This window comes from Trichosurus vulpecula, chromosome 6 (genome assembly GCF_011100635.1).
Source record: "Trichosurus vulpecula isolate mTriVul1 chromosome 6, mTriVul1.pri, whole genome shotgun sequence".
Lineage (NCBI taxonomy): Eukaryota > Metazoa > Chordata > Mammalia > Diprotodontia > Phalangeridae > Trichosurus > Trichosurus vulpecula.
This window is the reverse complement of record NC_050578.1, coordinates 64,084,016-64,199,396: the sequence shown is the minus strand read 5'-3', so window position 1 is coordinate 64,199,396 and position 115,381 is coordinate 64,084,016. Positions and strand designations below refer to the sequence as shown.

Below are 115,381 nucleotides of genomic sequence, written 5' to 3'. Positions count from 1 at the left end.
GCACTACCCGCACATCCTCCAGCTCCTGGTTACTAAAAGTGGCCTGTACCCGGGGATCACTGTATTGTCCCCGGCCCAACAACAGGTCTACCCGCCCCAGGGGCCCCTCGGTGCGCGCTTGGAGCGCTCTAGCCTCCGATTCTTTGATAGCCTGGAACGCCGTGTAGTCCACAGGGCTCAGGACCCCCAACGCGAGGTCATCGAAATCACGCGGGGTCCAGACTGTGGAGACAGTCATATTAGAAAGAAGGCGCTGTGCCAACGGGGAAGCGGGGCCATTCTCCTGCACCGCCTGCTTAAATTCCCTAATGGTCTTCAGCGGCAGGGGCTGAAAAACTCGGGTACCATTATCCAGAAATAATGGAAATGCCTCAGAGATTTCTGAGTCCACCACCTCTCCGGACCGCATAGCTTCGCGGATCGCGCGAGGTATCAGAGGAAGGTACCCGCCTGATCTATCCCCGGGCTGAGCCGCTCATAGCAGCTTTCGCTTTCGCCGTCAGAGTGGGGAAAAGAGGAAGTAGATCTGCGTTCCTGTTCTGGAGGGCGGGGCAGTGGGCGGCCCTCTGGCACACCACCCCTCCCTCGCGCCTCCCCTTCCCCGCAGGAGGGAATCGCCCGCGACTCCTCCCTCGGCCGGAAACCGGCGCCATCTTTGCTGGGTGCGCCCACCGCTCCAAAAAGTCGAACTGCGCCTGAAGCGTGGTAGCAGTTCTCCGAGACTAGTCTTTTCGTCCCTAAAAGGGGCCATTGTCCTGTATGTTCCGCCTGAGGCCGCTCATTTCCCGCCTCCCGCATATCCTCCCAAGGGTACAACGGGGGAGCAGAGGCCGCGGGCCTTGGCCCAGTTACCACCACCTCAGTCAGATCAGTCTCCCCTCCCGGGCCCCCGCCGAGCGGCCGAGCGGCCGGGTCTCCGTCTGAGTCTCTGCCGTGCTGGTGTCCGGAGGAGGCCTGGGGTCGAGCAACCCCTTAATGGCGGCCATCAAGCCAAAGTCCTCCGGAAGAAGAAAACCCGGGCACTGTTTTTGATAAGACAGCATTTGCTGCTGTAAGACTGGAAAACGGTCCGGCTGAAACCCCGAGTGTATGAGCCACGGAGCCACCACCAGCAACTTTTCCACGAGCCGCTTTAGCTGCTCCGTGGAGGCGGACAACCCCCGTTTAGACAAAGCAGTTCTGACCTGTAAAGTTAATAAGTCCCGATCCTCTGGTCGCAGCAAAGGGAGGCTGCGCGCTTGCCCCATCTCCGGGCCTTTCCCCCGTTACCTGCACGGAGAAGCTGTCTGGTCCGCCCTAGTCGGGCTAGTCCCCCCTATCACCGGGGCTCTTCCGGAACTCTGCAACGGTCCAGCCGTCCTAGGCCGGTCCCTGTTCGGGCGCCAACCTGCCGCGTTCCCCCTAGGCCTCTTCCTGGGCCGGGGGTCGCGGGCAGTCCTCCCCGGGGGACCTCTTCTGCTCCTACACCGAGCCTTCGGTCGTCACCGGCCGGCCTGGCCTCCACCCAGACCGGAATTCACCAGACAGAACGCCAGAGGATCTCGCTCACGGTCTTTATTGGTACATCTTCCACGGCGACTGCTCGACTCCGACTCCTCCCCTATCCCCGTACATTATATAACCTATTGCAGCCAATCCAGTGGCGAGAGCTATAACATTGCCTTATATGGACGGGCTTCATCCTAAGCCGGCACCGCCCAGCGATATACCCGGAAAAGCGTTATACCCGGAAAGCTGTAGTCCCTGCCCCACCCTCCACCCAGCCCTAAGCGGCGTCCCACCCCCACCCAAATCCCAACACCTAAAGTCTCCAATGTGCTAGTTAGCTTTGCCAGTTTATCAACAGAAAATGTCTTAATTAAATCTTTCTTTGTTTGTGTTAACACCACCCATGCTGGCGCCATAGCGCCTTTGCTCATAAACAAACACCTTTCAGTTGCTAAGATTAATTTGTATTTCAAGGTTAGTAAAGTGACTCCCCTTCTTGTTTCTCTCTCTCTCTCTCTCTCTCTCTCTCTCTCTCTCTCTCTCTCTCTCTCTCTCCCTCCCTGCAAGAGACTTTGGGCTTGGGCTGCTTTTTTTTTTTTAAATATTGTTGCTCACATGTAAAAGCAGGTAGTCTGTTTTTACCAAATGCATGTAGCTTCACTTATGCATTAGTATGATCGCAGTATGTCACATAAAACAAACGTATGTAACACAAGAGTATAACTTGCCTAAAGCTCAGGTCTGATCATTTCACTCTCCTAACTAAATAAACTCTAGGGAATGGGGAAGTAGATCATAAGGTTAAGAAGATTAAGGAATTGGGAAGCCAAGGTAATTGAGAGAATGCAAACAGGTACTTTGGGGTCCCCTAGCATAAGGCAAAAGCTGGGATGGAAAAGGAGGGCAAGGGAAATAGGCACTGAACTCTTGAGGAGGGAGGAAAAATGACTTGGGGGCCAGCAGAGATCAGCCACCATAATGGTTCCTAGATTCAAGCTAGGTTTGCTAGTAGAGTTTGAACTGAATGAGACATTGGTGTGTTGGCAGGTACAGCCTTGTAAACCTCAATGTAACCCAACCTGAAGATCTACCAATGGAGCCACAGCACATAAAAGGTACATTAGTGGATCCCAGCAATAACATGGAGGTGGCCTGAGCTGTTGTTGTTCAGTTGTTTTCAGTCCTGTCAGACTCTTTGTGACCCCATCTGGAGTTTTCTTGGCAAAAATATGGCATGTTTACCACTTTCTTCTCCACTTCATTTTACAGATGAGGAAACTGAGGGGTGTTGCCCAGAGTCACACAGCTAGTAAGTGTCTGATTTGAATTCAGGAAATGAGTCTTCTTGACTTCAGGCCTGGTACTCTACCCACTATGCCATCTAACTGCCTGAGCTAGACACCTCCAAACTGATCTAAATTCCAGATGAGCCCCCCGAATGTATCACAAGGACTCTTCTCCCAACTCTAATGGGATTGGCAGCAGCTACATGGCCCAATAAATAGCCAGCCTGGAGTCAGGTAGACCTGATTTCAAATGTAACCTCATACACTTACTAGCTGTGTGACCCTGGACAAGTCATTTAACCTTTGTTTGTCTCAGTTTCCTCACATGTAAAATGGGGATAATAATATCATATAACCTCCCAGGGTTGTTGTGAGGATCAGATGATAATCATTGCAAACACATAACGCAGCACCTGGCACATAGTAACCACTATATAAATGTTAATTAGTTATTATTGTTATTAATTAGGTTCAAATGTGGAGACTTTCAAATAGCATCTTATCTCTCTGGCTGACTTGCCCCCACAACTAAGTTTTAAAAACCTAGTAGGATCTGTAGTTACATCATGTGTCTGTGACACTTGCCTTGTTAAAAGTCATGGGTACAGAAGAATACTGAAATAGTCAAATACATAATCAGAGTAGAAATGGTTTATAAAGTTGCAGGAGGAACAGTATTGTCCCCACTGCACATTCCTGAGTAAGTATGGTTTCAACTCCATTCCCCCCTATCCAGAGAGTAGTTTAGGAAACAAAGTCATTCAGAACCAGAGTGGTGGAGTCTGTTTGGGGAATTCTTGACTTGTCTTGGGTCAAAAGAAATCCATTGTTCACACATCACTGGACACAGCAGATCCATCTTGAAGATGACTGATCTTAACATTTCTCCAATTTAATCATCTTCCTCTGTTGAGCAGAATTTCTCTACATGATCCCCTTTTCTTACTTGGGAAAACATGTTATTTTTTATACATTCAGATATAGTGTATGTTCATATAGTCATATAGGTCCATATGTTATAATCACATGCTCATATATATGTTCATGTATAGTCATATGTTCATATAGTCCATATATTATAGTCAGTGGGGGCTTGAGATGAATGACTAGAACAGAATGAGAAGAAATCACTCTCAAGATCTACTGCCTTTAAAAAAACAACTTGAAAAAATGCCAGGGTTTGAATTCTCAGGGTGTGGTCTGAACTGTTTTTGCTTCATGGAGCTACAAAGGTAAAAAGGATATCTCTACCATTCTTCTCTATTATGATTAAAGCCTCAGTTCCCTTAGATGCATTACAGCTTTGTGGGTTTGTTTTTTTCTTTCCTTTCAAAACTTCAACATTTCAAGGGGTGGGACCAGATCGTGAGAGGAAGAGCTGGAGAGCCGTGAGTCATGTTTTTGAGGGTGTTTCTTTGAAACAGGATATTTATCTGAAGGCAAGCTAGTTCACACACGAGAGAGTGGAGACACTGGTCAGAGGAGGCCAGAACTAAGAGAGAGTCAGGATGAGCACCACAGGAAAAGTAAGCAAAGTATTTCTGTATCTTCATCACAAACTAGGGAGATGGGTAACTGTTACCTTCCAGCATCTGAATTATTTGTTTAGGGAAGTAAATTTTCAGGAGAGGAGAGGTTTGCCTAGGCAGGCAAGCAATTAGAATTTATATTATATTGTATTATATTACATTACATTGCACTGTACTGTATTGTATTGTATTATATTGCATTATATTATATTGTATTGTACAGGGTGTTCCTAAATTCTGGACACATAGGCAAAAATGCATATTTTCGAGAAATGAAATGATTGAAATTTTCAACAGCATTTTATTTAATTGGAATATTAACAAATAACATCTTCAACTTCAAATATCATCATATGATTTCATATTCATATTCCAAGAGTGAATATGCTAAACTTGACAGCAATGTGTAGTTATTGAGTTATTGCTTCGAGTTCATGTGAATCTTGTAAAGCGCATCAACCTTTGCATTACAAATGATGGAAATCATATCAAAGATGTTATTTGTTAATATTCCAATTAAATAAAATGTCGGAAATTTCATTCATTTCGTTTCTTGAAAACATGCATTTTTGCCTATGTGTCCAGACTTTAGGAATACCCTATATTATATCATATTATATCATATCATATTATATCATATCATATTATATCATATTATATTATATTATATTATATTATATTATATTACGTTACATTATATTACGTTACATTATATTACGTTACATTATATTACGTTACATTATATTACGTTACATTATATTACGTTACATTATATTACGTTACATTATATTACGTTACATTATATTACGTTACATTATATTACGTTACATTATATTACGTTACATTATATTACGTTACATTATATTACGTTACATTATATTACGTTACATTATATTACGTTACATTATATTACGTTACATTATATTATATTATATTATATTATATTATATTATATTATATTATATTATATTATATTATGTTACATTATATTACGTTATATTACATTAGATTACACCATATCATATATATATAATTTCATATCACATCATATTAATTAGTTGTATTACAGTATATCATATACATTATATATGTCATATGTTATATATGTTATATATACATATATACACACATATACATGTGTAGGGTGGAACTTTTTTACTTATACAGGATAAAAATGGGGACCATAAACAGAATGACCATGGGGAAGTGGGTGCTTCCTCTAGGACTTCGGCAGTGACTCACAGAATGGGCTTTAAGCTGTTTTCACTAGAATGTTGGCACTTTCTGCTCTGACTGTTATGTTTGGATACAGTTAAGTGATGGAATGCAAAAGGTAGAGATCAAATCTATATCAACACCTAAAGGCTGGGCACACCCATGAGGTTACTTAAGGATGTAATTTTTACCAGCTGTGTATATCAGGTTAAGAAGTAAGGATGGTTCTCATTAAAGCCTTGTTTATGTGGGCAAAAAAATCACTGAGCGTGTGGATAGAGAAGAGGTTCTTAACCTTTAAATGTATAACATGATAATATACAAAATAACAAAAGAAAACAATTATATTGAAATGCAGTTATTGAAATGTAAAATAAAAAAATAAACCATGATCATAGACCCCCAAGTTAAGAACCATTGGTAGAATTTTAAAGTTTACAAAGCTTTCTCAGACATCAAATATAGTTCTAAAAACAAACGCATGAAGCCAAAAGAGAAATTTCTATTTATCTCACTTCACAGGTGTGCCGCTCAGGGATTTTGAGTGATTTGCCTAAGGGCAGGCCAATGCTTTTCTAAAGCAAAGTTGCATGACTTTTCTACCATCCTATGCTTCTGCTTGCAAATTCTTATAATTGAAAAAAAAGATGCTTAAAATTCTTTAAATATCAGAGATTTGGTCCAGTTTAAAAAGGATTTGGGTATTTACTTCATTTGGCAAAATGGTCCAAAGAGGTCTAGAAGAACCAGAATAGAAAAACAGCTCAAAGGACCAAATCATCAATTGTAACTCCTGTTTTTATGACGAAAGCTATAACTAAAGCACAATCAGTGTAATTAGTCAATTATTTTCTCATTTTGACATGGATCTATTATTTGCAAAAGTAACTTTTGTATTTTTTCTTCAATAATACTTTTTATGTCATAGATGACATTTGAAATTCAGACATATTGGCAAATATAATCCTAACTTTAGGGTCTGAGATGTTGAGAATGTCTTTGAACGGGAGATGTACTGGGAACATTTGAATCTGGTTAATTTTGCGAGCAGTTGGTTCATGTAAAGACTAGATTAATCTCGTAACTGCACCCTTAACTCCTATGCTAACTTTCATGAATTGAGATGTTCTAAATTCCATCTTTCTGTGAATCAAGAACATGAAGTCCATGGACTTGTGAGCAGATCTCCTGATGGCCCTTCAGTCTCACCTAATCTTAAGCTTTGGCCACCTCTGCCCAAGATTACAGCCAATGAGACATTTTCCCAAAGCAGAGGTGGCAAGGCTCCCCGACTTTCGGGAGAGGGACTATGGGGTTAGCCAGCACAGAAAGCAAGCCATGTTGGCTGCCCTGAGACTTTCTCCCCTGAGGAATGTTTATGTGGATCCTCAATATGCCCATCTTTTCCACATTTTGCTACTTACTGTTAAGGTGGATTGGGCATTGATGTTTCATAGCCTTTGCTTTGTCCTTCCACTCTCTTTTATCCCTTTGGGAACTTTCCTTACAGGTGCTCTGAATTCTGAAGGGTTGTTTTTTGTTTTTTTTTTGTTCATTTGTTTTTGTTCATTTGTTTGTCTTGGCAGCCCAGAATTTCCTGGCAGCCCCCTTCCCTGTAAAAACTAGTTCTGAAGGGTGCTAAAATTAGGCCCAAGGATTCCTTAGTACACCTGCAATTTTCCCCTATATTCTCCTTCCAGGAATGTATCTTCTTGTGATCACCAGAACAACTTGTCTCTATGTATGTCTCACCACATACCTTTAATGGGCACAAATATCACTTATGGCAGGAAGAGATCGGGGACAAATTGGAAGGGGCCTTATTTAAGTGGATCAGGAGACTGAAGAGCTAGAAAAATAGATGACGATGAGGACCGGGGATTTAGGCCTCTACGAAGGACTACTCAGCCCAGCACCTCAAATCACCAAGTGACTGACTGTCTGCTCTAACATCAGCCAGACTGCACCAGATTCTTGCTTCAAAATAGTGTAATAATCATCATTCTCCCCTGAAAGCTTATGCCAGGGTCACTTCCCATACTCCATGATGTAGGGCTGGCCTTGGTAAAATTCCGAAGTAGACAGATGGCATCTTCCTGTCTCAGTTTCTACTGAGACTACTCCTTTCTCCTAACTCACCTCTCAATAAGACTCCAGTAACCATTTCTCTCACGTTGCTGCCCTCCGGTCCCCAAAAAAGTAACCCACCTAGGCCACCCTACACTACAAAATATTCCAGGGTGCCAAAATAGCCATCAACACTCTACAATCAAAAGCCTGGTTCCTTTAAGGCTGCTGACCTTAGCTGGGAGCTAGGAGGCCAGAAAGCTGATTGAGTGAATTCACCCTACTGCACTGTCTTGGGACTTCTTTGACTTCCTCCAAGGGTCCAGGAAGCTCATTTTAGGGAAAACCTCATGATCATGCAAGATCCCATCAGCTTTGGGATTCCACCTCACCCTCTTATTAGAGAATGAATCTACGAAGTTTTAGCCTTCCATTTAAGGAGGGGGTATAGTTCAGAATGCTTTCTCATTTCTCACTTAGCTGCGCAATCTTTGAACTTCTCTGACTTTTCCACTGTGCCCCAATGTTGGGTACTTTCCCAGATCGCCACCCCACCCCCCCCCAACTTTTCAGCTCCTTATATATATCTTTTCTCTCCCCGCATTAGAGTGTAAGCGCCTTGGGAGCAGAGACTGTTTTTCTCTTTTTTTTCTTATTTCTATCCCTAGCACTTACCACAGTACCTGGCACATAATAGGCATTTAATTAATGTTTATTGACTGACTCTAATGTGTTAGTGACTAATGGTCAGAATTTGCATTTTAAAAAGATTCCCCTTAACCCAACAGAATCCCTAATTGACAAAATACTATATCAAGTAATGGGATAAAAACAAGGCAGGAAATGCTGGCTTTGTGGGGACAAGGGGTGGGGTGAATCCTTTGGAAAGGCAGGATTCCCCCTGGTAGACCAGTCCTCCCTGGGAGTCAGCTCACGGGTTCCTCTCCTCTAAGGTGTTTCTGATTTGCACAGTCTCTTCCTTTCCTTCACTTTCGGACCTACAGTTCCACTGAAATCTATGAGTTCATTTTTCCTTTCTTCCAATGCTTTTCATGCCAATGTCTCCAGTCTTCAAAGGGACAAGTATTTCTACAAATGTAGTAGTTTTGCAACTTAAACTTGCAAATGCATGGAAAAAGTCCTGGTCTTGGGGAAGCTTAGCCGAACAGCCCACCCTCATAGGATGATTCTTTCAAATTTTTTTAAAAGTTTTTCAATTTTTAATTTATGGAATAAAATAAGCATTTCCATAACATAGTATAAGAAAAAAAGAAGTGCATAAAGCCACAAATCTATTATCTACCACTTGCTATTCTTTTAAAATATATAATAAATTATTATATAAATTTCTTTTTTTTTTTTTACTTTTTTCATCCCTCCCCCCAAATCCTTGAGATGGTTACATCAGACACAAATATGTGTGTATATGTATATATACATGTAGATATATATATATATATATATGCAAAATCATTCCATACAGACTTCTATTTATCAGTTCTTTCTCTGGATGCAGATAGCATCTTCCTCCTTATGTCCTTTGTAGGTAATTTGGGTATTTATAATAGTCAAAAATAACTTAGTCACTCAAAGTTCTTAAGTCAATATTGCTGTTACTGTATACAGTGTTCTCTTGGTTCTGCTCATTTCACTCTTCATTTTTTCATGCAAATCTACTGATGTTTTTGTAAGATCATTGAGCTCATCATGTCTTATAGCACAGCAGTATTCCATCACAACCATACAGCACAACTTGTTCATCCATTCCCTTCTTGCAGTGGAGTTTCCTATGTTTACGTTAGTCAGATGTCAAGTTTTATGGGTTCATGAGTAGGTCACATGACTATGTTCTTGCTATTTTCCCAGGTGATTAAATGCACAGCTGCTGTGTTATGGGGCCTGAAGCAACCCCTTTCCATTGAGGAGGTGGAAGTTGCCCCACCAAAAGCCTATGAAGTTCGAATTAAGGTACCAACATTCCTGATGTGCCCTTTTTTTTCCTTAAGAGAAGGCCTGAGATTTCTTTCTTATAGGGAACTGCCAAAGAGGAAACTCTTCCAGTGCACATCAGCACCGGTTCTGCAACTTAGAGACTTAGAGTTGCCTGGGGACATTAATTAGTTCAGCAACCTGCCCAGACTCAAATAGCCAATGTGGGTCAAAGGTGGAACTTGAGTCCAAGTCTTAAGTGATGTTTTGTCAGTCAACACCTAAGGTAACACCCTTTTAAATATTTGCTGGGTCTGTAATCCCATGATGATAAGAGGTCCCTGATGTAAAGGAACAGCATCCTTGGAGCTATATCACTGGTGGGACTAACCAGTTAAATAGTTCTGAGTCATGTTCTTTCCTTCATTACTTTAGGTATGGCTTCAATGGTAGCTGCCAGTATTGCTATTGCTTTACTCTTCAAGGCACTTCTCAAAGATTCCTTTTAGGACAGTTCTCTTAGAAAGGTGTTTGGAACCCCATAGCTGAGATAAATACAACCAAACCTATGGCATCATCATCCCCATAAGGTCTAAGGCAGAAGTGCATTAGGAGGGGAGTATGAGGCACCCAGAACTAGATGTCTCCAATATTGTATGATTTTTTGAGAATCACATTCAGAAGCCTCTAGATTAATGCTTTCCTAACCTATTAATTCTATGCCAATTTCATTTTATGTCAGTTTATAATTTTGCAAGATTTGTCTTTGGAATTCTGACTCCTAGTTAGGCATTCATCTTTCTCTCTGTAATATATCTCTTCCCCCACCCCAACCTCTGGCATTTTTCCTTTCCCTTCCCTTTCCCTTCCCTTTCCCTTCCCTTTCCCTTCCCTTCCCTTCCCTTCCCTTCCCTTCCCTTCTCTTCCCTTCCCTTCCCTTCCCTTCCCTTCCCTTCCCTCTCTATCTTCCCTCCCATACAATCTTATTGTTAACATCAAGTGAGCTATAAAACAGATAGATGTATGCTTCCCAAGGATGATGATCATTGTCACAATGAAGACCCAGTATATTGCTCAAGTTGAAGATTCAAGGGAATCCTTGAAGATGATAAGGTCTTCCTAATGTTCATGTCCATTAAGGACATTGTGAGGGATGCATTGAGCCCTGAAACATTGTAAAACCTCCCAGAAAAGATCTGTAACCACTCCAAAGAGTTTGGCCTAACCATTCACACAGGATAACAAAATGGATAAGATTAGGACAGACATCCATGTCATAATACTGCATAAAACTTATTCTTTAGTTAGATGGAAAACCTAACCTGGAAGAGCTCATCCATCAGTGCATACATACATACATACATATCCACAATAAATACGAGCATACATACATACACACATATATATACACATACATAGCAACAATGCACACAAGCATGCATATATACATACACACATATATAGCCCCAATACACACGAGCATCATACATACATATGTACACACATATACACATACATATGTGTATATGTGTATTGGATACACACAGAAAATGCATGAGTTGATTCCAGAATTAAATAAGAGGAATGACAAAATAGGTCAGATTGCTTTTAAGAAATTGCAATACTATTTTCCAGTCCCAAACTTCCACTAGAAAAAAATTCAATCTCTTTTAAAGGCTGTAGAGGCATATAGTTGGGGAGTACCAGACCTGCTCAGGAAGACTTGAGTCCCCATCCCCCTTCAAGGTATTTACCATCTCTGTGGCTCTGAGGAAGTCACTTAACCTCTGAGCACTCTTCCCTCCGACACCCAAGGTCTACAGTTCACCTCTTGCACCATCCCCTCTTTTCTTCCTAGATTCTCTAACTTGGAAATCTCAGCAGCTCTTAAGACTCACTCATCATCTTTTTTGCAGATGATTCCCAGATTGATTTATCTATCTCCCTCTACCTTTGTGAGTTCTATTCCTGTGTCTGCAACTGTCTATTCCACATTTCAAACTGGATTTCTGGAAGCATCTCAAATTCAACACGTCAAAAAAGAATTCATTTTCTTTCTGTCCAAGCCCACTCCTCTTCTGGAATTTTCCCATTTTTGTTGAGGTCATCATTATCCTCCCAAGTAATCCAAGTTTGGAAATTCAGGGTCATCCTCAACTCGTCTCTTTTGATTATAGAGTGCAAGACTTGGAGTCAGGAAGACCTGAGTTTGAATCCAGCCTCAGACACTTACAAGTATGTGACCCTGGGCAAGTCACTTAAGCTCCCTATGCCTTATTGACTTTATCTGTAGAATGGGGATAATAACGGCATCTAACTCACAAGAGTGTTGTGTTGATCAAATGACTTAACATATATAAAGCACTTTGGAAACCTTAAAGTGCTATATAAGTATTTGCTACAAAAACCAGTATTATATCAGAATTATTGGTCAGCTGTGAGTCACAAAAGATTAGAGGCTCAGAAGAATTTAGAATGAATATCTGATAGAAAAATTCAAAAGGGATATCAAGCAGAGGGCGATGAAAAGGCACATGCTGGCTGAGAACAGAGGATCTCTGAAATAAAAGATGTCCTCATGGAAATGTTTGAAACAACAAGAAGGTAGGCAGGTCACACAATGAAAGCAAGGTAGACAAGCCCCTGTGGGTTCCCGTAGGACTATATCACATTAAATGGTGAATGTAGGAAGGGGCAGATGTGAGTCATGAGAGGAGGTGGGCAGACTTGAAAAGCTTGTAATCTACCCTGTTGGAGGCAACATCTGGATCCATGAAACACAGATTTCACTTGCACATTTTCTTTCCATTGGCATCTTTCTTTCCATTGTTAAATATTTATTGAACAAGTACCTTAATAATACTGAAAAGTAATGATTTTTTTTTTTTTTACAAAATCTCCTCAGACTCAGCTAGCCCTGAAATATTTTCTATTAATTGACATTGGGAACATATTTGAACTGTCCTCTATACTTGAATTCCTTGCCCCATTATCCTATGATTACTCATCCTCTTCTAGATGATGAACCCTGGGCTAAGGCCACCGTTGGCTTCCCTCCCTGGACCCTCATGCTGTGAAATCCTTGCAGGAGGAATCTCACAACTCTGCTGACTGAGGCCACTGCTCATTACTGTTCTCTAATCTCAACTGCTCTCTTCCCCTTCTGCCCAACAATCCTTTTATTGTGCCTCAAATGACTCTGTGCTTTTTAAAAAATAGATCTTCCACACCACCTCTTTTGTCTGAGAGCTACCTTCAATACAGTATCTTACTCTCTCTCTCAGCAGAGGATATTTAGACTTTCTTGAAAAGTCTACACTTGATTGAAAATTTTGAGTCTATTTTTAGTACACTTCCTCTTGTCCTTGATTCTATTCCTCAAATGCTCTCCCCACCATTCCCCATTCTAGCTTCCTTTGCTGTAGTCTGGGAAGAAGTTGCCTTTCTCCTTGCCAAGGTCAACCCCCGCCCCACTTGTGCCCTTGATCTCAGTCCATCCTGTCTCCTCTAAGAATTTGCTGCTCCCATTCTCCATTTTTTCTACTTTTTCATTATTTGGTAGCTCCTTAGTTGATGCTTACAAATGTGCCCAGACTTCCTAGTCCTTTAAAAACCCATACTTGACTTCTTGACTTTTCTATTCCCCAATCTCTCTCTCCCTCCCTCTCTCTCTCTCCCTCTCTCTCTCTCTCCCTCTCTCTCTCTCTCTTCTCTCTCTCTTCTCTCTCTCTCTCTCTCTCCTCTCTCTCTCTCTCTCTCTCTCTCTCTCTCTCTCTATCTCTCTCTCTCTATCTCTCTCTCTCTCTCTCTGTCTCTTGGTGTCTACCTGTGTCTCTCTGTCTCTGTCTCTTTCTGTTTCTCTCTCTTCTCTCTCTCATTCTATCTCTTATCTTCTCTGTCTCTTTGTCTGTCTCTCTGTCTCTGTCTGTTTCTCTCTCTCTTTCTCTCTGTCTCTTTCTCTTTATGTCTCTCTGTCTCTGTCCCTCTCTTCTCTCTTATTCTCTGTCTCTATCTCTCTCTCTGTCTGTCTCTTTCTGTATCACTCTCTGTTTCTCTCTCTTCTCTCTTATTCTCTCTGTCTCTGTCTCTCATCCTCTCTCTGTCTCTGCCTCTCATCCTCTCTCTCTCTCTCTCTCTCTCTCTCTCTCTCTCTCTCTCTCTCTCTGTGTGTGTGTGTGTGTGCGTGTGTTTCTCTTTCTCTTCTCTCCCTCTCTTCTGTATCTCTCATCTTCTCTCTCTGTCTCTCTCTCCATTTCTCTTCCCTCTCATAATCTGTTGATACTTGTTGCTTCTGTTTCTTCATTTCCTGCCCCTTTCATCTCTTCACACTCTGCACTCTGACTCCAACACAGTAGCAATGATCTTTTAAAAAACACTCTGTTTTTCATTACTGATCTTCTATTTTAAAATAGATTTTGTTAATCCATTTTGTTTCCAAAACACCTTCATTTCTCCTGTATCCCTTTCCTCACCCTCCAAGATAGCTTTCTTATTACAAGGAATTTTAAAATAGCAAGAGAGAATATGTAGCAAAACAGATCAATCTTTGAAAAAAAAATTCAACCTTCCATGCAATGTTCCACATTCGGGACCCCCCAACTCTACAAAGGAGTTGGGATTAGGAGGGAGCTGTCTTTTCCTATCTTTTCATCAAGTTTACTCTTTATGATTTTTGTAACATTAATTTTCTATTGTTCGGAAGTGGTTATTCTCTTTACTAATAAATTGAATTGTCATTTCTGGTCCTAGTTTTCATGACTTCTTGATAGCATTTGACACTGTTGACCAACTCCACATTCTGGATACATTCTCTCTTCCTGGGTTTTCCTGATTATTGCTTTCTCCTGGTTCTCCTCTGACTGCTCCTGCTCAGTCTCCAGTGGAAGTTCATTACTCATTTCTCGCTCTGGATCTGAGAACTCACTCTGTATCAGGACTCCACTCTGGGCCCTCTTCCCTCCTTTCTCTATAGCTTCACTCTGTGACCTCATCACGTCCTGTGTGTTCAGTTATCATCTGTTCACAAATCTCTATGCAAATAATATGAAAATCCATTTACTATGCTTACTTTCATTTCACTTCTGAGCTCCACTCCTATAGACCAATGGCCTCCCTCCATTTGGTTATCACATTAACTTCTCAAATTCAATGTGTCCAAATCTAAACTTATCTCCCCCCACCCTAGTACCATCCTTCCTCCTAATGTTTCTATTTCTATCAAGGACACCTTCCTTCCAGTCACTCAGGTGTGCAAATTCAAAGACACGCACAATTCCTCACTTTCCCTTATCCCCTATGAACAAGACTTGACTCTCCCTCAATAACATCCCTCAAAATTGTCCCCTTCTCTCCTTTTGCATGCACCACATAATCGTTCAGGCTTTCTTCACCCCCTGCTTGGACTATTGCTATAGTCCCATTATAAAGACTGTCTCTCCCTTGTCTAGTTCATCCTCCAAACAGTTGCTAAATTTACATTTCTAAAGCCTCAGTCTGACCATATTGTCCTGAAGAAGTCTTAGCCTTTATGATAAAATATAGCATTCTTCTGATTGACATTTAAATACCTTCAAAATTTGGCTCCAGACAATCAATCCAGGCTGATTTCACACTATTACCTTTAACATATGCTCTGCTACAGCCAAACTGACCTACTTTCTGTCCTTGTTACATAATGTTACACCTCCCACCACATTTGCACAGGACCTACATCTGGAATGGACTCTTTCCTCATCTCCTCCTATTGGAATCTTAAGCTCGCTTCAAGGCTCAGCTGCTGATCACCCCTCCCCAACTAGTGTTGACCTTTCCATCACATTAAATCCATTTATATTCATTTAGTATTTTGTATTTATTCATTTATATTTACTCATTTCCTCTCAGTGGAGTGTAAGCTCCTTGAAGACGGGGATAGTTTGGTTTTATTCTTATATCCTAGTATTTAGCATTTTGTCTTGCATACCTTAATAAATTCTTATCAAATTGAATTGGAATTTATAAAAAAATAAAATAAAATGTACCCTAACAATTAAAGATATTTACATTCTTATAATAAAAATAAATCAAAATACGATCATGAATCTAAACTATTTTCTCATTAATAAAATGTTTAGGAATCCTGTGTGCCTTGAGTAAAGATCAATTTCCTAAAAGCCTTTCTTATTTCCTTTCCTGGCCCCTTCCCATGGCTCATCCTCCAACAATCTAAGCCATAGCCCTTTGCATTTTCTCTAGGGATGACCATAAATTTCAATTTAACTTTTCTGTTACCTTAAACTAATGTTTCAGGCCAAAGAATCTTTTGCAGCTGGCCAACCTTGTGCCAAATAGTTCCTCATGCCCTGCACCAGGACAATTCATACTTGTAGGAGCTTTCAGAAAAAGTCCATTTTCTTCTCACCTACCCCTTGAGATCATCACAGGGGAAAATGTTCTGTGACATGTGATTAGCTAAAAAAATTACAAATCATGTAGACCCTTGGTGAGATGATCACATCTGGTTTGGTTCCTCCATTTGAGCACTGCATGTCATTTCGTATGACATGTCACTGCCCTGCTGGATCATACTCCCTCGTGATGAAAGCTACTTTGGGACAAGAACCTTATAATTGGCAATGCACCCAACACAATGGAAAGCATTAGTATATTTATAAAGACAGGATCATCTTTAATTATAAACTGCATTTCATTTTAGAATGATCTGTCCCTCTTGCCATGCCCAAGATATCCTGTTACCTCCAAGATTCAGTCGCCTTTCTCTTTCCATGTAGATCTTGGCCACAGGGATCTGTCGCACAGATGACCATGTCATCAGTGGAGCAATGACTACTAAGTTTCCAGTAATTGTGGGACATGAAGCAAGTGGGATTGTAGAGAGTATTGGAGAAGGGGTAACTACAGTGAAACCAGGTAAGGCAGGGGTCTTTAACAAAGGTCTTTGAATTTTTTTTCTAAAATAATTTTTATAGTTGCATTTCTTTTTTAACTTTAATTTATGGAAGACAACAAACATTTCTATAACATAGTATAATTTTAAAATGATTGTACATGAAGCTGTATTTCAGTATAATTGGTTCCCTTTGTAATCCTATATGTATTTTATTTTATGCATTTAAAAACTTTATTCTGAGAAGAGATCCATGGGCTTTATCAGACTACCCAAGGGGTCCAAAACAGATTAAAAAGATTAAGAATCTCCTAAGGTAAAGAAATATTGAGAAAGGCAATTACTCAAATGTCAGAGCAAGAAAAGTAAATATAATACATTCTTCCTCAGCCCATAAACCTGGGGCACTATCATGAACAAACACAATGCTGTCCATGGTAAGAATGGGTTCATGCTTAGAGTATAACAGCAATGAGGAACACATGTAGGATACACATGTGACAAAGACAATTCTTAACTCTTGAACTATAGGATCTGGAAGGCTTTTCTTCAGGGTTCTCACACGCTTCCTCTTGGGTTCCACATCTTTACTGGGCAGATTATTCAGCTGTGTTCTCCAGGACTGGGCTCCATCTTGTTTCTATTTTCTTTTCTGCTGGTAAGGGTCACAGTCCTTGTAACTACTTCTTCCCCATCCCCTACCCCACCTTGGTGACTATCTCCCTATATCCATGTCTATCTGGAATGTGTGTCTCTTCAGAGAAATAGACTCAGACAATTCTCTTTCCTTCCTCTCCCCCACCCACTAATATCTACTCCATAAGCAGCTTCTGGCTAAGTGGAAGAAAGAAAGGAAGGAATGAAGGAAGGAAGGAAAGAAAGAAGAAAGGAAGAAAGGAAGGAAGGAAGAAAGGAAAACAAAGGGAAGGAAGGAGGAAAGGAGGGAAGGAAGGGATGGAGCAAGGAAAGGAAAGGGAAGGAACAAGGAAGGACCGAATGGAGGGAGAGGGGAGGGGAAAGAAGGAAAAAGAGAGAGATAGGAGAAGAAGAAAGAGAGAAAGGAAATAAGCATTTGTTAAGCACTTACTATGTCCAGGATCTGTGATTAGCACAAATATTAGTGCAAATAGTACAAATATTATCTCATTTGATCCTTGAGGGATAGGGGCTATTATTATCCATTTTACAGTTGAAGATTTGGGGGCAAATTTAAGTTTAGTGATCCATTTCAATACCTAGCTACCTCAGTGTGACTAATTTGTTCATCCAATCACTTTATTCCCCTCTAGACTCAGTAATATAGGTATTCACATATCATAAAGAGATTAGGGTGTGACTCAGCTCTAGAGTCTAGATAACATATCATTAACACTTTGTGATTACATTCTGAACCATCAACTGAGGTTTTGGGTATTTTGGTGTTTTTTTTCTTGAGGAGGGGGCTCCCTTCCTTCACATAAATGTTTCCATATCTTTCTAAATCCCTCATATCCCTCATTTCCTGGAGTATTATTAAATTCCATTATATTCATATACCATACTTTGTTTAACCACTCCAATCAAAGGGCATCTACTTTGTGGCCAGTTTTTTGCTATGACAAAAAGTGCTATTATGCCTATGAGAAATGGTATAAATTTGTTTTAGATAGAGGTGTGGTCGATAGATAGCCAGCCTCTGCATTGGGATGTCCTGAATTTATATCCTGTCTCTGGTATATATTTGCTGTGTGACTCTATGTAGGCAACTTAACCTCTCAAATTCTCTAAATATATAAGTTGTAGAATTGTTTTCTCTAATGGTGTAACATCCCTCAGGGCTACTTTCCCAATTCACATTCACGTGTAGTTGCAGGTGCCCAGAGTAGGGTTTCTTTTTTTAAATTTATCTATTTATCTATCTATCTATCTATATATCTATCTGTCTTTCTATCTGCCTGAATACATTGTATTACTTAGTTGATTAAGCCACACATTAGTTATGAGAGCATTGTTTAGAAATTATATACATATATGCATATACATGTACCTCCCATATATAAAAATATATATTATATTTTGTATTTATTTGTATATTTATATTTATTATATATATATGTGTTTTATATATATGTATATGTATGTGTATATATATATATATATATATATATAGAGAGAGAGAGAGAGAGAGAGTGAGAGAGAGAGAGAGAGAGAGAGAGAGAGAGAGAGAGAGAGAAACAGGGTTAAGTGCTTCGCCTAGGGTCATACAGCTAGTAAGTGTCAAGTGTCTGAGGTCACATCTGAACTCAGTCCTCTTGACTCCAGAGCTGGTGCTGTATCCACCGCGCCACCTAGCTGCCCCCCAAAAATATTTCTTAATTTGGCTATCTTAAAAGGTGGTTCTTAAGCAATATTTCATATCATAATCTTTTCTCTTCCAGGAGATAAGGTCATTCCCCTCTTCCTGCCACAGTGTGGAAAATGTTCCTCCTGCATACATCCTAATGGCAATTTGTGTGTGAAGGCAGAGTGAGTGTACTTTCTACTGAGATTTCATTTTAATTGCCCCATTATTAATTAATAGGTAAGCTGCATTCATTTATTGGTGCCTTTAATGTCTTGAATAGTCTAACCGGTAAGGGAGTATTGTCTGATGGCACCACCAGATTTACCTGCAAAGGGCAGCCCGTCTACCATTTTCTGAAAACCAGTAGCTTCACTGAGTACACAGTGGTGGAGGAAATTTCAGTAGCTAAAATCGATGCCGCTGCTCCTCTGGAGAAGGTGTGTTTGATTGGCTGTGGATTCTCCACTGGCTACGGGGCTGCTGTGAAGACTGCCAAGGTGAGGATATAAATGATTTAGTTTTCATGAAGGATGCTTTTCTTGACAGAGTAAAGATTTGTGTGGACACTAAAAGTTTCAAAACACAAATTACATTCAGGTACTGTCTGTACCATATCAGACACCCTAACGAACAATGAAATATCCAGTTAATCATCCAGAAGCCTCTGTCCCCACAAATACAAAGCTATAGAGACAAAAACATTCAGACAATCTGAAATTCCTATTCTTCGTTCAGATGATTTTGGCATTAGGAACAGTGTCTAATATGTTATGTCAACAGTTTGGATGAATTCCCGTTTGTCACAAAAGAAAGGCATGCATGCATGGATGAATGAATAAATGAAAAAAACATTTATTAAGCAGTCACTATGAGCAAAATATGGAGAAACAAAGAGAAAAGAAAGCTAATCCTTGTCATACAGAAGTTCATATTCTTATGGGGAGTCAGCACCTATAAAAAGGTTCTACTACAAGTCAGAAATATGGTTTAGAAAATGAAAAGAATACACAATAAAATCTCCCCTGTTTGGGTTTCACAAACAGCACAAATTAAGCATAGTGTGCATAATTTTTTTAAACTAAAACTTTCCTCCACCAAGTCTATTCCAAGGCCTCTCCTTAATTTGGAGGTGGCTGTGGGTTCTTATGAGCTATGCCAGCAGGATCCAAGGTCTGATAGATTTTGCCATGGAGGAAACATTTCTAGTATGGTCCTACCAATACACTGATTATCTTTTCCAAAGGCCTGACTATCTAGGTACAGATAATCTCATCACCAGTAGGCTGGCCATTTAATGATGGATTATTTTGCCATAGTAACCCTCCGGGAAAAAAACTTTTTTTTTTAAATACAAAGTGGGGGTTATCCTAGTATGGTAGCTATCTTTTTCTGCAGTGATGCTGTGGCAGTGGCAAACACTGGGGCAGAGGGTGCTAAGCAACACACAGTTTTTAGATACCTTATAAATTTCAATTTGGGTATTGATATATGATATCCTGATCCAATGAGCAATAAAGAAGAAAGGAAATAAGCATTTATGAAGCACCTACTATGTGATAGGCATTATTCTAAGCACTTTACAAATGTTATTTAATCCTTACAACAACTCTGATGGGTAGCTGCTATTAGGATCCCTATTTTACAATTGGGAAACTGAGGCAGGCAGCTGTTAAATGGCTTGCCTAGGTTCACACAGCTAGTAAGCATCTGAGGTCAGATCTGAACTTGGATCTTCCTGACTCCAGGCCCAGAGCTCTATCTATTGCTCCACCTAACTGCCGTAGCTAGGATAACTGGATATACTAATGGACTTAATGAATCTGAACTTTTTCAGTATCAATGAAACCCAAAGAAGAAAGTTGCCTCTAAATGGAACAATGAATTTCACATTCTCCTTGGAGAGATAAGTGAAGGAGTTTGTGGAGTCGGCTCTAGAATGAATCTAAAGGCATCAAGAAACATCACTTTGGGGTGTCCTGGTTGTACAAATACTCTTGTGTTTGTGTATGGTCAACATCAGTGGATATTCGTAGTCTAATGAGCAAATGGCAACCAGAAGCATACCTTCTTACTAGAAGGTATGAAATGTGAGGAGTGGTGCAATGTGTTGTACTGTGCCTTTCTTAGAAACTTAAATGCCATTCAGAAATTTTCTGATATCCTTGTTTTTTTTCACAATAGTGGCCTATTTAAAAAGGTTGGCTGAGTTTGATACAAATTCAATATAATTTACTTCATGAATTAACTCATTTTGGGGGTTTTGAGAAACAACACTAGCTATGCCTGATCTCATGAGCACTATTTGGAACTATTTTTAATCCCAAGAAAATTCTGATTTCAACAAGTGAGCCATTGTCTTGAATAATAATTTTAATGAGAAAGCAAGCAAGCATATACAAGTATCCTTCATCAATCACTCAAGGTAATGCCTTTGAGCATGTTTTGCATGACTACCATTGTTGCAAAGTACAGAGAGTTCTTTTCCCAATATTTGTCCACCTGGAGCTTTTTTCCTTCCCAAGGACATTGTCATGGTTGAAGTTTTTTTGTAGGATGTTCCATTCTTCTGGAGCCCTTCACAATAACTGCTCAGCTTTGCAGAAAGAAATCAACATCTTCTGGGATGTTGACCATGTGGTTTCTTAAAATAATCTTCATTCTGGTCATGGACAGGCCAAAGATCTAGCCCTGGGTTTTCAAAGTCCATGCCCCACATCCCACAAACCCTAGAAGTTTCGGGCCTGAACCAAATCTATGATAGTGCATGTTCAGGATTGGAATGGAATGACACTTACAGAACATCTAACAGTTAACAAAAAGAGGTTTATTTAGCCATAGCAGGGGAAAACTGTTTTTTCAAGGATATAGCAGAGTTCAGTTGGGTGTAGCTTCCCTTTTTCCATCTGCTGATCAGAACCACAAGGGAAGAGCTGCCTTCTTTATTTTTTGCCTTCTTTAGGACACTGAGAATCTATGTCAACTGTCCCAGGCTTAATCTCCTGAATTAATTAGCTCCTAAAGACACTTTCAATGTCTTTTAAAGAATAACTATCCTAGTCTACATGGGATAGAGCTTTAAAAGATTTCTCCTACCACACAGGTCCTACCAATGAAACTATGTCTTTTAAAATATTCTGTAATTATTATTTGCCATTAATTCACATGAGACATATTCCCTCCTCCCCTGTACCTTTAAAGTAATAAGGCTATATGGTACCTTTGAAGCATATTAATGAAGTAGAACATTGTGGTAAATGATAGTAGATAATATGTAATCCAGTGAACTGGGGTCTTGACCTGGTTGGTGTTGCATAATTCCTGGTGGAATTGTATTTTGTGAGTGTCTTATTTGGCACATCTCTTCTGGCCAGTGATCCAGTTAGGCCAGACCCATTGGCAGTAAACGGCCTGTGGGCATACCAAAGGATTTCAGGCTACCTGCAAAAAAATTTAGAGAATGTTTTCCTCTATATTTTTCATAGGCTGTCCAAAATCCTTTGACAGGCTACAGGTTGTGTAGGCCTGAGGTAGGCTGAGACAGTGTCAGCAGGAAATTACTTCTGAGGTATAATTTTGTTTCAAAATTTCCTACAGTACATTCTAAATAATATAACACAGTTAAAATTTTTTTTAAAAATCCCGTTATTAGGTTTTCTTGGAGCTGTTCTCAAAACCTTTGGTCCTACATATATACTAATTGTCATTTCAGAACCATTTTTTATGGATGGTCCAATGTTAATGGCTATTCACTTCTTAATGCTATAGAGTATGGCTCTAAAATTTTCTTAGAATAACTCAATAATAATCTATTCAGTTATCAAAATGAACAAAACTCCTTTGCTTTCCATTCACTCAAAATTGTCTCTTTGTTACCTTCCATGCAGTTGATACATAATTAATGTTTATTGTATTTGAATTTGTTGGATTTTGTTCAGTGGTGTCCAATACCAGTGTAAAGAGATATCACTGAGAAAATTTATGATTGGCAAAGAAGGTAGGCTAGGTACATGGTGAGAAAGGTTGATTACGGACAGCTGAACAGTGGAATGTGAAGAGACCTAGAAAAATTCCTTCAGGGTGTTGGGTAGATTTTTCCATACAAACTCTATGAAAAAATATGAGCAAGAACAGGGCAGAATGATTAATTATAGTTGTGCTGTGATTTACACTGTAGGAGTACCATTATTATTGAGTTCATGGATCCATTGAAATATTGGGACAAGCAGGAATCAACTAATCAACCAACATGTATCTATTTAAAGTCTTACTATACGCCAGTCACTGAGCTAGAGCCAGGGACATAAAGAGAAGTGAAACCATTCCTGTCCTGAAGGTGTTTACCTTCTATTAGGGGAAATAATATATTCAGAGTAAATATAAAGACTTGGGTGGGGAAGAGCAAGGAAACATTGGGATAGGGGAATCAAGGAATGTCTGATAAAGATATAAGTAAAGTTACTTGTGATAACAATATGGCTATGAATTCTTCTTCCATAAGTACCTCTATGTGTTTCCTTTAATGAAAGTTTCTGAGGTGGCAGATAGAAGAGAGCAGAGGTCTCTGTCTCTGATATTTGAACTGCCTATGTTTTTAATTTTTTCAAAGTATCACTATCAGAATCAGTTCAAGCTAGTTGTGCTCTAGATGTCATGTTTCTCAAGATTTCAGACTTACTACAATCTCACTTTTATTGGTACAATTGTTAATTACTAAGGTCCTGTATGTTGTCATCACCATAGGTCACCCCTGGATCTACTTGTGCCGTCTTTGGGCTGGGAGGAGTTGGCCTCTCAGTCATTATGGGCTGCAAATCAGCCGGTGCTTCCCGGATCATTGGAATTGACCTTAACAAGAACAAATTTGATAAAGCCAAGTCCGTAGGAGCCACTGAGTGCATCAACCCTAAGGACTACACAAAGCCCATCAATGAAGTATTGAGTGAGATGACGGACAATTCTGTTGGGTATACCTTTGAGGTGGTTGGGCGCCTTGAAACCATGGTAAGTAATCAGCAGGTATAGAGGATTTGAGGGGAGCCACAGCTAACTGGTCAACCTCAGGTCAAAGCTGAGCAACGATAAGAGTTCGCCTCTCAATAATCCGATTTATTTTAGCATCCTTAGGAAACAGTACCCAGACAAAAGCTATGTTCATAGAAACCAGTTTCCGTTGGCCAACGAGAATTGAGTAAGCCTGCGCAAGTATTGGGCTAGTTTCTGGATTTCTAAATCCAAAAGTGAGACAGTGCCAGTCCTCAAGGAACTTATGTTCTACTAGAAGGAGAAAACACATATATAAGAGCAGGGGAAGGGAAGGGAGTATTGACTATCTGGATCGTAAGGATTAAGAATGGAGCCATAGATTTTCACACCATTTCCAGGGGCAGTGGCAGTATTGATATGATTACTCTTCTTAGAACAAGAGTCATAAAGCTAGAGATACGGATATTGGGGTGGATTCTTGGGAGTAGGGCAAATGCCAGGATACCTGTGCCAGCTGGGCCTTGGTGTCCTGGTTGGGGCTAGATACAATGTGAAGCATGGTCTGAGGCTGACTTAGATATAGTAGTTTAGGGTCATTCTCATTCATTTAATCACTGACCAATATATTTAGAAACTGACCAAGAGTATTTGAAGTGTAAGATAACATTTACATTGCCGAAGTCAAATAGAGGACCACAACACTGTCTTCTTTTTTTAAAATTAATTTTTTTTTGTAAATAGTATTTTATTTTTTCTAATTACATGTAAAGATAGTTTTTAACATTCATTTTTTAGAAGATTTTGAGTTCCAAATTTTTCTCCCTCCCTCCCTCTTTTTTCTCCTCCTTCCCCAAGACAGCACACAATCTGATATAGGTTATATATGTGCAATCATGTTAAACACATTTCCACATCAGTCATGCTACATTATTTTCTATGAGTTAGAAGAGACATTAGCAATCAGTCATTCAAAGAAAATATATACTTTCCCGAAGAAGAATAGCTAACATTTATATAGTGTTTACAATGCATCAGGTAATGTGCTAAGCATTTTGCAATTATCATATCATTCAATCCTCACAACAACCCTCTTTTATAGAGAGGAAACCGAGGCAAACAGGTTAAGTGACTTGCCCAGGGTCACACAGCTAGCAAATGTCAGAGGCTGAATTCAAACTCAGCTCTTTGTGACTCAAGGCCCGGTACAAATAACTTTCAAAATACTATTGCCTCATTTTATCCTCACAATCACCCTGCCAGGAAGGAGATATTCTTATTCCCAGATGAGGAAACTGAAGCTAAGAGAGATTAAGTGATTTCCCCCGGGTCACACAGCAAGTAAGAGGCTAGATTTGAACTCAAGCCTTCCTCACTTCTGGTCCAGCAATCCAGGGTGGTCCATTGTACCATCCAATTATCCAATGAGGAGAGAAGTAGACACATTCATGTGACTCGAAAGAGCTCAAGCGGTCCCGGTGATCTACCTGAACAGCACAGGAGGGGAAAGGGGAAGACAGGGGGCCACCAGGGACTCTTTTGGTGGTTGCATGTTTTTCCCAAGGAATCCTTGCCCCTTCACTACTCCTTACTTTCCCCATCTGAGGTTTCTGCTTACCATTGTGTGAATCAGCCAAGGCGAGCAGACCTTCAGATTAGCACAGTGGACCCTTCCCTCAGATTACCAAACACAAATTGAAACCCCCTTCCTGAAGCTGCTCAGTAAGTACGTTTGTTCTGCCTCCAACTAAGGGGCCGCCATGCTGGCCCAAGGGTGGAATGTGTAGGGAAGACAGGAATGTATAAGGGGTGAGCTGACGTCCCTACTGATCATCATTGGCTAGGAAATCAATTTACAATCTCACTGCTGGTGCCTTCACTGACCTAGGTGTAAGTAACTCCTAATTAATGATGGCTGCCTGCCATCAATGGACTTTGCTTGGCCTCTTACCTAATACCATTTAGATTTATTGTGAGGGCAAACAATGGCATGCTTAATTGAACGTTTACAATAGTAATATGTTTGCACTAGGTATTACTAGTATTCAAAATAAATCTGAACAAAACTTCTGCATTATCCTTAATGAACACTGAAAAGAAAGGTATTACTAAGCTCTGTAACCTAGTTTTAGCAAATACCTGAAGAGAGAGAGAGAGAAAGAGAGACAGAGAGAAATAGAGAAACAGAAACAGAGACAGATGCAGATAGAAGCAGGAAGAGGAGAACGAGAAGAAAAAGGAAGAAGAAGAAGAAGAAGAAGAAGAAGAAGAAGAAGAAGAAGAAGAAGAAGAAGAAGAAGAAGGAAAGAAAGAAAGAAAGAAGAAAGAAGAGAGGAAGAAAGAAGAAAGAGAAAGAAGAGAGGAAGGGAAAAAGAAAGAAAAGGAAGGAAGGAAGAGAAAAGGAACAAATAAATGATCTACATTAATCTCAGTTTCTTTATAGAAAGCAAGAAATTTCCTCTCCAGTGCACATGTGGTTTCCTATTCCTTTTTAAATCTTGTCTGAAAAACCAACAGAGAGAATTGCTCAGAGTTTCAGTACTACTTTACTGTTGGTTCATCTTAGGCATTGTGGTTAGTGGTGCTGGTCTGAGAGCATTTCAGCTTTGGAACTATTGTGAAAATGAAATTTTAAAAAAATCTTGGCCTGGTGCTGTAGAAAAAGGGCTGAACTTTGACCCACCGTACCTGTGTTTAAATCCTGGCTCTGCCGCTTGCTGCTTTTGGACCTTGGGAGAGCTGCTTACCTCTCTGAACTTCAGCCTCTTCAGCTCTAAAATGAGGAGCTTCTTCTCAAGTGATCGATCCTAAGGTCTTTTCTCGCTCTTAGTCTAGGATCCTATGACTGTTTCCTGTCTTCAGGAGGGAAATGTCTATAGCAGGAAGATCGAGAACTGTAAGGTCTTTACAATATTCAAAATGTGTTTCATTACACAAGAAATGAAAAGTTGAGTCAACATGTGGGGTCATGCTTCAGTTTTTTAACAGATGATTCCTTATGCCTGGAACAGACTCCCTCTTTGCCTCTGCCTCATAGAAATGCAAGTTTCCCTTAAATCTCAGCTTAAATGAAGCATTTTTCGTGTAGCTTTTTCTGATCCACCAGCTGCTAGCATCTTCTCCCCACCCCAACACCCACATTTTATCAAATTATTGACTTTATAGATTTTTTTCATGCTTCTAAGTGTACATATTAAACCTCCCCACCTCCACCCCTGCCCCATACACACACCCTGAAGGTAAGATCCTGAAAGGCAGGAACCATTTCATGTTTGGCAAACTCATTATTTAGCCCAGCACCTGGCCAATAGTAAGCTCTGAAAAGAAGCTTGTCGATTCACTAATTTGGGGGACTGTGCTAATTGGTGGCGATGGAGCAAGGCACAGAGCCATTTCCATTCTGATAAATACTATAAGAAACACATTGACTCTTTCATTTGCACATCAGGTTGATGCCTTGGCTTCCTGTCATCTGAGCTATGGGACCAGTGTGGTCGTAGGAGCTCCTCCGTCATCTAAAATGCTTACCTATGATCCCATGCTGCTGTTCACTGGACGCACCTGGAAAGGATGTTGTTTTGGAGGTGTGTGGTCAAGAAATGGGAGGTATTTATTTAGACATGTGTCAGAAATGGTACTGAGTGTGGGGAATACAAATGCAAGAGGAAAGGGAAGGGAAGGGAAGGAAAGAGAAGGGAAGGGAAGGGAAATATAAAGAGGATATCAAAAAGTAAAAAAATGAGCTAGATCTTACACCAATTGCTGTCTCAATACCATCACTTCTAACTCAAGTTTTCAAAAGGTTTAGTCATTTCTGAGTTAGCCCATAGAAATATTTTCCCTAGAAGGCATTTTTGTAGCTATAAATAATGTTCATGTTAACTTTTATTGAATTCTTTTACCTTAGTTTCACGTCCAAGTATATATCCCCATCGGCCCATAGCCAAAGAGCTATCCCCGTAGCAAAGAAGAAAAAGAAAGAGGGTTGGGAGGTTCACCAAATCAACATATTAACTAAGTCTGACACTACAGGAAATGTTCTAAACCCATGTTATTCAGTCCTGTCCAACTCTTTGTGACCCAGTGGTCCATAGGGCTTTCTTGGCAAAGATACTGGAGTGGTTTGCCATTTCCTTCTCCAGTGGATTAAGGCAAGCTGAAATTAAGTGACTCCCTAGAGTCACATACCTAGTAAGCATATGAGGCCAGATTTGAACTCACATCTTCCTGACTCCGGGCCATCTAGCTGCCTAGTCACCCATAGTCTTCTACAAAGAGGAAGGAGAGCTGTGTCTTCTCACCTCTCTTCTGGAATCAAGCTTAGGCATTTTAATTATAAAGCATTCCATTTTGTACGTGTATATTTGGAGTGGGGTGGGGGTATTCTTTTCATTTTTGTTGTTATTGTATATATGTTTTTGGTTTTGCTTATTTTGCATTAGTTCATATAAGTCTTAACATGATTCTCTATAGTCTTCATAGTATTGATTTCTTACAATACTGCAATATTCAATTACATTAATGCTCATGGCTGGAAGTTCTGGTTTGCTCTAACATTCTGCGCAATGTCTATAGGGCCATGTACACACGTTTCCTAGACTGCGAAACAGCACTTCAGTTCCTGAATTAGCATAAATAAGAAATTACAGAAGGCTATGGATTCATACTAAGGGAGATGAGTTGACCTTCACAATAGTAACTCCCATTTACACTGTGTTTAAAAGTTACAAGCCACTTTCCTTACAACCATCCCATGAGATAACTAATACTAGCTTTATTCACTTTTTTAAAATGACACAACTATTACATCACAGAGATTGAACAAGTGGCCCATTGTCATTTTCATAAATAGCAGGTTCTGTGTTCAAAACCAGTCTCCACCTTGAAGACCAGCATTTGTTCTATTTTTCTCTTCTGTTGCTGTAATCTTTATCAGCTGTAAAAGCTTAAAGAGCATTACAGGTTGAACTTTACTTTGCTTCTGGTAAAGGGCGCAGGAGGATGGGGTGGGACTGAAAGGAGTAGTCATTTAACAAGGAACAGGCCCTACTGTAAAGCCCTTAGGTTCCTGATCTCTATTCAGTACCATTTTAAAAGTACCTATATCACATTATCTTCCCAATCAAATGTACCACCTCTCCTCTCTTCTCTATTCCTATTCATTAAATATTTCTATTAATTAACTTCTATTAATGTGGGTAATAACCCACCTTTGAAGTCTCAGAGAGGCAGCCTGATATAGGGAATGAAGACCTGGACTTATTTTAAGAAGATTAGTCAAGTCATTTTCACCTTTAACCCTGAGAGGCTCTAGTTTCTTTGTCTGTAAAATGAGAGAGATGACCTCTTCATTCTGTTTTAACTATAAAAATTCTATAATTCTAGTTAATACTTTGTACCACACATGAAAAACAGTTCCCAGGCCAAAAAAATTCTATACGTCTTTGAAATAAATGATAAAATGGGAGAAAAGGGACAGTATAATACATGAAAATTTAGCCAACAATACTCCGTAATTACCTGTCCCTGTTATTGAGGGTTTGACATTCTCTGAGTTCGATATATGGTTAAGTGAAGCATTTATGGTGTCCCTGCCCTTGAGAAACTTACAAATTCAACACGTGTCAGTTTCCCTAGAGATGAGGGTCCTAGTTATACTTCAGGCATCTCTATGACTCAAATCCCCACCTCAATGCTCTGGGAAATTTAGTATGTGACACAGTCAGTTACATAGGATTACAACCTTCAAACATGAATAGTTTTGTTTATTTTTACAAATCAATGAAGATTTAAGGACTTGCATCTGAGAACCAAAATGTAGAACCTTCTCCCTTAAGAGATTTGTATAGTTCTGTACTCAGCCAATATCACCAGTAACTGCTTTCCATAAGTATTTCCAGGTTCTGTCTTTCTGCTGCAGCTCTCCTAAGCTTCCAGGCAATGGTCATTTCACCATTGGTGAACAATCCCTGCTTCCTAGTGCTTAGTTTTCATTCTATTAGCTCACTACCCTCTATAGTTTGGCAGGTCTGTCGTCTTCCAGCAGATGGCGCTGGTCTCCTTTCCTAAGGGACCAGCTCTCCAACATTGGCTTGTACAAAAAGTCTTAAAATTTGACTTAAAGGCTCAAAAAACTTTTACCCCTCCGTTATTCTTAAATTTTCATTTTTGCACAGTTTTCACAGTGCCAAAATTCACATAAGAAGGCTCTGGTGATTTGTGCCTCACCTCCTCCATGCTTGGCACATAGTAAGCACTTAATAAATGTTTGTTTACTGACTGATTTTTAAAAATTATATAAATAGTAAAATACTGGTACTTATTTTTTTTTAGGTTGGAAAGGCAGAGATGACATCCCAAAACTAGTGTCTGATTTTATGGCAAAGAAATTTGACTTGGATCAGTTAATAACCCATGTTTTGCCTTTTAACAAAATCAACGAAGGATTTGATTTACTCCGCAAAGGAGAAAGGTATGTGTTTCATATGTTGGTCATACCAAAATGCAATTCGTATAATACAGAATTTATAAATTTGATCATCTTGTTCACATGATATTTTTCTATTTGAGGCTTTCACAAAATAAAAATCCTTGTAAAATTAGTATTACATTATCCCAGATGAACATATATTTTCCTTGGCATTTTGTACTTTTTTTCATTCATTGGGTTTATTGTCCTATTTCTTTCACAAAATTGAAGGTCACTTTGATGATGTCACCTGGGTTCAGTGTAGTAGAAAGGATGCTAGGTATAGACTCAAATGATTTAGGTTCAAATGCCAGTCCTACTCCTTGCCAATCATGTGACTTCTTGATTGGTGAGTTGCTTCATGTCTCTGGGTATCGCTTTCTTTCTTTGTAGATTGATGAGGTTGGCTTTGATGACATCTAAAATCACTGAATGATAATCTCATAATTTCTTTTTTTAAATTTTTCATACTTTATTATCTAATATTTTAGTTTTCAACATTGATTACCACAAGATTTTGAGTTACAAATTTTCTCCCCCTTTCTACCCTCCCCCCGTTCCAAGATGGCATATGTTCTGATTGCCCCATTCCCCAGTCAGCCCTCCCTTCTGTCACCCCACTCCACCCCCATCCCCTTGCCCCTTACTTCTTGTAGGGCAGGATAGATTTCTATGCCCCATTCCCTATATATCTTATTTCCCAGTAGCATGCAAAAACAACTATCTTTTGAGCATTTGCTTTTAAAACTTTGAGTTCCAAATTCTCTCCCCTCTTCCCTCCCCACCCACCCTCTCTAAGAAGGCAAGTAATTCAACAGAGGTCACACATGTATCATTATGCAAAGCACTTCCACAATAATCATGTTGTGAAAGACTAACTATATTTCCCTCCATCCTATTCTTTCCCCCTTTATTCAGTTTTCTTCCTTGACCCTATCTCTTTTCAAAAGTATTTGCTTTTGATTACCTCCTCCCCTATCTGCCCTCTCTTCTATCATCCCCCTTTTTTATCCCCTTTCCCCTACTTTCCTGTGGGGTAAGATACCCAGTTGAGTGTGTATGTTATTCCCTCCTCAAGTCAAATATGATGAGAGCGAGATTCATGTATTCCGCCTCACCTGTCCCTTCTTCCCTTCTTCCCAGAACTGCTTTTTCTTGTCACTTTTATGTGAGATCATTTACCCCATTCTATCTCTCCCTTTCTCCTCTCAATATATTCCTCTCTCACCCCTTAATTTTGTTTTTTTTAGATATCATCCCTTCATATTTAACTCACCTTGTGCCCTCTGTTTATATATATGTATATTCCCTTCAACTACCCTAACACTGAGAAAGGTCTCATGAATTACACACATCATCTTTCCATGTAGGAATGTAAACAAAACAGTTCAACTTTAGTAAGTCCCTTATGAATTCTCTTTCTTGTTTACCTTTTCGTGCTTCTCTTGATTCTTGTATTTGAAAGTTAAATTTTCTATTCAGCTCTGGTCTTTTCTTTTTCAAGAATGCTTGGAAGTCCTCTCTTTTATTGAAAATCCATATTTTGCCTTGGAGCATTATACTCAGTTTTGCTGCTGCTGCTGCCACTGCTGGAGGCTAGACCACTCTCTAACCCGATCCAGCAGACTTCTCACTAACCTGATCTGTGGTCTTTGGCATTTGTTGGTTGAGAAGTCTGGTAACTGCCACAGCTCAATGGTTCATGTCCCTCAGGCCTGCTCCGCCCAACTCCTAGTCTGGTCTGTCCCGGCACAGCCCACGCTGGGCTCTGCTCCATTCCACTCCCAGTTCCATGCGATAGACCCTTCCCAGTCACCATCCAGGCTGTCCTGGGCTGGAGACCTGCTTCCCTCTGCTATTTCATGGGTTCCACAGCTCTAGAATGTGTTCAGAGTCATTTTTTTACAGGTGTTTGGAGGTATTTGTGGGAGAGCTTAAGCAAGTCCCTGCTTTCCAGCCACCATCTTGGCTCCACCCCCTGAGATGATTTCTTATGTGTGTACTGTGTGGGACAAGCAAGGCTGGGAGTCTGAGTAGGGAGTTAGAAAAGGCTTTTATTCTTTCTTATGAGAAAAGACAGAGCCCCAGACTCTCTAACAGCAATGACCAGGAGTGCGTGTGCAAGTGTACACAAAGCCTACTCTTATAGTGATAACGTGAGCCCCCTTCTGACCACTCTCCTTTCTTCCCATTGGCTGGAATTCAGGGTGCACAATATAAACATGGGAATACTCTGCCTGGAGACAAGGGACCAGGCAACCCTTATAGAAAAACAGGATATCTGCAGTTAAGCTCTGGGGTCAGGGTTATGTTGGCGAGCAAGTTTTTCTGGCCACAGGTGCTATATATCAGTTTCTGGGTATAAATGTTTCTGAGGAGACTTCGCTTGTTCCATACAGGTGCTAACTCTGAGAATTATCGATATCATACTCTGATACTCCTGGGAAGGTGAAAGTGAGCATGAATGCAAATGGTGAATGACTTGGGTTTTATTTAAATTTTTAAAACTTAACTCAAATCTGCTTTTTCTCCTTTTTATCTCTCCACCCAAAACCGAAAAAGAAAAGTAAATCAAAATCCGGTGACAAATATGTAGGGTCAACCAAAATCGATTTTTCTATTGGCCATGACCACAAATTTTGTCTTGATCATTTGTACTCTGAGTTTATCACCTCTCTGTCAGGAAGCAGGTGGCAGGTTTCGTTATGAGTCCTCTGGAATTGTACTGACCACGGTTTTTAAGTTTTTCAAAGTTGTTTTTATAATATTGTTGTTATTATATGAATTGTTTTCTTGTTTCTGTTCATTTCACTATATGTCAATTCACAAAAGTGTCCCAAACTTTCTTAGAAACCATGCCCTTTCATTGTTTCTTACAGCATGGTGTTATTCCATAATATTCATATACCATAAGTTGCTCAACCATTCCCCAATTAATAGACTCCCATTTCTCAATTCTTTGCTACTACAAAAAGTTGTGGTATAAATATTTTTGTACATAAGGGATCTTATCCTCTCCTTGGGGTGTAGACTTATCAATGACATCACTGGCTCAAATAGTATGCCCAATTAATAACTTTTCCCAGTCCCTTCATTTTACAGAAGAGGAAATATAGGCTCTGGGAGAGCAGGAGAGTGGCTGAGGTTGGTCTTTCTAGCCTAGCTAAAGGCCAGCAATTCTAGGGACAGAGGTTCCAATTTTGAATGTCAACATTCCACCAGTATTTAATGGCATCTCACATAATGGACTATAATCTCTTATTTGAATAAAAGAAGAGGAAACCAATTTTCCTAACAAAAATTTACTAATCTGTCCCAGTTCATCTTCTTTGCCAAGAGCATTGGAAGCTGTGCATTGTATTTTCCTAGAAAGCAAAGGCTTCTGGGATGATAGATATAGATATGGGACAGACTCTAGAGCTCATCTTTTCCAACCCCTTTACTTTACATGTGTGAAAGGTGAGCCCTAGTTTTGGATCTAAAACACATCACTCATTATAGATCTTGAGGCCAGTAGAAATGGCATCACTGACCTCTACATCTTTCCGGCTTCTAAAGCTTCCCTCTGGGCTCTGCCAGTTTATCTTTCAGGTCCACCATTTATTTAAAGAGATACTACATTTACTATCTATGTGCATATTAGTTAGAAAGGTGCATCATAGTTTTGATCAGGACCTTATACTAAATAACTCTTTCTTAGAAGACACAGAAACAAGATATTAACAGGATCTTACATTTTCCATTTCAGCATTCGAACAGTCCTTCTGATGTGAGCTCCTAAGACACGGGAGGTACCTGTGGATTCATCAGCAGCTGACTCTTTCTCTGATATTTCACCTTCATATAATTTTGATGGGATGTATGCTCTATCTCTTGTGGGGTTTAACACAAAACAGAAATTAAGTACCTTGGAATAAATAAACTTTTCCAAAATAAGGGATTAACATTGTCACTGACACTGTGGTAGTAGCAGGGTATTAATGCTGTTATTTTTTAATTTGTAGAAAGTAGGTTATCCTGGATTGGAACATCAGTAAAGGGTATAAGTTCATTACTTTTGACAGAAGTAGGAATTTTAAGTGGAATCCAAATTTTCTTGGGTAAAAAGCAATAAGAGCTTTAAAAACTACTTCTACAAGGATTCCCATCATCTACTTCCAGGAAGCTAGGCTAGGCATTGCATGGAGTTGGAGGGCGCTACAATAAAACTCTGGAAAGACTTTTCGAGTTATATTTATTCCACAGAAAGCCTATACCTGACTTCTCCTTTCTTTTTTCCCTTTATGTATCAAAGGAGATGGATACTTTAAAAATACACTTTTTAAAAATAAATTTAATTTGTTAAATAACGTTGTCTTATCACATTATACAGTTTATTTGCTTCCATTTGAAATATATGGGAATATGTATATATATATGCATGTATGTGTGTGTACATATTTATATACATAATGCATATACAGATATATGTAAGTTTTAATTTAAGGAAAGTATATGATACATTTCAATTCAATTCGATATGCCTCTTTATTAAAGCCCATTCTCTGGGCCAGGTGCTATACTGGGTATTGGGGATTCAAAAGCAAAAATGGAATCATTCCTGCCCTCAAGCAGCTGTCTTCACAGGCATTGCGCATTTCCCCAATTCACTCCAAAAGGCACTGTGAAATAATCTGTTGGAAATGAAAAAGGAGAGTGTGGAATTGGAGAAAAGAAAGCGCTTCTGCAAGGATTGACTCTCTCAGAAAAAAAAATAGACGCCTTTTCACCGTTTTGAACTGAATATTTAAAATAGAATTTCATTCTGACAATTTCCAAATTAATATATGCATACAAATTCTTCTAGATGGGAAATTAAGCATAATATTTTTGCAAGTCCCTGCTCATATAGAAGTTAATCCGCCCTAACACCCTTTGGGGACAGTATTTATGCGTCACAGATGACTTTGAGTTCCAGAGATATGGTATTCTATTCATGTACACACTTCCTTCGCTGATGTAGAGAGAGCGCATTCATCCTACATTTATGGGTTTTCAGAGAGTAACAATCCTTTGATGATGAACACCTTCATGCTTAGCTAGAATGGTCCTCAGTTGATAGCCGCAGAGTTGGCCCCCAGGGCAGAATTTCCAGCTTGGTGAGACCTACTAGGTTAAAAGCGATTATAGAATCCTGAGTCATTTTCGCACTGTAGTGAGGCACCCAAGTGGGGCTTCAGTATATTCAGTTACCACTTCCACATCTCGGGGGTTAGGGGCTCAATGCCCCTGTGATCTGAAAAATCTGTGTAACATTTTTTACCCCTCCCTTCATAACAGAGAAGAATTCTGATTTTTTTTCTTTTTCTTTTATGGGTGTTTACAGTACCTTGTTGTAAGGTATGGATTAAGTATTTGGTCGTAGGCTACATGTAGGTCAATGTTAAGCAGAAATACTTTCTCTGTGTTGTCTTCTGGCCTTTGCACTGCAGCTTCTGCAAAACTCCCCCAAAATTCCCATTTAATTTTTTATGCTGACCCCAGAGACAGCAAAAATGCGATGGGGAAAGTCATAGTGTGGAAGGGATAAGTATAGCATATTTTTTTCTGTCATTCTCAGAAAGGGGACAGGACTTTTTCCAGATTTAAGAGTTAATCAGAATAGAGGATTCACAATGAGGAAACTCTCCATAAGGATGTAGATGAACCACTATTCTGCAGTTTGCAAATTCAGAGATTTGCCTGGCGCATTTAATGAAAAGACTTGTTTTCCAAAATGTGTTGTTTTAGTGTGGACCTGAGACTTCATCAATGTGGGGAGTTCTCTGGTATTGAAATTTCCTCTTTTGAGGCAGATGATAATTAATCTATAATTTACTCTATCTCCTTTGTAGATTTTCATGAATGTCCTCCCCTCTGTCTGACAGCTTTTTCTGAGTCTAATTTACTGGATCACTATTCATATCCATAAGGATCCTCTTCTTTTTTCTTCTCTATATTTTCTGTGTTAACTTTACCAGTTCCTACACATTTAATTAATATCTGTATGCACATGACTTCCTTTTTCTTTCTTTTTGGAGGCAATCAATCAGGATTAAGCGATTTCCCCCAGGGTCACAAGCTAGTAGGTGTCTGAGGCTGGATTTGAACTCAGATTTTCCTGACCCTAGAGCCAGTATTCTGTCCACTGCACCACCTAGCTGCCCTGATTTGCTTTAGCCAATGCTAAATTGGTCCTTATTCCCTCTATCCAGGACCAGTAACTCACTAACTGTTCTTCTTACCTGATATCATACCCCACTTCTAACCCATCCTCTGCCTAGCTGCTAAAGGGATTTTCCTAAAGGATAAATCTGACCATGACACTCTCCTACTCAAATAACCTCCAATGGCTACCTATTATCTCTAGGATCAAATGGAAACTCTATTTATGACTTAAAGTTTTTTTATTTTACAACCTGACCTTTTCTACCTTTCTAGCTTACACATTGTAGCTAGGTGGCTTAGTGGGTAGAACTTTGGGCCTAAAGTCAGAAAAACATGAATTCAAATACAGCCTCAGACACTTACTAGCTATATGACCCTGTGAAAGTCACTTAACCATGTTTGCCTCAGTTTCCTCATCTGTAAAATGAGCTGGAGAAAAAAATGTCAAACAACTCAGTATTTTTGCCAAGAAAATCTCAAATTGGGTCCTGAAGAGTCAGACACGACTGGACGACAACAAACAAAAGCCTTACGTGTCACTCCTTTCCACATAGTCTATGGGCCAGTCAAACTGGCCTTTTTGTTGTACTTCATATATAGGACTATGTTTCCCATATGTGTGCCTTTTCCCTGGTCCCCCAAGCCTGTAATAGACTCCTTCTTCACCTCAGCCTATTAGAATCCTTTGTTTTCTCTGTTATGTTACCTCTCAAAATGAAGGCTTGGGGGAAGGTTACAATTCTTTTAAAATTTTACTTTGATATAGACAAATTGCCATCAAAATGCAAATGTTACTTTGCAGAGAGGAGGCAAGCCAGGTATAGCAAGAATCAGAAAAATACTGGTGGTTTCCTGGTTTCAGCTGGTCTATTAATATTGACCTGGGCCCTAAAATTGTTCGTGTTCCCCAGGGAAAAGGGACTTCAGTTTTGATGAGCTGATGTAACCCTTTTCTCAGACTTTTTCTTGCTCTAGGAAAAGGAGATTAATTGCTGAAACACCTGAGAAGCATCAGAAACTATAAGAATAAAGAAGAAAAACTATAAAGCTGGGAGGGGCTTTAAGGACCAGTCCAATTCTTCTCATTTAATACATAATGAGGCTGGGCCCCAGAGAACTACATGGCTTGCCTCACTGAAATTTCAGTTTACCCAAAGCTAAATGAGAGGAGTAAACCTGTGGATGATTGGGCCTAGAATCTCAGCCTAGGGTGAATTCTTTGTGGCCTTCCTTCTCCACCAGTTTAGTTTAGACATGGTCATTTTAAAAGCACTTTCTTAAAGGTCTATCTACAACATTCATTTCCCTTTCCAGGCCTGCCTTTGGCAAGGCCTCTTGCTTTAATAATATAATTTGGAGGCTGGGACCCTATTTCCTGGAGTCGCAACATCTAGCAAACATTCTTCATCAAAAATAAAAATGCAGTTCTCCAAGTTATCTTTATAGGATTCTGAAAAATAAATACCAGCAGTTATTCACACTATCTTATGTTCAGTTAAAATATAACTAGAATGGAATACAAATTGGATCTGTGATTGTGCTGATATAGAGAACAACTGGGTAAGGAAATCCCACTACCATTTTGAGTCACCACCTTCTCTGTAACTTCTTCATCAGTCAGCAAGTTTATTATGTCCCAACAACTGGCATGAGGAAGGAAGGCAAAAAGATCATTCTGGCCCTTGGGGAGCTAGCTCATGCTTTGCTGGGGAAGACAGCATGAGAATAACTAGGTAGATACAAGATATACACCATGTCAATGGAACACAATCTCTAAGAGAAGTCATTAGCAATGGGAGTAAAGAGACCTGGAAAGGCCTCTTAGAGAAGGTAGGATTTGAGTTGAGTCTTGAAGGAGGCCAGAGAAGCCAACGGGTAGTGTGCTAAGGGAGAGCTTATAGTGTCAGAGCAGTAAAAGGTTAAGTGACTCTCCCAGGGCAACATATACAGACAGGATATGTTAGAGTTGAGACTAATCTGAATATGACAGGCTTTGAAGCTGACTCTCTATCTACTCAGCCATCTTTCTATTGGGACAGAAGGAATGTCAGGACACAATAGCGTTTACCCCCTCAGGAACCACTGCTTTTGGAAGGAATCAGACACCTTCCTCTGGTTCTCAGTGTCCTTATCTGTACCAACCTTACTTCCTTTTGTGCTTTCTCAAAAATTTTTTTTCTGTTATAGAAAACCTATGATGGATTTAATATTGTTTCTTATAAATGCCTGTGGTTTATTCTGCCGTTATGTTGCTAGGTGTCTTTGTGTTCTTTTTCTTTGCTCATCCAATTAACTTTATTATTTTATAGATAGAGAAATTGGGGCAATGAAATTGTGGAATTATACCTGGTAGAGGTTAGTATTGTGGCTAAAATTAGAACAGATGGTTTTGGGAGCCCTGCATTCACATATAGCAACATTGATACCAAATATCATTTGCATATAATAATGAATTGGTAGAGAATATAGTCCACTTTCTGAATTTAGTTATTTTTTTTATTTCCCCAATTTTTAAAAATGTTTTTATTTAAAGCTTTGAGTTCCAAATTCTATCCCTCCCTTCCTCCTCTCCCTTCCCTGAGATGGTAAGCAATCAGATAGAAGTTATACATGTGTGATTATGCAACACATTTCCATATTAGTCATTTTGTACAAGAAGACCTGAATAAAAGAAAAAAAGAAAGTGAAAAATAGCATGCTTTAGTCTGTATTCAGTCAATATCAGTTCTTTCTCTGGAGGCAGAAAATATGCCTTATCATTAGTCCTGTAGGACTGTCTTGGATCATTGTATTGCTAAGAACAGCTAAGTCATTCGAACAATATTGCTATTACTATGTACAATGTTCTCCTGGTTCTGTTCACTTCACTATGCATCAGTTTTTTTTTAAATCTTTCCAAGTTTTTCTGAAATCATCCTGCTTGTCATTTCTTATAGCACAACAATATTCCATTACAATCATAGCCCACAGCTTGTTTAGCCATTCCCCAGTTGCTGGCCATCTCTTTGATTTCCAATTCTTAGCCAGCACAAAAAGAGCTGCTATAAATATTTTTGCATGAATATGTCCTTTTCTCCTTTTTTGGATGTCTTTAGATATAGACCCAGAAGTGCTACTGATGGATTAAAGGGTATACACAGTTTTATAGGCCTTTGGGCATAGCTCCAAATTGCTCTCCAGAATGGTTGGATCAGTTTACAATACCACCAAGAGTGCATTGGTGCTCCTATTTTCCCACACCCCCTCTAACATTTATCATCTTACTTTTCTCTCATATTAGGCATTCTGATAGGTATAAGGTGGCACCTCAGAGTTATTTTAATTTGCATTTCTCTGATCAATAGTGATTCAGAGTATTTTTTCATATAACCATATATGGCTTTGATTTCTTTGAAGAAAACTGCATGTTTATGTCCTTTGACCATTTATCAATTGGGAAATGACTTGTATTTTTATAAATTTGCTCCTTTTCTTGTTTTTTTTTCAGTTGCATGCCCAATTCATTGATCTGATAAATTTTCCTTTAAGTACTGTTTTGGCTGCATCCCATAAATTTTGGTATGTCATCTCATTGTTGTCATTTTCTTTAATGAAATTATTGATTATTTCTATGATTTGTTCTTTGACCCACTTGTTTTAGGATTAGATGGTTTAATTTCCAATTAATTTTTAATCTCTCTTACAATTTTCTGTTACTGAATGTATTTTTTATTGCACTTTGATCTGAAAATGATGCATTTACTACTTCTGCTTTTTTGCATTTGGTTGTGAGGTTTTTATGTCCTAATACATGGTCAGTTTTTGTGTAGGTACCATGTACTGCTGAGAAAAAGGTATATTCCTTTCTAATTCCATTCAATTTTTTTCCAGAGATCTATCATATCTAATTTTTCCAGAATTTTATTCATCTCCTTAATTTCTTTCTTGTTCATTTTTTGGTTAGATTTATCTAGTTCTGAGAAGGGAAAGTTGAAGTCCCCTACTAGCATAGTTTTATTATCTCTTTCCTCCTGTAACTTGTTCAACTTTTTCAAAAATTTAGATGCTATGCCATTTGGTGCATATATGTTTAGTATCGATATGACTTCATTGTCTCTGGTGTGTGTTTTTATCTTTAGAGCTCAAGTGGCAATCAAAGGAGACCTTACTTAGCACAGGACTGGAATCTCTACACATCCCACCCCCAAAACCATTGGAGAGTTTTTCTCTCCAGCTGCTGGGCATCTTTTCATAACTACCCTTCTAAGAACAGAATCACTATGAATGCAGGTTCTATATTATAAATCTACCTTGTGGGCATGAGACAAGGTTAAACTAAGATTCTATGATCTGTAAGATTCTGCATCTTAAAATCAAAGGTTCTTCTATATCTGGGATTCTGTGATCTAGTCCAACCCATTCTCTTTACACATGAGAAAAACTAAGTCCCCTTAAAATTAAACACAAATCCTATATGAAGGAAATTTGCCCTAAAAGGTCCATAATCTTGGTATTTTAATCAGCCAAGTGAAAAAATTGTATTTTCTTTGGGGTTATATTAAGAAATCTCTCTATCTCAAGTACTTGCTTCAGTTTCATCATGTCCTCTTTTTTCGAAGGTAATCAGGGTTAAATGACTTGTCCAAGGTCACATAGCTAGTTAAGTGGCCAAATTTGAACTCAGGTCTTCCTTACTTCAGGGCCAGTGCTCTATCCATGGTGCCATCTAGCTACCCCATCATGCACTTTAAATAGTGCTTTCTAATTATTCATTTTGATTTGGAGACAATGTTAACTTAAAGGGGAAAGTTTCTGGCTAAGTAAACCTCTCCAGCCTAGCCTCATCTGACTCTGTTTACTCCAGTATTACCCTCTGTTCACTCTAGTCTTATCTATTTGGTGTTCTTTTAAATTCCTAACAGAATTGTGGAAATCTTCACAGAGCCTTAATGAATTATAGGTGCCAAACAAAGAACACTTTTACGAATACTTTCCTCCTTTTTGCAGATAAAGCTGATAATAAATCACTGATTAGTTATGTGGAAATATTATACTATTTTATATCATTTTTAATTTCAAGTAGACCCAGAGCCTGATTTAATGAGTAACTGGATGAAGATCCAGGACCTGGGCTTCTTCGTTCTCTCTAAAAGTTTGCTCAGGCAATACCCTTACCTCTGTCAACCAGACCAGATCATTAAGGACATTACCCTAACCCCAAGAGAGATTACCTTGCTTAATATTCTACAGGTATATACTATGTTATGGAATGTAATGAGACACAGAGACGCTGGGCTGTAGTTTCAACTGACTTTTGTCAACATCCTTTACAACTCTATTCCATTAAGGAAAATCCTCTTCTTGTATCATGGTTAAACATACATGGGGGTCATAAAAATGAGGTCATACAGGCTTGCTAGCTCTGCTAAAATAACGTATATAAGTTTTCTCATTGCTTTGTTCAGGCAGCCAGAGTTTATGCTCTGACTCCTTGTACGTACAAGTAAGCTAGCTCCGCTATGCTTTAAGGGAAAATAATAAACAACATGGATTTTTCTATCACCTAGCTCTGTTGTTTCCTTCAGCCAAATTTTCAGGTTTAACAGTTAACACCAAATTCACAGATGCTGCAGACACTCCAGCATAAAGCTTGCCTGGCACTTTTATTTTTCTCATATCTCCACATCACTGACTGCACCCTTGGACTTAGAATCCAAAGGTCTTGCTCTAGGCTTTGGAAGCATTATTGCAACACGGAACTTGAGTTTTAAAAGGCAAATGACGAAAACCTGCAGGGAATGCATGGGAAGGTCTGGACAAAGGTAAGGTGAACAAGACGTGTGGAGCAACTAGTAGGACACCAACATCTTCACTTGCGCACATCAGGACTCTTATTTTTTTCTCTGCTGCAAATGTGTGTGGTTGCCAACATGAAAGTATTTTGGTCCTGCCTGTCTCCATAAAAAGAATCTATTGTCCTCGGTTTTTTTGTGTTCTTCTTCATGTTGGTTTGCCTTTTCCTGGCTTTACAACGAATTTCTACTTTTTGGGCCTCAGGGTTTTCTGTCCCAGCTTTCTTATTCTGGGGGTTGTGAGTCTAGAATTATAGCCTTCAGTTTCCTGAGGTGTGGGGGAGGGGTCTGGCTCCCTGGCATCTCACTCCCTGTGGGTGCTCTCCAGCACTTGCTTTTCAGCAATGGTCTCAGCTGTTTGTTGTTTGAGCTGATGTCTGGCACTTCCCCTGGGGGAGCAAGGTTACGTCTGGGCTCCTGGCGTTGACCCCGGCCGACTCTGCCCATCTGGGACTGATGAACTTCTACTATTTGACCACTGAAGCCCCACTACTTTCTGCTCAGTCCCAGCGTTCTTTTTTTTTTTTTCCCCCCGAGGAATTCTCTGGGTGGGGAGGGGAGGGATTAGAGCTGTTTACATTACGCCTCCCGGAAGTTCAAGAAGCCGAGTTTCAAACGTTTGGGCTTCAAGCCTCTCGGTGTTTCATGGCCAGTGGCGTTGCACTGCCTCTCGTCGCTTCCACAGACTGCCGTACTGTGTTGGGAGGCCTGGGGATCTCTGCCGGTTTCGGGCGCCCAGCTTTCTCCCAGCCCGTCTCCCACGTGGATTTCCCGGCCAGCCGCCTCCGCCTTGGTCTGGAGCAGCTCCTCTCCGAGCACTCTCCGAGCCTACATGTTCGTGCCTCCGGCTTTTCAGACTCTCCCGGCTCGGAAATTTGCCCCACGCAGACTGCTCTCGGTTTCTGACTCTCTCAAATCTGCTCCAATTCACTTTTTTATAGGAATCTGACAGACCTTGTGAGAGAGCTCCAGTAAGACGCTGCCTTCATGCAGCCATCTTGGCTCCGCCCCCCCCCCCAACATGAAAGTAGAAATGAGATTACTAATAGTATCATGCCAATGCTTGAAGTCAGAAAAGTTAACCAGGTGGATGTTAAGGATTGACTGTATGTGGTTTTCTAAGTCAATATGCAAGGCCTGTTGGCATTCTTATGTTTGATATAGTGGCTCTAGTTTCTATTTGAATTTGAGACCACTGACTTAGACCATCTATTTGTCTCAGGCATGCATTTTTGTATATTTGCATATTTGCATTGTGACATCTATACAGAGTCAGAAAGATCTGCTTCGGGTTCTACATCAGGCTATTGGACTAGCGGCAAGCCACTCAAGCTCTAGGTGCTTCGAGGTAATAGTCTAAGACTCTGTTACCTATATTGGTGGAGGGAGTTTCCACACTGGGAGTTCCCACTGCTGATGAAATCGTACGTCTTTGAAACTGCTTTCTTATCCTGCCTCCAAGTTCTCTTAATTAGAGTTTTCTTTGTTGATTATTTCCTATTTATCCTGCCTATAGCTTGTTTGCACATATTCCTCTGCTTGTTGTTTTTCCCATCATATTGTAAACCCCTTCAGGGTGGGGACTATCTTTGGCTTTTCTTTGTATCCCCAGCACTTAGCACCAAGCCCAGATATGTTGTTGTTGGTTAGTCATGTTTTCTGTCCTGTCCAATTCTTCTTGACTCTTCTTGGGGGGTTTTCTTGGCAAAGATACTGGAGCGGTTTGCCATTTCCTTCTCTAGCTCATTTTACAGATGAGGAAACTGAGGCAAACAGGGTGAAGTGACTTATCCAGGGTGAAGCCAGATTTGAACTCAGCTCTTCCTAACTCCCGGGCTAGCATTCTATCCACCTAGCCACCCAAACGTGGCACACGGTAATATGCTTATTGACTTACTGCACAAGATTGGATTACCTCCATTGAGAAGCCTGGCAAATGTCCTTTCATGCCATTAGATCTAACTTCCAGTAGCTCACCCTATCACTTTTTTCAAAGTAGAGACCACAAAACACTGAATATGGCTTCCTACCTGCCTGCTGAGGTCAACCAACTTTACGACTCTTTTTTATTTTAAGCTCCCTAAGGATAAAGACTGTGTTTTATTTGTCTCTTTACTTATTAATTACTCATTACTTAATTATTTATTACTTAATTGCATGTTCTACAATCAGTGGACCCTCCACAAGTACTGTTTCCTCACTGATAGAGTTAAAAAAATATCTTTAGGCCTAGTTTAAGGGGTCCACCCACTTAATAATGGAACTATTTAACTGAATAAGTAACAAAATTGCAGATTATTGTCCTGGTAACAGAAATCATTGCAACATAAAACTTTTATTGGAGAATGAAAGTCTTGCTTTAGTTTTAAGTTAATATTTTTAAAGAATTAAAAACAAACAACCGTTTACTTGATTTAGCAAATCACGGCTTGATTGAGCAAGAGCTTAGCTCTGCTGGCAACTCATCAATTTGAACTTGGCAGGATACTATGGTTACATAACATGGGGCATACATTACATGGATGGCTATCCGTGCAGTAGGACTTCAAAATGGAAGACAAGAAAATACAGTGTCTTGCACCAAATGAGGCGTTGGCCTCAAAGTCAAGAAGCCTAGGGGTTCAAATCTCACCTCAAAAACATGTGGTATCTGTGTGACTCTGGAAAAGTCACTTAACTTTTCTGTTTCCCAAGCAGGTCTCTAGCGCTAGAAATTTCAGGGCAGGTATAGATCTGCATGGGCAGAAGGAGCTTATCAATTGATGCTCCCTTTGGAAGTGAAGTCATAAGTCTGATAAAAAATGGAATCAAAATTCAAATATTGCATGAAAAATTATAATTACAATTATAATGAAGGAATCCATAGGCTATGGTAGAAAGAGTATAAATACAGGAGTGAAAAAATTTGGCTGTGTGACCTTAAATGGGTTCCTTAATCTCTCTTGGCCTCAGATTTCTTCACCTGTAAAAATAAGCTGGAGGAGGAAATGGCAGACCAGTCCAGTATCTCTACCAAGGAAACCTCAAATGGGGTCACAAAGAGTGGGACAGGACTGAAACAACCCAACAACAGCAACAACAAGGTGAGCTGGCTCCAGAATACCCCTGGATATACTCTCTGATGACTACCACTCTCATTTCATTTGGTTAAATTTGCTTCCAGTGCCAAGACTCCCAGTAACTGCTCAGAAAACAATATAGAAACTGAACTCTGAACAAATTCCAAATAAATAATATTCTGAATAAATAAATAATACAAATAAAATTTATATTAAAAATATAGAAAATATAAAAAAATATATAAAATAAAATAAAAAACAGGACAGCTTGGCGATGAATTTGATAATCAGTACATTTGAATTCATTAATTCAATAGATACTTGTTATGTGAGGATACTTAAGTTACCTTTCCATGAATTCTGTGACTATGGTGAACTCTCATTTCTCTATATGCTGAGGATTCCTGTATCTCTATCTCTGTTGTCCAACCACTCAAGGTCTGCCCCTGGTACTCTAGCTGCATCCTGGACATTTTGATTTAGATATCCTAATGCCATCTAAGCATGGGACAAAAATCAATACAACGCAACAATAACAACAGCATCTTGTCTTGAGAAGGATCATATGGGGATATGATCTCTCCTCCAATTTGAGAATTGACCGAGGATGTCAACATGTGAGATAGTTTTCACTGTAGGCCTAGAGTAGAAAAGGGGGAAATAAAAATTGCTCTCACTGTCTGATGCCTTTAAAAAAATCTGTCCAAAAAAATAAGAGGTTTTAAAATTTCAGGGTGTAGTCTGAACAGTTTTGGCATTATGTAGCTACAAAGATTAAAAAGGATGTTTTGTCATTTGACTTAAATATTATTTGGTTATACTTTCAGTTAGGGCAGCTAGGTGGCACCATAGTGAGTAGAGTCAGAAAGACTCATCTTCCTGAGTTCAAATCTGGTCTCTGACACTTACTAGCTTGTGAGCCTGGGCAAGTCACTTAAGCCTGTGTGCCTCAGTTTCCTCATCTGTAAAATGAGCTGGAAAAGGAAATGTCAAACCATTCCAGTATCTTTGCCAAGAATACTTCAAATGGGGTCAAGAAGAGTTGGACATGACTGAAAAATTACTGAACAGAATGATGTTAGTTAAGGATGTGATTTGTATCATTTAGCTATATCAGAAGTAAGGATATTATGTGAGCAATATAATAACTATATGACTATGATGTGGTTTAAGGGGTTCTGGGACCCCCTCAAGGACTGAAGTACAGGAGAGGGTCATCTGGAATGAATTCACATTCTCAAGCATTCTTTAAGTCAATTTGGCAAAGGTTTGTTGTAATGCCAATATGGTGGGCAGAGCTCCTTAAGGAACTTGCACCTTAACAGGGATGATGCTAAAGCTTATACAGGAAAAATAGTGGATTATCTGGCCGACATACTACTTAGGTGATAACTTGCAATCTCAGTCACAGGCATCATTCACTACTGGAAACCAGGGGAAGAGGTTCCTGAGGGGTGTATTTTTGGTCTGTTATGTCTGTAGCAAAATAGCTTTGAGAGTTGATGTCTATAGTTTGACCTCTGGATTGTATATAACTGTGAGAATCAATATGTGATAATTCTGTGGTTACATGATAGTCCTGTTTTTACAAGAGAATTTCTACAGAGGTCAGCTTATTCCCATAACAAAGAGAGATAGTTTGCCTCACTGGGGCCCACTCATGAGTAACTATAGAGAAAGATAATTTGTTTTACTGGGGCCCACTCATGAGTAATGGCTAGGCATAGTGTCCTTGAGCTGGGGAGAAAACTGTCAGGGTTAATTTTTTAAGGCTAGGGAGAAATGTGATCTTGGAATTGGGGTCCAAGCACCCCATCAACTAGAGCAGAAATTCTTAACCTTTTTTGCATGTCATAGACTTTCTCATCTGTTCTGGTAAAGCTCCTGGACTCCATCTCAGAATCATATTTTTAAATACATAGCATAAAATAGAAGAACAAAGGAAATCAATGATATTGCAAGTCAGTTACCAAAATGTAAATTCAGAAGTTTACTGATGCTAGAGGTTAAGAACACTTGGTAGAACGTTATAGTTTATAAAGCTTTCCCAGACATTAAATGTAATTCTCACAACAACCACACAAAGCAAAAAGAAATTTCACTTATCTCATTTAATAGGTGAGGAAACTGAAGTTGAGAAAAGTTGAATGACTCGACCCCTATTATTCAATTTGGTACTAGAAATGTTGGCTTTAACAATGACAGAAGAAAAAGAAATTGAAGGAATTAGAATAGGCAGAGAAGAAACTAAGTTATCACTCTTTGCAGACGATATGATGATTTACTTAGAGAATCCCAGACAATCAAGTAAAAAACTACTTGAAATAATAAATAGTTTTACAAAGTTGCAAGATATAAAATAAATCCACATAAATCCTCAGCATTCCTATCTATTAGTAACAAAGCCCAACAGGAAGAGATAGAAAGAGAAATTCCATTTAAAGTTACTGTAGACACTATAAAATATTTGGGAGTCTACCTGCCAAGACAAAGCCAGGACCTATAGGAACACAATTACAGAACACTTTTCACATAAATAAAGTCAGATCTAAATAAATGGAAAAACATCACTTGCTCATGGTTAGGCTGAGCTAATATAATAAAAATCACAATTTTACCTAAATTAATTTACTTATTCAGTGCCACACCAATCAAACTACCAAAAATTATTTTATAGAGGTAGAAAAAACAATAACAAAATTCGTCTGGAAGAACAAAAGGTCCAGAATATCAAGGGAACTAATGAAAAGAAATGCTAGGGAAGGTGACCTAACCATACCAAATCATAAATTGTATTATAAAGCAACAATCATAAAAACCACTTGGTATTGGCTAAGAAACAGAGTACTGGATCACTGGAATAGGTTAGGTACACAAGACATGGTGGTCAATGACTATAGTAATCTACTGTTTGATAAACCCAAAGAATCCAGCTTCTGGGTTAAGAACTCACTATTTCACAAAAAAATCCTGGGAAAATTGGAAAATGGCATCGCAAAAACTGGGGATAGACCAGTATCTTACACTGTATACCAAAATAAAGTCAAAATGGGTTTACAATTTAAATATAAAGGCTGATGCTATAAGCAAACTGGGAGAGCAAGGAATAGTTTACCTGTCAGATTTATGGAGAAGGAAAGAGTTCATGACCCAACAAGAGATAGAGAGCATTACACAATGCAAAATGGATAATTTTGAATACGTTGAATTGAAAAGTCTTTGTACAGACAAAGCCAATGCAACAAAGATTAGGAGGGAAGCAGAAAATTGCGAAAGAATTTTTACAACCAGTGTCTCTGATAAAGGCCTCATCTCTAAAATATACAGGGAACTGAGTCAGATTTATAGGAATGCAAGCCATTCCCCAATTGATAAATGGTCAAAGGATATGAACAGGCAGTTTTCAGAGGAAGAAATTAAAGACATCTATGGTCATATGAAAAAAATGATCTAAATCACTATTGATTAGAGAAATGCAAATCAAAACAACTCTCAGGACCACATGTCTTCTGTCAGATTGGCTAACATGACAAAACAGGAAAATGATAAATGCTGGAGAAGATGTGAGAAAATAGGAACACTCTTACGTTGTTGGGGGAGTTGTGAACTGATCTAGCCATTCTGGGGAGGAATTTGGAACTATGCCCAAAGGGCTATAAAAATGTGCATACCCTTTGACCCAGCAATACCACTTCTCAAGAGATCACACAAGTAGAAAATGGACCCATATGTACAAAAATATAGCAGCTCTTTTTGTGGTGGCAAACAATTGGAAATCAAGGGGATGCCCATCAATTGGGGAACGGCTAAACTAGTTGTGGTATAGGAATGTAATGGAATACTATTCTGTTATATGAAATGAGGAGCAGACAGACTTCATAATAACCTGGAAAGACTTATGTGATCTGATGCTGATTGAGGGGAACAGCTCTAGGAGAATATTGTACATGATTACAGACACGGTATCTGTAAGGAATAACTTTGATATTCTTGGCTCCTCTCATCAATGCAAGGTTCAAAGACAGCTCCAAAAGACTCATGATGGAAAAAGCTATGCACATCCAGAGAAAGAATTATGGAGTCTGAATACAGATGGAGGAAAAGTATTTGCTCCCTTTTTTTCCCTTCTTTTTTGGTTTTGCTTCTTCTTTTTCATGATTCATTCCATTGGTTATAATTCTTTACAACTTGACTATTGTGTAATTAAGTTTTAATGTGAAGGTATATGTAGAACCTATGTCAGATTATATGCCATCTTGGGGGAGAGGGGGAAGGAGAGGTATGGGGAGAAAATTTGGAACTCAAAAAACTTGTGGAATTGAGTGCTGTAAACTAAAAATTAAAAAAAATACAAAAATAGTTGAATGCCTTACCTAAGGTCATACCACTAGTAAGCAGACTCAGTTCAATGTTTTTTTCTGAATTGATTTTTTGTGTCCTTTCACCCATCCCATGCTGGTAATTGAATGAATTCACAATAATGTTAGTGCCTTACAGTCAGTATTGTATTTTATAAAGATTCTTTTTAACCCAACTGAATCCCTAATTAGCAAAATACTGTATCTGGCAGTTGGTTGATTGCTTGTTGTCCTTCATTCTCGAAGAGGACCAAAATGACATCAGCATGCTTGAGTCAAGATTGTCCAAATATGTCCAACTGTGGCTGATCAGGCCAATACAAGCCTGGAATGCTCTACCACAGGCTGGGCACAAATCGTCCACGTGAACATTTGGGGTGGATACTCTAAACTTGTATATCCTGTGTTTCTTTTGAGCTATTTCAATTCTGCTTTGCTCATAGAGCATAGCTCCTTCTCTGATGTGGAACACCATGCTGAGCCATGCTGTGCCAATGCCTCCTATGTTACACAATCAATTCCAAAGTTCTTGAGAGAGACCTTGAGAGTGTCCTTGTATCACTTCTTCTGACCACCATGTGAACACTTGCCTTGTGTGAATTCTCAGTAAGACACAAAGAAGGGAGGAAATGTTGGCTTTGTGGGAAAAATCCTTTGGACATGGAGGCTGCCAGCTGGTAGACCAGTCCTCCCTTGGAGTCAGCTCCAGGCTCAGCTCCTTTAAGATGTTTCAGATTTGTACAGTGTCTTCCATTCCTCCACTTCTGGACCCACAGTTTCACTGAAAGTTACAGATTTACTCCACCTTTCTCCAAATGTCTCTCCTGCCAATGGTTCTGGGCTTCTAAGAGGCAGGTATTTCTCCAGAGGTAATAATTTTGCAATGTTAAGTTTGCAAATGCATGGAAAAAGGCAGCCTACTCTGATAGAATGCTTCTTGTACTGGATTTTCACAGGCTTGCTTACATTAGTCAGTTGGTCATGGGTTATGGGTACCTGAGTACATCACAGGAATGTGTTCTTGCTATTTTCCCAGGTGATTAAATGCAAAGCTGCTGTGTTGTGGGGCCCAAAACAGCCCCTTTCCATTGAGGATATAGAAGTTGCTCCACCAAAAGCCTTTGAAGTTCGAATTAAGGTACTGAAATTCTTAACATGAGCTTTTTCCCCTTAAGAGATCTGAAATTTCTTTCACATACATAACTCCCCAAAAGAAAACTCCTATCTACCGAGGCAGATTGGTACTTCCTTTGCAATATTTTTGCAACTTTTTTTTAATTCCAAAGACTTAAAGCAAAACTTAAAATCAGTTTACTAAAAGAGATAATTGATTAGGCAGAGACAACATTGCCTGGTGACATTAATAAGTTTAGTGACTTGCCCAGGCTTACACAGGCAGTATGTGTCAAAGATGGGATCCTCAAAAATAAGATAAGGCCTGTTGCCAGGGCTAGTAAGAGGCAAGGCTCCTCTTCAGGGCAACTATCTCTTGTAACCCCACCCTAACAGATAGGATAGCCGTAGCTGTTTCAGCAGCAAGGAAGGTCACAAACCGTGTAGGGGTTGCAATACAAACAGGGTCAGAGTGAGATCAAGGACCTACAGACAAAATGGTGCTACTTTAGTTTTCTTGTCTACCCACAAAGCCACTGGAATCTGTGGGGGTCAGGAGTTGGGAAGGGGTAACATGAGCAGATCGCATTTTATTAAAATCACTTTAGTGGCTGAATGGAGAATGAATTGGGACTGGGGAGAGAATTGAAGCAACATACCCTCCAGGAGCTATTGTAGTAATCAAGGTGTGAGGTAATGAGGACCTGCAAGAGAGTGGTGACAGCGTCAGAGGAGAAAAGGGGATGTATTGGAAAGATGATGCAAAGATGGAACCGAAACAACTTGGATGCGTGGGATGAAAGATAGTAAGAAATCCTAGATTCTTAGGCTGTGAGCCTGAGGAATGGGAGGATGGTATTGCCCTCTACAGGAATGGGGGAGGAGGAAAGTTTATATTTATTTATATCTTTTGTTTCTACATCACCTTCATATCCCCCTTGTCCCTTAAGAGAGTCTTGTTACAAAGATTTTTTTAAATAGAGGATAAAAAAAATTCAGCAAAACCGAATGATATCATAAAAAAAATGACATATGCAATATTACACACCCATGGGTAGGTGCCATGATTCTGCAAAGGAGTTGGAGGGCACTCTCTTTTCATGTTTTTAATTTGGGGTGTAGGCTTATTATTTGTAATTTTATAACACTATTTTTTTTATTCTTCTGAGGCAGCTGTTCTCTTAACCGTGATCTCCAGTTGTCTTTTCTGGTTCCCATCTTCCATGACCTCTCTTCCATTGACCACTTTTCATTCTAGAGTCTCTTCCCTCCTGGTTTTTCCTGATTCCTGGTTTCTCCTGGTTTTCCTCTTATCTCTCTCTTCTCAGTCTCCCTTGCAGGTTCACCTATTCCTCTCTCTCTATGTGGGAATGTACTTCAGGGGTCTATTCTAAGCCATCTTTTCTTCTTTTGCTTCCTGTCTTTCTCTTTGACCTCATCAGCTCCCATGTGCTCACTTACCATATCTATTCCAAGGATTGGAAAATCCATGTATCGCACTTGCCTTTATCTCTCTTCTGAGCTCCAATGGTACACCTGCAACCATCTGCTGGAGCTCTCCTCCTCTGAATGCATCATCACCATCTCTAATTCAAGATGGCCAAACTACAACTCATTATCTCTTCTCTCCTTTCCTCTACCAAGTTCCATCCTTTCCAAAGCCCCTGTTTCTAGCAAAGGTCAATATCATCCTTCCAGTCACTGAGGTTTACAGATTCAAAGACATCTTCAACTACTTACTTTCCCTTATCCCCCATGAATATATCTTAATCTTACCTCATCAACTTCTTTCACAATTGTTCTCTGCTCTCTATTAACATGCCCCACATCCTTGTTCAGGCCTTCTTGCTTTGTCAGTTGCTATAGTCTCATTATGGGTCCCTGGTCCAGACTAACCTCTAAAAGGCTGCTCATTGTACATTCCTAAAGCCTTAGTCTCATCAAGTCACAGTCCTTGACAAGAAGATTCTGCCTGTTGAATAAAATACAACATTCTTCCGCTTGACATTTAAATCCCTTCACAATCAGGCTCCAATCAATCAATCTAAACTGCTTTCACATCTTTCGCTTTAATGTATGCTATGTTCCAGTCAAACTAGTCCACTTGCTGCTCTCTTACCCAATGTTACATCTCCCACCTCCATGTGTTTGCACAGGCCCTATACCTGCAATGCCCTCCTTTCTTACCTCCTCCTCTTGGAATCTTTGAGCTCCCTTTAAGCCTCGACTCAAGTAATACCTTTCCAGATCACCCCTCCTTTATCATCGGTCCTCTTCCCAGTACCCCAAATCAATTCATATTTATTTAGTACATATTTTGTATTTACTAATTTGTATTGACTAATTTCCACATTTTTATCCCTCAGTGGAGTGTAAGCTCCTTGAGGAAGGAATTGTTTTGTTTTGTTTTAAAATCCCTGGCACTTAGAATTGTATCTTCCATATAGCAAGGAAATTAATAAGGCCTTTTTGAATTGAAATGGGATTTATTTTTTAAAATGATATGCACTTATAATTAGATATATTTAGATATGATCATAAATATAATAAAACAAATTTAGATGATATTCCTGAATTTGTTATCTCTGTTTTTAATGACTAATGTCCTATTTTCCTAGTCCCTGTCCAGGCTACCTTTTATGGTATATCTTCAAAAAAAATCTAAGCCCTAGCCCTGTATATTATCACTAGTGTGTGACTTACATTTCAATTTGACTTTTTCATGTTACCTTTTCATGTTTTCATGTTAAACAGTCAAAGATTTTGCAGATCTCCAATCTTTTGGCAAAAACAGCTCCTCAGACTGGGATTATTAATACTAGTCGAGCCTTTGGAGAAAGCCCCCTTCTGGGCTGATATTACCCTCTGGGTCATCCTAGGGTAAAGGTGCTTTGTTATCTCTAAAAAGAAAAAAAATCGAGATAGTCTTGTCAGGGATCTTTGTTGACATGATCACACCTCGTTTGGTTCCCCGGCTTGAACACTCTGTATTCCGTATTTGACAAGCAGCTTTCATACTGGGCAATATTCCCATATAATATAAACTTCCTTAGGACAGGCATATACCCAGCACAATGTAAGCACTGATCTATTTATAAAAAGGAATCATCTTTAAATACAAATTGCATTTCACTCAAGAATTATTTAAATGCTTAAAACAGATACCCCATTACCTTGAAAGTTCAGGGAGCTTTCTCTTTCTATACAGATTTTGGCTGCAGGAATCTGCCGAACAGATGACCATGTAATCACCGGAGCCTTGTCTACCAATTTTCCAGTAATTTTAGGACATGAAGCAACTGGGATTGTAGAGAGTATTGGAGAAGGGGTAACTACAGTGAAACCAGGTGAGGCAAGGGTTTTTAACTTCTGGTATATGAATTTTTTTAAATATTGATAACTATATTTCAAAATAATTGATTATTTTAAAAAATCCTATACATATTTTATTTCAAGCACTTAAATATATATATATATATACATATGTGTAGATATACACATTTACATACATACATGTATATATAATACATATATTTTTTCCTGAGAAGGGGTCCATGAACTTTACCAGACTTCCAAAAGCATCCAAGACAGAAAAAAAGATTGAGAACCCTCTGTGGTATGGGGATATTGAGCCAGGACAAGTCTTAAGTGAAGGAGATGGGAATTGATCACCCTAATCCTTGTCACAAGGATTTTACTCATAAAAAATTAATTTCATCGATGCCTTTTTTCTACATTATAGTCATTTTTGGATACACCCCAATGATAATAGAAAAACAGTTTACCCAATAGAACTGTCAAGGTGAGAACATCTGACAATGAAATCTGCCCCCACTATATTTCATTCTTTATTCGCCAGGACTAATGTTATTTTTTTGTCAGTACTGACAGTTTGGCTTCCTTTGACCATCATTTTCACTTACATTATCCTAGTTGGACTTTTTATTCTTCTGGTTCTGGGTTGCTGGGTTTTTTTTTCCACTCTGTTTCTGCTCACACAAATGTAGTGTTGACCTCTGAGGTATTCCCCAAAGTTTGGCTGATACTTCAGGTTCTAGAGTATCCCTTTGGGTCTGTACTCTGAACACTATAGCTCATTAGACCCCATCAGAGGCCTTCCCATTAAGAATTGGCCTATAGACACAAGTAGTATTCCCCTCCATCCCATAAACCTTGGGTATACTCTCCCACAAATACTCACAGTGTCCATGCTAAGAGTGGGTTTATATTTAGATAATAATGGCAGTGAGGAATACAGCTAGGTTATAATCTGGCAAAGTCAATTTTTAACTCCTAGCCCTTCATAGAGTCCTCATGCATTCAAGTTCAGCATTTTTGTTGGGTAGATTATTAAGCTGGTTGTTTCTAGGCAATATTTGGCATCATAATCTTTTCTCTTTCAGGAGATAAAGTTATCCCACTCTCCATCCCACAGTGTAGAAAGTGCTCTTCCTGCATAAATCCCAATGGCAATTTCTGCTTGGCGATGAAGTAAGTGTCATGTTTACTGAAATTTCATTTTAATTGTCCCTATGCTAATGAACATCAGAGTTGAAAGCATTTACTGCTGCTTTTGTTGTTGAATAGTGTTGCAGATGATGGAGTATTGTCTGATAGCACCGGCAGATTTACCTGCAAAGGGAAACCAGTCTACAGGTTCGCAAGAAACAGCACCTTCACTGAGTATACGGTGACCTCAGAACTTTTGGTAGCTAAAATTGATGCTGCTGCTCCTCCTGAGAAGGTGTGTTTGATTGGCTGTGGATTCGCCACTGGCTATGGGGCTGCAATCAACACTGCCAAGGTAAGATTTTTCAATGGCTTATTTTGGGGGGAAATATTCCTTTTTCAGTATATTAAAGATTTGTGAAGTTAAAAAAATTCCAGAACATTGTACTCTGTTCAGGTGCTATCTGGATCATATCAAACACATAGATGAACAATGAAATAACCAGTTAATCACCCACAATACTTTGTTTCCATAAATATATAATAGCCTGAGACTAAAACATTCAGACAATCTGAAATTCTTGTTTTTCATCCAGATATTTTTGGCATTATGGAGACACAGGCACAATTCTTAATATGTTATCAAACAATCAAGCAATATTTATTATTCAAATACTATGTGCCAGTCACTGTGCTAAGCATGGGTGATACAAAAAGAGGCAAAAAGATCTTACAATTTAATGTTATATCTGTGTTCTGGAAAAATTCCTATTTATCACAAAAGAAATGCATTCATTGAATGCATGAGTGAACGAATGAATGAGAAGTAATTTGGTAAGCATTTACTATGCGCAAAGCATGGGAGAAGCAAATAGAAAAGATAATCCTTACTCTTCTGAAGCTCACATTCTAACTGAGGAAGATAATGCCTCTGAATTTTCTGCTAGAAATCAGAAATATGGCGTAGAAAATAAAAAGAAAATGCAATGAAATTTTATTTGTTTTGGCCCAATTGGGTCAAATTGGATTTGGTGTGGATTAAGACACAAGGTACATAATTTTTATTAAATAAGAAATTCCTCTCCCAAATCTTATTAAAACACTTCTTCTTGATGTGGAGGTGGCTATGGTTTCTGAAGGGCTATGTCACCAGAGCCCAAGCTCTAACAGGTTTTGCCATAGTGGTAATAGTTCTAGGATGTCACTGGCCAGAAAAAAAAGCTTTTCCTTTTTAGGAATCAGCATAGTTAAATACAAAAAAGCTTCAACATCAATATGTTGACCATTTGGTGATGAATAATTATTTTCATGGTAAGCCTTAAAACAACATAAAATATAAAATAGTATTTCCCCTCGTGCGATGCCTTCTGATTTGCAGTAACAGTGGAAGATTGATGAATAGTAAGGTAGAAAGGGCTAAGAATTACACTGTTTTTAGCCCCTCTGTCAACTACAATTTAGCTATTAGTGTGACATCTTTGTACAATGACCAATAAATGGATATTCTAGTGGACTTGCTGTATCATAATAATCCAGACATTCTCAATGTCAGGAAAATACAGAGGGAAAAAGAAAAAAACAAAATTTCAGAAGAAATAAAAAATGGAAGGATGAGTATCAGATTTTCCTTGGAGAGACAAATGAAGGAGCTGGTGCAGTTGGTTCTATAGTGGACACAAGACAAGGATAGCCAGAAAGACGACTTACCGGTATTCTAAGTATATTTTGTGTCTGCCCATGCACCTCAGCAGATACTCATAGTCTAACATAAAGAACAAAAGTAAGAAACATGCAGCAGGTATCACATTAAGGAGGAAGAGTACCTGTCAGAGCACTGCGAAATGGGATTGTGTCAACTTCAAAGCAAAGAGTGAAGTAGCAGCAACGGCGAACATTTATGTAACACTTACAATCTGCCGAGTACTACCACTGAGGTGGAAAGACTGACCCTGTCTTTTCAAAGACACCAAAGGCACCATGGCCCCCATACCCTGGTAGGATAAAGCAGTTGAGGCCTGACCAACATCTGCTGTAGTAGTTCAGGTTCAAGATTGGAATGAAATGAGACAATTACAGAACATAAATGAGATAACCCTATAACATCTGACAGTAATAACAGGAAGATAATTTAACCATAAGGCTATTTGGCATTGCTTGACCTATCAATCAGAAACCAAAGGAGGAGATGGTATATTCTCATGCCCTAGCTATTTTACGTATATTGTTGTTGTTCGGCCATTTCAGTTGTGAAAACCCCATTTGAGGTTTTCTTGGCAAAGATACTGGAGTGGTTTGTCATTTCTTTCTCCAGTTCATTTTATAGATGAGGCAACTGAGGCTAACAGGGTTAAGTGACTTGCCTAGGGTCACACAATTATGAAGTGTCTGAGGTTAGATTTGAACTCAAACCTTTTTGACTCCAAGACTGGTGCTCTATCTAGTGCACCACTTTGCTATGTACTGTGTCTATTATAGGATACCAAGAATTTTTGTCAATTGCCGAGGCTTAATGTCCTGAGTTAATTAAAGCTTATTTGGGGGGGGGTGGAGTGGAGGGATGACAGGCATTGGGTTTTAATGGCTTGCCCAGGGTCACACAGCTATTAAGTGTCAAGTGTCTGAGGTCGAATTTGAACTCAGGTCCTCCTGACTCCAGAGCTGGTCCTCTATCCACTGTGCGACCTACCTACTTCTATTAATTAAGTGTTGAAGAAGGTTTCAGTATCTTTTAAGGAAAGACTAGAGTAGTCTGCATTGGATAGGACTTTCTCCTACCAGTGAAACTATATTCTTTTTTTGTGGATTTTTAATTTTTTTAGTTTTTTTTTTATTTTTAGTTTACAACACATGGTTCTACATAATTTTGAGTTCCAGATTTTCTCCCCTCCCTCCCCCCTCCCTCCCCAAGACAGCACGGAATCTCATATAACTTCGCATTGAATTAATTTATACAGTAGTCAAGTTGTGGAGAAGAATTATGACCAATGGAATGCATCATGAGAAAGAAGAAACAGAACCAAAAAAAAAACCCCAAAACAAAAACAAAAGAGAAGAGAAAAAGGCGAGCATGAAGTGTGCTTCAATCTGCATTCAAACTTCATAGTTCTTTCTCTGGATGTAGATAGCATTCTCCGTCGTGAGTCCTTTGAGAGTTGTTCTTGCACCTTGTGTTGCTGAGAAGAGCGAAGTCTGTCAGGGTTGGTCCTCACGGAATCCATATATCTGTGGTTGTGTACAATGTTCTCCTGGCTCTGCTCCACTCACTCAGCATTATGTCGTGTAGGTTGTTCCAGGTTGTTATGAAGTCCGTATCATCCCCATTTCTTATGGCACAATAGTATTCCATTACCTTCATATACCACAGCTTGTTCAGCCATTTTCCAATTGATGGCCATCCCTTTGATTTCCAATTCTTGGCTACCACAAAAAGAGCCGCTATAAATATTTTTGTACATATGGGTCCTTTTCCCGCTTGATTTCTTTGGGATACAACCCTAGAAGTGGTATTGCTGGGTCAAAGGGTATGAAACCATATTCTTTAAAAAATATTCTGCAGGGGCAGCTAGGTGGTGCAGTGAGTAGAGCATCGGCCCCAGAGTCAGGAGGACCTGAGTTCAAATCTGGACTCAGACATTTGACCCACTTCCTAGCTGTGTGACCTTGGGCAAGTCACTTAACCCCAATTGCCCTGCCTTCCCCCCTCAAAAAAGAAACCAATAAAAATATATTAAAAATATTCTGCAATTGTTATTTTTTGTTAATTCAAACAGGACATCCTCATTTCTCCCCATACATCCAAAGAAATGAGATTCTAAAGCCTTTCATAAGCTAGCCCCATCTTACTTTCCAAGTCTTCTTATACCTTACTCCCCAACATATACTCTTTGATCCAGTGATACTGACTTCCTGGCTATTCCTTAAACAAGACACTTTATCTTTCAGCTCTGGGCATTCTATCTAGTTGTCCCACCACCCCATACCTGGAATACTCTTCCTTCTCCTCTCTGACTACTGACCTCCTTGGCTTTCTTTATGTTCCATTTAAAATCCCACCTTCTATAGGAAGCTTTCTCCAATCCTTCTTCATTCCAGTGTCTTCTCTCTGTTAATTATGTCCCGTTTATCCTGTATTTAGCTTGCTTTGTATATATTTGTGGGAAGTCAAGGCAAATCTGAACAGCACATTAAAAAGCAGAGATATCACCTTGCCAACAAAGATCCTCATAGTCAAAGCTATAGTTTTCCTAGTAGCAATGTGAGAGTTGGACTGTAAGGAAAGCTGACTGATGCAGAACTCTGGAGAAGACTTTTGAGAGTCCCTTGGACAGCAAGGAGATCAAATCATTCAATACTTATAGAAATTGATTCAAACTATTCATTGGAAGGTCAAATACCAAAGCTGAAGCTTTGGCCACATAATGAGAAGATGGGACTCAATGGAAAAGACCCCAAATTGGGAAAGATGGAAGGAAAAAGGAAAAGGAGATGGTAGAGGGATGAGATGGGTAGATAGCATCATGGAAGCAGTGAACTTGAACTTAGACAGACTGGGAGACAGTGGAGGATAGAAGAACCTAGTGTGCTATATGGTTCATGGGATTACAAAGAGTCAGACATGACTGAACAAATGAACAATGGCAACTTGTTTTCTCCCCTATTAGACTGCAACCTCCTTAAGGAGAGGAACTGTCATTTTACCTCTTTTTGTATCCCCAGCACTTAGCGTGGTGCCTGGCACATAGTAGGCACTTAATAAATATTGGTTGATTGATATTAAGGACATGGAACATTGATGTCAGTGATAGTAGAAAGTATGTAATCAGTTGAACTGGGGTTTTGACTTGGTTGGTGTTTGGAAAGGAAATACAAAAGAATTGTTTTTTGTGGGTTTCTCAGGTAGCGCATCTCCTATGACCAGACAATGCCAGGTGGCAATAACTCCCTAGAGGTAATTTGGGTTCAAAACCTCCTATGAAATATTCTAAATAATATAATGCTTCATTTTTTTTAAAAAAAATCTCATTCTTTGCATTTCCTGGACCTATTCTCAAAAATGATGGTCCCACGTGTATACTAGTTATTTATTTCAGAACCATCTTTATGGTTGATTAAATGTTAATGGTCATTTACTTCTGAATTCTATAGCAACCAGCTTTAAAATCACCTTAGTACAATTCAATAAATAACCTATTCAGTGCCTAAAATTAACAAAATTCCCTTGCTTTTCATTGTCCTAAACTGTCTCACCGGTGCTTTCCATGTAGTAGATGCTTAATTAATGTTTGTTGTATTTGGATTTTGTACAGTTGTGTGTAATAAGTGGTATAAAAAGATATTAACTAGAAAACTTGATTGGAAAAGAAAGTGAGCTGGTTATAATGTGGTGGTGAGGGGAGTAGCAGACAGCTAAAATGATGTTCTGGTACCCACTGAATATAAACAGACCTAGAAGAAGGCCTCCAGTGCATTGCATAGATTCCCCCAAGAGCCTCTATAAGAAGACATGGGCAAGAATCCCACAGAATGATCAGTTATGGATGGGTTGTGTTCTGCACCATGGGAGTACCAAAATTATCAATTCATTGAAATATCATGATTAGCAGGGATCAATAAATCAGTCAACAAGCCTCTGTTAAGGGCCTACTCTGTGCCAGGCCTGAGATAGGCCCTGGGGATAGAAAGAGAAGAAATGAAAACTCTCTCCTCTGAAAGAGTTTACCTTCTATTAGGGAAAATATCTCATGCACATGTAAGTAGATATAATTATATACAAAGTAAAGATAAGGCCTTTTTTGGTAGGACCGCTCTGGCATGGGGGGTGGGTAGGTGGGGCACTGAAATTCAAGGGAAAGCTGATAAAGCTCTAAGTAAGGTTACTTGTGACAGCAAAATGTTAACAAATTCTCCCTTAACAAGAACCTATATGTGTTTCCTTTAATGAGACACTTTATGAGGTAGTAGACAGAAGAGTGTTGTCGCTGATCTTGGAACTGAGTTTTGAAATCCTTTCATCCTATCAATCACATTAGCACATTGATCAGAGTGCTGCTGGGCAGGGAGTCAGGAAGACCTGAGTTTAAATTCTGCCTCAGACACTTTGTTAACCATGTTACCTTGGGAAAGTCACTTATCTGCCTTAGTTTCTTTTTCAGTAAAATGCGTATCATAGCATTACCTTACTCCTAGTGTTGTTGTCATGATCAACGTGACATAATATTCATAAAGTGCCTTGAAAACCTTAATGCATTATATAAATAATAGCTATGACTATTATATCACTTTACCAGTGGTGGCAATGAGCTAATTCTGTTCTAGATTTCAAGTTTCCCAAGAGTCCAGACTTACTACAATCTCAATTTTATAGAATCAATCATTAATTAATAAGGTCCTGGATTTTTTTCATCACCATAGGTCACCCCTGGATCTGTTTGTGCTGTCTTTGGGCTGGGAGGAGTTGGCCTCTCCATTATTATGGGCTGTAAAGCATCTGGTGCCTCCCGGATCATTGGAATTGATACCAACCCATGCAAATTTGAGAGGGCCAAGTCTGTAGGAGCCACTGAGTGCATCAACCCTAAGGATCATGCAAAGCCCATCAGTGAAGTACTGAAAGAAATAACTGGCGATTCTGTGGAATTCACTTTTGAGGCCATCGGACACCCTGAAACCATAGTGAGTAATCAGTAGGGAGGAAGGAGAATTTGAGAGCCAGGACCAAATGTTCTACCTCAGTTCAAATCTGAGCAATAGTTTAATTCATTAAGAGAGTCCTTTGAACCCAGATATGATCCAGGCAAAAGCTGTGTTTGAAGAAATAATTTTCAATTAAGCAGGAAGAGTTTAGTAAGCACCTACTCTGTGTAGGCACTGGGCTGGGTTCTTGAAATCAAAATCCCAAAGTGAGACAGTACCCACCCTTGAGGAGTTTATATTCTTTTTTAAAAATTGTATTTTATTTTTCCCAGTTAAATATCAAGAAACTTTTTAGCATTCGTTTGTACAAAATTCTGAGTTCCAAATTTTTCTCCCCCACTCCTGAAAATGGTAGGCAGTTTGATATAATTTATGCGTAATTTATACATTTTCCATATTAGTCATAGTTGTGGAAGAAGAAACAGATCAAAAGGAAAAAACACAAGAAAGAATAAAGTAAGTGGAAAAAAGAGAAGGGAAAGAGAAAAGGAAAGGGAAGGGGAAGGGGAAAGGAAAGGGAGAGGGAAGGAAAAGGGAAGGGGAAGGAGAAGGGAAAGGGGAAGGAAAAGGGAAAGGAAGGGAAAGGAGTTTGCTTGGCACATAGTAAGCATTGAATAGATGCTTTTTGATTCATTAATTTAGGCAAATGTGCATATTGGTAGCAGTAGACCAAGGCAAAGATCCATTCCTTCCTGATAGATACTGTAAATATATTGTCACTTTCATTTGAACATCAGATTGATGCCCTGGCTTCCTGCCATGAGAGCCATGGGACCAGTGTGGTCGTAGGAGTTCCTCCATTATCTAAAATGATCGCCTATGATCCCATGCTGCTGTTCACTGGACGCACCTGGAAAGGATGTTGCTTTGGAGGTACGTGGCTGAGAAATGAGGGGTTTTCATACAGACAGTTAGATAGGGAAAGACTTTATTAAACACTTACTGTATACTAGGCATTCTTTTGGGAATAGATACAAGAAGGATCATGTACATTAGAATAATGGAAGATAAGAACATACAAAAGGAAGCTGGATGAGGTGGGGGTTCAGGGGACAAGGTGAAATGGTCCAGAGGGTTATAAGGGGAACCAGAAGATAAGTGAGTATGATTGGCCTGGCTTCTTCTTAGTGCTTCTAGGCAGGAAAGTAGCAATCAGAGGAGGAGCCAGAGTGATGGAGACATCTGAAGGGGGATGAGAAGGCTGTCGGCACATGGGTGAAAAAGGCTGGACATTCTGATCTAATGTTTGCCAAGTGAGAGAAAATATCTCATGATATTTTAGAAATATGGCACTGACAAAAGGATGATTCTTTGAGTGGAATTTAAAGAACAAACCACAGGAGGAGTTTGAAGAGAATATCAAGGAGCAAAAAACCAAATACCCAAGTCTTATAGTGACTTTTATCTCAATACCAGCACCTCTCATGTTTTCAAATAGTTCGCTCTGAATTAGAGTTCGTAGAAATAATTTTCCTAGAATGCATTTCTGTAGCTAAATGTTCCTTTTTGTTGATAGTTTTTATATTAACTTCATTTTCAAATATATACCTCCACTCTATAATAATAATATTAATAATAACTAACATTTACATGGTATTTACTATACGCCCGGAAAGTGCTTTAAATTTAACAAAGAATAAGAAAGAAGCAGGGTAGAGGAAGTGGGGAGGTAGTTCAACAAAACGAAGCCATCAACCAAATCTAACAGTATATGGAATGTTCCACATCCACAGCACCCCCGCCTCCAAATCTCCAAATCCTACCCCCACAGTGAAGGGCTAGGGAGTGTGTTTTCTCACTTCTTCTTGGAGATGAAGCTTAGGTATTTTAATTACACAGCATTCAGCATGTGTGTGTGTGTGTGTGTGTTCTTTCCATATGTATTGTCCTTGTATATCATTTTCTTGATTTTACTTACTTTCCATTAGTTTATATGTCAACATAATTCTCTATAGTCTCTATAATGAGGATTTTTTTACAGTACAATAATATTCAATTATATTCATGTGTGTAGCTGTACCATGACTTGCTTTATCACTATGTGCAATATCTATAGGACCCTGCACACACATTTCCTAGATGGCTGAACAGCACTTTCAATTCCAAAATTAGAGTAAATAATTAATTACAGAAGGCTGTGGATTCATACCATGGCAGAGGAGTAAACCTCATAATCATTTTTCTTATTTATATTGTTTTTAGGTGTTTAAAATTTTTTAAAAAGAAATTTACATGCTAATTTTATTATACGTTTAAAAGGAATAGCAAGTTGTGCCTAATAGATTTGCAGTTTCATGTGCAATCAATTTTATCATACTGTGTTATGGAAATAAATTGTTTTATTCCATAAATTAAAAATAAAATAGATTTTAAAAAGAAAAGTTTAAACATTTTCTTTGCAAAAATTCTTTAAGACATTTAGCAAAAGTATCATCCCCATTTCAGACAGAAAACTAAAGCTCAGAGAGATTAAATGATTCACCCACAATCATATAGCTTGTAAATATTGAGTTTTGTGCTCAAAACCAGGTCTCCTATCTCCCAGGCCAGCATCATTTATGCTGTATGGTGTTGTCCTCTATAGATCAGTACAGGCTGAGTTTTAGTCTGTTGCAGCTGCTGGTGGAGGGGGTAGCTGAGCGCACATCACCTGGATTGGGCAACAGAGTGAAGTCTGAATGCAGACAAGGCTTAGAATTTGATTTTGAACAGCCTTTTGCAATCTAGGGGAACTAGAGGTCACATACAAGCTATCCCAAAGATCAAGGGAGCATAATTTGCAAATCATATCATATATTAACCAAAATCACATCCTGATAATATGTACTAAATCAAGGAAAGACATCTAGGTTTTGCTGTCATGGCATTTTGGTCCTATCATGTGTAAGTCTCAGACATCTGCAGTAAGACCAACAGAATACAAAATGTTGCTGATAACTTGGAGATGACATGGATATGTTAACTTTAAAGTTTTACTGACAACTTTGAGATGATTTGGATATGTTACTAAACTAATTCCAATTAGTTGAAATAATTGGCATTGATAAGAATTGGTCTGTCCTCCCTCCAAAACACTATAGAAATGAGACCACAAACTCCTGCCCCCTGAGCTCTCTTCCATCTCCATCTGGGTCCATACAGCTGGGTGCTCCCAATTCTAATCCATGGCTATGTGAGTGATCCTTGGTGCCTCTTCCCCTCCCCATCCTCAGCCCCACCCTATTTGCCTTCCTCTACCAGCCTATCCCTGTCCCCATGCCATCTGCCTTTGTACCTCCTTTTGCCACTCATCTCTGTATTCTGTGATGCCCTCTCTGCATTACTAAAGTATGATTGCAGCCTCACTTTCTGCTGCTGTCATGGTCCTTCCCAGCAAGTACCCAAAGAACCAAATGTGCCTGCCCCATTTTATAATTTCATAAATTAATTAGAAATTTATATAGCAATTGTTGTTGCCTTTCTTTATGCAAAATTCTCCCCTCTACTCATGTTTGGCACATAGTAAGTACTTAATAAATGTTTGTGGACTGACTTTTAATTTTATACATAGTGAAATACTGGTCTTAAATTTTTAAGGTTGGAAAACCAAAGATGACATCCCCAAACTAGTGTCCGATTTCATGGCAAAGAAATTTGATTTCGACCAGTTAATAACCCATGTTTTACCTTTTAATAAAATCCATGAAGCATTTGATCTGCTCAACAAAGGAGAGAGGTATGTAACTTTCATATGAAAAATTCAACTTCTGTAATGTAATATTTGGACACATTATCTTGGATATAAGATTTTTTGTCTCGCTCTGGTTCCCACAAAATAAAATTCACTATAGGATTAATATTTCATGTCCCAGATGAACATAATGTTTCCCTTGGTATTTTATACTTATTTTCATTCATTGGGTAGTCCTGTTTCCCCCATAAAACTGAAGTCCACTTTGGTGATGTCACCTGGGTTCTTTGTATACAAAGAGTTCTGCCACTTACCAATCATGTGACCTTGGGCAGCTACATCTCTTCCTTCTTCTGTAAGGTGATGAGACTGGACTTCTAAGATCTCGAAGCCATGGTTTTATGAAATAACATCTTTTATGTATACTAATCCTGGAAGTTCTTGGCATTGTACCCTGAAGTTCCTAGGAAGATGAAGGCAGAGTATGGATAGAAATAGTAAATGACTCAGGTCTTAAACCAAAACTGTCTCATTGATCCCTGTACATATAATAAGAGAAACTTTCTATAACAGATGTAATCCATGATGCCTCTCAGACACCAAAAATGCATGAAGGGAGAAGGGGTGCTATGACAGGACAGACTCTCTTCAATTACTGTCTATATGTATACTGGATAGAAAGGCATTTATAACAGTTTTAAGAAAGATCTGCTGCTAAATTACTCATGATTGGAATAGATGGAAACAAGCTATTAACAGACACTTATGTTTTCTACTTCAGCATTCGAACGGTCCTGATATTTTGAGCTTCTCCATAACTGGACATATCCATGGATGCATGCTAGGCTCTTTCTCTGAGATTTCCTTTTCATATAATTATGACAGAGCTTCTGTGATTGTCTCCTGTGGGTCATGCTCAAAAGAGAAACAAAGTACATTGGACCACACTTTCCAAAATAATAAATTTTAAGTTGTCACTGCCATAATTCAATTTACCTGTGGTAGTAGAAGGTGTTAACGTTGTTATTGCTGTTGTTTTAATGTTTATAAAGTGGGTTACACTGGACTAAAACATCCCATAAATGTTTTAAGTTTTTATTAGTTTTGACTGAAGTGGAATTTTAAAGTAGAATCCCAATATCTTTGTGTCAAAAGTATTAAGAAGATTCTAATCATCTGCTTCCAGAGAGCTAGGCTAGGCAGTGTAGGGCTTAAGATGATGCTACCATAATATCTCAGAAGCAGATAGTATCTTTTTATGAAGTACTGATAATGAAGCTTTTCAAGTTATGTTTACTCCACAAAAAGCATATGCTTGCCTTTTTTCTTTCCCCCTTTTATGTTTCAGAGGAGATGGATACTTTTTGATACAGCTTTTATGAATTAAATAAAATCTGTTAAATAAAATAGTCTGTCATCATATGGTGTAGCTTGTTTTATTCCACTTTGAAGTATATATGTATATTTTAAATTAAGAAAAATGCATACACTTCAATTGAATTCAACAAGAATTTATCTATTGTAGTCTCTGTACCAGACACAATGCTAGTTACTTGGGTTACAAAATCAAAAATGAAATAATTCCTGGGCTTAAAGAGCTGACATTGATATAAATTGCATATTTCCATAATTCAGTACAAGAAGCTTTGTTAAATAACTTGAGGGAATTTTTTTTTTAAAGTGAGTGTATAGGGAGAAAAGAGAAAGTATTTACCCAAGGACTGGCTGTCATAATTCGGAAAAGATTTGCCTTTTTACCATTTTGAATTGAATGATAAAAATGCAGTCAGATTCCCATTTGGCAATTTCCAAATTGATATCCAGTTCAGCTTTTATAAATCTATTTCTTTATGAATGCTGCTTTGTTGATTTTCACAAGTACCTTCCCTTTTAGAAATTAATCCACTTAACACCTTTTGGTTATAGTATTTCTGTGTCATAACTGATCTTGTGCTCTCCATTTACTCATGTAGACCACAACCTCTCCACACTGTATTGGTTTCCATGGTTTAACTCTCATCGCAGCTCTTAATCCTCTGGTAATGAAATGCTTCTTTCGACAAAAACTTAGCTAGGATGATCCTCAACTGAAAGTCACAGTCAGTCACAAGGGGAGAAAGTCTTTTCAACTTGGTAAGACCTGTTAGTAAGATATGATACATACTTTAGAATCCAGAGTAATTTTTGTACTGAGAGAAGTAGGGCTATAAATCAATACTGTGATTTTTGTTGTTAGAAGAAAGGGAACAGGATTTTCCCTGGTCCCAAAATATCCTCAGTACAGGAGAGTCACAATGTGGAAATTCTCCTTAAAAATGCAGATAAGCAACTGTTCTGTATTTTATAAACTTAGAGATTTTCCTCAATCACCAGTACCTCAATATCCTCCTGCTGAGGGTGGGAGAAGAGGGATATTTGGTCAGTTCTCCAACTTGATCTTCTGCCTTGGGAAGGGAGAGTAACACATTCCTTCTGTTCCAAGTATGTGTTCCAACCACCTAAGGCTCTGGAAGGACTCCATCCTGAGGTCAAAACCCTATGGACTTTGAAAATATCTCTAACGTCTTCCTTAATATTTAACAAAGTTTTCCCTGCTTATACTCTCCCCATCCCAGTGAGTTCAAATCTTCATTGGCAATCATTCAAACCCTATTCTGCCTCCCCCACTACTGGATTCCTTATTTTCATTCCCCTCCCCACCAACCTCAACAAAAGTCCAAACCAAAAGTCGCCCACACCTTCCACAATGCTCTCTAGAATGCCTGCTCCTGTGTCAGTGTCTCCCATGGTACACAATCAAAAATTCCAAAGTATGTTGATGGAGTGGTAGGTGTGGATTAAGTGAACCTCAAAGGAGGAGAGGTTATAAAGTAATGGTGATAAAGGGAGAATCTGGATGTGGCAATGGGGAGCAAAAAAATTCCCATATCTTGATCTGTCTTTGGGGACGCAATATGAGTGAAAGTGCATTGCTGGAAAGGGCACAAAAGGAAACCAAGTCATTAGTGAGGATCCAGTTCTCAGCGAGAATGAGAAGATGGAAGGAATGGGAGGAGAAAAGATCTAAAATGAAAGCAGTTTTGTTGCCTGTGGAGCAGGCATTGCACCATGACACGTCCTCATCAGAGGAGGTGTTGTACTCTACGAGCAAAGTAGAATAGAAGTAGCTTGCAAGAAATCTGAGATGTTCAAATTTAGAAAATCCACCCCAAATGTTCACATTGGCTTTTTGTGCCTGACCTGCAGTGGAGCATTCTGAGCTTATATTGGCCTGATCAGCCACAGTGGGACATACTGTAACTTGACTCTATCATAGTGATGTCATTTTGGTCCTCTTTGAGAATTAAGGACAGCAACCCAACCAAACAACCAATCAGCTGATGTTTACTGATAACTAGGACACGCCTCTTCTTTCTTCAAGGAGTTCGGTGTCCGACCCACAGTCTTTCTCTCCTTCCCACCTCCTGCCTGCCTACTAGAAGACTCCAACATATGTAATCATATCATCCACAATATGACCTCCAATCCCTCAGACTCTCCATCCTGTTCTAGGCTATCACCTCCGTATTTGCTATACTCTCCTGTCTAGTCTTGACACCTTGGCAAATCATTTTTATTCTATATTGTTCTTTTCTCTTGAGTCCCTTGATTCATTATCACGTTGTTGATCTTTTCTTGCCAAGCTTCAGCCTTGTATCACTCCCATCATATGCTGATTTCTTTTACTTCCCATGAGCTACTGAATGAAGCTGGAGACAATCATGAAAACTTGTTGACTAGGTACAATACAAATTTATGTTATATAAGCTCTACTAGGCCCTTACCACTACAAGGCAATACTTTTATACATCCCTAATTATCCCATGATCCCACTCACCAAAGGGGTTCTTCAAACCCTTGTCTAGCCCCTCTCAGATCTTCCATGTCTCCCTGAATCCCTATTCCCTCAGCTAAGAACCTTGTATAAGTGATGTTTAATGTTCTTTATTAAAGATATATTGTTCAAAATATTATATTGGAAATTAAGGAATAAGATGGAGTTTTGTTTTATTTTGGACTGGGCTAGAGATTTCATCTCAGTGAAGGTTAACCTGTGGTGTGGACATTCTCTCCTTTTAACAATTAGTCTAACTTGTATTGTCTCCTCTGTAAGTTTTGATGACTCTGTTTTCCTATGGGACTCACTGCTTCTCAAACTTCTTTGTTGGATCACCATCCACATGATGACTCCTAACTGTGGGTATGTTTCAGGTGCTACCAGAACCTTCTGCAAGGTGTAGACACTGATTTGGAGAAGATAGAATCACTTTTGAACTAGACAAGTTCATAGAATCTATGAGATTGGAGAATTTTTCTACCATTTAGAGATTATTATCACAATTAATGCTGTTGCTAAACTACTGAATGACTTCTCTCTTCCCTCTCTTTCCCTCCCCTCCCCTCCCATCCTTTCCTCTCTCCTCTCCTCTCCTCTCCTCCCCTCCCCTTCCCTCCCCTCTCCTCTCCTCTCCTCTCCTCTCCTCTCCTCTCCTCTCCTCTCCTCTCCTCTCCTCTCCTCTTCTGCTTTGTCTTATCTCACCCAGTCTGCAAATAAAATGGCACCTCATGCCTCCAAACACTCTGCTGACCAGCATGGGCACTTTGACCTGCTTTGTGTCTGACCTGGACCAATTTGCCCCCCATGGGTAGCCTTGTGCCTTCCGTACTCCCAGAGGCTCTTCATATTGGTACTGGTGATAAGGTAGTCACCTGATCAGCTTACCTCTACTGCAGCTCAGAGTTGAGTTCCACCAGTCTGAGCGTGGATTACAGGCATACACTACCACATCTGGCACCATAAAATTATTTTCCCAAAGGGTGAATATGAATCATGTCATTCCTCTCCTACTCAATAAACTCCGGTGACTATTAACTCTAGAATAAACTATAAACTCTTCTGTTGAGCATTTAGGTCCCTTCACAGCCTGGTCCCTTCCTATCTTTCTGGCCCTTTAACACATTTCCTTCCTTGACACTCTCCATAATCTAGCCATGGACTACAGCTTACTTAATGCAAGACCTATTTGCAATTTTGCATACATTATGCCCTATTTCTGGTGTCCTCTTCTTTACAGGGGTTATTCCCTATGCCTAGAAGGCTTTCTCTCCTCACCCTTGCTTCTTAAAATCCCTTGCTTCCTTTAAGACTCAGCTCAAATGCCAACTGGTTGAGCAGTCATTTCCACCCCCTACCCTCACCCAGATGCCCTGCTTTCCTCTTTATGCCTGGTTTCCATCTAGTATGTACATAGTTGTTTGTACATTGTCTCTCTCATTAGAACGTGAATTCCTTGAGAGCAAGGACTGTTTTGCTTTCTCTTTGTTTTCCTTAGTGCCAAATAGTAAGTGCTTAATAAGTACTTGCTGACTTGTCTACTGGATTAAGGCCCTTGAAGGACTGAATTGGATTTAAACATCTTGTTTCCTAGTTGGGAGTGTTCCATTGCTTTTGGTTGAAATAGACTTATTTCATCTACTGTGAAAAATATGACCTTAATGGCAGTAAAGTAGATAGGTTCCAGACTACTTATTTTATTCCACAAAAGTGAAATTTCTAGCTCTAAATCTCTGTTCCTGAAGATAGCATTGGGCAGCTAGGTGACACAATGGACAGAGCGTTGGGCCTAGAGTCAGGAAGACTCATCTTCCTGAATTCAAATCTGGCCTCAGACACTTACTAGCTGGGTGACCCTGGGCAAGTCATTAAATCCTATTTGCTTCAGTTTCTTCATCTGTCAAATGAGCTGGAGAAAGAAATGGCAAACCACTCCAGTATCTTTGCCAAGAAAATCTGAAGTGAGATCCAAAGAGTCAAATATGACTGAAAAAACTGAACAACCACCACCACCACTCCCCCACCTCCCTATGGAATTGGGTTCAAATGTAGAGGATTTTAATTGGCATTTTATCTTTTTGGTTGACTTAACTATTATCCAGTTTGAAAAATGTGGTAAAATCTGAAGTTATCTTTGGTCTGATTATTTAGTGAATCATTACGTTAACAGACATGGGTTAAATAGTAGCACAGAACCAGTTTAATATTTAAACAGGGCAAAAGTGGATTACAGAGTTACAAGAGGAATAATATAGATCAGTGCATACTCTTGAAGAAAGGCAGTTTTATCCCTTTTCCCCTACCCCAAGAACAGTTTGGGAAACAGACTCGTTCCAAAACCCTTGGCTCCAGAATAGAAGAGTTAGGAGAGGGAATTCTGAAGGAATGCCCAGCTGGCAGGATCAAAAGAAATCCACACTGTTCTTTCTTTTCTGGACATAGCAGGTACATCTTGAAGAAGAAAGTTTTTCTTCCCACCCCACCCCTCAATTTACCCATCATCCTCTGCTGAACAGGATTTCCTTGCATGATCCTTTATTTACAATTTGGAAATGAATTGAAGAAGTCCATGTATTATACAGTCACTGCGGATGGGCTTCGTTAGATACAATATAACATTGAAGCTTTTCTTTTCTTTTCAAAACTTAAACATTGGAAGAGGGTGAGATCAGACTGAGATAAAAGGCTCTTGAGTCACGTTTTTGAAGGCATTGCTTTGAAATAGAAAGGCTTATCTGAAGACATGCTGGTTTACACAACAAGGCAATGCAGACTTTGGGTGAGTTCAAATCTACTGAACCAAGAAAGAGGCAAGATGAACACTGCAGGAAAAGTAATTAAAATAGGTCTCTATCTTCATCATAAAGTAGAGAGATGGTTAGTAACTCTGGAATGCCCTAGTATTTTAACTACTTATTTGGTGAAGAATATCTTCAGGAGGGGTGAGATCTGTCTAGATGAGCAAGCATACAGCACAAATATTGAGTGGAAAATTTCCCTGTTACAGGATAAAAATGAAGACTATGAACACAACGACCATGGCAGGGAGGTCCTTTGTCCACTATTTAGCCTATAACTGAAGGAATATGGTTTTTTTTTTGTTGTTTTCAAACATGTAAATAAATAAATGAATGAATAAATAAATCTCTTCTCTGGATCTTGTATTCAGCAACAGCTTAATGATGGAATGCAAAAGTGTAGAAACCAAAGGGTTCTTCTGCTAGAATCTAGAACTGCCCCAAAGGACTTACCAGACATTTGAGTTTCCCTAAGAATGTGATCTTTATCAACTAGATATATGAGAAGTAAGAATGGCTCTGTTCAAAGACTTATTTATGTGAGCAAAATAATAACTAAACATGTGGATAGAGCAGAGGTTCTTATCTCTTTTTTGTATGTTCTGGACCCTTTAGACTGTCTGGTGAAGCCCACTGACCCTTTCTCAGAACAATGTGTTTAATTGCCTAACAGAAAACATATAGAATAATAAAGGAAATGAATCATATTTAAATACAGTTATCAAAATGTAAAAGAAAAAAAAGCCATGTTCACAGACCCTAAGTTATGAACACTTAACGGAGCATTATAGTTTACAAAGCTTTCCCAAACATTAAATTTAATTCTGATAACAACCATTTGAAGCAGATGAAGCTAGTTCAATCTTCTCACTTTGCATATGAGGAAACTACAGTTCCAAGATTAAGTCACTTGCTTTGGGCCACATGGCTAGTTAGTGGACTCAGTCTAATTTGTGTGTGTTCTTTTGACCATCCCATGCTGCTTCCAAGTATATGCAATTGATAGCAGGTGCTTAAGCCCTTTAAATACTGGAGATTGGATCCAGTTTATAAAGAGCTTGGGTACTTCCTTCATTTGATAAAATGTCCCCAGGAGGTATGAAGGACCGAAATCCAAGAATACCTAGAAGAACCAGGCAAATTTTTTCATCAATTGACATGCCTGTAACTACCACCAATGCTGTAACCAAAGAACAATTCATATAATTAATCAATTAGTTTCTTTATTTTGACATTCACGGATCATTTTTTGCAAAAGTAAGTTTTGTGTTTCTTTTTCATGAATACTTATTTTATGCCACATATAGTAATTCAGATACATGGCAAACATAATCCCAACCTCGGCAACCTGAAATGATTGGGAATGGCCCTGAATCAAAATTATACTGGAAGCATCCAAGTTTGGTTAATTTTGAGACTGATCAATTAACATATAGACTAGAGGAGTCTGGGAACTGTACCCTTACCTCCTATACTAGCTTTCATGAATTAACTTAAACTGTTCCCAATTCTATCTTAATGTGAATGAAGAATTGACATTTTAGAGACTAAATGTATATAGAATTGTGAGCAGATCTGATGACCCTTAAATATTACTCAGTCTTAAGCTTTGGGCACTGTTCCTCTGCCTAAGATTACCCACAAGACAATGAGAGGTTTCACAGGAGCACAGGTGGCAAGACTTGTGGTCTTGCAGGAGAGGGATCACGGGATTGGCTCCTTAATGGCCAGCATAGAAAGCAAGTCATGGTGGCTACTCTGAGACTTTCTTGCATGAGAGATGTTTATGGAGATCTTCCACATGCCTGCCTTTTCCACATTTTACCACCTGCCACTAAGAACCACTAGTTTCAAATCCAGATGTTTCATCCCCTTCTGCCCTCACCTTCCACTCTTCTTCAGTCCTTTGGGAATGTTCCCTATAGTTGCTCTGGATCCAGAAGAGTTTGTTGTTCATCTTTGCAGCCCAGAGCTGCAGGAGCAAACTCAGGATCCCTTAGTACTCTTGCTTTACTCTCCTATGCCCTCCTTCCATCAATTCAGTATCCCTTGGTTACTCAGCACAACCTGTCTCTGAAGGTACCATATTTGCTTTTCATGGGCAGAAATAAGTTATTGCAAAAACAGACTAGGAGATAAATTGTAGGAGTCCTACTGAAGAGGGTCAGGAGACAGAGGAACTAGAAAATGGGATGAGGATAAGGACCAGGAATTTAGGCCTCCACCAGCACCAGTCACCCCAGCACCCCAAGGACAAGGAAGGAGAATTCATGCAGTAAGTCACTGACACCATCTACTCTACCATGAACCAGCTGCAGGGAACTGGATGCTTAGTTCAATACAGAGTATTCCTTATAATTTTCCCTGAGAACCTGCCTAACTCATGTCAGGCATCCTCCACAAGGAAAATTCTAAGGTAGACAAAGTCTATGGTGTCTTCTCTTCAGAGTTTCTGACTATGTTCTAAATCCCCTATTGTCCATACTCTAGTAACTTTTGCCATCGTACTCCTGCTCTCAGATTCTCAACACTGTACCCTGTAGCACTGTCTCCCCCACCCCGATCAAGGTTACTCTGTACAACAAAAGGTTACAGGGTCCAAAAAGATATATCATTATGATTAAAAATCCATTATCTAGAAGACAAGAAAGCTGATTATATGAATTCATCTTAATATGATATATATTTATGTATTACATATTTATTCATACATATGATATATATGTCATATATAGAGAGATGATAGATAGATGGATGGATAGATGATAGATAGGTAGATAGATAGATAGATAGATAAATTGATAGATTGACAGCATTTGCATTTTAAAAAAGATTCCCTTTAACCCAACTGAATCTGTGCCAGGAACTAGCAGCAGGGAGGAAATGCTGGGCATGGGAAGGGAAGTCAGCCCTCCCTGGGAATCGGCTTGCAGGTTCAGCTTCTCACAGATGTTTCCAATTTGCACAGTCTCTTCCTTTCCTCTGTTTTGGGACTGACAGGCTCTCTGAAAGCTATGAGTTTATTTTTCTTTTCTCATAATGACTCTCCTGCCAATGCCTCTAGTCTTCCAAGAAGAAGATAATTCTCCAAGTATAGTAGTTTTGCAATTTTGAATTTGCAAATGCATGAAAGAAATGTTGGACTTGATAGCAATGTTAGCACAGCAGCCCACCCAGATATAATGCTTCTTGCAGTAGAGTTTTCCAGGGTATATGAATAAGTTCTTTATTAATGCAACACTGCTATATTGTGGGGCCTGGAGTAAACATTTTCCATGGAGGAAGTAGAAGTTGCTCCACCAAAAGCTTATGAAGTTTGAATTAAGGTACTCACATTCCTAATATGGACTATTTTTCCCCTTTAGGGAAGGTCAGAGATTTCTTTGGTATAGGCAATTTCCCCAAAAGGAAATTCCCTCCACCAATGCAGATTGGCACCTGCTCTGCATCTTGGGTTCTCAGAGTTGCCTGTGGATACTAAGAAATTAAGTGACCTGCTTAGGGTCACTTAGCCTGGATCCAGGGGTAGGGAAAAGGAGAAGGATTGGGATCCAAGTCTTAAGTTATGTAATACCTGAATGTAATAAAAATATATCATTGGGCCTGTGAATCCCAAATTGCTAAGGAACCCCTTTTGTAAGGGAAAAGCATATTTGGAACTGTATCACCAGCACACCTAACCCCTGAACAGTAGAAGGACGAGCCATGGTGTGGAACCTACAGCCAAAGAATTTTATCCAGAGCTCAAGTGTGGGTCAATAATTCTGAGTTTTGTTCTTTCTTACATGACCCTAGATCAGGACTTGACTATAGCTTCCAATATTGTTATACTCTTTCAGGTGTTTCTCAATGATTCCTTCTGCAACTGTTTTCTTAACTATATGGAAATCCTAAAGTTGGGGTCAATGCAATTAAAAGTACTGAAACTATGGAACCCTTGAAGACTTTGGGGCAAATCTTTAGAAGTCTGTTAGAAGGAGAATATGAGGATCACCTGGAAGTAGATGTCTCATGTTTTACAAAACTTCACATGCATAATTGATACCATATTGTTTGTCTTCTCAAAGAATTGGCGAGGTATGGGAGGGAAGGTAATCATTCCAAGCTCAAAATTTTAAAAATGAATGTAAAAAAATTATATGTAATTGGGAAATATTTAACAAAATAAATGAAAATATATCTTAAAAAAGAAATTTGGAAAAGGCAGTTTCTGATGCAGGACTAGAACTCAGGATGATAAAAGCGACTGAATAGGTAAATCTGGGGATGATCTGCAAAAAAGATCTTGGTAGCTGATGAGATTGCTAAGTGAAAGAGAGGGAGAGAGAGAGAGAGGGAGAGAGAGAGAGAGAGATGAGAGAGAGAAGATGAGAGAGAAGGTGAGAGAGAGAAGATGAGAGAGAGAGAGCGCCCAGTACAGAACCTTGGGGAGGAGGGAGTATCCAGAGTTAAGTGACTTGCCCAGAGTGACGCTGCTAGTAAATTTTGAGGTGGAATGTAAACTCAAGGTTTCCTTACTATAGGTCTGGCACTCCACTCTTTTTTTTTTTAAATTGACTTTTTTGTTGATAAAAGTTTGAGGTTCCCAAAGCAATTCAACCTGATCTCCTCCTCCTGTTTAATTCTGGAATTCGCTAATGCATTCTTTGTGTCAAATGTACAGATTATATGCGTATGTCTGTATATACATATGTACAGATGAGCATGTATGTGTGTGCTGATGAACGAGCTCTTATGGGTTAGTTTATCCATCTAATTGAACGTCATAATCCACATAATTGCTAAACGGTAGGCAAAACCTTCAACACCACAGAAGCACTGATTATATTTGTAACAAGAGAATCATCTTAAATATAAACTGTACTGCGCTCAAGAATGAGAGACATGGACCGCCACGGCTGCTTGCCCGCGCTCATTCCCGCCGGTTTCTTGTGTAAAAACTACCTGAGTTCTAGAACTCGGCAACTTGCCCCGAGCGAAGGGACTCGCGAACCGCCTAAGCTATGGCCGCCATCAGAAAAAAGCTGGTTATAGTTGGTGACGATGAGTGTGGGAAGACGTGCTTGCTGATTGTATTTAGCAAAGACCAATTCTCTGACATCTATGTGCCCACGGTGTTTGAAAATTACGTAGCAGATATTGAAGTGGATAGAAAACAAGTGGAGTTGGCTTTGTGGGACACAGCCGGTCAAGAAGATTATCATCGCCTTCGACCTCTTTCCTACCCAGATACCGATGTCGTACTTATGTGTTTTTCCATCGATGCCCCTAACAGTTTAGAAAGCATCGGAGACAAGTGGACCCCGGAGGTAAAGCATTTCTGTCCCAACGTGCCCATCATACTGGTTGGGAACAAGAAGGATCTTCGAAATGATGAGCACACGAGGCGGGAGCTGGCCAAGAAGAAGCAGGAGCCCCTGAAACCTGAGGAAGGCAGAGATATGGCAAATCGGATCGGTGCATTTGCTTATATGGAGTGTTCAGCAAAGACCAAAGACGGTGTGAGGGAGGTTTTTGAAATGGCCACAAGAGCGGCTTTGCAAGTCAGACGTGGAAGGAAAAAAACCGAGTGCCTTGTCTTATAAACACAGTGGAAAGCCCAAGCCCTCACTCGGTTAATTTTTAAAGCGCTGTTTATTAATCTTAGAGTATGCTTACTGGCCTTTTTCATTTATCTGTAATTTACTTTAAGAGATTTACCAATCAGAAATCATCTTGCCACCAGTAATTAGAAACCAACCGTGATTGTTTAATGACACTCTGTGTCCAACACATCTGTGCACACACAGGTCCCTCTGATACTACTCTTAATCACCTCCCTCATCCTCCCAACCAGTACATCTGGCACTAATTCAAAGCAATACTTAACTTCTTGCTTCTTCCTAGAAAGAGGAAAAAAAGGTGATAACTTTGGTGAATTGGGCTTTAACTACTTTTATACCTAACATGTCCTGTTGCTGTCAGCTGCAGGGCACTTTGGGGAATAAATATGGAGTCACTTCAGAGAAGGATCCTCTTATAAGGCTCTTATTGGTATAGCTCTGGGATGTTATTCAATTATTTGAAAAAGGGACCCAGCCAGAGACAGCAAGTCCCCATACAGCTGTGGCAAAGCCACAGTATTGTGGTTTCATGTTAGTCACCTTGGAGTTATTATGTAATTAGTGCCACTTAATGTATGTTACCAAAAAATAAATATATCCACCCCAGCTTGGATGTAGTATTTTTGTATTATTGGATTTCCTAATATTGATATTTGTTATCACTATGGAAGGTCTTTGGTTTTTTTTTGTTTGTTTGTTTTAAATGCATTTGAACATAAAGTCAGGTGGAAAAACACTTGGAATCCCTTTTTGTCAGTTTCTCCAGTGAAAGACAACCATTAGCAGTTCCTTTTCTGTAGAACATACCCCAGTGTTTGCCCCTGTCCCCCAGAGATGGGGTCAGTGAATGAGTAATTGGTTCAGAAACTGGAGTGATTGGTTGGAACTCAAATGACAGCATCTTGGAATATACAACATTTCCTTATTTCTTACTCTTCCAGTGGTGACTCCCCTTAATCTCCTGGGGGAGCGTGCTACCCATTCTCTTTGTTGGTGGCCAAAGTCCCCCTTGGAACTTCTTATTCCTCTCCAGCTGACTAAACTTTTTTTCTATATCAGTTAATTTTTTTCCCCAACTACTAATAAATGCAGTTTTCTAACAACAACAAGAAAAATGATCGCAATGTTCCTCCTTCCAGCTACTTCCAAGATGCCCTGTTACCTTTTGAGTTCAGTGGTCTTTCTCTTCCCATGTAGATTTTGGCCACAGGAATTTGTCACTCAGATGACCATGTAATGAGGGGAACCCTGTTCACTAAGTTTCCAGTGATTGTGGGGCATGAAGCAACTGGGATTATAGGGAGTGTTGGAGAAGGGGTGTCTAAAGTGAAAGCAGGTAAGGGAATGGTTTTTAGCCTTGGGGTCTGTGAATTTTTAAAAATATGTTGATAACTATGTTTCTATATAATTTTATATGCATATGTACTTCTATATGTAGGTATAATTCTATGTAATTTTATATATGATATAAATTTCTATCATAAATTAAAAAAAACCTTATTCTGAGAAAGAGTCTATGGGCTTCACCAGATGACAGCTGAAGGTGTCTGAGACAAAAAAAAGTTTAAGAATCCCCTGAGACTTGAGCAGAACACAAGCTTTAAATGAATAGAATGGAAATATATCACCCTGATTCTTGAAATAGTGATCTTCTTCATAAAATTTCATTTTATTGATGCCTTTTCTTTCCATATCACGGTCATTTCTAGATATACATCAATCTCCAACCTCAACAGAAAAAGGTAAACATGACAGATAAGGTGACTACACCTAACAATGAATGTAAGCAGTCTGCCCCATTAGTCTCTAGCAAGATGAAAGAGGTATACTTTATTCTATGTTCTGCAGGACCAACACTGTTTTTTATAGATACTGAGAGATTGACTTCCTATTACAGGTGTTTTCATTTGGGGTGTTGAGGGATAGTCAGGGAGGACTAGCACTTCTGGTATGAGGGCTGCTGCTCATCTATTTTTGGTGTCCACCTTTCACCACCTCTCTCCTGTGACTCCAAGAAGCTATAGCACCTGCAGCAGCCACACCCCAGTAAACTGTCTTGGCAGACAGGTTAAACCAGGTCGAGGGTAACCAACAGGCCTTAACCCTGTCAGTGAGTTAGAGGGGTATCTACCCCAAGCATGTGAAGACTTCCACCGGCAGCATTGGTGGATGAGAACAGTTTGTTCCAATGGCCGTGAAGGCAGCAGAAGCAGGTGCCATGGAGCACTTAGAGCTTGGTCAGACTCCCACTGCATCCTGGGCCATGGCCAGTCATCCTGACTTTTGTCTTGCCACTGAACTTCAAAGATTCTGAAAGAGAGAGTAAGGCTGATGGTTTTGTGTGCAACTCTGCCTCACTTAAATCCGATTCTAGTGCAAGTCAAGACATCACCCCAGAAATGTCATTGGTCCTCTCTGAAAATGAAGGACGAACAACAATTTTCACTTACTTCATTGTAGTTGTTTATAATATTTCTCCAGGTCTGTTTTTTTTTTCCTCCCTGTTCTGTATCAGTTCATACAAATGCAGCACCCACATCTGGAGTATTCCCCAAAGGTTGACTAACTCTTCAGGTTCTAGACCCTTTGGGTCCAAACTCTAAACACTATGGCTTATGAGTCCCTATCCATGTTTTTTCTCATTAACAATCAGCCAACAGATACAAAGGCACAAATAACATGGTAAGAAAAGTGATTCTAAAACATCAGCCTTCTGCCCCATAAAGCTGTGGCACACTCTCTCACAAATAGACATAGTATTCATGGAAAAAGTAGATTCATACCTAGAATATAATGGTAGTATGTTACACATGTAGGATACACATGTGGCAAAGGCAAATCTAAATTTTCTCCTGCTATCATAGGGCAGAGAAGTTCTTTCTCTCTTTGTAGGGTTCTACTGCAGTTCTCCTTGGGTTCAACATCTTTACTGGACAGGTTGCTCAGCTGAGTTCTCAGGGAAGGGCTCCCTTCTTGGTCCTACTTTCTTTTCTGCTGCCAGGGGTTACATTCCTTGAAAATATTCCCTCCTTGGAAAGCTAACATTATATCCAAATCTGTCTGCAGTGTGTTTCTCTGCTCCTTGTTGGATTTAGTGTCTCCTAATGGTTAAGTAGCTCCCTCTCAAAGTTATATGGCAAATGTGGATTTGAGAGTGAAGGGTGGAAAGTGAACAAAGTGAAATTCTCCCTCTTTCCTCTCCCTAATCCCCAATCTCCTCTAAAAGTACCTATCAGGTTCAGATTTCCAAGTCTGGAAGTCTGAATTCATTCAGAGCTTAGATATTTAAATTACCCAGAGGTTTAGCTAATTTGTTTACTTATTCAATCTCTTTGCTCCTTTTTTTGACTCATGGAGATAAGTATTCACATCTGATAAAGGAATGGGAGGGTTAGGCTCATCTCCATAACCTAGTTAACATATTATTAACACCTGATTACAATTTGTTACTATATCAACTGAGGTTGGAGGAGGGAAAGGAGGAAGAAATTCCTTCATTTACATGAATATTCTCATATTTCTCATATTAATTTCATAAGGCATTAATATATTCCATTACATTCATATGCCATAGTTGTTTAAGGATTCTCCCAATCAGTAGATACTCTTTGCTACCACATAAAAGTACTGCTATGACTAACAGAGGTAGTATGATGCCAGCTTCATCAGCAAGATATGACCCATGTTCAAAATCTGCCTCTGTTGGGTGATCCTTGGTGAGTCATACTCTGAACACCAAAAGTTGTATAGCTCCCTATAATAGTGTACTGCGCCCTCAGGGCTAATATATAATTCACCCCACCCCCAGTTATGTGTTAAACAATTTTTAATATTAGGTGGTTTTTTTTTGAAGTTTTGAGTTCCAAATACTATGCCTCCCTTCTTCTCTCCTCCCCTCACCCCCAGAATGTAAGTAATCAGATGCAGGTTATACATATGCAATCTTTTAAAGCATTTCCATATTAGTCATTTTGTACAAGAAGATTCAATAAAAGAAAAAGAATGAAATAAAGAACACTGAAAAATAGCATGCTTCAGTCTGTATTCAAACAAAATCAGTTCTTTCTCTGGAGGTGTATAGTATGCTTCATCATGAGTCCTTTGAGATTGTCTTGGATCACTGTGTTGCTAAGAATAGCTAAGTCATTCCCAGCTCTTCATCAAGCAATATTGCTGTTATGTTATACAACATTCTCCTGGTTCTGTTCACTTCACTTTGCATCAGTTCATGTTAGTCTTTCCAGGTTTTTCTGAAAGTATCCTGCTTGTCATTTCCTAGCACAATAATATTCTACCACAATCATATAGCACAACTTGTTTAGCTATTCCCCAATTGATAGACATCTTACACTCACTGACAGTTTGGGGTCTCCACGGGGTGGTTCTTTGCAGACCAAACCCAGATTTTGTACTGTTTTATACCAACACACACACATACACACAATCTCCAAGCAGCTAGGATGACTACCTAGCACATCATAGGTGCTCAAAAATATTTATTAATTTGGCTATTTTAAAAGGTTATTTCTAGGCAATGTCTTACATCGGGATCTTTTCTCTTTTAGGAGACACAGTGTGGGAAGTGTTCTGCCTGTATATTCCCTAATGGCAATTTGTGTATACAGTTCTCGTTAGTATCTATCATTCTTACTGAAACTTCCTTTTAATTGCCCCTATACTAACATTAGAGCTGAATTCATTTACGAGGGCCTGTAATGTATTGAATAGCTTTTTTCAGAAAAGGAGTATTATCTGATGACACCACCAGATGCAAAGGGAAGCCAGTCTATCACTTCTTAAGCACCAGTATCTTCACTGAGTGTACAGTGGTGGAAGAAAGCTTGGTAATTAAAATTGATGCCAATCTTCCTCCTGAAAAGGTCTGTTTGATTGGCTGCATATTTTCCACTGGCTACGGGGCTGCAATGAAGAATACCAAGGTGAGGAAAGATGCTTTTCTTAGCATACTAAAGATTGGTGCAGAGTTTAAAAAAAACTTTTCCAAAACACATCTTACATTCAAGTGTTTTCTGCATCATACCAAACACCTGGATGAAAAATGAAATAGCCAATTAATCTCCCAGAATGAGTTGTCTCTACAAATACGTAGTAGTTGGAAACAAAAACATTCAGACAATCTGAAATTCTTTTTTCATCCACATGATTTTGGCATCATGTGGGCATGGTTATAATTTCTAATATCATCAGTGATTTCAAAGAATTCTCATTTGTCACAAAAGAAATGCTGTCATTGAATGAATGAATTAAGATGTATATTAAGCACTTGGAAAATGCAAGTCATAAAGGAAAGAAATAGGAAAGAAAGTTAATTCCTGCATTCCAGGAGGTCACATTCTAGTGGTGTAATATCTACAAAAGCTTTCTGGGGCAGCTAGGTGGCGCAGCGAGTAGCTCACTGGCCCTGTAGTCAGGAGGACCTGAGTTCAAACGCAGCCTCAGATACTGTGTGACCTTGGGCAAGTCACTTAACACTAGTTGCCCTACCTTCCCCTCCTCCAAAAAAAAAAAAAAAAAAGAAGAGTTTTCTGCTGCAAGCTAGAAATATGGTATAGAAAAACAATGAAATCTCATTTGTTTGGGTCCCACTAGGTAGGATTGTGTCTTGATTAGAACACAATGCATATAATTTTTATTAAGTAAAATGTATACTGATGTTTTAAGGGCAAAACAAATTGTATTTTGAGAGTGCCTCAAGTAGCATTATCTGACAGTTTTCAAATTGGCCTGGGACAATGACAGCAGAAAATGATTCCTTAGAGATGGTTTGGTTTCAAAACTCCCTACAGCACATTCTACACAGTATAAAGTTCAATCTTTTAAAAAAATCCCATTATTGGGTCTTCCTGGAGCTATTCTAAAAACTTGGGGTCTTATGTTTGTACTAGTTATTTATTTTTGAACCATCTTTATAGCTGGTTCAGAATTAATAGCTATTCACTGCTAATGTCAGGTTGAAAAATCATCTCAGCAGGCTCAATAAATAACCTACTCACTGCTCAAAATGATAAAAAAAATCATTTGCTTCTTATTGTCCTAGAGCCAGGAGTGGGAAACCCATGGCCTTGAGGCCACATGTGGCCCTCTAGGTCCTCAAGTGCAGCCCTGTGACTGAATCCTAATGGACCTAGAGGGGCCACATGTGGCCTCAAGGCTGCAGGTTCCCCAACTCTGTCCAAACTTTCTGTTCGGTATCTTGCATATAGTAGCTGCTTAATCAAAATTTATTGTATTTTAATTTGTTGAATTTGTTCAAGTGCATTCATTAAGTGGTGTAAAAAGATATTATTCAAAAAATTTATGATTGGCAAAGAAGGCATACAAGTTTTGATGTGAGAGTGAGGGAATAACAGACAGTTGGTATGATGTGCTGGTCCCCAGTGAATGTTTTTTTTAAAATTTCTTTATTTATTTTTAGTTTACCACACACGGTTCTACATAGTTTTGAGTTCCAGTTTTTCTCCCTTCCCTCCCCCCTCCCTCCCCAAGACGGCATGGAATCTCATATAACTGTCATGTATAACTTCGCATTGAATTATTTTATGCACTAGTCAAGTCGTGGAGAAGAATTTTGACCAATGGAATGAATCATGAGAAAGAAGGAACAGAACCAAAAAAAAAACAAAAACCCAAAAACAAAAACAAAAAAGAAGCAAAAAAGGCGAGCATGTAGTGCGCCTCGATCTGTATTCAAACTTCACAGTTCTTTCTCTGGATGAAGATAGCATTCTCCATCGTGAGTCCCCTGGAGTTGTCGTTGCCCTTAGGTTGCTGAGAAAAGCGCAGTATGTCAGGGTTAGTCCTCATGGAATCCATAAATCTGTGGCTGTGCACAACGTTCTCCTGATTCTGCTCCGCTCACTCAGCATTATGTTGTGTAGGTTTTTCCAGGTTGTTATGAAGTCTGCATCATCCCCATCTCTTATGGCACAATAGTATTCCATCACCTTCATATACCACAGCTTGTTCAGCCATTCCCCAATTGATGGGCATCCCTTTGATTTCCAATTCTTAGCTACCACAAAAAGAGCTGCTATAAACATTTTTGTACATATGGGTCCATTTCCCGCTTGTGTGATTTCTTTGGGATACAACCCTAGAAGTGGTATTGCTGGGTCAAAGGGTATGAACATTTCTATACCCCTTTGGGCATAGTTCCAAACTGCTCTCCAAAATGGCTGGATCAGCTCACAACTCCACCAGCAATGCAACAATGTTCCAATTTCCCCACATCCTTTCCAGCATTTATCATTTTCCTGTTTTGTTATATTAGCCAATCTGACAGGAGAGATGTGGTATCTAAGAGTTCTTTTGATTTGCATTTCTCTAATCAGTAGTGATCCAGAGCATTTTTTCATATGCCTGTAGATAGCTTTAATTTCTTCCTCTGAAAACTGCCTGTTCATATCCTTTGACCATTTCTCAATTGGGGAATGGCTTGTATTCCTATATATTTGGCTCAGCTCCCTGTATATTTTAGAGATGAGGCCTTTATCAGAGATACTAGTTGCAAAGATTTTCTCCCAATTTTCTGCTTCCCTCCTAATTCTTGTTGCATTGGCTTTTTTTGTACAAAAGCATTTCCATTTGACATAATCAAAATTATCCATTTTGCATTTTGTAATGCTCTCTATCTCTTGTTGGGTCATGAATTCTTTACTTTTCCATAAATCTGATAAGTAAACTATTCCTTGCTTTCCCAAATTACTTATAGTATCAGATTTTACTCCTAGATCATGAACCCATTTTGACTTTATTTTGGTGTATGGTGTGAGATATTGGTCTATGCCCAGTTTCTGCCCTACCATTTTCCAATTTTCCCAACAGTTTTTGTGAAATAGTGAATTATTAGCCCAGAAGCTGGCCTCTTTAGGTTTATCAAAGAGTAGATTGCTAAACTTGTTGATTTCTCCTACTTGTGTGCCTATCCTATTCCATTGATCCACACCCCTATTTCTTAACCAGTACCAGGCAGTTTTGATGACTGCTGCTCTGTAGTACAGTTTAATATCTGGTATGGCAAGGCCACCTTCTCTAGCATTTCTTTTCATTAATACCCTAGATATTCTAGACCTCTTGTTTTTCCAGATGAATTTTGTTATTATTTTGTCCAGCTCGGTAAAATAATTTTTTGGTAGTTCGATTGTTATGGCACTGAATAGATAGATTAATTTAGGTAAAATTGTCATTTTTATTATATTAGCTCGGCCTAACCATGAGCAACTGATATTTTTCCATTTATTTAGATCTGATTTTACTCGCGTGAAAAGTGTGTCATAGTTATGTTCATATAGGCCCTGGGTTTGTCTTGGCAAATAGACTCCCAAATATTTTATAGTGTCTTCAGTAACTTTGAATGGAATTTCTCTTTCTATCTCTTGCTGTTGGGCTTTGTCAGTAATGTATAGGAATGCTGAGGATTTATGTGGGTTTATTTTATATCCTGCAACTTTGCTAAAGTTGTTTATTATTTCAAGTAGTTTTTTACTTGATTCTCTAGGATTCTCTAAATAAATCATCATATCATCTGCAAAAAGTGATAATTTAGTTTCTTCTTGTCCTATTCTAATTCCTTCAATTTCTTTTTCTCCTCTTATTGCTACAGCTAAAGTTTCTAGTACCAAATTGAATAATAGGGGTGATAATGGACATCCTTGTTTCACCCCTGATCTTATTGGGAATGCATCTAGCTTATCCCCATTACAGATAATGCTTGTCAATGGTTTTAGGTAGATACTATTTATAATTTTAAGGAAGGTTCCACTTATTCCTATGCTTTCTAGTGTTTTTAATAGGAATGGGTGTTGTACTTTGTCAAAGGCTTTTTCTGCATCTATTGAGATGATCATATGGTTTCTGCTAGTTTTGTTGTTGATACGGTCAATTATGCTAATAGTTTTCCTAATATTGAACCAGCCTTGCATTCCTGGAATAAATCCTACCTGGTCATAGTGTATTATTCTCGTGATGATTTGCTGCAATCTTTTTGCTAATATTTTATTTAAAATTTTTGCATCAATATTCATTAGAGAAATTGGTCTATAATTTTCTTTCTCTGTTTTGACTCTACCTGGTTTGGGTATTAGTACCATATTTGTGTCATAAAAAGAATTTGGTAGGACTCCTTCTTCACCTATTTTCCCAAATAGTCTACAAAGTATAGGAATTAGTTGTTCTTTAAATGTTTGATAGAATTCACCTGTAAAACCATCTGGCCCTGGAGATTTTTTCCTAGGGAGTTCATTGATAGCATGCTCAATTTCTTTTTCTGAGATGGGGTTATTAAGAAATTTTACTTCCTTTTCTGTTAACCTGGGCAGTTTATGTTTTTGTAGATATTCATCCATATCTCTAAGGTTGTCAAATTTATGGGCATACAGTTGGGCAAAATAATTCCTAATGGTTGTTTTGATTTCCTCTTCATTAGAGGTGACCTCATCCTTTTCATTTTTGATACTAGTAATTTGATTTTCTTCTTTCTTTTTTTTAATCAAATTGGCCAAAGGTTTATCAATTTTATTGGTTTTTTCATAAAACCAGCTCTTTGTTTTATTAATTAATTCAATAGTTTTCTTGGTTTCAATTTTATTAATCTCTCCTTTGATTTTCAGTATTTCTAATTTGGTATTTAATTGGGGGTTTTCAATTTGCTCTTTTTCTAGCTTTTTAAGCTGTATGCCCAGATCATTGATCTCTTTTTTCCCTATTTTATTCATGTAGGCATTTAGGGATATAAAACTTCCCCTGAGAACTGCTTTTGCTGCATCCCATAAGTTTTGGTATGTTGTTTCATTATTGTTATTCTCTTGAATGAAGTTATTAATTGTTTCTCTGATTTGTTCTTTGGCCCACTCATTCTTTAGAATTAAATTATTTAGTTTCCAATTAGTTTTTAGCTTATTTTTCCATGGTTCTTTATTAAAAATGATTCTGATTGCATCATGATCTGAAAAGGATGCTTCGACTACTTCTGCTTTTCTGCACTGGATTGTGAGGTTTTTATGCCCTAGTACATGGTCAATTTTTGAGTATGTGCCATGTACTTTTGAGAAGAAAGTATATTCCTTTTTATCCCCATTCAGTTTTCTCCAGAGGTCTATCATATGTGCCTTTTCTAAAATTCTGTTTACCTCCTTAACTTTTTTCTTATTTATTTTGAGGTTAGATTTATCAAGTTCAGAAAGGGGGAGGTTGAGGTCTCCCAATATTATAGTTTTGCTGTCTATTTCTTCCTGTAACTCCCTTAACCTCTCCTCTAAGAATTTGTATGCCTTACCACTTGGTGCATATATGTTAAGCAATGATATTGCTTCATTGTTTATGGTGTCTTTTAGGAGGATGTAGTGTCCTTCCTTATCTCTTTTAATTAAATCTATCTTTACTTTTGCTTTGTCTGAGATTAGGATTGCTACACCTGCTTTTTTTACTTTAGCTGAGGCACAATATATTTTACTCCAGCCTTTTACCTTTACCCTATGTGTATCCCCCCGTTTCAAATGCGTTTCTTGTAAACAGCATATTGTAGGATTATGGTTTTTAATCCATTCTGCTATCTGCTTCTGTTTTATGAGAATGTTCATCCCCTGAACGTTCAGAGTTATGATTTCTATCTGTGTCTTTTTCTCCATCCTATTTCCCCCTGTTTATGCTTTTATTTCTCCCTTTCCCCTTCTCCTCCTCAACAAAGTTTTGCCTTTGACCGCCGCCTTCCTCAGTTTACCCTCCCTCTTTATTCCCCTCCCTTATCTTACCGTTTCCCACTTGCTACTTCTCCTCTCCCTTCTGACCACCCCCCTCCCTTTTCCCCCCTTCCCCTCCCACTTCCCGTAGGACAAGTTAGATTTCTAAACTTATCAGGGTATGTTATTCCCTTCTTGAACTAGATCAGATGACCGTAAAACACAAATACTGCTCTTCTCCCTCCCTTCTTTCCCTCTACTATAATATGTTTTTGTGCCACTTCTTTTGGTGTAATTTACCCTTTTCTACTACCTCCTTACTGCTCCTCTCATAGCCCTCCCTTTATATCTCTTACTTATATTTTATATCTTTACATCAGTTAATTTATACAGGCATTCACAACCTATGTATATCCCTTTCAATTGTCAAAATAGCTGTACCATTCTCAAGACTGACTTATATATGTATATACAAATATACACATGCATACATGCGCGCATATATATATACACACATATACACATATATATATGTGTATATACATATATACATACATATATATATATATCTACACATATATATAAAACATACATAAGATGATATAATCCCACATAAAGATGTAAACAACCTGCCTTATTGGTTAATAAGGTTTGTGGGGTTTTTCCCCCAGGTTACCTTTTTATGTCTCTCTTGAGTTTTGTATTTGGAGATCAAATTTTCCATTGAGTTCTGGCCTTTTCATCAGGAAGATCTGGAATTCCCTTATTTTATTGAATGTCCATCGCCTTGCCTGAAAAATTATGCTTGGTTTTGCTGGGTAGTTGATCCTTGGTTGTAGTCCCAGCTCCTTTGCCCTTCGGAATATCATATTCCAATTTCTCCTGTCTTTTAATGTGGAAGCTGAGAGATCCTGCATGATCCTGACTGTAGTTCCACGATATTTGAATTGCTTCTTTTTGGCTGCTTGCAGTATTTTCTCCTTCAGTTTATAGCTCTGAAATTTGGCTATAATATTTCTTGGTGTTTTCAGTTTGGGATCTCTTTCAGGGGGTGATCGGTGAATTCTTTCAATGACTATTTTGCCCTCTGGTTCTAGGACCTCTGGGCAGTTGTCTTTGATAATTTCTTTGAAGATACTGTCAAGGCTCCTTTTTTCATCGTGGATTTCTGGTAGACCAATAACTCTTAAATTGTCTCTCCTGGATCTGTTTTCCAGGTCAGTTGTTTTGCCAATCAGATATTTCACATTATTTTCTATTTTTCATTCTTTACATTTTGTTTTACTACTTCCTGGTGCCTCATAGATTCATTAGCTTCCACTTGCTCAACTCTAATTTTTAATGAGTTAGTGTTTTCATTTTGTTTTTGAGTCTCCTTTTCCATTTGGTTGATTTTACCTCTCAGGGTGTCATTTTCTCTCTTTAGATTCTGTATCTCCGTAGCCATTTCGCCAATCTTATTCTTTAGGGACTTTTCCATTTTTTCCATGTTTTCTTTTACCTCCCTAATTTGGTTTTTAAAATCCTCCTTTAGCTCTTCCAGCAATGCTTTTTGGGCTGGAGACCAGTTCACATTACCTTTTGAGGTATCAGACACGTCTATAGTGTCATTACCATCCTCTTCTGTATTGGTATTTTGATCCTGCCTGTCTCCATAAAAAGAATCTATTGTCCTCAGTTTTTTTGTGTTCTTCTTCATGTTGGTTTGCCTTTTGCTGGTTTTACCCCGAATTTCTAGCTTTGGGCTCTCTGTCCCAGCTTTCTTATTCTGGGGCTTGTGAGTCTAGAATTATAACCTTCAGTTTCCTGAGGTGTGGGGGAGGGGTCTGGCTCCCTGGCGTCTCACTCCCTATGGGTGCTCTCCAGCACTTGCTTTTCAGCAATGGTCTCAGCTGTTTGTTGTTTGAGCTGATGACTGGCGCTTCCCCTGGGGGAGCAAGATTACGTCTGGGCTTCCGGTGTTGACCCCTGCCAACTCTGCCCCTCTGGGCCTAATGAGCTTCTAGTATTTGTCCTGGGAGGCCCCACTACTTTCTCCTCTGTTTCAGTTCTCTTTTTTTTTCCGAGGAATTCTCTGGGTGAGGGGGGGAGGGATTAGAGCCTTTTACCTGGCCATTGAGTCTTCCGGAAGCTCAAGAAGCCGAGTTCCTGGGTTTTGCAAGCGTCAGGAGTGGGTGTTTTCACGGCCAGTGGCCTTGCGCTGCCTCTCGTTGCTCCCACAGACTGCCGTCCTGTGTTGGGAGGCCTGGGGATCTCCTCCGGTTTCGGGCGCCCAGCTTTCTCCCAGCCCGTCTCCCACGTGGATTTCCCGGCTGGCCGCTTCCGCCTTGGTCTGGAGCAGCTCCGCAGGGAGCACTCTCCAAGCCTACAGGTTCGTGCCTCCGGCCTTTCAGACTCTCCCCGCTCGGAAATTTACCCCACGCAGACTGCTCGAGGTTTCTGACTCTCTCAAATCTGTTCAAATTCACTTTTTTACGGGAATCTGACAGACCTTGTGAGAGAGCTCCGGTAAGACGCTGCCTTCATGCGGCGATCTTGGCTCCGCCCCCCGTCCCCAGTTGAAATGAAAATTGAACATTTCCCTTTAAATTAATAAGATCATTCAAATAAATAGGTTCAGTTCAATTCTCGGCCATAACTGTTCCATAACCCCTGAGTGTTCTTGGCTTAGCATTCCAGGAACTAGCCATTCCTAGGTTACGCTGACCTCGGAGGGTTGGCTTCCCTCCCTGGGAAATGTGATGTTACTAAAGAAAACAAATGCCAAGCCTCAGGCGGATGGGACACGGCTGGGCCAGATGTGTATTGGGCGAACCATGAATAACAGCGCGAGCCAAAAACCTCCTGGCTCCAAGCCTTCTTTGTTTAGGACAGTATAAAATATTTACGTCCTGTAAGCCCGCTGAGCCTCACCCGAGGGAAGGACGCTTCGCCCGGAAAACTCTTTACACAATTCAAGTTTGCATGGGCTGTAACGGGGCTCCCAGCCGCTGATCTACTCTGGAGGTTCCCTTGAGTTGGTGATGTATTCTCTTCCTTTACCAATTGTCTTGATTGGTGCTGTGTTATTGGTTATTCTCATTATTGTATGTTTTCTATGCAAATTTAAGCTATCTGTGCCTTGCCTTTTCTAATAAATTTCTATTTTCTATTTTCCTGGTGTGTTGGGGAGCGTCATTTATAGGAGCGAATCAGAACCTCATTAAATCATATTAACACAAAATTGGCGTCACGAACAGGATTCGCTGTATAAATGCCTCTTTTTAAAAGAAATGTCGAGCCTCAGGCTCCGGTAGAGATCCCAGGTTGGGAAGATCCTCCGTTTTCCTCGCTTGCAAAAACATGGTCGCAATGTACAGGACCTGGTGAGGATTGGGGGAGCAGGGTGAGGAACAGAAAGCCCTCACAATTGACTGCATGTTTATCTAATATTCCAATTGAAAAGGGGAAGGAAATGAGTGGGGTATGTAGAAGAGGATGGGCTCTTCTGACTGCGTATAGGACGGTATGTTTGGAATTAGACAAGAAAGAGGAAGAGAAGGTACAAATGGAAAAAGAGATGTCTGAATTGCAGGGTCGATTGTCTATGTTACAGTGCCAAAATTTTATATTGGGAGATCAAGCTAGGAATTATCAGAATGTAGCCGAGAAGGCTGCTGTCCGAGTGGCACAGTATAAATATAAAAATAGAAGAGGAAAGGTGAATAAAAAGAAAGTGCATGCTGTAATTGCCGCGGCAAATATGAATTGGGATCCTGATACTTGGGATGGTGATATTTGGGACGAGGATGATGACAGGTGGGAAGAAGTGATTGAGGGAGATATTCCAGATGTAAAAGACGGGGAAGTGCGACCGATAGTTAGGAGAAAGGCTGAGAAAGAGGGAGACCATGAACCCCGAGTAACTGAGATTACAGAGGATTACTCTCAAAGGGAGATAACTGATCTGCTAAGCCGATTTTCCCAGAAATCTGGGGAACCTGCCATCACTTGGCTAGTAAGGTTGAGCAATGGAGGGGCTGGAGGGGTATGGCTGGACCCTAAAGATTGTTTGAAGTTCATAAGTTTGACTTCCAATCCTTTCGTACAGCAGTCTATACGTAATCATGGTCAAGTGGCCCTGGATGATAGGCATGCTAGTATCTCCCTTTTGGAGTTAGTAGCCCAGGGATTTAGGACCCAATACCCCGATTCCTCTATGTGGCCAAATGCAGCTCGTTCATGGTATACTCTTAAGGATGGGATTCAGAAATTAAAAGAGGAGGTTATGAAAACTGCTGTTATAGTTGGGGAAGCTGACACATATACTGATACCCCTGTGATTGCCGTACATCGGGCTCCCATTGTTAAAACTGCCCCTCCGGCATATAAACATCTCATTCTGACTCTATTAGTAGAAGCTACGGGAGAGTCTTTGGGGCAGGTAATTGACAAACTGTCTCAATTGGGAGATCTTGGAGAATTTAGGGACGTGGGAGAAACTGCCTCCAGGGATTGGGGAAAGCCCCGACCCAATCCACAGAACAGGCTAAGCCGGAAGGAGCTATTTTTAGCTCTCCTAAAGGCTGGAGTGAATAGGGAAGAAATAGATGGAATTCCTACTCCCGAATTAGCTCAATTGTACAAGGAAAAAGTGAAAAACGCTGGTCAGGTTTCGGCTCTGAGTGCCGTCACCCCTAGCGCTCCCCCCTCACTATACCCTTCATTGGATCATTTTAAAAAGGAATAGGAGAAAGGCCAAACCCTACGTGTCCATGCTTTACATACCGATTACCGGCCTCATGTTCCAATAACTATTTTCTGGAGGAATGGTTCGATCACCAAAGCAAATGCCCTAGTGGACACGGGGGCGGAGGCCACGTTGATTTACGGGAACCCCTCTCAATTTAAGAAAGGAATTCCTATAACCATATCAGGATTGGGAGGTAATGAAGTACAAGCAAAACAGGTTCAATTGGAAATGAAGGTAGGGAATTTTCCAAAAAAGAAGTACACGGTAGTCATAGTCCCTATTCCAGAATACATTGTGGGGATAGATATTTTGAAGGGGATGACTCTACATTTACCTGATGGCCAGTACCAATTTGCCATCCGGACCCTAAAAGTATATGTTACTGTAGGAAAATTGATGATACCTCCTGTTGTAGTTCCTACTCCATCTCAAATAGTAAACCTAAAACAGTATAGAATTCCTGGAGGAACCGAGGAAATTAGTAAAACTATACAGGAATATATACAGGCTGGGGTAGTGATTCCCACCACCACTGCATGGAATAACCCAGTTTGGCCAGTCAGAAAATCTGATGGTTCATGGAGAATGACGGTGGATTATAGACAGCTTAATAAATTTACTCCACCTTTGCACGCTGCTGTACCAGACACAATATCTTTAATTGAAAACATACAAGCCTATCAAGGTTTCTGGTACGCGGTAATAGACCTAGCTAATGCTTTTTTCACTATACCCATAGACCCTAAACAATGGGATCAGTTTGCATTTACATGGCAAGGCAGGCAATATACCTTTACACGACTTCCACAAGGCTATGTACATAGCCCAACTATTTGCCACCGAATCGTAGCTGAACATTTAGATGAATTAAAATGGCCTGATGTGAAAATAACTCATTATATTGATGATATCCTAATACAGGCAAAGAATAAAGAAGTGGTAGAGGAAAGGCTAGCCCAACTAACAGAACATATGAAGGAGAAGGGATGGGAAATTAATCCTGATAAAATTCAAGGTCCAGCTCAAAGTGTGAAATTTTTAGGAATAATTGGGAATAAAGGTCATAGGGAAATCCTCCCCAAGGCCAAGCAAAAAATATTAGACTTTTCACCTCCTAGAGACAAGAGGGAAGCTCAAAAGTTCATTGGGCTGTTTGGTTTTTGGAGAAATCATATTCCCCATTTAGGCCAGGTTTTAAAGCCATTGTATAAAGTTACCCGGAAGAAGTATACATTTGAATGGGGGGAAGCAGAATCAAAAGCTTTTGAGGAAGCCAAAATAGCTATTCAAACTGCCCTGGATCTTTGGCCTGTACAGCCAGGGCCAATGGAATTGCAAGTTACAGTCTTACATGGATATGCTGATTGGAGTTTATGGCAAAAACAACAGGGCAGGAATGTTCCTTTAGGGTTTTGGTCGCGGAAACTGCCACCTGCTGGCCAAAATTACACTCCCTTTGAACAGCAATTACTGGCTGCATATTGGGCACTGGTAGAAACAGAACACTTAACTTTAAATCATGAAGTTATATTGAGGCCAGCCGTACCCATTATGAGTTGGATAATGGGGACCCCTGCCTCACATAAAATAGGACATGCTCAAGAATCATCAATTATTAAATGGAAGTGGTATTTGCAAAATAGAGTTAAGACAGGCAGGCCAGGTGTTTCTGCATTACATGAGAAGGTGTTAGAATTACCAAAACATTCAAATGATATCAACATACCTAAAACTTATGAACAATCGCCCGTCTCTTGGAACAGCGGGTATGATTTGCTATCCCCTGAACAAAAGAATCATGCTTGGTTTACAGATGGGTCGGCCAAATATATAGGATCCAAAAGGTGTTGGAAGGCTGTAGCCTATAATCCTTCATGCAATACTATTCTGGAAAGCTCTGGTGAAGGTCGGAGCAGCCAATGGGCCGAGTTAGTAGCTGTCCATCAAGTAATTCAAAAGGAACAAGGTGGTCAATGCCATATATATATACTGATTCCTGGGCTGTAGCCAATGGCCTAGTAGTTTGGATGCCAATTTGGAAAAAACATGAATGGAAAATCAGAGACAAAGATGTATGGGGGAAGGAACTATGGGAACAAATATGGGAATGGTGTCAATGTACTAACATGTCTGTGTTTCATGTAGATGCCCATGCAAATCAAGATTCTGTGGAACGTGAGTATAATGCTCGTGCTGATGAATTGTCCAAACTTCAAGGAAAAGCTCTAAAAGTTACCCCCAGAGAGGAGGAAAGCGATAAACAATTAGGAAAATGGGTCCATATCACCGCAGGACATCTTGGCGCTCTTGCATCTTACAGGTGGGCATTAGACAGAGGGATTAATATACCTCTGGACCTATTTAAGCAGATAGTACAAGATTGCATACAATGTCAATTATTCGCCCATCAGCCTGTACCGAAAAGGATTACTGGAGAATTGGCTAGAGGGGCCTTACCTGCTCAAATTTGGCAAATAGACTATATTGGACCATTACCTGTCAGTCAAGGGTGTCAATATGCCTGAACTTGTGTGGACACCTACTCTGGGGTATTAGTTGCTTGCCCCTATAAACGGGCTACCCAGAAAAATACTTGCAAGACTTTAGATATTATTTCCCTTTATTATGGGACTCCCCTACAAATACAGAGTGATAATGGTACACATTTTAAAGGCAAAGACATAGATGAGTATTGCAGATATAATAATATAGAATGGATTTATCACATACCATATTATCCCCAAGCTGCTGGTTTGATAGAAAGGATGAACGGATTATTAAAAGAAAAACTGAAGAAATTGAGTGAGAACAATGATTTGAAAAGATGGAAAGAAAATCTGTTTGAGGCCCTAAAGCAATTAAATAACAGGCCTCTGACAAGTGAGGGTGGGACTCCTCTTTCAAGAATGATGACTCCTAACTTACAGATAAGGAGGATTTCATCTCCTTTGACTATTCAATGGTGGGCCCTACATGAGAATGCCAGACAGCCCTGGCATGCCTCTTTAGGCTCCGCCGGGTATGATCTATATGTAACTCATGACGTCCACATTCCCCCCTTGGGTCAACAACTGTGTTCCACAGGAGTGGGAGTTAAGCTCCCTGAAGGATACTATGGACAATTGTCCTCCAGATTTGGTTTAGCTCTAAAAAACCAAGTTCATGTCTTGGGTGGGGTTATAGACAGTGACTATAGAGGTGAAATTAAAGTTTGCTTACATAACTCTCATAAAAATGAACCTTTTGAATGTAAAACCGGTGAAAGAATTTGTCAGCTGGTAATATTACCCTATTTAAATGGTTCGTGGCAAAAGGTCAATGGATCTCCTGACTCCACAGAAAGAGGAGATCAGGGATTCGGGAGTTCTAATGATGATGACATTTCTTGGATACCAGAAAAGACAATTCCTGGTACTAAAGTTTGGGTCAAGAAACATCAATTTGATAAACCAAGGCCAGCTGAGCTTATAGCACAAGGGAATACTAATACTGCCATTGTAGTGTACCCTGGTGATGATAAATGGTATCATGTCCCACTAACCCAAATGTTTTTGCGAAATTAAGTGTTTTGCAGTGCTCGCCTGCTGTATGTTGATCAAAACATGGACTCCGGGCACCCAAGTACACGATCGCCTTCAAGGGCCAGTGGTCTTGCCAATATCCTATATGTCCTGGGATTATGACTATAATGAGACATCAATGCAGGATGGCTTTAAATGTCCTCCCATATCTTGGTGCAATTATATGAATTGGTCATACCCAGGAAACGTAGAAGTCTGGGCAGCTCCTAGCCCCATATTCCAGCTAATGAAGACCAATTTGACTACTGTCAATGTAACTGTCATTCCAGCACCAGGAGCAAATATCTCCTGTGCCATCACGAATTTGCCATTTAGTACTCACCTCTCTTTTAATCAACAATGGCCATCATTAGATGCGACCAACTGGACTAATGTGTACTTTGAAGCCATGACCTTTACTATTTACATGCCAGAGATGAACAACAAGTACCTATATTGTCATAATGCTACCCCGATATTGGATCGGCGGAATAAGAAATGGTATAATAAATTAATATGGACCAGACCAGCTGCTCCAGAGTCCCCTGGAATAGTTCGTGTCCCCAAATCATGTATTAATGCTTCTATCTCACAACACAAAATAGTGTTTCACTATAATGTGACTTTCCCCCCTTTAGCAAATTGTGTTAGAAGAAAGAGGGCCTGGTACGATACATTGCTTGGTGGTGCGGGAACTGGTTTGGGTATAGTTAATTCTGTAGACCTTGAGGCCTTGGCCAGCAGACTGCGCAGTGCTGGACAAGATGTTTCTCAAGCTTTGACTGTAAATGCACAATGGTTACCCACAACGATCCTGCCACACCAAAATACACTACAGTACCAAAACCAATTTTTGCAAGTCTTCAATGATAGTACCCTTGTCAATTTAGACCTTATGGAAAACATTAGTATGTTATTTGATTGGACTAAGTGTTCCTTACAAAACCTATATGCCCTCATACAAAAGGAAAATGCCCAAAGATTACTACAGGAAGGTAACACACAAATATGGAACAATATACTTGACTTGTCAAAAGTATGGAGAAAGCCAAAACCTGAAAATATCGAATGCACCCCGTATTGGTGCACTGGGACCATTGTACTCTACCGAGTTAAAACCTGGACTGTCATGTGTCAATTTCATGTAATACCTTTTGTCTTATACAAATATTTTGCTTTACCTCATATCTATGGAAACTATATAGATTGGTATAATGTAACTCATACTTTATCTGATTGTATTGTAACTGATGGAGGGATGGTTTGTGGGATGATGACTCGGCAGATGGAACCCTGCCTTCTCTCACATTCATCCAATCTGTGCGATCTGACTCTATTTCCAGTGAATAACTTTTCTATGATATATGAAGTATCTACCCAACATATTTGTATAGCCTCCAATAATTACACAGATCTTCTATCTGCAGGTATTACTACTATTCCATTTTCTGGTTGTCTGTCTAATGTGTCCTTCCTACGTTGGCGAGGAAATAATTTCTATTTTTCACCGGACACTGATATAGTTACAAACTTTGCTTGGGTACCCCAATCTCTGCCTCTACCCCATGTGTCTCTATCCTTATATCCCCTTATAAATATCTTGAATCAGTCAGCTGAAATCAAAAAGTTATTAGAGTCCAACCAACGCGCGTTAAATGAACATCGAATACGGACTCTTATAACCGCTGGAAGACTAGTCGAAGCTTCACATTTAGTGACCTCAGATACTAATCATCATTCGTATGATTTTCTTTTTAAATCTTCTACTGCTACTATGTATTTTGGCTCCTTGGCTATTCCCATACTAATACTTGCTTTGTTCTTTTTATGTCTTTGTATATGCAATTATTATATGTATACCAGAATACGCACTATATACACTCACGTCACACCTTTGCCCTTCACCTATTATTCTCATGATCTTAAGGCCAAATGAAATGAAAATTGAACATTTCCCTTTAAATTAATAAGATCATTCAAATAAATAGGTTCAGTTCAATTCTCGGCCATAACCGTTCCATGACCCCTGAGTGTTCTTGGCTTAGCATTCCAGGAACTAGCCATTCCTAGGTTACGCTGACCTCGGAGGGTTGGCTTCCCTCCCTGGGAAATGTGATGTTACTAAAGAAAACAAATGCCAAGCCTCAGGCGGATGGGACACGGCTGGGCCAGATGTGTATTGGACGAACCATGAATAACGGCAGGCGCCAAAAACCTCCTGGCTCCAAGCCTTCTTTGTTTAGGACAGTATAAAATATTTACGTCCTGTAAGCCCGCTGAGCCTCACCCGAGGGAAGGACGCTTCGCCCGGAAAACTCTTTACACAATTCAAGTTTGCATGGGCTGTAACGGGGCTCCCAGCCGCTGATCTACTCTGGAGGTTCCCTTGAATTGGTGATGTATTCTCTTCCTTTACCAATTGTCTTGATTGGTGCTGTGTTATTGGTTATTCTCATTATTGTATGTTTTCTATGCAAATTTAAGCTATCTGTGCCTTGCCTTTTCTAATAAATTTCTATTTTCTATTTTCCTGGTGTGTTGGGGAGCGTCATTTATAGGAGCGAATCAGAACCTCATTAAATCATATTAACACACCAGTGAATGTTAACAGATCTAGGAGAAGTCCTCTAGTATATTGCGTAGATTTTTTTCTATACATAATCCAGGAGACGATATGGACAAGAATGACAAATTATGGGTGGTTTATGATTTGCACCACGAGAGTACCCACATTGTTAAGCTCATAGATCCATTGAAGTTTTGTGACAATCAAGAATCAATCGATCCATGAGGTAAATGACTGAACAACAACAAAAGGCCTACTCTATGCCATGCATTGAGCTAGACCTGGGCATATAATGAGGAGGAACAAAACCATCCCTGCCCTGAAGAAGCTCACCTTCTATTAGGGCAAATAAGATGCGTGTTTAAGTAGATACAAAATGGATTCCAAACAAATACATTTTTTGGTAAGGAGGCATTATTAGCACTGGGGAATCAGGGAAGGCCTGTTAAAAAAATCCAAGTAAGGTGACTTATAACAGCAAAGTGGTTACAGATTCTCTCTTGAAAAACACCTATATGCATTTCTTTCCAGGAAAATTTCTGAGGTAGCAGATACAACAGTGCTGTGTCTCTAGTCTCTGAACTGCCTGTTTCTAATCATTTCAAAGTACTTATTACCCTCAGCTGGGTAGCACAGTGGTCAAAGTGCTGGGTTTGGAATCAGGGAGACTTGAGTTTAAATTCTGCATCAGACGCTTCGCTAGCCACGTTACCTTGGAAAAGTCATCCAACCTCTGTCTGCCTCAGTTTGCTGAAAATGAGTATTATAATAATACCTACCTCCAAGTGTTGTTGTGAAGATCATATGTGACATGATATTTATAACATGATTTGCAAAACTTAAAGTGTTATTAGATGCTAACTATCCTTATCATTATTAATTATTATTATTTTTATTATCAGAAAAGCCCATCAGTGGCTGCAATGGACTATTTATGGTCTAGATTTCAAGTTTCCCAAGATTCCAGACTTACTACAGTCTTAGTTTTATTGAATCAATCATTAATTACTAAGGTCCTGCATTTTTTTATCCACCATAGGTCACCCCTGGATCTATTTGTGCCGTCTTTGGGCTGGGAGGAATTGGCCTCCATTTTTATGGGCTGTAAAGCAGCTGGTGCCTCCAGGATCCTTGGAATTGACATCAAACCATGCAAATTTGAGCGGGCCAAGGCTGCAGGAGCCACTGAGTGCATCAACCCTAAAGATTACACAAAGTCCATCAGCAAAGTCCTGAAAGAAATGACTGACAATTCTGTGGGGTACACCTTTGAGGCCACTGGACACCCTGAAACCATGGTGAGTAATCAGTAGGGAGGAAGGAGAATTTGAGAGCCAGGACCAAATGTTCTACCTCAGTTCAAATCTGGGCAATAGTTTAATTCATTGAGAGAGTCCTTACGACCCAGATGTGATTCAGACAAAAGCTGTATTTGAATTTGTGAGAAATATCCTCACTCTAGAAAGAACACCACCACTTGCTAGGTCAAGAAAGCTTTAATGCAAACTTGCCATTTGGGTGTCCTACAAATAGGTACACCTGAGCAGAGTTTAGCAGTCAATTTTATACAATTTTATCAAACCATTTCCCCTCCCCTTATTCCCCATATTCATTTATTATAATATTGTGGTTTAACCACAAGTCAGCTTTCAATCGGTCTAGTTCCTAAACAATTTCTGCTTCATCTAATCAGTTTAACCACGACTATCTTTGTGTCCTGTTCCAATAACCTTGCTGGCATTTCTTTTTGTGGAAGCAGAACTCTGCATGCTATTTCTCACATATTTTAAATTAATCGCAATTAATCAGCAAGAATCTAGCAAGCACCTACTATGTGAAGGCATTGTGCTGGGTTCTTGAAATCCAAATCCAAAAGTGAGAGAGTTCTTACCCTCAAGGGGCTTATATTCTCCCAGAAGGTATTAACAAATATAAGTGTGCATCTTTGTCCATTGAGTTAAAGAGATAGTAGCAAGTGGATTGTCACACCATTTCTGCTAGCAATAGTAATACTGATGTGATTATGATTCCCAGAGCAAGAACAAGAAGCATAAAACTGGAGAAGAAGGGGTGATTCTTGGCAGCAAGGCAAATGACAAGATGTCTGTATCAGGTGAATTATGATGTCCTGGTGGAAGGCTAAATGTAATGTGAAGCATGGTCTGGGGCTGACTAGATATAGTAGCTGAAAGTTTTCATTCCTTCATTCACCCACTGACAAGTATTTTTAGATATTCACTAAAGTCTTAGATTAGGTTTATGTTGCCATAGTCAACAATAGCCCCACAACATTATCCTGTGATTAAGAAGGATAAATTGCTTATAACAAATAATCAATACTACAAGGAAAATAATACTTTCTTATAATAAGAGCTAGCATTTATATCGTGCTTTATATAAAAGTGCAAAGAAAGCATTTTTATAAGTGTTATCTCATTCTGTCCTTACAATAACCCTGCACGGTAGGTTTTATTATTATCATCCCTGTTTTACAGATGAAGAAACAGAAACATAGAGAGGTTAAATGAGTTCCTCCACCACCTAAAATGCTCAGCTATGAACCCATGCTGCTGTTCACTGGACGTACCTGGAAAGGATGTGTTTTTGGAGGTATGTAGCTGGGAAATGGAGGGGAGGGAGTAGCTTTTACAAATAGAGAGATAAAGCATTTATTAAGTGCTTCTTATGTGCCAGGCACTGTGCTAAGAATACAAATACAAGCAAAAAATAAAAATAAAAAAAAAATTAGCCCCTACCCTCAAGGGGCTTACATTCTAATGGGGGATGACTATGCACAGTTGGTTGTTATCCTTCATTCTCCAAGAGGACCAAAATGACATCACTATGTTAGAGTCAAGTTTCAATGTGTCCGACTGTGGCTGATCAGACCAATACAAGCTTGGAATGGTCTACTACAGGTTGGGCACAGATAGTTCATTTGGGGTGGATTCTCTAATTTGTGCATCTCATATTTCTTTTGAGTTACTTCAATTCTGCTTTGCTCATTGAGCACAGCACCTTCTCTGATGTGGGCACATCATGCTGGGTGGTCCTATGCCAGGATCTCCCATGTCACACATTCAATCCCAAAGTTCTTAAGAGAGACCTTGAGAGTGTCCTTGTATCTCTTCTTCTGACCACCATTTGAACACTTGCCCTGTGTGAGTTCTCCATAAGATAGTCTTTTAGACAGAAATTACAAGCATACATTATAAACAGAGCTAATAACACAAACCCAATCTATCCATAGTAATATAGAGTTACCAGAGAAGCACCAACATTTGTCTGGGTTATCAAAGCCAGGGGGTGGGGCTATTTTGATGGCTTGCCTAGAGTCTTGTCACCCTTTCAATGAGCGTACCCCCAAAAGTGAAACACTAACCTTCCAACACATATACTCTGCTCAGGGCCCTGAGGGCTCTAGGCTCACCATCCAGGTTGTGTAAAACCAGGGTGTGGGAAAGTTGTTCAATCCCTCACTAGTATCACATCATATACAAATCAATGACCCTGCCCCAGTGCAAAGAAGCATTCCAAGACAAAAGATGCCACTTTACCTGCCTCATTCAAACAAAGGCCAGACTCATCAAAGGCACTTGGCAGCAAAAAATCCTGCCCTGACTACCATTATACCCTCTTCTGAAAATTATAGACAGTTTGATATAGTTTATACATGTGCTATTCTGTAAAATATATTTCCATATTAGATGCAGTTGTGGAAAAAGAAATAGACCAAAACAAAAAAAAACAAAAAAGAATAAAGTAAATGAAAAAATATGTTTTGATCTGTATTCAGAGTCCATTAGTTCTTTATCTGGATGTGGATAGCATTCTCCTTCATAAGTCCTTTGTATTTGTCCTAGATCTTTGTGTTGCTAAGAAGAGCTGAGACCTTCATAGTTGATCATCACACAATGTTGCTGATACTGTGTACAATGTTTTCCTGGTCCTGCTCATTTCACTTTGCATCAGTCCATACAAGATAAAGACACATGTTTTAAGAATTCGAACAGGATCTGATCACTCCTGTTTGGAAGATATGGAAACAAACTATCAACAGGAACTTATATTTTCTATTTCAGCATTCAAACATTCCTGACATTTTGAGGTCCTGAGAGAAAGGAGGTACACATGGAACCCTGCCAGGCTCTTTCTCTGAGATTTCACTTTCATATAATAATGACAAAGCATGCATGACTCTCTCCTGTGGGTTGAGAACAGGACAGAAATAAAGTACTTTGGAACAAATAAACACGTTTTCTAAGATAAGGGATTAAAGTTGTCAACAACAAAGTCAATTTACCTGGGGTCATATTAGGTGCTAATGTTGTTGTTGTTGTTTTTTTTTTAAATTTGAAGAAAGGAGGTTATACTGGACCAGAACAGTGAATCAGGTTGTAAGTTCTTCTTTTGCCTAAAGTGGACACTTTAAGTGGAATTTCAATATCTTTTGGACAAAAGTAGTAAAAACCTAAAAGACTATTCCTTCTAGGAATTGTATCTTCTGCTTCAAATGAGATAATATTTGTAAAGTGTTTAGCACAGTGCTTGGCACATAGTAGCTGCTTCATAAATGCTTATTCCTTTCCCTCTTTCCTACTTTCAGGGAAATGGGCTAAGCATTATATGGTATGGGATGAAGCTACTATAATACTTTTAAAAATATATTATCTTTTACACGAATTACTGAGAATCACCGCTCTTGCAAAGACTTTAAAAAGTATGTTTGCTCCACAGAGTGCCTATACTCACCTTCTTCTTCCCCTTTTATGTTTCAAAGGAAACAGATAATTTTAAATACCACTTTAAAAAGTATATTGAATGTTTTAAATAAAAGTCTGTCTCATCACATGGTATAACTTACTTGCTTCCTCTAAAATATGAGTGTGTATTTTAATTTAAGGAAAGCACATCATACTTTTCAATTCAATAAGCATTTGTCTACCACATTGGATACAAAAGCAAAAATGAAGACCATCCTGCCTTCAAGGAGTTGACATTCACATAAATTGTACATTTCCATAACACAGTCCAAGAAGCATTGTCAAATAACTTGACAAATGAAAAAGGAGAGGGTGGAAGGAGAGAAAATATTTACATGAGGATTAATGCAAAATTCAGAAAACTATTTGCCTTTGTACCCATTTTAAATAAAACTAGTCAGACTCTTTATTTTTGACAATTTCCAAATTATTATCCAGTTCAACTTTAGTAAAGCTATTTCTCTATGAGGAACATGCTCAATTTTAAAAATTAATATAGTTTTGCTGATTTTCACAAGTCCCTGCCCATTTGGAAATCAATCCACTTAACACTTTTTGGGTACAGTATTTCTGCTTCATAACTCTCTTCAAGCACCTGTCCACTTTGATATTTTGAGGAATCTGGGATTTCATTTATATGTACATTCCCTTTTCTGATGAAGAATACAACTCCTCCTCGTTTTAGCAACACAAAGATCCAAGACAAATACATGGTTATTCACATGGTTATCAATCCTCAGTAATAAATTACATCATGCCAAGCTAAGATAGTTATAAATTGACAGTCACAGAGTCAGCAACCAGGGCAGAAAGTCCTTCTGGTTTGGTAAGACTTCCTAGGTAAAACCTTTTACATTTTCAGAATCCAGAGTCATTTTTGTGCTAAGATAAGTGGGACTTTAGTATCTTGTAGAATCTAGTATGGCACTTTTGTTGTTAGAAGGGAGGGGACAGGATTTTCTAGGGACCCATGATTTCATTAGTATAAGGAACTCAGAATGTGGAAACACCCTATATAAATGTAGATGAGCAGCTGTTCTGTGTTTTATAAACTTAGAGATTTTCTACCCTAACCTCTCAGTTTTTTCACCTTAATTCGCATGATCTACTCCACCTCACTTCAGCTACTTGCAAAGATGGTCCTGCCTTTGACCTTATCATCACCCTCAAATGCTCAACTTCATTCGTTTACTCTGAAATTCCCGTATCTGATCACAATCCATTGTCATTCCACCTCTCTCTCTCCTTTCCAACCCCAAAACCTATTTTTCATCCACACCACTGATGAAATTCTAACAAAGCTGCCCCCAGCCCCAATATTCTAACTTCCTTATGGGTCCAACTGACCAGCAGGCATATCTTGATTGAACCACATAATGCAGCTTTAACCACATCGCAGGCCCTCAAACTCAATCATAGGCCTCACTGAACAAGCAGTCCCATTGCCCTTACCTAGCCATACCCCCCCCACCAATATCCTAACTTCTCCATATATGCCTCAATGCTCACTAGATCAACAGGTGTATCCATGAACTCATATGTCTCACAGAAATCACAGGAATGGCCATGTGAGGGGATCACAGCCACCGCCTCTAGCTAGCCACTGCCTCCAGACCCATTCCTCATATTTCTCATAGCAACAGCAGGTGTGTCCACATGCTCAACCACAAACACATCTATCTTATCTTAGACGAGGGCACAATGGCCAGCCAACAAGAAAACAGCACCACCAGGATGCGTGAGCAGGATGTGGACCCCAAAACAATAGAAGAGACTTTCCCTAAGTAGGCACCTGTGCAGTAATAGTAGAGAACTGATCTAGAGTAAACTTATGATGTAGAGAGGCTTATTATAATATCATTATCATATATTAATGCACCTCCCTAAACGGGTTTTTCTGTAGGCATTGTGGGAAATCTCATGCTCAATTCCCCCGAGGCTGGGACCCCTTCCCCATTACCTAATCCCTTAACAAATCCCTCCTGCCTTTTTAATATTCATAATTTCTATTGTGTAACCAGCATCATTACGCCATAAAATTGCCTGTCTTGTCTTACTAAGTTCCTGGTTCCTCTTGGAACTCAGCCCATTGGAGGCATCATTCCCAATAAATGCATATACTTGGATTAAAGGTGGTCTGATTCTGAATTCTTTGACATGACCACCCCCACAACACACCATGATACTGCAACATCATGATCTCCAACGCCTCAAAGCCTCAGTCTTCTTTCAGGCCATCACCCTTGTGTTAGCTTTGCTTTCCTGTTTTATCCCTCTTGGAACCTTGGTGAATCAATTCACCTGTGTCTCCTCTTCAGTTCCTTGTCCCTGTGTTATAGCATTGATCTTGACCTGCCCAGCCTCAGCCTTGTCACTCCTACCATCTTCTGCCTCTGTTCCTTTGAACGAGCTGTTGAACGAAGCTGGAAAAAATCACAAAAACCTGCAGACTGATTGGATCCACTACAAAATTATATTACATAACCTCACCTGGGCCCACAGCTGCAAAGCAATCTTTTTTACACATCCCTAATTTACTCACTATCCTGCTCACCATAATGGCTCCCTCAACTCTTTTCATCCATTCTAAAACTCCTCCTTTTCCCATGTGTCTCCCTTCTTCCATTCTCTCACCTGAAAACCTTGACTCACAGGTGTTAAATATCCTTAATAAAATATTTTTAAAAAATAAAAATAAATGTTCTTAATAAAAGACCCACTTTCCAAAATATATTAGTGATAATTAAGGGGTGGGGTAGTTTTTTGGTTTTTTGGATTGTACCCAAGATTTCATCAGTGAAGAGAATTCTGTGATGTGGAAATTCCCTCCCTTGATGCAGATAACAATGTCTGTAACTTATAATGTCTTCTCTATAAGTTTTGATGACATTATTCTCTCACATGTCTGACTGCTCCTTCTCAGGCTCCTGTGCTACATCATCATCTGTATCATAGTCTGTAACTGTGGGTACCCCTTAGGTCCTGTTCCAGAGCCTCTTCTCTGTACTATTTTTTAATCATTGACCCCATCAGTTCCTATGGGTTTAATTATTATCTCTATGCAAATGACTTCTTGATTTTCATATCCAACCCTAGTATGTTTCCTGAGCTCCAGTCTGTCATGTTCAAGGAGGTCTAGTGCTACTGGTGTGAGGGCTGCCCAGCCCTTTTCAGGGTTGCTCATCCACCTTTGGTGTCCACCTTTACCCAACTCTCACCTGTGGCTTCAAGAAGCTGTAGCACGCAAAGTGGCCACACCCCAGTAAAACTGTCTAGGCAGATGGGCTAAACCAGGTTGAAGGTAACAGACTGGCCTCCAACCTGTTTGGTGAGATGTCTAATCCCAGTATATGAAGACTTCTTCCAGTGGAATGGGTGGATGAGAACAACTTGCTCTAATGGCTGTGAAAGTGGTTGAAGCAGGAGCTGTGTTGCATTTAGAGCATGGTGAAATATCAAAGATGCCAAGGTCATCCACTCCATCCCAGGCCATCACAAGTTGCCCTGACTTTTGTCTTGCCACTGGACTTGGATAACTCTGGAAGAGAGAATCAGGCTGACAACTGGAGCTGAACAACTCTACCTTAAATCCAGTTCCAAGACATCACCTCATGGTGTCATTAATCCTCTTCGCAAACAAAAGACAAATAGTAACAAGGTCATGCTTCATAAACAGTACATATATAGGCACATGGACAGGAGAGCAGAAACTGATATTATTTTTGCAGGTAGCTGTCTCAGTCCCTATGAAAAGACCCCCTTTGTTACTATTATTTTTTTCAATAGAGTGGACTCAGCTATGCTTTATGACACCTGTTGTTTCACTGGGAATAGGCTTAGTTCCACTTCTAAAGTGGGCTTTGGACAAATCACAACCTTTCAGAGCTCTAGGCAATGCCCTAAGGCTACAGAAGAAATATTAATTTGCACTGATAGAAGAAGTTTCCTATATCAATGAAAACACTGGTCTAGTCCTTACCCTTGTTTCTAATTCATTTTTCCTCCCCACACCTGGGCTGTGAGTGAGCATTAAGACAAAAGGTGGAATATCTTTAAAATGCCTCCTTAGGGACCACAAAATAATGAATCTCTTTGGCTAGCTTTCAGATCATCTCTCAATTTCCTAATTGATCCATAGGTGACCCTGGAGGGAGAATATTTGGGTCTGGACAATTTATCACTACATGTGAAAGACATCAAGCCCCCTAATAGACCCAATGGATTTATTACAAGTTCTACAAGGTTTTAGCCAGATATTTGGTATGGCCTTGAGAGCTACTGGGCCTTTTGGTATTTGCAACCTCTGTTGCTATAGTAAATGGAAATCCTAAAGTATGGATGACATAGCCTCATTTAGCAATAAAGATTTACTGGGTTGGATATGAGTTTCCAGAACCCAGAGTAATCCATAAATCATTTTGGGCAATAGATAGTAGTGTAGAATCCCAACCCTCACCAGAATTTCAGGACACTGATTTTTTTAAACTTTAAACAAGCTGTGAACTGATCAAACCATTTTGGAGAGCAATTTGGAACTATACACAAAGGGCTATAAAAATGTGTATACCCTTTGACCCAGCAATACCAATTCTAGGTCTGTATCCCAAAGAGATCATACAAATGGGAAAAGGACCCAAATGTACAAAAATAATTATAGCAGCCCTTTTTGTGGTGGCCAAGAACTGGAAATTGAGGGGATGCCCATCAATTGGGGAATGGCTGAACAAGCTGTGGTATGTGAATGCAATGGAATACTATTGTGCTATAAGAAATGATGAGCAGGAGGACTTCAGAAAAACCCAGAAAGACTTATTTAAATTGATGTTGAGTGAAGGGAGCAGAACCAGGAGAACACTGTACACGGTTATAGCCACATTGGGTGATAACTAACTTTGATAGACTTGGCTCTTCTCAACAATGCAAGGTTCTAAAACAACTCCAAAAAACTCATGTTGGAAAATGCTATCCACATTCAGAGAAAAGATTATGGAGTCTGAATGCAGATCGAAGCATACTATTTCCTCTCTCTTTTTTGTTTTGTTTTTTTTCTTTCTCGTAGTTCATTCCTTTGGTTCTAATTCTTCTTTACAACATGACTAATGTGAAAATATGTTTAATGTGAATGTATATGTAGAGCCTATATTGGATTGCATGCCATCTTGGAGAGGGGAGAGGGGGAGGAAATTTGGAACACAAAGCTTGTAGAACTGAATGTTGTAAACTAAAAATAAATAAATAAGCTTTAAACAATCATAGAAAACTGCAGTGCCAAAAGACCAACAAAACTTGGTCTAATTCATCAGGTGCACCTTTCAATTGGAGAACTTTGGTTCCAAATTATTTTTATAAACTATTTCACCTCTTACCTTCTTTCTAGAAGTTTCAAAATCTTGGTTATTTAATTCCAAGGTTAATGGACTGGAAACAGTTTGGAACTCCATGCCTTTCAAAAGACAAAGTGCTTTATCTCCAGGGGTCATCCTAGTAATATCACTTACCACCACCACCTCCTCCTCCTCCTTTTCCTCTTCTTCTTCCTTCTCTCCATCTGTCCATGTAGGCAGTCATACCCTTTCATGTGCATGCTCTGTCCAAAGAAATATAATTTTTTGATCACTTATATTTCACAAAGAATTTTGGGGTTTGGTGGCTAGATTTCCCCCCTATTTATTTTATTATTTTTAAAAAAGCTTAAACAATTAACCCTTTGTCTTGTGTGGTTTTCATTTATGATTTCTTGAAATATAGCTCTAGAAAAAAGGCTTCAAAAGAACCCATTAGGATTCAAATGGAGCTATTTGACTATGCCTTTAAACCCAAATCACTCTGGCTTTCATTGATTGACCAATAATAGGTTCCAATCCAAGCCTCTCTTGCTCAATGTTTGGATTTTGATGGCTCAGAGTGAGTGTAAATATCAATTGTTTTTCTATTCTGCTCAGAAACAGAGCATCTTCGCCTCCCAGGTTTATTCTTTTGAGTAGGCAAACTAGGGCATCTTTTCTTTCAATTCTTACCTAGTCCTTAATCACTGAGTGGGTGTTGCCTCAAACTAACTGAGACCTGGAAAAGACATTAGCTTAAAAAGCCCAAGGTCTCCCACTGCATCCTGGGCCATCACCAGTCATCTTGACTTATGTCTTGCCACTGGACTCCAATAACTCTGAAGGGAAGAGTGAAGCTGATGACTTTGTCCAGCTCTGCCTCACTTAAATCCAATTCACTCTTGATTCAAGACATTACCCTCATGATGTCATTGATCCTCTTGGAGAATGAAGAACAAACAACAATCTTGGAGTCCCATTCTAGGAATGTGATAACTTCCCTTCCCAAGGTTCCTATCATTTCCACCTCCGTAATAAGTTCCTCCTTGAAGATCAGATCCAGAATAGAATTTCACTTTGTTACTTTCTCCACACTTTGAAGGATAAAATTATCATTAAGGCAAATCAAGATATTATTAACTGTTCTGATTTGGGGGTGGGGGGGTTGGGGAAGAGAACAGAATAAGATGCACAGATAGAAAATGACAAGAAGCCAGAGACAGAGAGAAACAGCTAGGCATACACACACAACTCCAGAAGAAATCTGCCATACTTAATGACTTCAATTACTAGTAGGTTATTCCTGTCATGCTTATGATCTTTTTCCTGAGTAACTCAACTATTTCTTCTTTTTGTCCAATCTATAGTCCAGATTGTAGTCAGACTGGACTTTAGTTAGCTCAGATGACTAAATTGTTTCTGTTTTTCCCTGTGTTAAAGTTCATCATAAATATTCTCCACCATGTTTTGAAATTTCTGGATTTCCTCTCCTTCTTAATAGAAAAATTCAAATACCTCATCCTTTACTGTTTGGTTTCTTTTGAGTTATGCCCACCTAGAGCCATATCCCCCTCATAGATTTCATCCTACTAAGGTCTAGTTATAACTACAACGTCAGATTTGCCTCTTTGTCTGAAGTCTTCCAAGCATCCTGCTTATGGTCTCAAATTTGCATATTTGCATGTAGACATTTGAGACCACATGCACTGCCACTGGATCCTTTCTTAGATTCTGCCTGCTGTAAAATTCTAGATTACTTCATTTTTCTTCTTATTTCATTGTTTTTCTCTATGGTGTCTAACTTGGTTATGCATCCATGGGTAGTTTCTCTGATCCCTATCCCTTCTAGTTTAAAGCCACTTTAATGAAATTTGCAAGATACCTGACAAATAGATTTTTAGCTGTCTCCCATCACTTTCCAGGAACCTATCAGTCCTAAAGTTTAAAGATCATGATAGCAGCTTAGCAACCATATCTGCCAGCTCTTTTAGCACTTTGGGATGTAGTTAATCAAGTCCTGGTGGGCTGACTATATCAAAGTTAAGATCCTTCTATCACGTCAGCTGATCCAGGATGCTGGATTGTCCTGTGAAGCTGTGCCTACATCAGCCTAAGACTAGATTGTTGTGGGAATTAAAATTGTCCAACCTCCAATAAAAGAGCCTGAGGCAAAGCTTTGAGCCATTGGTATTTTATTAAAAGGTCCATGGTCCCTTCTAATGAAATGGACCTTGGATATTCCTCAAGCCCTCTTCTTCCAGGGCCTTATTTTTATAAGTATTGATACCAGATTTGACACCGGAACACTCTGAAGGGGCTACACAAAATACAAAATACAGAATTCCATTGATAGACCTTGCTTTGTGGGCCAAAAGATGATGCATCAGCTAAAAATGGTATGTCAGCAGGTGGGATTTTGGGTTGGGCAAAGCATGGGGGATCTCCAGTGACTAAATGGTCATAAGATGGTCACCTGCTCGTGCTGGACAAGAGAGAGTGGTCCAGAGGTACAAAATAAATGGGAGGACTTTCCGTGTAATTGATTCACCTCTACCACACTGGTCTTGGTCACTATCACATAGAAAAACAAGGGTAGAGGACCTCTAGCTTCCTATGATTAAGCAATCTGCAGTTACAGCTCTGGGGCCCAATATACAAAACTTACAATCACTACTTCTGTGGAATCACAGCAAACTGATTGATACTGATTGGACTAGAGTAGGAGTCCAAATAAATCATTTCTCACATTGTGATGTCAAAAGACTCAGCCTCACCTGACATGACCCCATTCATCACCCATTGGTTATTGTTGCTGTTCCTTCACCTTTCAGCAAATTTTCCCAGCAATGTCTATTCATTTTTTTCTGTAAGCAGAGACTAAAATTTGCCCATTTTGTATACCTTTCCAAGGGTTCACAGGAAGACTTTCCACTCCTCATGATGAATCAACCATTTCTTCTCCTGTAGCTGCTACTGGTCCCTTACCTGTTCTTCTGCTCTCTTCACCTTGTTGCATGTCATCTATTGACCTCCACAGAAACTTGAGAGATCAGGCAAATGGTCTGACTAATACCTGCTCCGTTCCTGTTTCCATGATGCCCTTGGGTTGCCTTTTTTCCCGCTGAGACATTTGTTTCATCTTCTCTCTCAAATCTATCAACATAAAGCCTTGCAGCATCAAGTGAAGACATCCTCCTAAATAACTTTCTTGTTTTCAGTATGAGAAAGAAGACCTCATATTGTGAGGGCATATTGCAAAGCCCCTCAAATGTTCTGGAGTGACTGTGTCTGCATATGAGAGGATCAGGCATGTGACTGAACAGATGGAGGAGACCATGATCTTGCTGTCTGGGCTTGGTATGGTCTCTCTCTCCCTTTTTGTACTTTTTTAAGGCCAGTCATCCATATAGGAGGACAGAAGAGAGTTAGGGTTTGAAAACTGGGTAGCCATGAACCCCAGAGCTATTTGCTAGCTTGGAGGCAAATAACCATTACCTGGTTTATAGTCTAGCCTTCAACGATTAAATTTGTTAGGTATATGGAATGCTCATGATAAACTAGAGTGAAGCCTCTGACAGAGTGGCCCTGGATCCTGAGCCAAAGAAATGGCTAAACCTGAGGCAATTAGGAAGACTCTTCCTTTTTTTCTAGCACCTAGGTTCCTGGGGCTGAGAACATTTATTCCTGGGAAGATGAGAGGTTCCAGTAGTGTAGATTCTGAGGAACCCCAACAAGAGCATCTGATATGATGGGGGAGGGGGGAGGCTTTTTAAAAATCATATTTAGTGTTGATAAAGGTGATAGGGAAATCTGTGAGCTTTCACATCAACGGCAGCACTCTCTGTTTCTTTGAGGAAAAAAACTGCAAGGATTTCTGTTGAGCCAGAGCTTAGGGCCAAATGGTTGGCAGAGCTAGTATGTAGCATGTGGGATTCTGGGCAAGTCACTTAACCATGTTTGTCTCAGCTTCCTCATCCGTAAAATAAGAAGTTGAGACTAGATCAACTCTGAGGTTCCTTTGAACTCCATCATGGAGAATGGATGGATGGCAGCAAAATGCCTTAGGGGTTGCTGTATAAGGAACTAAAGTAGGTGGTGGTAGTGGTGGTGGTAGTAGTAATAGCAGTGGTAATTGTTGTCGTAATTGTACATAGTACTGATTGGTGGTAGTAATAGTAGTCATTGTAGGTAGTAGTAGTAGTTATTGTAGATAGCAGTAATAGTAGCAGTAGTAGTAGTAGTAGTGGTGGTGGTGGTGGTGGTGGTGGTGGTAGTGGTGGTGGTGGTTGTTGCTGATTTTCCTAAAGTTGAAGATTGATCATCTCACTCTCTCAAATTAATATAATCTAGGGAATGAAGAAGTAGGTCATGAGAGTTGAGAAGACTGAGGGACTGCGAAGTCAAAGTAATTGAAGGAACACCAACATGGAAATCCCCTAGTAAAAGAGCTGAGGCAGAAAGGTGGCCTAGGAGGTAGGCACTGAGCTCTTTGATGAAAAGAAAAGAATCATTCGAGGATGAGAAGACAACAGCCCCACAGTAGTACCTAGATGCCAGCTAGGTTTGCTAGCAGGGATTGTATTGAGCAAGATGCTTTTATGCTGGCAGCTCAGGCTTCCATGTAATCCAATCTGAGGACCCACCAACACATTCTAAACATACAAAGAATATTTCAGCTTGCAGCAGAAGTATTGGGATAGTCTGAACTAGAAATCCCAAACAGATCTAAATTCTACAAGAGCCCCCCTAGCTTCACATAAAAGAACCTTTAAATGGTATCTAATCTTTTAAAATGACTTTTACCACCCAGTTTGAAAAAACAAAACACTGAGAACATTTAAAGTTAGTTCATGTCTCGGTATTCAGAGATTCACCATATTAAAAGATGCAGGAAAAGAGCAGCACTGATATAGTTGAACATTTTATCATGGTGGAGAGAGATTAAAAGTTTACAGAATAAACAAGATGAGCCAGTGTACATTCCTAAATAAATACAGTTATATTTTTCTTCCCCCACCCCAAGAGTAGTTTGGGAAACAACCTTTTCTAAAACTCATGGCTTCAGGATGGGGGAGCTGGCTTGAGGAGTCCCAAAATCATGTCCAGCAAGCAGGAACAAAAGAAATCCACATTGTTCACATTTCTCTGGACACAGGAGGTCTATCTTGAAGACAAAAGCTTATTTCTTTTCCCACAGTTTCTATCTTCCTCCATTGAGCAGGATTTCTTCACATGATCCTCTTTTTACAATTTGGGAGTGTATTAAAGGGGTCCCTGCGGATCCAAGGTGACTAACTAGAACAGAATGACAAGAGCTAAAAAGTACTCTCCATATCAGATGCCTTTTTTTTCAGACAAAAAAAAGTTTATTAAAGATTTGCCATAACGGGCAGACTCTTAGGGACCCCGAGCATTTGTGATGCTAATGCCAGTGGGCCCGAACAATCTGAGCAGAGCTAGATGGAATCTGAGCACCTTCATGGAGGCAAGATAGAGCTTATATACAGAAAGATTGTGGGAGGGATTGAGGAGTGGTCAAATAGTCTGGGGTGACTAGAGGAGGAGTTTAGGGAGGGTCTTAAGGAGGAGTGTAAGGAGGATCTTGATGGGACTGGAGTGACTAGAGGTCTCCAAGCCTCCAGGAACCAAGAGAATGGGATTTGATTGATGGGATCAAAGGTTGGAAGCAGCTGGATAATAGAGGGCTAGGCTAGAGATTTGGGCCTAGCAATAAAGAAAGGCTTATGCCTCAGGGGAAGGCCAGATCAAGTGAGAAGATTCAAGGAAAGTTCAAGGGGGTTCCCAGAGACTGTACGGCATCATTCCCCCATCAAACAAATGGGCCCCAAATTCTTTTGGGGTAAGAGGTGAAGATCTCAGCTTCTGAAACTGCTTCTTGCTGGCAAGGGGTGTAGAACTGTCCCTACCTCAGT

General features: G+C 39.4%; 3 protein-coding genes and 1 pseudogene across 5 annotated transcripts; all 4 read left to right on the top strand.

Annotated features, from left to right (window-relative positions):
- Nucleotides 1-4,282: 4,282 nt before the first annotated feature.
- On the top strand, nucleotides 4,283-34,119 carry LOC118853487 (all-trans-retinol dehydrogenase [NAD(+)] ADH7-like). 2 transcript variants are annotated; one of them, XM_036763594.1, is made up of 9 exons: nucleotides 4,283-4,300; nucleotides 9,452-9,553; nucleotides 16,285-16,423; nucleotides 18,818-18,905; nucleotides 19,004-19,220; nucleotides 23,464-23,724; nucleotides 27,152-27,287; nucleotides 30,037-30,175; nucleotides 33,921-34,119. In XM_036763594.1, the coding sequence occupies exons 1-9, from the start codon at nucleotides 4,283-4,285 to the stop codon at nucleotides 33,943-33,945; spliced, it is 1,125 nt and encodes a 374-aa protein (XP_036619489.1). In that variant the 3' UTR covers nucleotides 33,946-34,119. The 2 variants fall into 2 exon arrangements, with proteins under 2 accessions (XP_036619489.1, XP_036619488.1); XM_036763593.1 differs by lacking the exon at nucleotides 4,283-4,300 and adding an exon at nucleotides 8,629-8,685.
- A 7,955-nt stretch (nucleotides 34,120-42,074) lies between these two features.
- On the top strand, nucleotides 42,075-66,953 carry LOC118853486 (all-trans-retinol dehydrogenase [NAD(+)] ADH7-like). Its single transcript, XM_036763592.1, has 9 exons — nucleotides 42,075-42,159; nucleotides 50,643-50,744; nucleotides 53,928-54,066; nucleotides 55,123-55,210; nucleotides 55,307-55,523; nucleotides 61,580-61,840; nucleotides 62,599-62,734; nucleotides 65,438-65,576; nucleotides 66,313-66,953. Exons 1-9 carry the CDS (start codon nucleotides 42,136-42,138, stop codon nucleotides 66,335-66,337), a joined length of 1,131 nt encoding a protein of 376 aa, XP_036619487.1. The 5' UTR covers nucleotides 42,075-42,135; the 3' UTR covers nucleotides 66,338-66,953.
- A 10,253-nt stretch (nucleotides 66,954-77,206) lies between these two features.
- Nucleotides 77,207-77,788, top strand: LOC118853884 (transforming protein RhoA-like). 2 transcript variants are annotated; one of them, XM_036764123.1, is made up of 2 exons: nucleotides 77,207-77,362; nucleotides 77,615-77,788. In XM_036764123.1, the coding sequence occupies exons 1-2, from the start codon at nucleotides 77,207-77,209 to the stop codon at nucleotides 77,786-77,788; spliced, it is 330 nt and encodes a 109-aa protein (XP_036620018.1). The 2 variants fall into 2 exon arrangements, with proteins under 2 accessions (XP_036620018.1, XP_036620017.1); XM_036764122.1 differs by having other exon boundaries at nucleotides 77,207-77,788.
- Nucleotides 77,789-79,554: 1,766 nt separating this feature from the next.
- On the top strand, nucleotides 79,555-100,674 carry LOC118854626 (annotated as a pseudogene).
- Nucleotides 100,675-115,381: the final 14,707 nt, after the last annotated feature.

Bases quoted from the DNA above. Each gene is read 5' to 3' on its own strand.
- LOC118853487 (XM_036763593.1), top strand. From the start codon at position 8,629: ATGCTTTTCATGCCAATGTCTCCAGTCTTCAAAGGGACAAGTATTTCT. The intron at 18,906-19,003 runs GTGAGTGTACTT...TGTCTTGAATAG, and splicing joins AATTTGTGTGTGAAGGCAGA to TCTAACCGGTAAGGGAGTAT. The intron at 27,288-30,036 runs GTGTGTGGTCAA...ATTTTTTTTTAG, and splicing joins GAAAGGATGTTGTTTTGGAG to GTTGGAAAGGCAGAGATGAC.
- LOC118853486 (XM_036763592.1), top strand. From the start codon at position 42,136: ATGCATGGGAAGGTCTGGACAAAG. The intron at 55,524-61,579 runs GTAAGATTTTTC...TCATCACCATAG, and splicing joins CTGCAATCAACACTGCCAAG to GTCACCCCTGGATCTGTTTG. The intron at 62,735-65,437 runs GTACGTGGCTGA...TAAATTTTTAAG, and splicing joins GAAAGGATGTTGCTTTGGAG to GTTGGAAAACCAAAGATGAC.
- LOC118853884 (XM_036764122.1), top strand. From the start codon at position 77,207: ATGGCCGCCATCAGAAAAAAGCTGGTTATAGTTGGTGACGATGAGTGT.